At 39.4% G+C, this 124,675-nt stretch overlaps 2 protein-coding genes and 1 long non-coding RNA gene across 11 annotated transcripts; 2 read left to right on the top strand and 1 right to left on the bottom strand.

Moving 5' to 3' along the window:
* The first annotated feature begins 16,730 nt into the window (after window positions 1–16,730).
* Window positions 16,731–65,056, top strand: Hltf (helicase like transcription factor). 6 transcript variants are annotated; one of them, XM_040269933.2, is made up of 26 exons: window positions 16,731–16,940; window positions 18,053–18,260; window positions 25,085–25,251; window positions 26,328–26,461; window positions 27,225–27,322; window positions 28,815–28,889; window positions 29,006–29,197; window positions 31,643–31,738; window positions 35,806–35,890; window positions 37,168–37,261; window positions 38,700–38,779; window positions 38,870–38,914; window positions 39,947–40,036; window positions 41,229–41,326; window positions 45,367–45,510; window positions 46,588–46,726; window positions 49,548–49,683; window positions 51,154–51,333; window positions 53,434–53,558; window positions 54,042–54,232; window positions 55,629–55,754; window positions 56,168–56,280; window positions 56,713–56,893; window positions 60,318–60,398; window positions 62,903–63,074; window positions 63,908–65,056. In XM_040269933.2, exons 1-25 carry the CDS (start codon window positions 16,921–16,923, stop codon window positions 63,053–63,055), a joined length of 3,051 nt encoding a protein of 1,016 aa, XP_040125867.1. In that variant the 5' UTR covers window positions 16,731–16,920; the 3' UTR covers window positions 63,056–63,074; window positions 63,908–65,056. The 6 variants fall into 6 exon arrangements, with proteins under 6 accessions (XP_040125867.1, XP_013214264.1, XP_077899608.1 ...); XM_013358810.4 differs by having other exon boundaries at window positions 63,905–65,056; XM_078043482.1 differs by having other exon boundaries at window positions 39,950–40,036; window positions 54,054–54,232; window positions 62,903–65,056.
* Window positions 29,204–31,255, top strand: LOC144376280 (uncharacterized). Its single transcript, XR_013436566.1, has 2 exons — window positions 29,204–29,467; window positions 29,681–31,255. It is a non-coding gene; the product is annotated as an uncharacterized LOC144376280 (long non-coding RNA).
* Window positions 65,057–67,670: 2,614 nt separating the features above from the next.
* On the bottom strand, window positions 67,671–101,999 carry Gyg1 (glycogenin 1). Of its 4 annotated transcripts, none has more exons than XM_078043484.1 (8): window positions 101,758–101,919; window positions 98,868–99,003; window positions 96,867–97,041; window positions 96,460–96,622; window positions 83,962–84,088; window positions 71,088–71,307; window positions 68,779–68,829; window positions 67,671–68,523 (listed from the first exon to the last, which is right to left on the bottom strand). In XM_078043484.1, exons 1-8 carry the CDS (start codon window positions 101,762–101,764, stop codon window positions 68,350–68,352), a joined length of 1,053 nt encoding a protein of 350 aa, XP_077899610.1. In that variant the 5' UTR covers window positions 101,765–101,919; the 3' UTR covers window positions 67,671–68,349. The 4 variants fall into 4 exon arrangements, with proteins under 4 accessions (XP_077899610.1, XP_077899613.1, XP_077899611.1 ...); XM_078043487.1 differs by having other exon boundaries at window positions 98,868–98,998; window positions 101,758–101,897; XM_078043485.1 differs by lacking the exon at window positions 68,779–68,829 and having other exon boundaries at window positions 101,758–101,916.
* Between the last annotated feature and the right edge of the window lie 22,676 nt (window positions 102,000–124,675).

Raw genomic sequence — 124,675 nt, 5'->3', positions numbered from 1 at the left:
TAAGGGCTCCAGGCAATCCTGTATGTGCCCTGATATGTACTATAAAGAATGGATCTTTTCTGTCCCAGATTAGACTTTGTATAGTGGAAAGCAAAGAGAAAACAGTAGAGGAAGGGGAAATCCTACCAGCATCTTCAAGGAATACTATAGCATTAACTATATACTGACTATCAGAAAATAAATTAAATACAGAATTTTTAAACATCACAAAAGCTTGTAATACTGCATTAAGCTCTACCTTTTGAGCTGATTGTTTGGGTACTAAAAAATGTAAAAGTTTGATCAGGTGTAACTATTGCTGCTGTACCATTATTTGACCCATCAGTGAATATATTTGGAGCATTCATGATAGGTGTTTTTCTTGTCATTTTTGGAAAAATTACAGGATGCGATGACCAAAAAGATAATAAAGGATTAGATGGTAAGTGGTTATCAAATGAAACATTAGATTTGCACATGATTATTGCCCAAGTATTTTACTCATTAGCTAACTCATCAATTTGATTCATAATATATGGAGTAATAATTTTATTGGGAGAAATTCCAAACACTCCCTTTGCTGCTTTTATTCCTTTGAGTATTAATTGTCCTACAGCCTCAGGATACCTAGTAAGAATAGTGTTAGGAGAATAAGATAAATATATCCATAATAATGAACCTTCTTGCCAAAATACTCCTGTAGGAATATTTTTTGTTGGTAGTACAATAAATAATAAAGGCAAACTTATATCAATTCTATCCAAATGCATATTTTCCACATATGTTTCAATAATTTTTAATGCCTTTCTTGCTTCAGGCGTTAACATTTGGGGTGAATTTGGATCTGATGGACCTTTTAGGATATCAAATAAAGGTCCCAACTCTCCTGTTGGTATACCTAGATAAGGCCTTGTCCAATTTATATCTCCTAATAACTTTTGAAAGTCATTAATTAATTTGAGTTGATCTACTTGTATTTGAATTTTTGGTGGACGGACCATGGTTGAGGATAATAGAACTCCTAAATAATTAATTGGAAAATTTAATTGTACTTTATCTATTGCTATCTCTAGATTATAATTTTTTAATAAGTTTGTAAGTGTGGCATAACATTCTAGCAATGTGTTTTTATCTTTGTGTGCTAATAATACATCATCCATATAGTGAAATATTTGTAGTTCAGGATTTTGATTTCTAAGAGGCTGGATTACTTTGTTAACATAAATTTGACACATAGTTGGGCTGTTAGCCATCCCTTGAGGGAGTACTTTCCATTCACATCTCTGATCAGGACCTTCATGATTCAGTGCAGGGATAGTAAATGCAAAACGTGGACTATCCTCAGGATGAATTGGAATTGAAAAAAAACAATCTTTAATATCTATAACTAAAACATACCAGGTTTTTGGCAAAGCAGACAATTGAGGAGTCCCCGATTGAGCAGATCCCATTATAACCATCTCATTATTAATGGCTCTTAAATCTTGCAATAATCTCCATTTACCTGATTTCTTTTTGATGACAAAAAATGGGAGTATTGTGGGGAGATACAGAAGGTTGTATATGTCCTTCTGCTAATTGTTGTTTGACCAAGTCATGGGCTGCTTGTATCTTTTCTTTAGTCAGGGGCCACTGAGGAACCCATACTGGTCTTTCTGATTTCCAAGTAATTTTTATTGTCTCAGTGGTCCTTTCTGAAAATCCAACCCATGTCTGTCCGTTCCTTGATCTATTTGTATTGGTGCTGCTATACCTTGTTCTTGTTTTTCTAATCTTTTTCCTTTCCTAAAACCTTGTCTAGTCATAATAGTGGGTGAATTTTGGTTGATGTTATTTGTTAATGTCAAACCTAATTGATCTAGGACATCTCATCCCCATAAATTTACGGGAAGATGATCCAATACATATGGCTGTATAGTTCCTTAACATCCTTCAGGATCCTTCCAATCTAATACCATTGCACTTCTATGGGGATTAGTCTCCACTCCTAGGCCTCAAAGCATTTGAGTGGCTTGTTGTAATGGCCAATGTTTTGGCCATTCTTGATGAGAGATGATGCTAAGGTCTGCACCTGTATCCAGTAGCCCATTAAATTCATGTCCTTGAATATTTAGTTTTAGCATGGGGCGAGAATCTAAATTTAAAGAAAGCATAGCCCAATCTACACCTGTGGAGCCTAATCCCTTGGAACTTCTTTCTACAGTATGACTGGAAAATTTATCATGTAGGCTGGGTATTATTTGTAACTGTGCTATTCTATCTCCTGGTGAAATTACTGATATACCCTTTGGAGAACTGGCTATAATTTTTATTTCACCTTCATAATCGGGATCAATTACCCCAGGACTTATCATAAGTTCTTTTAGAGTAGAAGAGCTTCGTCCCAATAATAAGCCTACTATTTCTTTGGGAAGAGGTCCTTTCACCCCTGTGGGAATGATTTGAACTCCCATCTCTGGAGTTAGTACTGATCTGGCGGAGGCGCAGATGTCCAACCTTGTGCTCCCTCTGGTTTGTCTGATGAGGAATCTAATGAACAATGTGTCCTGGGCACTACCCTGATGGGGTTGCTGGGTTCCTCCAGTGCTCTGTATATTTGTGGTTTTGGGCCCTGGAGCATTGGGCCCCCCTGTCCATTTTTTGGCAATGGAGTCCGATGCCTTTCTCCACAATATCATGGATAAATACCTGGTCCTTGTTCATTTTTTGATAATGGAGTACCCTCTATAGTGGTTTGAGAATGGCATTCATTAGCCCAATGTCTCCCTCTATGGCATCGTGGGCAAATACCCGGTATTCTACTCCTTTGATACCTAGTTTTGTTAAACCCTCCTCCTATGGGGCAATTCCTTTTAAAATGTCCTGTTTGTTCACAACTGTAGCATGTTCTTGGCCTGGCATCTAAAGCCTGTTTTACTGCAGTTGCCACGATTTGCCCTTGTTCATTAATGTCTCTGGCATCTAAAGCCTGTTTTACTGCAGCTGCCATGACTTGCCCTTGTTCATTAATGTCTCTACATAATTTAATATGTGTTTAAATCTTCATGTTTCCATGGTCTAATGACTTCTCTGCACCAACGATTCACTTGCTCATAAGCCAGTTGTTTTATTAATGGCATTGCTTGTTCTGTATTCCCAAAAACTCTGGTAGCTGTTTGAATAAGCCTATCTACAAATTCAGCATAAGATTCATTAGCTCCTTGTATTACCTTAGATAATTGACCTTGTAAACCTCCATGCCCTTGTAAAGTCTTCCATACCCTAACTGCATCTGCAGCAATTTGTGCGTATACACCAGGATCATATGCAATTTGATAAATATTTACTGGGACTTAATAAAAGAAATGGAAATGCTCTCAGGGAAATCAGAGCAAAGAGTTTGATATCCCAGCTGAGCAAATAACCTCACAAGCCTGTTTCTTGCTAGTGTGAGACTGACAGGAGGTAACACAGTTTTTAAAGAAGAACCAGCCGGTGCAGAACCTCAATGTTCTTTGGTCCCTGTATCTCCCCAGAGCGCACAGTGCTACATGGTGCTAGGATCCTTAGTAATCTAAGAATGAACAATGGCTAGAAATATAGGCTTCATAGATGAGAGTGGAGAGTTCAACCATAGGGAAGATGACTGTCATTACTAATGGAGAGAATGTAGGGAGGAACAGGAAAACTTCATTGCTCATAGATTAGGAAGTAGAATAGCAAAGCAATTAAGAATTTGGGCTCTTGGATCTGAACCCTGGCTCTGCAAGTTGCCAACTATGTTGTGGGATCGTGGCCAGATTATCAACAACTCTGTGCCTCAGTTTTCTTATGTGTAACATAAGGATGACTGTACCTAATCTGTCAATTTGGAGATTAGATGCACTAAATCCTGAAAGGTGAAGAAAAGTCTGGAGCATTGTAAGAGCCCCCTAAGTAGAAGCTATGCCATCATTGTCTCCCCACCGAGACCCCTAGTCACTCCATTAAGGCTCCTGCTCCTAGAAAGACTGAGGTCACAGAAGAAGAAGTATTGTCTGCTCTCATTCAAGCTGCATCCAAACATATTCCTCTCCAAGGCCCTACCAGGTAAGGTTCACAGTCCTTTCTTAGAGGAGGGCTCAAAACTTGAGGTTCTCAAGTTTTGCTTCACATTAGAATCACTGTGGAACTTTTAAGAATACTGATGCCCACATTGCTTATCCATATTAATATTCCTCATCCACAAAATCAAAATGCCTGGAGATGGAAGTCAGGTCTCAATATTCATAAAAAAGATTCCAAAATGCAACAAGGTTTGGGAACCGCTGGCTTAAAAGACTCCCTTTCCTTCTGTGTTTAAGATGCTGAATAAATCAAAGCCCTTGCTCTGAGATTCTGTTCCATTTTTCTAAGTAATGTGTAAAATTATGGAAATCCTTAAATTCTGAAATTGCTCTTCAAACAAAAACTGATGGTCAATAGCGACCTCTGGTGGTTTAAAGAGAACTTAAACTAGCAATCTAATTTTCTGTTTCAGGAACACTTCCCACACAGGAAAAAGGTATCAATGACCACCCACCCACATACAGTTTCCCCAACATGCACATATTATCTAGAAGAAAAGTTGATACCTAGAAAGTAGGCTGAACGAGGTCAAACAAGAACCAATGACAGCCAAGGGACCTAACTGATACATCAATTTCTCCTTCCTTCAAGGGCATCCTTCCCCAGAGTGGCCTCTTCTTACACCTTCCCAGTAGGAGCAACACCAGTGTTTGCCAACAGCTTCCAGTTTCTTTTCCTTGCTCCCAAGCATGACTTTGATTTCTGCAACTTCCAAACATAGCCTCATAACTTAGCTGAGCCAGAAGTCTCTGGAGAGCACCAGTAATCCCTCTGCATGGAGCATGATCCAATGCAGAGGGATCACTGGGGTTTTGATTGCCCCTTTGGTTTAGAAGGCAAAGTTGCACTTTTTGGTAAGCCAGTCTGATGGATAACATCAAGAGGTATGAGTTCATTCCCCTGGTTAAGAACTGTCCCCATTTTACAGACCAGGGGGATGAGCCCAATGAAGGTAATTGCTTAGACTTAAGGTAGGAAAAGAATGGCATTGGTTGGGTGCAAGATGGTTGATTACTTTGGGCTGCCTTGGGGTGTCCTGGTGCCATTAATTGGATAGGGAAATTTCACAAGTCTGTACCTACAATATGCTTTTATATGCTTTCTATTCAAAATATTCAGCCATTTTCATAATATGTGCATGTGGGCACATGTAATGTGTAACACACTGATAAAACAATCCTTGCACAAGCTGGGCTAGACCTAAAAGAGCACAGGAAAAAGGTATCAATGACCACCCACCCCCACACAGCTCCCCCTACATGCTTCACCATATTTATTATTCCTCATCCACAAAATCAAAATGCCTGGAGATGGAAGTCAGGTCTCAATATTCTTAAAAAAGATTCCAAAATGCAAGAAGGTTTGGGAACCACTGGCTTAAAGGACTCCCTTTCCTTCTGTGTTTAAGATACTGAATAAATCAAAGCCCTTGCTCTGAGATTGTGTTCCATTTTTCTAAGTAGTATGTAAAATTATGGAAATCCTTAAATTCTGAATTTAAGGATGGGTCTCTGCTCCTCGCCTGCCCCTTACACATCCAGAGTCTGTACCTCTACACTGTGCTCTTAAGCAAGTCACTTAACCTTTTTTTGCCTTAGTTTCCAAAAGGAACTGATCAGGGAGGGACCAGTCAATTGTTAATGAGGAAGTGACATTTTGAGCTTGACTCTAACTGAAAACTCATCCTCAACTCCAATCCAATAATGAAGACAAGGAAAAAAGGAAAAAGAAGCCTCATTGCTTTGCTCACAAAGGAGAAACACAGGGAACTCCTGTCCCAAAAGCTGTGATTCTGCCTATCCACAGAAACGGGGCTTTTATAGAAGTGATTCACAAAAAAAAAAAAAATGAGTTTAGGGAGGAGAGATCAGAAAGGAGAAGATGAGAGAAAAGAAGACTAGGGAGGAGAAGTTTAGGGAATAGAAGATTGGGAAAAAGAAAAAACCATGAAAGTTTCAAAGCCACAAGGGATATAGTCAAAGCATCAAGTGGACCCTTGTTACAACTCCTACTAAGAGATTTCTAATGTGTTGGTCCAAGGACGAAATGCTCACTTAGAACAGATGAACCCCATGTGACACTACAAAATGAAGTGGAGAGAAGGGTTGACATAAACACATCTTCTAGACTTGAGAAATGCAAACATGGAAGTTGGGGGATTGGGGTTCTTCAGTGTTGGTTTAACCACATGGAGCTTTTGGTAGAGAGAGAAAACAAGCACTCACAGTCTCCTTCTGACCACAGAACTGTCAGCATACATTGTGATGTTGGGGAGCATTCTGGGAAGTGGCAGGGAAACTAAAAAGGCATTTGCTTTGGGGGTTCTTCTAAACCGGGGATGGGATTACAAACCAATGCCAGGCTGAGCCAGGCATTGGCACATTCTTGTTGATTAGGCTGAAGGAGGGTTCACAGTGTTTTCAGCATGTGTCCTTGGCAAGGGGAGCAGAGGAGGAATCCAGATTTGCCCCCAGGGAAAGGAAAGTGAAAACCAAGCTATCTCCTCTTCACTTGATGAGGAAGTATCTCCAGGAAGGAACAATGATTCATACAACCGTGGTCATGATTTGACTCCAATTGAAAGTAGAGAAGAAAACATATGAGACCCCAAGCTGAACAGGGAAGAGGGAACCTCCAGTGCAGAAGAAACCCCAAGTCTCCAGTGATACAACTCCATCTGGGCCAGGTTCCAGGTGCAGGGTAACTGTGGGCAGGAGAAACCTCAGCCTCTTGCCCTGGAGCAGAGGATACTGAGGGTAATGGTATGAGCTCTTAAGTCATCAACGAATTTCCATACCTGGAGGAAAGATTCCTAATAGAGAAGGCCTTTGTCACAGGGCAACTTCCCAGACATCCTGGCAGAGCCCAAGCAACTTCCTTAAAAGTATAAAGAGTGTGTGTGGGTGGGGGGAGGCAGATGAAGGCTACTTTGGGCAGTGGAAAAAGGGGGCTATCACTCAGTAGAACTCCCCTGTTCATCTCATGCTTGAGAAGCCCTTGAAGTTCTAAAACATTTATTCTTCTAAAGTGTTCTCCTTCCCAGCAACTTTATAAAATAATCTAATCATTTTCCTGTGACCAACAGAGAGAATCTGAATCTGTCCCTCTTATAGATTGTCAGTCCTGTGACCTCTGTAGCTACATTGTCACCTCTGTATTTCCAGTGTCTGGTAGAAGACTCTGTCACACAGGAGCTGACAGTGACCAATAAATATTTTTTAAATAATAAAATGAAAAATTAAATATAAAACATTGAGGGCTACCTTAGCTATGCAATAAAATAATGAATCTTGGAGGAAAAAGTGAAGTACGATTTTGCCCAGAACATAAAGTTCTCTCCAATATTGATAAATCACAGACAGTCACCTTTTAAACATTTATTATGCTTTTGCTGAAAGCTTGGACCTTGTCCGGATGCCCATACAACAACAAGGAAACGCTTTTGAGAAAAAAGGAAAAAGAAGATTTATTGCTTTGCTAGCAAAGGACAAACTGTGTGATGTAAGACAAGATGCATAACTTTTGAAATGCTTTCTTAACCTGGAAAATAGAGATAATATATCTTATCTCATTGAGTATTCTTGATGGGATTGAATGCAACATTTTAAAAGTTGTAAAAATAAAAAAATATGTAAAGCTTACTGTCAAGTATCTGTCATATGTTAAGAGCTCAGTGGCTGTTATTGTTGAGCTTTAAAATCTTCTTTTTATAAAGGAATTATCTTTTGAAAACTTTATTCTACCAATCAGCAGGAACAGGGGGCTTTTAAAGAGGTGACTCAAAGGCTACATTCCAGATGTTCTCTGTTGGAGTTGTAATCCACTGGTTAATTTGGGAGATAGTAATTTCTGATACCTTCTGGTGCCATCCCCCAAAGTCTGCATTACTTTATTCCTATGGTGGGTGTGTACTCAGGGACAGATGACTCTGCCTAGGATGGGGAAGAAAAGTAACCCTGTTTCCCCTGAGATTAGGGAGGAGGTAGGTTAGGGAGGAGCAGGGAGAGAGGAAGAGAAAGAAACATGTCCATTTTAAAAATAAGTTTCAGTGGCAGAGCACCAAGGGCTATATTCAAAGCATAAAATTAACACTGTTACAATGCCTCTGGCTTAATCTTTTTTTTTTTTTTTTTTTGATAGATGAATTATAGACCTCACTTCTTATCAGTTTTTCCTTTGGTCCACATTCTTAGGTTTTCCTGTTCAGATCATGAAAGTTCAGACTCATCTAATGCTTATTTTCAAGTGGTATTTCAGGCAAATAGAAATAATTTTAGATATAAAGTTGATTATAGTTGGTTTATGGAAGAAAGGTAAAAATTCTAAGTGGAAAGTCTAAGGAATGGCAGGAAGAAGAAATGGAGAGAGGGGACGTGAACTGGGAGGCTAATTGTTTGTGGGAGGAGAAGGGGTGAGATCTATCTGAACGTTTTCTGGTGAAGGAGATCTCCTCTCCTCCCCTATCCTCTCCTCTAGGCTTAGGATTTCTCTCAGGGTTGCTGGACTTATCTTGTCACTGCCCTGAACAGTGACAAGTTCCCAGCAGGGACTACAAGTCTGGTTCTCCTGTTCATCATGCTCCACAAATATTCAGAAGTCAGATTGGCAGGAGCACAGGATCTTATCCCAAGTCAGCTTTGAAGAAAGATAAAGGAAACTTTTCTTGTTTCAAATTACCATCTTCAGAAAACTCAAAAGCACAGGAAAGCTTTTCTATAAGAGAAGATATGGACAAGTCCAGCAGAAGACAGGAAACATGCACATGGAGCTAGACAGTATTAGCCACAGAATGGGCTTCTGGATTCACCATATGATGGTGTTGTGGGCATAATCATTTTGTCCATCTAAAGGAAACTATTATGAGCATTTGGTAATATTTCTTGTTTTTGTTATATATACTACAATCTATAAATTTTAAAACTATATATATATATATATATATATATATATATACACATATATCATAGTTGAGATAATCCTGACTCTAATTTTGAATCTTTTCTGCACCTTTATTGCAATATATAATATTGAATCTTTATTGCAATATTAATGCAATAATATCAGCACTTTTCTAGTGATTGAATAGCATTTCATCTTGTATGCTTGTCATTCCTCTTATTACTGAACATTAAGGTTTATAGCAGGTCACTAGTTAAACTTTAGAATCTGTTCTCTTTCTTCCATGGTAATATGGAATGTTGGCTGGGCACATCACTACCCTGCTAGTCACTACATTTTCCGGGCTCTCTTGCTGTAGGAATGACCTGATTGACCAAAAAACAGTCAATGGAATATGAATCAAAACTGACATGCACATCTTCCATGTCATTAGTTTAGGATGATGTCACTTGTGCTACACTGATTTCCTCCCTTGCAGGGAGTTAGTACACAGAGGTCATAGAGGCTCAAGGTGGGCCATGCAGATGAAAATGATGCTCTAGAGAAGGTAGAGCAAGGTCGAAAGGCATCTGGGTCCCTGAAAAGAGAGAAATAAAACCTTTCTCTTATTGAAGTTGTTCGTTACAGCAGCTTGTATGCTAACATAGTTTAGACTTTTCTACCACTATGAATCATACCCAAGTGAATATGCATAAAGTTTTTTATTTTAAAGTGTTTTATTGGAAGAGACTCCACAAATTAGATTTACTAAGGGGATAAAAAGTATAGAAATGTTAACATTTTATACATTTAATAGTCAAACAGTTTTCAAAAACATATAGTAACATCTTCTGGGCCACCTCTGGAGCCCCATTACATCCACTGGGAGTCCTTGACAAGTTATCACTTCTCTGAGCTATATGAGGTGTATTGAGGACCTCCAACAGCATCTAGGTGGGAAATTGACATCAGCTTTCTCTGTCTGCTTTGCTTCTCTAGTTAGTCAGGATTGTCAAGGAAGGAATTCAAACTAGTGTTGTTCAGTGTGTCCAGAAATTCCTGAATATTAAAGGACAGAGGACATGTTTCTTTATCCTACAAAAATTATGATTATCTATCAGGATAGCAGGGCAAAGTTATCTAAGAGTATGTCTTTGCAACTAAGGAATGAATTACAATAGAAAGAGGCTCTTGTCAAGAAACAAAGGCAACAGCCCAGCATGGTGGCACAAGCCTGTAATTCCAATGCTCAGGGGAGGATGAAGCAGGAGGTTCATAAGTTCAAAGTCAGCCTCAGCAATTTAGCAAGGTCCTAAGCAACTGAGTGAGACCCTGTCTCAAAATAAAATGTAAAAAAAAGGGCTGGGAATGTGACTTAGTGGTTAAATGCTCTGGGGTTCAATCCCTGGTACCAAATATAAATAAATAAATAAGAAATTTACAAAAAAGAAAAAGAAAGAAACAATGGCAAGGACAGTAGGTGTTGGATGACATCATCTGACAGAAGTTCCAGAGCCTTGGTGTACCCAGAACATGCTTCTCCTAAAGTCCCTGCACCTATGAGTCAAGCATGAAGAAAAGTGCAAAGTCAATCTGCTTGAACATTAAGCCCATATGTAATTCAGACTAAGAACAGTTTCAGAAGAGGTGCTATCCTGCAGACACAACCTTTACAAGGTTTTATCAAAGAGAGATGAATTTTTAGTTTTCTATTCCCAATCTAAAATTTTTACCCTGTTTTTATAAATTTTTAATTTCTCACATATGTCCTAAGATACCTATAGCTTTCATAGGGGAAAAAGTAACTGTTTTTGGTCTTTAGTCTGTTAGCATGGTACCACTTGATTTTTTAAAAATTTATCTATTTCATTTATTTATTTATTTATTGAGGTTCTGATACTAGGACTCAATCCCAGGGCTTCACATGTGCTAAAGAATAGACCTACTACTGAGCTATATCCCAGCCATTTTTTCTGTTGAAATAGGGTCTTGCTAAATCACCCAGGGTAGGCTTGTATTTGTGATCCCTCTCCCTTGGCTTCCAAAGTAGCTGGGATTACAGGCGTGTGCCACCTGCTCAGCTTTGGTTTTGTTTGCTGCTGTTGTTTTTTTTTAACTATTGATTTTTGTGTAAAAGCTTTTAATTTGTTTTCACTTTCAGTTGTTAGATTAAAGTGCGTGACCTGAGAATGTTATATCAATCTGGGAATCAGGAGATTAGGATTTGGATTTTAGGCCTTTTGGGATAATTACTCTTCAGGGGTGGTATTGAAAAACATGTAATTTTGTTGCATTTGTTTTAGAACTTGGAACTAACTCAAGGCCAGAAGCATAAAGCAGCAACATGTGTAATGATTCTGTAATTCTCTGAATGGGGGTGTTTTGTGAATTAGTAGGAGGATAACAACATCCTAGTTGTGCAGTAATTTTACAGTAGTATCCTACCAGAATTTTTCTTAGAATCCTACATGAATTTCTCTTTGAAAGCCATGTTACCTGTTTGTCATTCTTTTGAAAAACAACTATATTAATTATATGGATAAAAATATATCATCCTTCTTTTGATTATTTTTGTTTTCTGCAAATTTCTGTTTATCCAACTATTGATATTTCCTGATAAGCTGAATTTTCTGAAAACTGACAACCACCTGAGCTGACTTGGAATATGTTAACCAATATTATCAATTTTTAAATGTTTATCTTGAGAGCATACCACCTTATTTCTTTTTTTAAGGTCAACACTTTACTAACAATGTTTGAGAAATAGAGATTTTATTTGTAAATGTTACAAAGTTATCATTTGGATTAATCAAAATATATGTATTTGTTAATTTAATATAAATTAATAAACAATAGCAACAGAATATTAATATGTAATAACTCTAAAACTTCATGTTCATGAACTTGATTCTCTTTGAATTTCTAATTCTGTTAGATCAGGAGATTAAGTTCCTCTAAAAATCTGATGAAATGTTTTATATTCTCTTTAAGATGAGAGATGTGTTTGATATTTTGCATTAAAAAATAAAACCTTTCTAAAAGACTCATTGAAATGGAAAGTTAAACTTTCATTCTCACATTTGTATAGTTAGTTGTAGAATGCAAAAGTTTGGTAAATGTTGATGATCACTAAAAAACAGTAGTTTTTCACATTTAAAAAAAGTCTTTTTAAAATCATATTGAAGGTGCATGTAGAGTTTAAAGTTTTAGTCTTTTAATTTTTCAACTATAAAAAGGCAGAAAAAAATTTTCACCAATCTTTATAGTATTCATTAAAATAAAAAGATAACTTTAGCCATGGATATGACAGAACCCCTAAATAATTCTGCTTAGATTTAAATAAAAAGTGAGACTTAGAGCCCTACTTTTTTAAAACTAGGAGAACTTCCTGGGCAGGAGACAAAGGGGCCACAAGTCCCAGGCAGGTCTGATGCTTCAGCAACTCTGGGCTTGGACAACGGAAGAGCATTTAGAGTCCAAAGGAGGAGGGAAGAATTATCTCCTGGGAAAAACCGGTGCAATCTGGAGCACCACATACTTCTCTGGGTGGGAGTCCAGCTTGAACAGTCTCCTGGTCTTGGATTAGAAACAATTCAGTTTCAAGGACATGCATCTGGGAAAATGACTAGCTTCAGCTAACTCTTTTTCTGTTGTTTAGGGACAACCCTGCTGATGGAGTGCCAATCAGGAAATAGTTCTCAATCAATCATATTCCTTGTTAAGCACTAAAAGACTCATTAGGCAATAATTCCATTACAACAATAATGGTAATGATAATAAGACTATTTATTGAGCTCTTGCTTTAGGGCAGGCGCTTGATATTCATTGTATTATTTAATTAGGAATTTAACAGGGCATTATTTTTACATCACTTCCTTTGCCCTGACAACTTTGGTTTACCCAGGATTCTGCCCTAGAGTCTGCAGGGGCCTGATTAAATGTAAGAAGATTTAGCTGCAAATAATTAAGTCACAAATTATTTTCTCTTATTTCCTCTACATTGTCTTCTTTGGTAATTTTTTAAAAAGGCTCAGAAATGGTATTGTACTCATGTTCATTTCCTGGTTTTGATCATTGTACTATATTTCTGTATGGAGTTGAAATAAGCAGAGAAAGGGAGACAAGAGAAGAACTTGTACTAATTTTAAAGGTATTTTTTTAAGTATAAAATTAGTCAAAAGTAGTTGAAAAATAGTTCATTACTGTAATTTCTTCTAGAGTTTATTGTTTGACAGAAAAGCAATATATATCAACATGAGAACATTTTGCATACGTATAAACAGCAAAAAATAGAAAATAGCTCAGGTATAGTAGTATATGCTTGTAATGCCACCTACTTGGGAGGCTCAGGCAGGCCAAATCCAAGGCCAGCCTGGGCAACTTAGGGAGACTCTGTTGCAAAATAAAAGATAAAAGGGCTGTGGATATAGCTCAATGAAGAAATATTTACCCAACATGCAAAGGTCCTGAGTTCAATCCTTGTACTATGAAGAAAAAAAAAAAAGAAAGAAAGAAAGAAAGAACGAAAGAAAGAAAACTCCTTAGTTTGACCAGCTAGAGGTATCTGCTATATAATCTGGTGTCAATTCATTTAGATGTGGGTGGACATGATGTATGAATTACAATCACTGATGCCATATGCAAAGGTAAACTTTTTTTTTTAATTGAATTTATATTAGACCTTCAGTCTACCCAATGCAAGATAATTTAGTCATTTTAAGATTTAATGTAAATTAAATTCAGTTTTCTATTACTCCCTCTTATTCTCCAAGGGAGTAATGTTTGAACTCTTTTCATCTGCAGACACCCCTGCCAATGCAACTCCTCCCAACTCATTGTTGGGGACCAGCCTCCTGCTTTTGCTTGCTGGAGCCAAGATCTGACTAAGCCCCAGCTTCCCTGCTTCACAGGGTTGCAGACTACTTGCAGGACTCTCCTGGGATTCTACAAGGCTACTCTTGGGGCCCTTAGCAGAGCCTCCTCACTCCTATACTGCCCTGCCACATTTCTGGTCTCTCAGACTTTCTCTAAGATCAGCAGGATCCTGAGATTAGGCTCTGTGGAATAAGGCACAGCTCCCTTTTCTTATGGGGCTCTCTGGATACTTTGCTAGGCTTTGACACCCCTCCCTTTGTGGACCTTGATCCAGTGTGATGGCATTCCAGGCCCCTTTCCTTAAGAGCCACTTAGGAAATTTACTCTGCAAAAACCCTCCCATCTGTCATTCCTGAAAATTCTCCTTCATGGAACTTTCTTTTCTTTGGGGTGAAAGAAAACAAGCAAAATTTTATTCAATGTAACATAAACTTGGAAGGTCTTGTATTGAAGGCACATATCTGAGTGTTCATCTTCTTAAAGTTTTTTTAATTAATTGTGAAAATCTGATTATGAATTAGTTACTAGGAGATGCTGAGGATTGATTAATTAATTTTACTAGGTATGATATTGGTCTTTTTGTTATACATGGAAATATTCATAGTTTTCAGAGAAATTACTAAGGACATTATGGGGGGGGCATTGGGAAGTGAAGGGAGTTAAAGCTGGAGTGGGAGGGAGGGGACAAATCATAAAGAGCCACACATGCCATGCTTGGAGTTCATGCTCACAGGGATACACAGGAGAGTGACAAGATTAATTTGCATAAAGGGTGGGAGGTCGAAGAGAAAGTGCCCTTAGGAAGTGGATGGCTGGAGTAATTTTGGATTCCTTCCCCTTCCTCATCACCCATATGCAAACTTTTCAGTTAGCTTTGCTTGTTCTCTTAGCTTTATCTATTTCCCCATTCCAGGCCACCAAGTCTCTTACCTGAGCACAATATTTTCCTAATTATCAATGGCTTCTATTTTTGTCCCCTAATAATCCATTCTCCACACAGCAGCTAGAGTGAAGTTTTTAAGAGCCTACATCATCATTTACCTGCTTAAAGCACTCATAGGCTATTCATCAGTTAAAGCAGAAACTTTACTGTAGATGGATCATAAATTCCTATGTCATCTGGCCTTGACTTTCTTCTCCTTCCTCTTTTTGTGCCATCTCTCCTCCTTACTCATTCAACACATAAGCCACCCTACTGTTCTTCCAGTTACAAATGTTTATTTTTCAGAAAACATTATCTAGTGTGATAAGTTGTAGCATTTTAATCAAAACAGTACAAATTGTGCTTGCTTTTGGAAAATAAAAAGTAAAGAATGATTAAGTCAAAGAATACTCAAGTTCATTTTTTGATTCTGGGATGTAAAAATGCTGACAATGTGGAAAAAAGTTTTGATTTTTAAGGAGCAAATATTACTTTATATGCCACATTCGTTAACCATGGGACAGTTGTTATTCACGGATTTTAAGTCTTGAAAGAGCCATGTTCCTACATTTGGGATTTTATCTTTCTGTCTAATGAATATGGCTTCATTAACTATACACACAAAATATTATCAGTCTGGGCATTTTCCGGCATATTTTCCAAAAATCTATTGAGTCTGGCACAATAAAGTTGAAGTGCATTGCCATTTGCCTCCTAAAACTTTCAATAAAGTGGAATAACTTGAAAATGCTATTATCGTTACATTCCTCATTAACTTCTGTTTGGTTAAATTAAGTAATAAATTTGCTTCGAAATATGTCATTGGTGGTAGGGATTTAGCATAGTGGTAGAGTGCAGGCTTAGCATACCTGAGGCCCTGGATTCCATCCCCAGCAAAACACACACACACACACACACACACACACACACACACACACACACACACACACACACTTTTTCATTCCATTGCTGGCTTAGATTCCCCCCCTTAAGGTAACGAATAAACGCCTCTTGAAAAACTTTCATTGACCACCTTTCATACTCTGCAAATGGGAGCATAAAATGGACCATTTGATGGAGAGCAAGTGTTAATACTTACCACATGTATAAACATATTTCCTCTCTGATGCAGCAATTCTGACAGTCACACTGCGCCCCACAAGCAGCTCAGTGCCACCACCAACTTCCTACCCTGATGAGGGTGCAGCTGCTTTTACCGGCAGCACCATCTTCTCAGCCCCTCAAGGCCAAGGACCAGCACCTCCAGCTCTAGGCTGCAGCAGGCCCAGGCACGAATTTTGCTTCCGCGGCAGCCATATGCATCCTGGGGGCTGATCACGGCCATTTCCAGCTATGGTCAACCACCTTAGTTGTGCTATCATCCTATTGTATATCTTGTACCAAAAACATGAAAAATTTCCTTTAGAACAACAAAAAATGGAAAAGCCAATCTATACATTCCTTTTAACATTTTCTGAACTCGCTGTGTCTCACATACACCAACCAGGCTTTAAAATAACAAAGGTCAGCGCTAAGTCCCAGCATTGGCGGCAGAAAATGAAGGTAAGCAGTTTGTCACTGATTGCCTCTGGTCTCCTAAAATGAGAAACCCGTTGCGTTAAGACCATATTGTACATCAGATATGAGAAGCAATGAGAGCTAATGTGAGGTCAGACCTGCAGAATGCGGCTAGACTTCGGGCTACGGGGGCAACATTGTTAGGGAGAGTTGTCTCCCCCCGGTGGGGACAGGGAACGCAGCTCACGCCACGAGCACCGCAGGCACCACGCTCGCACTCGAGGCCGCGTGGCTTTCCCGCGCGCCCTCCCTGGGGGCGGGGAAGAACCCGGATGGAACCGCCCCTGCAGCCGGGACCCCCCGCCGTCTTTGAATCGCAGGGCGGGGCGAAGTTGCCCTCCCTTCCGTATCCCGATTGGGTCGTCTCCGCAGGCTCCTCCTCCGGATTGGACGTTCGCAGTGCCAGTCACCGAGCGTCGCGGGTCTCAGATTGTTGCTAGCCGGAGACGACGACTACGTCCGCCTAGACGCGCAGCGCTCCTGGTTCAGCGCTCGGAGCCTGCTCCTGTCTTCTGGGCTGCGAGGCCTGGAAGGAACTGACCGAGTCGGCTCAAGAGCCTTCGCGGGCGCGCAGCGTCCCTGGGGTCACCCCACGCAGCACCATGTCCTGGATGTTCAAGAGGTGAAGGGGGCGGAGGGGGTGGGGCGCTGGGCTAACGGCCTGGCGGCGTCCCCAAGTGAACCTGACCTTCTGTGCGTTGCCGCCGCGCTCGCTGTGCACTGTGCAGCTCGGTTTCCCGTCTGCCGCCCTCTCCTGCGGCCACGGGAGGAATCGACGCATTGTCTCTGCTGCGAGGAGCGGCTCCTCTGGCGAGTCTCGTGCCAGGGCCTTGGGAAAGCTCTGTCACGGACTGCGGGGGTCGCGCTCAGCCGCCCGGCGGGTGCTTTATTCCACACGACATCCATTAGACACCCACTGTGCGCTAGGCCTTGCAATCCAGCGGAGGCCGAGAACGGCAGCGCTGTCCCCAAATAGTCACCATGCCTGTGCACGCACAGATGTGCGAATATGTGTTTGCAGAAGAGCTGAAAGGAGGAATGCACGACGCGCCAGGAAAACGCAGAGCAAATAGCGACTGTCGCTTCCAGTGGAAACTTCTGGAGGCCCCGCACAGACATCTCATTTTTCGTCGTCCATAATGGTTTTTATGCCTATTCCTGAAATAATTATCCATAAAAATTTTCTTTAACCAATGAGTGGAGGAGCTTGGTTAAGGGGGCGCTTGAGGTCTGCTTCCCATGATGGCATAGTGTGGAGATCTTAATAAAATGCGTGCTCTTCGGAGGGAATTAAAGTAATGAATGTTGGATGCATTATCTGAAAAGATAGGAATAGCTTCATGTCTAATAGTTCTGTTTTTGCGAATCTCTTCTAGATCAGTCGCCATTGGAATTTTGGCATATAATCATAAGTCCAGACATTTCAATTTCAATAGATGACTTTCACTAGAAAAGAGTTTTGTCAACCCTTACTGGGTTTTTCATGTTGAATTGGGGCAGAGGTGTGGTAAAAGAGCTGGTGTTGAACAGGTAGAGTTCCTGGACTCCTTCAATTCCAGCTTTAACCAGAATAGCTATTCATCTATTCACAGGGATTCCCACATAAGATTATTTATTTGCTAAAATAAAGTGAGGAAACCATTGATCTATAAATGCTATTGGTCTGTGGTTTTTAAGAAATTATTGGTTAAATACTGTAGATTTTCTGTGCCTTTTTTTTTTTGTCTTTATTAGGGATCCTGTTTGGAAGTATTTGCAGACTGTTCAGTATGGAGTCCATGGAAATTTTCCACGCCTCTCATATCCAACTTTCTTTCCACGTTTTGAATTCCAAGATATTATCCCTCCAGATGACTTCCTAACTAGTGATGAGGAGCTGGATTCAGTGTTATTTGGAACTTTGAGAGGTCATGTAGTTGGACTACGCTATTACACAGGAGTAGTGAGTATAAAAGTAGATATTAAATTAAATTGTGGTGTATTTGTGGTATTAACCTAGAAAACAAGAGTGTTAGAAGGTGATATATGAAATATATGTAAGCAAGAGATGAAAAATAATTTGTTTTCCTTACTTTACTACTGTTCTTCTGCATTTATAACTTGCTTTCAATATTCAGAGCGCTTTGCCCCATCATTTGATTCTTACAGTAACTAAGAGAGGTATCGTCTTTGAAGTTAAAAGATTTGCCCAAAATACAGAGATACTATAAAGTATCTTCTGCCTTTTCTTTCTCTATTATTCTGTATCTGTTGTGAATTATGTGTGTATGAGAGAAAGGGAAGAGGGCAGAGAATATAACTTTTTCTGGTTGGAGTTGTATTTATTTGTTATGGTTATTGAGGATGCCTCTTGTGTCATTTGGATACTATATCTCTTATTTTATGAGTTTACTAAGAAGAATTTTAAACATGCATGAAAATAAAAGAATATGATAAACTTACATTATATCTATGATCCAGATTCTCCAGCAAAGTTTTTTCCCACATTTTGTTTTCTTTGTCCATTTTGTATTGTAAAAAAGCAAATTCCGAATGTATCATTTTATGTTACTATAATTCACTATGTATTTCTCAAAATTTTTACACGTCTTACATTTTTATATCCTATCTAATAAGTAACCCATAAATAGATTCTCTTGATTTTTTAAAAAATGTCTTTGATTGATTTTTTTTGTTTTGTTTTGAGTCAGTGTCAAGACAAGGCACATATGTTATTTTTGGTTATAATGGGTCATCAGACCCCTTCCTTCTTGTTTCATGCTATAGTTTTATGGCAAAATCCAGATCTTTTGTAAAAATTTGTGGATTTGGTAGTTTTTATAATTCCCCCATATTTTTCCTATGTTGAAGCTTGTCAAACCATCTTTTTAATTGTCTGAAATATGTTCTGTAGGAGATTTCTTGTGTAAAAGTTCCGTATTCCAGTATTGTCTAGTCTTTTATTGTCTCATATTTTGTTTACATTGGAGCTTCTCAAATTGTTTGGTGATCATATGAACTGTATTGTGTAGGAGATGACTTAGGAAAGAACAATTTTTCCTGAGTTTTTATATGTTCATAATTTTGATGTTTTGTATCTTAAAGAAAATTTGGCTGAATATAAAATTCTAGACCCAAATTACTCTCCATATCCTAATGTTGCATCAAATGTTCATAGGAATTCTGATGCCAATATGATTTTCTGTCCACTTAAGTGAGTTGGAATTTTTCTTTTTTTTCAGGATGACTAAAAGATATGTCTATTTTTTACCCTGAAATTCTAATAGTGTTTTTAGGGTATGTCTTAATTTTGTGAATTTGTTTTCTTCTGTTTTAGAAAATTTTCTCTAAATTGTTTTGAGTGTTTGCTTTGTTCCAAAGCTCATTTTCTTTTTCAGCGACTTCATATTCTGTCTCCCCATTCTGCATCCCTGTAGACTGCTGTGTACCTATATCTTTGTTATTCCTCATATTTTTTCACTTTTTAATTTTCCACCACTTACCATGTCTGTTCACTCTTTGTTCTTTTAATTTAGTCTTAAAATGGCTTTTCTTTTTCTAGTTCTTTTTAGAATTGTATCAGTTGGGTTTTTTTTGGACGCTGGGGATTGAACCCAGGGATATTCAACCACTGAGCCACATTCCCAGCCTTCTTTTGTATTTCATTTAGAGACAGGATCTCACTGAGTTTCTTAGCCACTGGCTTTTGCTGAAGTTGATCTTCCTGCTGCAGCCTCCAGAGCCACGGGGATTATAAGCATGTGCCACTGCACCTGGCCCCAGTCCTATTTTGTATTTTATTTAGAGACAGGGTCTCACTGTGTTGCTGAGCTTCTTACTATTATTGAGACTGGCTTTGAATTTGCAATTCTCCTACCTTAGCCTCCCAAATCCCTGGGATTATGGGTGTAAGCCACTGTGCCCAGCTAGAATTGTATCAGTTCTTATTTGATAAACTATCTGTCCTGTAGCTTTCATGCTCAAGTCTGTCTTTCTTTGGTACTGGGGATTGAACCCAGAAGTACTTAACCACCAAACCACATCCCCAACCCCATTTATTTATTTATTTATTTATTTATTTATTTAGAGACAGAGCCTTGCTAAGTTAATGAGGCTGTCTTTGAACTCGTGATCCTCCTGCCTCAGCCTCTTGAGCCACTGGGAATACAGCCATGCTTTTTGTGTTTTTATATCCTTTTGTGTCTTAATTCTTTGTACCATGCAAAATGTCTTGAATCAGTAGACAGATGCTGGGAGAGGTTCAAAGCAGTTTTCCTGTATCTTCAGGAAATTAAAAAATTAGGATAGTCCACATACTATCAAATTTATTATTTTTTAGCTGGGCCTGGCAGTGTGTGCTTATACTCCCAGCAGCTGCTTAGGAGGTAGAGGCTGGAGGATTACAAGTTCAAGACCAGCCTTGGCCACTTAGCAAAACAAAAAATAGGACAGCCTGGGGTTGTAGCTTAATGCTAGAACACCTTTCACTTCGATCCCAGTACCACAAAAATTTTTTTTTTTTTGCTATTTTTCTTTTCTGCAGTGCTGGTGATTAAACCTAGGGCCTCTCACATGATAAGCAAGCACTCTATCACTGAGCAGTGCCCCCAGCCCCGAACGAACATTCCGTGTGCATGTGTACACACACATACACACATACACACACACATTTATTTTATAAAGCAATAACAGAATACACATGGGTAGGGGTTGTAATTGAGGACCTCATGCTTGCATTTGTTGTACTACTGAGCTATATTACATCCCTAGTCCTGTTTTTTTAGTACTGGAGTTGGAATTCCAGGGCCTTTCAAGCCAGGTGTGCACTCTACCTCTAAGCTGTACCCTCAGCTGTTTTCTTTTGCTTAAGTTACCGTTAGGAAGTCCAGTTGAAGTCCAGATCCTTGGTGCCTGATGTCCCAAACAAAGAATTGAGCAAGACACACAGAAGTAACAGGCAAAATACAGACTTATTGAAGGTGAAGGTAGCACTCTGTGGTAGAATGGAATGGACTGAGAGAGAGAGAGAGAGAGAGAGAGAGAGAGAGAGAGAGAGAGAGAGAGAGGTGCTTAAAGCCCCAATGCTTGGAAATTAGAGTCTTACATGCTGAGCTGTGGGATGTTCTTTTCCCTATACAGGCCTGATTGACTACCTTACCCCATTTGCTACTATTGGTTACCTTATGGTACCTAAACAATCTATTTTCCAATTTTCTTCCCATTGGTTACTTTAGAAAACCTAATTAGAATATCGCCCACTTTACCCCAATTGGTCATTTTAAAATATCAAATCTTTGGTGAGAGTTGTCATGGTGATAAGTCCTCAGTGGCAGGAATGGTCATGGTAGTGGGACTTACTATAAAGAAGACTGACTCCTTGTCTTGTCCTCTAATGCTTTCTTTTACCCTGTCTCCACCATCGTGGTGTCCCTGAACTTCTGCCTAATTTGTAAATTTGCCTGCTCCAGATATTTTATATAAATGGAATTAGGCAGTATGTGGCCTTTGGGTCTGGCCTCCAGTGCTGCCTTCTTGTGTATTAAACTGGTATTTTCTAGTGTACCATAAAACTTTATTTATTTTAAAACATATTTTGAGTTATTAGTGATTATCATAAGGATTACAGTTAACATCTGAATTTATTGTAAGTCCCTAGTTTGATTTGGGCCACCTTAATTTCAGTAAATGCTTTGCTCCTAGATATCTCCATCCTACCCCTTTTTTGTGTGTGTGCTCTTATTACACAAATTATGTCTTTATGTTGAGTACCCATCAGTGCAGATTTATAGTAATTGTCTTATGCAACTTTAAATCAGTTGAGAGAGGCTAGGGACATAGCTCACTTTCCTAGCATGTGCAAGGCCCTGAGTTCAATCCCTAGCACCACACACACACACAAAAAAAATCGGTGAAGAGAAAAAAAACTACAAACAAAAATCCATTTATACTGTCTTTTTTCTTTTTAGTGTAAACAATTACCTTTACCTGCTCTTAATTTCTTCATGTGGATTCAAGTTAGTGTTTAGTATTTTTGGATTTCTGCTTGTCTCTAGTATTTCTTCTTGGTGATGGATTCTCTTGGTTTTTGTTTCTCTAGGAATGTCTTAATTTATCCTTCCTTTGTGTGTGTGTGTTGGGGGGGGGGCACGTACTGGGACTGGAACCCAAGGGTGCTTTACCACTAAGCTGCACCCCAGCTCTTTTTATTTTTTGCTTTGAGACAGGGTATTGCTAAGTTGCTAAGGCCAGCTTCGAATTTGGGATCCTCCTGCCTCAGCCTCCCGGGTAACTGAGATTGCAGTGCATGTGCCATTTATGCTCTACTCCTTCATTTTAGAAGTGTAGTTTTGCCAGCTATAAAATTCTTGATTGAATTTTTTTCTTTCTGCACTTTGAGAAGTTTTTCCATTCTCTTGTGGCCTCCCTCATTTCTGATGAGAAATCAAGTCTTTGTATGTGAGGAGGTGCTTTTCTCTTGCTGCTTGCTTTCAAGATTCTTTGACAGTTTGATGATGCTGTGTCCAGATGTGTGTCTCTTGAATTGATTTTACTTGGCGATTGTTGAGATTCTAAATGTGTAGATTAATGTTTTCCATCAAATTCAGGACATTGTCAGCCATTATTTCTTGTGATGTTTTTTCTGCTCCTTTCTCCTCTCCTCTGGCACTCATTATGTATGCGATTGTATACTTGATGTTGACACATAGATCTCTGAGGTTCTGTTTGTTTATGTTTTTACATTCTTTCTTTGTTCTGTTGTTTAAATCCCAGTTGACCTATCTTAAATTACACTGATTATTTCTTCTGTCTATTCAAGTCACCTATTAAGCCTCTCTACTGAATTTTTTATTTCAGTAATTTTTCTGAGTCCAGAGTTTCTTTGAGATCAAGTCCTCATGTTTGAAGAAATGATTTGCTGTCTTTCAGCATATTTAAAGTAGTTGACTTGGGCTGGGGATATGGCTCAAGCGGTAGCACGCTTGCCTGGCATGCATGTGGCCCGGGTTCGATCCTCAGCACCACATACAAACAAAGATGTTGTGTCCGCTGAAAACTAAAAAAAAAAAAAATATTAAAAAAATATTAAAGTAGTTGACTTAAAGTCTGTTTCTAGTGTGTTGAACATCTGTGCTTCCTTAGGGTATAGTTCATATTGATTGCTGTTTTTTCTATGTATAGACCATGCTTTGCCCTTTCTTTGCATGACTTGTGCTTTTCTTGTGTAAAATGGGCATTGAAAGTAATGTTCAACTCCGGAAATTATATTCTCTCTTTCTAGGGTTGTTTGTTATTGCCAGCTTTGGTAATTGGTATTTGCTAGTGACTTTTCTGAATTAATTCTATAAAGTCTATTCATTGTGTGTAGTCACTGAAGCATGTACTTGGCTTAGTGGTCAGTTAATGGTTGTACTAGAACCAATCGATTTCCCAGCCTTTGCCTAGAGTGCCTGTGTATGTTGGGGGCATTCCTTCAAACCTCCAGGGCTGGGCACAGTTCTGCCTTAGCCTTTATTTCTTGCTTCTTAAATGCCTCGAGTTCAGCCAGAGACAAGCGCATAGGGCCTTCTCAGGTCTTTGCTGAGAATGTGCACATTCATGGTCAAATGGGTAGTCCTGTGTTTTCATGTGGCCTTTTAGAATGCCAGGGATATATTGGAGCTTTTCAAAGCACCTATTGACATCTCATTCCCCAGCTTCTCCGTTTAGATTTTTTGTTTTTCTATTCTGTTTTTTTTATTATTATTATTCTAATTATTATCCATTCCTCAAGCAGCAATAGCGTTAAGATACTTGCCTGTGAAGTTGTGTCTGATGAACACTTGGTCAAGGAAGCTTTCTCACCTGCCTCTGAGGTGGGCTAAGAGTTCAAATACAGCCAGAGAGCAGAGTGTTGTAGGGAACCATGGCATGGGCCAGGCAATGGTGGCTTTTTGGGTCTTTGAAAAACCTGCAGCTCCACCCTGCCCACCCTGTTGAATGCCAGGCTGCTGTAAGAATCTCAGTGGGTTGATGTTTTTAAAGGCTGCTCTGTAGCTGGGGAGTTGGGAAGGAGATTGAAGCATTTATATTCAGCTGTTTTTCTTGATAAGCACTCCTTAAACTTCTGCCAGCCTTGGATTAGTTCACAGAGTCCTGGAAAAGTTGATTCTATCAGTTTGGGCAGTTTTTCTGCTGCTTTTATGGAGGAGAGAACTTTGGAAGTTCTTATGTTATTTTCGTTGCCATCTTCACAGTTTTTAATCAAGTTGAATCAGAAAATAGCATGGGTTGGAGGCTGGATATATTTTCCTTATGCTAGTTCCATTCTGAGTTACAAATGCCTTTTTCCTCTCTAAATTCTAAAGTAGCCTGCCTGGGGTCCAGTTCTAGCATTGATACTTAATTAACTTTGTGGTCTCAAGCAAAAGACTTCTGTGCTTTAGTTTCTTCATATGTAAAATGAGAATAATTATATGCCTACGAATTATGAGGCTTTAAAAGGTCACTATGTAGTGTACGTCAAACAATGTTTGGCATATAGTAAGCTCTCAGGAAAGGTAAGCTATTTTTCAGAAGTTATCACTGGTTTATTAACTTCACAGTGAATATAAATTAGAAAAGTAGTACAAAAGAATCATTGTAAAATATTTTCCTTAATATTTCTGGTTTGATTCCAGATGAATAAACTGTGTAGAAGTAGCATTAAAAAATGAATAGAAATTTCAGGTAAAATATAATGAAGTCAAGCTATTCTTGTTTGTTCATAATTCTAATATAATGTTCTTATCTGCTCATTTTTCTTGTTAGGTTAATAATAATGAAATGGTTGCATTACAACGAGAGCCTAATAACCCCTATGATAAGAATGCCATTAAAGTAAACAATGTGAATGGAAATCAGGTTGGACATTTAAAGAAAGATCTGGCAGCTGCTTTGGCTTATATCATGGACAACAAATTGGCACAAGTGGAAGGGTAACGTACTTTTAGAGTTTGGTTTTCGTATTGTGAGTCAAAGCTATCTTAGAACTTATTAGGGCCTCTTAAGGCCTATAAAAGTATTGTGGTGCCTTTTGATACTGTCCCTTTAGTTAACCTATCCAGTTCTCTTACTGCGTAGCCATCCAATAGCTGTCCTCTTGCTTTCCTGTTAAGTTGTACCATGGAGAAAAAGACCATGGTTCACCTGTTGGGAGGTGTACTCCATCTCTCCAACCTTATCACATGTAGATTTGGGAATTCAGAAATGTGTATAAATCAAAGGTTGTAAACTGGTAGCCTATGATCAGATATAGGTGAGTTTCATTTTGCCTGCTATTTTGGAATTATTTTTATTTATTTCTATTATCCAAATCTGGATATCTACATTTTCTACTTCCTCGTTCTTTTTCCTAAATGGAAAACTTCAGATTTTTCTCTTTATAAATGGGAGACTGGTTAATGCCGGACCCTCATCTCCACATGCCATCAGTTGACTGGAACTCATAGTAGCTCTTCTTTCAGCTAAGGCACTTGCTCTCTCACTTCTTCCATCCCTTTGTTTTTATTTTGTTAAGCTCTGATATACTCCTCTTGGCTACCTTTTCTCTTTAGGAGTTTATATTTGTTATCTCAACTTAAGTATTTGGAATATTCATACCTCAATTCTAATGCTTAGGATATTTATGTACTGAGAACGAATTTGAGTAATCCTGGATTAGAACTAGTTCCTGCAGGTCATTTCCCATCTTCCCCCAGCATCCACCTTTGGTGATTCTTTTAGCCAAGGCTTCACTGTCAAAAGGATTTACAGAATGTTTTATCTTGCAGTTTTGTGTAGAAACAGTTGTGTTTTGCACTGTTTTATCCCTTGGTGTGTTTCTTTGGACATTCTGTTCCTTGCTGACTTACTATCCTGTCCTTTTTCTCTCTCAAGTCTTTCCAAGTGGTCAGTGTCTTCCTACTTTATTTCCATTCAAAATTTGAAGGTGCAGTGGGATATTTAACAGATTCTTAATTAGGATAACAAATTCTTCAAATTTCCCCTTCTCTTTCTCTCCTAAATATAATAGGGTAGTTCCTTTTGGTGCAAACAATGCTTTCACCATGCCTTTGCAAATGACTTTTTGGGGAAAAGAAGAAAATAGAAAAGCTGTTTTAGATCAATTGAAGAAACATGGATTTAAATTGGGTCCTGCACCAAAAAGTAAGTTTAAAATTTAACTTAATATTATTTAATATTGTAAATGCAGGAATTGTAGACTGTTTATTGTCTTTTGATTTTGTTCGCCAGACTAATTTGTGTTGAAAGCCCTGGTGTCTTTTTGAGGAAATCTCAGATTTTTTCCTTTTTTCTCTTGAAATGTAGTAATACATCACTTAATGGGAATGGATTCTTAGAAATGCATCATTAGGAGACTTTGTTGTTGTGCAGACATCACAGAGTGTGCTTATGCAGGCTAAGATTGCAATATTGCTAGGCCATATAATCTTATGGTACCAGCCTCTTATCTGGTCTGACATTGATCAAAATGTCTATACATGGTGCATGGTTGTAACTGTGGATTCACAAACATATATTCAAAGAGCTTCTATAGACTCCCTCTTAAATCCCCCCAAAGCTAATGATTCTTTTTGATACATTTTAGACAAAACAAATCTAGAGATTGAGGGTGGAAAAGAATTGTTGGTTAGGCAAGAGCTCATTCATATACTGTGGAATTATTTTAATAATGTATTTTTTAATTATAAATATTTATCTAGAGCTTGAGATGTAGCTCAGTGGTAGAGCACTTACCTAAATTAGTTTTTATTATTTATTGTTTTGTGGTGCTTGGGACTGGAACCAGGGCCTTGACCCACTAGGCAAATGCTCCACCACTGAGCTATGTCCTCAGTTACTTGGAAATTTTTAATGCGGTTTATTGTACGAGTTTTAAAACTCTTTTATTTTTATTTGTGAATTATAGCTGTGGGATTCAATTTGGAAAGTAGTTGGAGCTCTGGAAGAGCTGGACCGAGCTACAGTATGCCAGTTCATGCTGCAGTACAGATGACAGCGGAACAGGTGTGCTTCTCTTTCATTTTGTGCTGAAATCTAAAAGTAAATTTTAAATGTAGAAGGTTGGTATGTCAAAGAATAGAATGATATGTATGTGCTGGCATTAATGATCTTTATATTTTTAAAATGATAAACCTGTTATATAATGTGTGTGTGTGTGTGTGTGTGTGTGTGTGTGTGTGTGTGTATGTATACACATAGTTATACTTGTTTGTAAATGTTATCTAAAAAGCTGTGATAAGGAATGTTGTCATCCCTTGACATCCACAGATAGTTTCCAGGATCCCTAATTCCCTTATATATCCACATACATCCTCTCATATACTTTAAATTGTTATTGGATTACTTATGTTACCTAATGTAATGTAAATGTGTAAATGCTATATGAATAGTTGTTGTACTATATTGATTAAGGAATGACAGGAGAAAAGATATTTACATATTCAGTACAGGTATAACCATTATAGGCCTAACTACATTTTTGATCCATGGCTGGTTGGACCTATTCTACCAAAACATTCACATGTGTGGATCTGCATGAGATATTTTTGTATTTGAGATTTTCAAAATGTCCAAGTGGTAATTTAAAACATCGAAATTTGAAACTTACTACTCCTTTCAGTAAGGTTGCAAATGCAATGGTAAAAATTAACTCCAAGTGTTGGCATTGCTCTAGCCCTTACTTTGTCTAATTCATAATCTAGGATTGTATTATCTGGGTTAATTTGAAATGGTGTATAAAATAAATAAATACAGATCAATTTAAAAATAACATCAAAATATTTTAATATCTCCATCTGCTAGTGTTAGTCTTATTGTCTTCTAATTGTGGTTACCATGTTTTCCCTATATATCTTTTTTTTTGTTACCAGGGATTGAACTCAGGGCTCTTGACCACTAAACTACCAGCCCTATTTTGTATTTTATTTAGATACAAGGTCTCTGTTTTATAGTTTTCTAACTACAGTGCAGTTACTTTTTTAAAAAATTATTTTTTGTAAGTATAGATGACAATAGGCCTTTTATTTTATTTGTTTTGTTTTGTTTTGTTTTTTGTGCAGTGCTAAATAAAGATCAAGCCCAGTGCCTCACTTGTGCTAGGCAGGCACTGTGCAACTGAGCTACAACTCCAGCCCCTGCAGTTTTTTTCATAACAACAACAATAAAGAACAAAAGCTGTTCATTCTACCTTCAGTGAGCCATGTAGTATCCCAGAGGGTTAAATGTTTGACTCTTCTGGTTAATTAAACAATGAATTCATGTAATCCTAGCCACTTGGGAGGCTGAGGCAGGAAGATCACAAGTTGGAGGTCAGCCTGGACAATTCAGCAAGACCCTGTCTCAAAAAATTAAAAGGGTGGGGATATAACACTGGTAAAATGCTACTGCAGTCAGTCCCTAGTATCAGGGGAAAAAAGAAAAAGACATGAAATCTCTGAATTAGGTATAGTTATCACTTGACTTGCTTAATGGTGTTTCTTGTTGCTGTTTACTACAGCTTAAAACAGAATTTGACAAATTATTTGAAGATTTAAAAGAAGATGATAAAACTCATGAAATGGAACCAGCTGAGGTATTGGGCATTTTTAAATATCCTCTTTATTTCTTTGCACAAGATAAACTCTTTTAGGTACTGCATGTAGAGAAAGGAAAGACCTAACTATAGTTCTGTGACACTCTTGTTTCTAGGCTGTTGAAACACCATTGCTTCCTCATCAGAAACAAGCTCTGTCTTGGATGATCTCTCGGGAGAACAGTCAGGAACTCCCTCCATTCTGGGAGCAGCGGAATGACTTATACTACAACACAATAACAAATTTTTCTGAGAAAGACCGACCAGAAAATGTCCATGGAGGAATTTTAGCTGATGATATGGGTTTGGTAATTATTTTTTTCTTAAGTTAATACAATCTTATTTTGTGATTATGATTTTATAAAAAGTAATTTTGAAGTTGAAGCATATGTTTCAGTGTAGAACACAGGCTTTGTGTGTTGGGGTTGACTTAAAATCATACTCAGTTTTTTTGTTTGGTTAAAGAACATTAAAATAATTGGGTAGCAGTAATTGCATAAACATGTAGTTTTCAATTTCTTTGTGTTTTGAAATTTGGGCTAATTTGTCTTACATAGATTTTCTTTAAAAAAGTGAAGGCAGGGGGGCTTGGGGATGTGGCTCAGGCGGTAGCGCGCTCGCCTAGCATGCGTGTGGCCCGGGTTCGATCCTCAGCAGCACCACATACCAACAAAGATGTTGTGTCCACCAAGAACTAAGGAAAAATAAATAAATGTTAAAATTCTCTCTCTCTCTCTCTGTCCCCCTCTCTCTCTCACTCTCTCTTTAAAAAAAAAAAAAAAAAAGTGAAGGCAGGGCTGGGGTGTAGCTCAGTGGTAGAGTGCTTACCAAGCATGCACGAGGCCTGGATTTCAGTCCCCGGCGTGGCAAAAAATGGTTAAAGACAACGTTAAGTTAAATGGTATTCTCTCACAAGAATTGTAATATGCAGAGTTTTCAGTAGATATTTATGAATATTCTGAATAGATATTTATGAGTTACACTAGCAGTTTTTATACTTTTGGGTCTTAGTAACTTGTTTTTACTCTTAAAAATTATTAAAGATGGATAAAGGACTTTTACAGCATTAGACATTAAAAATATTTTTTAAATATTAAAAAGAACAGTTGACAAAAGTACTTGTTAATAGCATATTTTTAAATGAAAAGTATTCCAAAGCAGTTGTAATTTTGGTGAGAAAACTGGCATTGTTTACATTTTTTTCAAACCTTTTTTGATGTTTTGGATGAATAGATGGCACCCGAATTCTCATGTCTGTTTCTTATTTCAGTCAGTTGTGAATGTGGTGTTTTGGTTGAAGTGTATGAAGAAACTTTGTACTCATATGGATATAGTCATGAAGGAAAGAGTATTTTGATAGTTTTTTTAGATAATTATAGATTTGGTTCTATGCTGAAATCCAACAAGTATTGGTTTATTACAGGTTAATAGTTATAATATAGAATTTGAAATCATACCAGTGAACTTTTAATAGCAGCATTAAAATTTATTAGTATATTTTCCACATTGCATAGATGTTTTACCTACGCGTGATTTTATAACCAGGCTCACTCATTTGGAAAATATCGATTCACTGTATTATGCTGATCTGCCAAATGTTGGTGCATTTCAATATACAATCTTAAGATTTTATATTCTTTAATATTACCACTGATCTTACTAGAAAAGCACTTACATTTTTGGAAACTACTGTCTTTATAGTGTCCCAAGTTTTATATTGATTTTCACTTGAAAGTTCAGACTTTTTTTTTGTACCTGGCATTGAACTTAGGGGCTCACAAATATCTACTGAATACTATGCATATTACAATTCTTGTGAGAGAATACCATTTAACCATTGAGCTACATCCCCGTCCCTTTTTTATGTTTTATTTAGAGAAAGGCTCTTGCTGAGTTGCTTAGTGCCTCACTAAGTTGTTGAGGCTGGCTTTGAACACGTGATACTCCTGCCTCAGCCTCCCAAGCTGCTGGGATTATAGGCGTGTGCCACTGAACCAGGCAAAAGTTCAGATTTTATCCTTGAACAAAAGATACTCAGTTATTTTTCTCTTTTTAAAGATGATAACCCCACTTTGTTAAATAAGGTCGTATTTAACAGTATTATGAAAACAGTTTTGACCTCCCATTTTCCTGAAACTGTCCTGGGGCCCACACATTGAAAATTCCTGTTTAACCCTGCTTTAACATTGCCAGATGTTTGCTTCTGTGTTGTTAACTATGAATTACACTGCAGAGAAAACTGAAAAGTAAACATGTTTTTGTTTAAGAAAAATACACAGGAAGTATCATGCCCCTTATGCTTTGATGAGTTGTGGCTTTTAAGTTTTGTTAAATCAGATTTAATAAAGTGATTATCTTCATAAGCATACTGGAGTTAGGACTCATTTTAAATTAGCTCTGAACTTCGTTTGCAAACTAATTGTTAACAGTTTTATGATAAAATTAATAGTTCTGAGTTAAATGTGGAATCTTAGAACAGTATTCAATAAATGACATTCATCTGAGTTGCTTGCAGTATTTTATAATATAAATCTTCTAATAATTTTCTAATAAGGCGAGGGAGGAAAAGCATTTCTTAACTGAAAGATTCTCATTTTTCATTAGCATGCATATCATTTTATATAAGGATCCTACACTTCTGTGGCCTTGAATGATAGTCAGTATTTGATTATTTTAAAATTGGTTTTGGAATGTTTTCTGATCAACTGGATTTCAGAATCTGACCATTTTTTTTTTCTTTAAACATTTGAAAGGGTAAAACTCTTACAGCCATTGCAGTAATTCTTACCAACTTCCACGATGGTAAACCTCTTCCTGTAGAGAGAATTAAAAAGAATCAACTGAAGAAGGTAAAGTATTAGTGAGTGTTTTTCTGTGAAGTCTTTAGTTGACTGTGAAACTTATAAATTTCATTAAAAAGTAATTGCCTGGGCTGGAGATGTGGCTCAAGCAGTAGTGCGCTCGCCTGGCATGTGCGGGGTGCTGGGTTCGATCCTTGGCACCACATAAAAATAAAATAAAGATGTTGTGTCCACTGAAAACTAAAAAAAAAAAATAATAATTATGGAGCTGGGATGGTGACTCAGTGGTAGAGTGCTCGCCTAGCATGCATGAGGCACTGGGTTCAATCCTCGGCACCACTTAAAAACAAACTAATGTATCTACCTAAAACTAAAGATACATAAATAAATAAATATTAAAAAAAAAAGTAATTTCCAAGAGCTGGAGTTGTAGCTCAGTGGTAGAGCACTTGCTTAGCACATGTGAGGCACTGGGTTCAACCCTCAGCACCACATAAAAATAAATAAAACAAAGGTATCGTGTCTATCTACAAATAAAAAAATATTTTTTAAAAATTGTGAAGATTGATGATGCCTTTGGTAGTATGATTAAGGGTGTCTTGTGGTATAAGTGAAAGGGTTATATTCTTGTGGGCAGTTGGACTAAGTCTTCATAATCTTAGACCTCATCAGTAATTTTTAATAATCTACTTAAGGAAGTTCTCAACAACCCATTTTTTTTCCAAAGATAGTAGTACAAATTATTTCTTCAATGTTATTTTAAAAATAGACAATTTGAGGGGGCTGGAGTTATGGCTCAATGGTGGAGCACTTGCCTAGCATGTGTGAGGCACTGGGTTCAGTTCTCAGCCCTGCATATAAATAAATGAATAAAATGAAATAAAGGTCCATCAACATCTTAAAAAATATTTTTTTAAGTAGACAATTTGAACGTCTCTTCATTGGTAACCGTTAAATTATGATATAGCGATAAAACTTAATGCTATGCAGCTGTATTCCAAGTTGTGAATACTTACTTTCATGTTTGTTTGCTCTTATTGTTTTGCTAAGTGGGGGATTAAACTCAGGATCTGTAAATGCTAACGCCAGGTACAGATCTGTGTGTAGAGGTCAATTCTCCTCTTCCTAATACTTAAATATGTCATAAAAGTTCTTACGTACACTGGGGGTACCAAAATGTTGATGATAATAATTTGTCCTATGGGTGGTTTTTCTTCATACTTATTGTCTGTGCGTTATGTTTATAAAATATATACACAAATATATTTATGTTCATAAAAATTATTGGAAAAATAAATGTGATTACAAAGAGTTAAAAATTAGTTAAAAGAGAAAAATAAGTGTTACAAGGAAGGAAAAACCATTATTCTTTGTTTATACCTGAAAGTAGGCTAGGGCAAAAGATGTGTGCAAAGAAGCTGTCTCTGAATCCAGCTGTTCCTTTCCTCATGTTTTAATTTTCAGAGGCTGCTACTCAGTCTCCTGTGGCTTGCTCACAGCTGTGTGCTGCCAGTTCCCGCCTAGTCACATTGCCTTCCTTTTTGCTTTTATTGAGAGGTAAACCTGCTAGGAGTTAAGGTTCAGTGCCCTACTGTGGATAGTCCAATGATTTATGTCACTAAAGTGAAAGTTCTAGGGTTACAAAATTGGTAGAAGCATATATGACTAGTTATAGCTTCATTCTGCATTATAAATTGAGAAATTATCAGTTATCACCAAAGACTTCCCTTATTTTTCCTGAAGATTAGCAGTGCATTTAAGTTGTTGTACTATGGTTGAAGGATCTTCATTTTAAAAATACTTATTTGAAATAGAAACTGAAAATGTGATTTTTAACCCACTGAACTTCTGTTCTCGTACCACCTTGTTCAGGGTTAGCATCTATATAGAGAGAATATTCAGCCTCTTATTTTTTGGGACTGGCTTATTTCACTTAGCATGATAGTCTGAGTAATAGTCCATTGTGTATATACACCATGTTTTATTTATCCATTCATCTGTCGAAGGGCATTTAGGTTGGTTCCATAGCTTAGCTATTGTAAATTGTGCTACTATAAACATTGATGTGGCTACGAGTCACTATAGCATGCTGATTTGAACTCCTTTGGTTATATACCAAGGAGTGGGATAACTGGGTCAAATGATAGTTCCAATCCTAGTTTTTTTCGGAGAGGAAAGATGTTATATTATTAGAAATTACTAATGAGATCAAAGATTATTTACACTTAGGCTCTTGGTATATGTTACCAGTTGCCCTTAAGAATACAACAGTGAATTTTGAGGAACCTCCATATTGCTTTCCAGAGTGGTTGTACTAATTTACAATCCCACCAACAATGTATGAGTATACCCTTTCCCCACATCCTTGCCAACATCTATTATTTGTATTCTTGATAATTGCCATTCTGATTGGAATGAGGTGAAATTTCAGTGTAGACTTTGCATTTCTCTGATAGAGATGTTGAAAATTTTTTCATATATTTGTTGACCATTCATATATCTTTGAACTCTGAAGATTGTGCTTGTTGTGCAGAATCACTTAATATAATGAATAATGTAAATGACAACCTTTATGTGTATATAAATTTGGGGGTAGTAATTTTGTATACTTTTTTTTTTTAAAGAGAGAGAGAGAATTTTTAATATTTATTTTTCAGTTTTCGGTGGACACAAACAACTTTATTTTATTTTCTGTGGTGCTGAGGATTGAACCCAGTGCCCCACGCATGCCAGGCGAGCGTGTTACTGCTTGAGCCACATCCCCAGCTCCAATTTTGTATACTTTTAATTCAATGGTTGCACTAGTCTAGTGATTGAAGACCTGATGGAAAAATTGACAAAAAGCATTTTGACATTTTCTTGGAGCTAATGAATTAAAAATAACCATCGAAACCGGGCATAGTGGCATATACCTATAATCCCAGCCACTTCAGAGGCTGAGGCAGGAAGATCACACATTTAAGGCCAGCTTGGGCAATTTAGTGAGACCCTGTCAAAATAAAATGGAAAGAGCTGGGGTTTTGGCTCAGTGGTAGAGTGCTTTCCTGCTCGCGTAGCATGTGCAAGGAAGGCCTGGGGTTTAATCCCTAGTACTATAAAAAATAAATTGAATGAGGGAGGGTTGGAGGAAGGGAGAGTAAAAGAAAAGTTAACTATTAACTCTTACAGTTACTGTAGCTCTAAAAATGGTTTAGATTGGTACTATTAGAAGGGGATGGTTCTTCTCAACCAACCTCCCACCCCCACCCCCACCCCAATGTTTTAAACCCAGGGTCTCATGTCCTAGCAAGTGCTCTGCTAAGCTATTCCCCAGCTCCAACCACATTTTTTTTTTTTTTTTTTGGTACTGAGGATTGAACTCTGGGGGCAGTTGACCACTGAGCCACATCCCCATTCCTCTTCTGTGTTTAATTATTTAGAGACAGGTTCTCACTGAGTTGCTTAGAGTCTCCCTTTTGCTGAGGCTTGTGAACCTTAGTTCAAACCCTTCTGAAGGGTTTGAACTTGTGATCCTCCTGCCTTAGCCTCCTTGGCCACTGGGATTGCAGGCATGTACCACCGTGCCTCGTTCCAACCACATTTTTAGTAAAATTTAATGATTTTATGAAGTGCTCAAAATTCTACTTTTATAGGATTATTTTAAATTCATGTATACATTGATGCATCTTGAAACAAGAGAGGATACACCTGAAGAGAAAATGAGAGAATCATGGATGGCTGGAAATTTCTGATAGAGTAAAGTGGAGGGCTCTCTGGGACCTGCACTGCTGCATCTGTCTGCTCCAGATTTCAAGAGAAAAAGTAATGAAAGGACAGTTTAAGAAAGTAAAGCAGTACAAGACAGGATCTTTAAATTTGTTTAAAACTGATAATAGACCTAGTGCAGTGACACACTCCTGTAACCCCAGTGGCTCAGAGGCTAAGGCAGGAGGATTGAGACCAGCCTCAGAAACTTAGCAAAGTCCTAAGCAACTTAGCAAGACCCTGTCTCAAAATTAAAAAAATAAATAAATAAAATAACAAGGGCTAGGGATGTGGCTCAGTGGGTTCAGTCCTGTGTACCCAAAATAAACAAAACTGTTAGTACCATTAAAGAAATATGCCTTTTCACCCAGGAATGTAAGGAATGTAATGTTAAAGATGAGTCTGAGAAACTTGGAGGAAACAGTTCCACTGAAAAGGCAGATGGGCAAGGCAAAGGTAAGCGTTAATTTCAGCTATGACCTGATAATTTGATTTACATTTTTCCAGCTAATAAATTGCAATTTCTTCTTTAATATACAAAAATTTAGGATCTCTTTCTGAAAGACCTCACAGGAATTGGCTGTCAGGAAAAGTTTTATTACAGAAGTGATTTGGTGATTATACAATAGGCAAAAAGCTAGGAAGAACATTTTTGGATGAAGAAAAATAATTTCATGAAAGGACAGTTTAAGAAAAAAATAAAGAATATGTTTTGTTTTGGGACCTCAGTGTTTTCATGTTATTTATAATGCATTGTGCAAGAATAACAGCAGATTAAGCTAGAAAGATAGGTTAGAGCCACATTCTGAAGTCCAAGGAGAAAAGAAAAGAGATATATGGATTTAGTAGTGATATGACTTCACAAAGTCAATTTCTGAAGGTTGGTTAAAGCAGAGTAAGACGGAACGTATTTTAGGTAAGAATCATAAGAGGATTATTTGGAAGTAACTGTGCTATTGGGGATAGGAAAATTAAATAGGAAAATCTTTTTTAGAGTGAACAAAGCTGCAGGTAGGGTTTTGTTTTGTGGTGGTAGGAAAGAAATCTGTAGGCTGGAAGATTTTTGGATATAACTAAGAAAAAGCTTAGTAGGCTTGAGGAAGGAGATGGGCATGAGAGAACAGTTGGATGAGCTGACATTAGAAATAAAGTAGTCAGGTGGGAATAAGTAGAAGAGGAAGGCCATTAAAAAAAGGCAGGAGAATTGGGACTTAGGCGATGGCATCTGCTTTTCCTTGTAAAGGGAACGAGGTGGTCTAGGTATACAAGGAGATAAATCTAGGAGGATGTGGTATAGTGTGGTCATTGTGGAGAATGGCTGTGGGAAGTGGAGGAAGGAGTTGATAAGTAACAAAGTGACAGCCAGGATCTGGAAAGTTGATTAGTGATTGACAGCAGCTGTGTGTGATTCTGTTCTGTTTTGTGAACCCCTCCCCTACCACAGCTTTTGGTGGCCTGGGCCTCCATGGTACAGAGGAATTCATCCAGTGTGGGAACTGGCTGTGTGACTCCTGGGAAAGAATTGCATCCCAAGAAATTGAAGGTTCTAGGTTGGGAAAATGTAGAATAACTACAACTGACTGTTTCATGGAAAAAACAGGGCATTTGAAAGAAGTGAAGATGTTGAGAAAACAGAAAATCAGTAATTGTAAAACCAAGATTTTAAGAGGTGGTACTGCTGGTTTAAGACAATTGGATAATTATCTGTATATTTGACTTTTTCTTTGAAATAGAAAGATCTAGATGTAGTGAAGAACCCAGTATTTCACATATCAAGGAGAAGAAAAAGTGTTCCATGTCAGAATTGTCTAGCTCTCGCCCCAAAAGGTAAATTTTTTTGTGGTTTGATTAAATGAGCTGTTTTAATTTAAACTCTTTTTCTTATATATACGAAAGGAAGATGACCGTTTTATCTCAGTTACATAGTTATTTCAGATACTTTCTTATTGCCAGAATCACTGACTTGGTTAGTCTGTTCTCATTTTTACAATTGAAGAAAAGTAATATTGATCTATAGAAGAAGTGAGTTAATAATCACTCATCTTTCTGCCACTTATTATTTCTTTCACTTAGTAATGAAGATCAAGCTCCTGAGTTTTTTGTTTTTGTTTAGATTTATAGTTTGTTTTTTTTTAAATGTATTTAGGGAATGAACATTAAAGAATTATGTATTGAATGACTTGACAGAACCATTCTTTTGCTCATTTCAAATTTTTTTTTTAAGTTCACTATAATGGAAATAAGACATTTAGGTAGTTATACTGACTTAGGCTACAATATGGGAAGAATTTTAGTAAAATACATCATACCCCTCTGATCTACCTTGAATTTTAACAACTTCATTTATACTCTCTGAAGGCTGTGCACATACTGGGCTTTTGTGGCACAATTTTCTGTGGTGTCTGTAGGTGTGATGCTGTGCCTGAGTCCTGCCAACAGCAGTCCCTTAACCATCATGGGTGATGATTCTATCAGTGGTACCCATCAGAACTGAACCCAGAACCGGCACTTGTCAGTTTTCCTCTTATCTGAATCTCAGGTCCGTGGATCTGAGCTGTGAACCTAGCTAACGTGGTACTGGTAGTGACTGTACCGGGTAAAAGGCAGTAGAGTTCAGTACTGAGTTTAGCAGCATGTGGTGCACTCCCTGTGGCTGGTGTGGGGTGTGCCTCCTGTGCAGCAGGCACCTCTGATCCTACCAGGAGGATCACATTACCCCCACTCGCTAAGTGAGAAAACTGTGACGTAGGAACATATAAGGTGGCTTGCTTAAAGTCTCAGCAAACTATTGGCAGAATGAGGATTTGAGTCTGGCTGGTCTCACTGCAGGATCCGTTGTTCCTAGCCACTTAACCAATTATATGTTTCTATATGAAATTTAGGAAATTTTCCATTATGATGAATCATTTTGCCTTTGGTTGCTTATTTCTTTATATTGAAGTAGTTGCTTTGATAAGGACCTTTTCTTTTTTAGTTTTACATAAAGGTGTTATTTGAACTATAAAATATTGAATTCATTATTAGAATGATTATTTTTTTGACTTAGTTTTTTAAATTTAATATTAATGATATGTATTTTATAAATAAGTACATCTGGTTATGAAAACAGATGCTTTTGACAGATTTGACTTTTATAAGTCAAATAAAATCTTTCTCTTGAAAATATTTAAAAAATAAACAGATGAAAAAGCATTTGAATTCCATTTACTAAAAGAGTGTCATATCCCATTTTGGATTGATTTTCTTTGTGTATACTAAATTTTAGAAGAAAAATTACTGTCCAGTACGTTGAAAGCAGTGATTCAGAGGAAATTGAAGCAAGTGAATTGCCTCAGAAAACCAAAGGTAATTAATGTGCAGGGGATTGGGTTGGGTAATGTGTCTGTATTTTAGCCTTGCATGCCCGTTTTAATGTTTATTTTGGTTTTGTTTTAGGCAAACTGAAAAATATACAGTCAGAGACTAAAAGCCGGGCAAAAGGTATGTGTGTCCTGTACCTTCTTAGTACTAATAGTCCACACTTAATGATTATTAAAGTAAAACCCTACTGGTTTGTGTTTCCCAAGATTGGGAATTTTGAGTAATATATCTTCAACTTTGCTTCTATTTACATTTGAACTCTTCACAGAACTTCATATGTGTTAAATGAATTAAATAAGGAAAATTCAATAAGTAGTTTCAAATTAAAATCTAAGGGGTCATACTTAGATCAACTTAAAATAATTTTCTACTAAAAAAATAACTTCAATAAGATATTGTATTTTTATGTATAAATAGTAATTCACAAAGTTAAGTTGGGAGTACCTTTTTGTTAATATTCCCTTCTTTAAAGGATGTAAAAATAAATAGCTTTATTTCTTTCCTCTATCCTTAAAACATCCCAACCCTGTGTGTGCGCAACCCCAACGTGGGGGACAGTTTAACCCCAGAGTTGCCCTATCACTGAGCTACTTTTTCAGTCATTTTTATTTTTTATTTTGAGATAGGGTCTTGGTAAGTTCCTGAGACTGGTCTCCTCCAACTTTGGATCCTCTTGCCTCAGCCTCCTAAGATGCTCATATTGCATACGATGCCACTATGCCTGGCATCTCCAAAACATTGTTTACTTTATTCTTCTTTAATTCAGATCATATTGTTTTCCTACTGAATTAAGAAATTATATTGCATTTGGAAATAAACTGATCATCATTGAACTGATCTGGAAATTTGGTGGCCTTGTTATTAGGAGTCAAAAATCTGTTTCCTTGAAAAACTTTTTTTCACCCCAGAGTGTAGGCCTGTTCCTCCTCTCACTGTTCTTTGAAGCAGTAGTCTTACCATGAGTGGTTGCATCCCTTCTGTGAGCTAGAGAGACACAGTTATTGTCAGAGGTGACAATTTTTGTTACCAGATAGTTTTTTTATTCAATAATATATGCTCGTAACATGCTGTAAAAATGGGATCTCTTTCCTCTCATAAAGCCCAGGGAAGGTGTCACTGTAAAGTATCTGATTGGCTGTGGTTTTACATCAGCAGGATCTTCCAAGGTCAAAGAAGATGCAGCCTTTGCATGTGCACTGACTTCACCTAGCCCTGCAACAAAGAAGAAAACCTTGAAAAGGGGTCAGTGAATCTGCTAGTTTTCCAGTTTTTTCTGTTTTTCAAGGAAAAATTAAATGACAAAAGTTATTAAACCATATTAAAGAAGTTTAGAAAATAGAGCAAAGGGAAGAGCCATATCCTGATGTCATTTTCCTCAGTTTTTTTTCCTACTGTGCTTGTTTTACAAAGGCATAAATAAGCACAGGGAGTTCTCTAGTGAAGACACAAAAGAGTAATTTTATAATTGCTTTAAAGTGTGATTACTTAATTTGATTTCAATTGAATTATAATAAACATTTAGCTTTTGTTATGATTAAAATTTGCTTTTTATTGAAGAATATTAGTGATCTTTATTATAATTTTGTATTTTGTAGCTCATTTGAAAACATTGCTTAAGAATAAGTATTTGAGATGGAAAGAGATTGAGCTAAGGATACAGAGATCTGGGGCAGTGTGTGTCTCTGCCCCTTGGTCTCATCTGTTTGATACACTGGCATTTCAGCAAATGTGTCTTATTTCTGTGCTTTCATCAACTGCTATTAGGACTTTCGTGTCCAGCCCAGTGTCCCTGGATATGTGCTCAGCTTGCTGTCTTGCTTCACTTAGGTTTCTAAGAGATTGTCACCCAAAAAGCAACACCCTCTATAACCCTCCCTCTCAGACCTCCTCCAGCTCACAGTTTCTGTCCTCACATCACATTTAATTTTTTCTTCACATTGTCATTGCCTGATGTTACATACTTAGTCTGTGGCCCGCTTCCTTCACTGGAGTATAAGTCACCTGAGTCATTTTGACCATATCCTGTGGGTGACAGAGGGCTGCCCTTATGTAATGGGGGGAGGAATGCACAAGTTGTTGTAGCAAAGTAAAGATCACTTGGGGCCAGCTTGGTGTAGAACCATTGCAAATAGCAGTGTAGGCTGTGCACACCCGGCAGTGTCACAGACTGCTGCCTCTGTATCCTTCCAGGCACATCCAGCTGGCTCTTCTGATAAACATTCTCTGGGGTTTTAGGTTTTTAAAGTGACAAGGTAAAATTTAGTTTCTGTTTCTTCATGGCTACAGACACAAGTTCATCCACTTCATTTTAATTCTACTCAATTTCTCTTCTAATGAGGCAGATGATTGCCACCTCCTTATTGACATGTATGTCTCCCCCACCCCCAAAATAAAATAAAAGTAGTCAAAGGCTTTGTCAATGATTTGTCCTCAGGAGCATCTTCAGTGGAGGGTTCAAAGAAAACTGATGTTGAAGAGAGACCAAGAACAACACTGATTATCTGCCCACTTTCTGTGTTGAGCAACTGGATTGTAAGTCTTTGAAGTCTTCATTTAAAATGTGGTGTAATTTATATTTGTCTTATAAAATGTATTCTGTTAGAAATATGTTTTTTCATCATTTTGTGTTAGGTGAGTTGGGATTATGTTTGCTGATTTGAAGTAATTTTTCTTTGAAGATTTATGCTAAAGAACTTCAGTTGCTAAAGTGAGATTTGGTTATATTTTTGCCTTTGCCACTTTTGTTCCCTGAATAGAAAGGATACATAATTTAATATTTCACCATGTTTACCAACTGACTATCAAAACTTCTTTTTCTGATAATTGCATGCATAGTTACTTATTTTTATAACACAGGTGCTTTTTGCTTTGATTGTTCTTAAGCTCTTTTTATAGATTTTTCTATTTAATCCTCACAATTATTATTTTCACTTATCAGGTGATCAAACTGAAACATAGAGGTTAAGTACCTTGAGTAACATCACCCAGGAAACATGATGGAACTTGGGTACTGTGTCCAATACTAGGACTCCTGAGCCTGTGCTTTCAAGGTTACTCACCAGAGGAGTTTATCCCCCACCTGCCCACCTGACAGATTGCTTCTTTTCCAAAACATAACATGGGAAGTGCTGCTTGCTTCCTGTCCAATTTGCGCTTAAGACCTCACATTGTAATGAAATACTGAGTCTTTTGAAAGCACTGTGTGGCGTCCCCTGTATATGAACCTGCATTCTTGCTGCCTCTGAGGTTATCAGTTCTCTATCTTTGCTCCTTTTATCTGAGAGGAGGTCTTTCACCTCTTTTTAAGACCAGTACTTCAGTGTGTACATTGTTTTCCATCTTTTCTGCCTTTGCCTTTTCTCCTTTTCCCCCTCTGTTGATAATCTGCTCTCTTCCCACTGGTGTCCACGCAGCACACTAGGGCTGCTTCATCCTACTCCACTGTCCTCTCGTCAGACCTCACTTCTGCTGGTGCTCCTCTGCTCGCCTTCACTGCCATGCTGCAGGTTCGTCCTGCCAGGGGCTTTCACTTACTCTTCATTGTTGTTATCGGGCTTTTACCACCAGTGGTCGGAATTGCATTGGGAAAGATAGTGATCGTCTAGTGTCTGTTCTTGGCTTTTTCTTCTTGGCCTGGTGTTGACTGAAAGGATTTCTCCTTCACTTTATGGGCTTGCCTGCTGTGGCAGGGCTTTTCTGTTTAAGTTTTGGCTTATTTGTTTTTTTTTAAAAAAGGAAATACCCCTTATCTCAGTGCATCCATTTTTCCTCTTAGGACTAGATAGTTTTGACTGAATGGATTTCTCCTTCACTTTATGGGCTTGTTTGCTGTGGCAGGGCTTTTCTGTTTAAGTTTTTGGCTTATTTGTTTTTTAAAAAAGGAAATACTTCTTATCTCAGTGCATCCATTTTTCCTCTTAAGACTAGATAGTTTTAGTGATCTATTCCTCTTTTTTGCTCTAATAAAACTTTGTTTTGATGTGTGATTTCTCCTGGGAAGGGCAGTACACGCACATTTGAATGGCTGTTGTAGGGTGAGGCATAGCATTATTAATGGAAGCATAAACAATATAATTATGATTCTTTAAAGGCGTGTATATAGGGATGTATTTTAAAACTGGGTTATCAGTATTTCTTTTTATTTTTTTAATTATTTATTTTGGCAGGGGGCACTGGGGATTGAACTCAGGGGCACTCAACTGCGGAGCCACATCCCCAGCCCTATTTTGTATTTTATTTATAGACAGCGTCTCTTTGAGTTGCTTACTGCCTCTGTGTTTCTGAGGCTGGCCTTGAACTCGTGATCCCCCTGCCTCAGCCTCCTGAGCTGCTAGGATTGCAGGCGTGCACCACTCACAGCATCAGTATTTCTTTATAATTTTATATTTGGAAACCAAAGTTTGAGTAATATAAACATAGTAAATGAAACTTCCCAAGTCTTTCCTACTGAGATTATGTGAAATTTGAAAGGAATGAGGGATGATTGGGCATATAGGGGTTCAAGGTAAAGAGTTAGAATTTTTCAGTCTCTCAGCAAGCTGCTTGCTGTCTCCCAAGTGAGTGACATAATGTTCTAAAGAACATGAAAACTGATCTTCCTTTCCCCCCACTCCAAATAAGGAAAATAATCCACTTAAAGGATTAAGGCCTAGGGACAGTCCATCTTCTATCACATATTAATTCTGGATATTTAGACATGTTGTTTAATGTTTTAGTACCTTTTTCTTTTCTGTGACCACCTGACAAGAACAACTTAGATAAGGGAACGTTTATTTGGGGCTCGTGTTTTTAGAGATCTCAGTCTGTAGATGGCTGAGTCCATTGCTCTGGGCTTGATGTGAGACAGCACATCACTGGGAAGGTCCCAACAGAGGAAAGCTGTCAGCTCATGGTGGGCAGGAAGCAAAGGGATAGGGTGAAGGGACCATAGGGAAGGTGCACCCTTTCAGGGTACACCCCCTGTGTGACCAGCCCCCTCCAGCCACGCCCCACCTGCCTATGGTTACGACCCATCCATTTAAACTAAGACAGGCTGATTACCTCTGAGTATTCCTGCATTAGCAGGAGCTTTTGGGAGATACCTCATATCTAAACCATAACACCTGACATTTTCTGTATTCATATGGAACCCAGCAGAGTATCCAGAAACAGAGTAATGGTAGTTTTTTCTTCAGGAAAGTTGATTTTCTTCTATTCTCAATCTAATTCTTTCAGAAATACACTGTGCTATTTTATTGCCACCCTCTGACTCAGGTTGCTTATATAGGATTTTTTCTCAGTACTAGATTTCTATGCCACCAAATTTCTTGAAAATTCTCTATATTTTTACCTTTATCATTTCACATTTCCTGTTTACTGGGAAACAGGTTCTGTTTCATATTGCAGGCTCTCTTCAGCCCACAGTTGTCTGGGGTTTACTCTCACCTTTTCTGGAAAGTTTTGGGAGAGCTTCTTTGACCTCCTTGTGGAGACCACTGAGCTTGTTTTTGTTCTTCTGCCTTTCTTTGTGTGTCTTATTTTGTAACCCATTTCCAAACCTTTTTATAAATAGGATGAACATAATTTACAAATTAAAAGTCATCATTGAAGTTTGATATTCTTTTGCTCTCACAAATGTCTTACTACCTAACTTTCTAACCACTGTTTCTTTGCCCTTGTTCTGGGTCCTGTTAAGTTTGTCTTCTTTCGTTTAAAGCGTGGTATTTTTTAAAAAATTATGAGGCATTTTAATGAGATTTGCATTTACTCAGAAAGCTTTAATAATCGCCAAGAGTCTGACACATTCGCATTACTTTTTCTTTGCTGCAGTATGCCCTTCCTCCCAATAAAAGCGTGAGCGCACTCTGAATAGTGAGTGATAGGCGCTGTCCCTGACCATCTTCTATTTTTGTTGTACATCCTAATCCTAAATTTTTTTTTCCCTCAAAATCTTCCAGGTCAATTGTTTTCATGATTTATAAAAACAAAACAAAAAAACAAGACAGGGACAGTTTGTTATTTTTCCCCTTTTCTTTTTTTATTTATTTTTTATTTTTTTTTATTGGTTGTTCACAACATTACAAAGCTCTTGACATATCATATTTCATACATTAGATTTTTCCCCTTTTCAGCTGCACCATTGTTATGGTTAATATTTGGCAAATAGCAGGCCTAGTAAAGTGAAGGAAAGAACGGGTACTGTGCTTGAATCTTGCCCTACACCTTTGGAAATATTAGTTGCTGGTTTATTATGTTTAATCTTGATATTAAGAGTCTCCTAATTCATAGAAAAACATTTTTATTAAAACATTAAATTTTGAAAATGCTAATTTCTGTTTGAAAGAAGCTTGATAACTTTTTCTCTTTAAAATGGAATAGCTTTTTATTATATTGGTAGGTCCAGGATTACTGTATGTGTCAGTTTTTCTGACAATGTAATAATAATTAATAGTTATCATTATTATCCTGTTAGTTTAGATTACAAAAAAATTTATTTTATGCATTGTGGTAGCTTGATTTGTGACACTATTGCCAGGACTGTATTTCTTATGTACATAATACATTATTAAAAATATTTTCTAATTTTCTTCTAGGACCAATTTGGGCAACATATAAAATCAGAGGTGCACTTGAATTTTTATGTTTATTATGGTCCTGATCGTATTAGAGACCCAGCCTTGCTTTCAAAACAGGATATTGTTTTGACTACCTACAACATTTTAACTCATGACTATGGAGTAAGTGTGCTGATATTTAGAGATTTAAGGTTGAATTTAAGGACTGTTATCATTCTTCAGGTTTCTGAAGTAATCTAAAATTCAAACTGTATACTCTTTTATTCTAATACCTACTATGTAGAGAATAGTAGGATTTTTTAAAAACTTGGTTAAAAAAGGAAAGATTGTATTTTGTTTAGATAGTAATTTAGAAATGTTTTTCATTTAGAATGTTTTTAGTTAAAATTTAACTTTGGATTTGTAACAAGTATATATAGCAGTTTATAAATGAAAATTTTTTTATTCTGGAAAATTGTTTTCTGTTGTAATGATTTGATTAATATTTTGGTTTAAAAAATAGCTTTTCTGCAGCTGCAGATAATAAGTTTCCCAGTTCTTTTAGGAATCTAGTTTTTTTTTTAAACATATATAATTCAAATTGTTCAGTTAAAACATTTTTTAAAATACCTTTTAGTCACAATTTCCGTCTTCTCATGAAAATAGAAGAGAGACCAATAGAATAGAGGAAGGAGATGGGAAGAGGAGAGGAGAGGTACTGGGGAGTAAAATCGACCAAATTATATTATTAAATTGTGCACAAGTGCGAATATGTAATGATGAATTCCACTGTTATGTATAATTATTATGTACCAATAAGTAATACTAAAAAAAATGGAGGAAAATAATTTCAGACTTTGGGTAAGAATGTTACCTTTATATAAAAGAAATCAAGGTTGTTACATTGAAAGAATTCTTATAACTGGCAATTGTTTATCATCATTGTAAATCTGATGCAGAGTAGTTCAGGGTATCCTGCAGTTTGATTCTTTAGTGAGCTAGACTAGACTTGGGTTTGAAGGCAGGTTCTTCTGCTTCCTAATGGTGGTTCTTTGGACAGCAAACTTGGCACCTTGGGCTTCAGTGTTCTTACCTCTAATAATGCTCAGCTTGTGAGTGTTCAGTACTTTAACGGGCATAGTTCTTGAATTAAAAGCAGTGTTGATGTTAAAGAAAAAGAGCAAATATTATTAAGCAAATTATATGAAGTACTATGTCCTATTCCTGTGTTTTTCAACTGTCATGACACATTTCTTTCAGACTAAAGGGGACAGTCCATTACATAGCATAAGATGGCTAAGAGTGATCCTGGATGAAGGCCATGCCATTCGAAATCCAAATGCTCAGCAGACAAAAGCTGCACTCGATTTAGAAGCAGAAAGGAGATGGGTATTAACAGGTAATTATGACATCAGACTTATTTTTACCTTACACCGTTTTGATTTCTTTTTAAAATTGACCTATAAGTATTAAAATATTTATGGGGTATTATGTGGCTTTTCAAGATATGTACACGTTGTGTCATTATTCAGGGTAAGCCTAACTATCTCCTTAATTGTTTGTCTTTCTTTGGGTGAAAATAAAGTCCTTTCTTTTGGTTCTTTTGAAGTGTGTTGATATTGTCTGTAGCCACCTACTTCTTCTAGCTGTACCTTAGTACCCACTGAGGAAGCTTTTACTACTCCCTCCCTGCTCCTCTCCTCAGTCTCTGGTCACACTTCTGTGAGATGACTTTGTATTCCATGCTGCTTTCCATGTTCCATGATGACTGTATTAATTTGCATTCCCACTAACAGTGCACAAGGGCTCTCTTTTCCTCATGTCTTTGCCAAGAATTATCTTTTGTCTTTCGATAAGTCATTCTGAATGGAGTGAGGCAGTGTCTCATTGTGGATTTGACTTGCATTTCTTTTATGAGTAATGATGTTGAGCATCATTTTCATATACCTGTTGGCTATTTCTGAATCTTCTGTTGGGAAATGTCTACTTAGATGTATTGATCATTTAAAAACAATTTTTTCTTTTGCTATTAATTTCCAGAGTTCCTTATATATTCTGGACGGCAACCCCCGTCACATACCTAGTTGGCAGATAATTTTTCCATTCTATAGGTCACCTCTTCACTGACGATTGTTTCCTTTGTTGCGTGAAGCTTTTTACCTTCATGTAATTCTATTTGTCGATTTTTAATTGTTTCCTGCATTTTGGGGATCTTTTGGGATCTTATCAAAAAAAGAAAGAATATTTGCTCATTCCAGTGTTCTAAAACATTTTACCTGTTTTCTTCTAGTAGTTTTGGGTCTTGCCTGTAGTCTTTAATCCATTTCAAGTTGATTTTTGAAACTGATGGAATACAAGGATCTGGTCTAGTTTCATTCTTCTGCATAAAGATATCCAAATTTCTCTGCATTGTTTATTGAAAAGGTCCTTTTCTTGTACCTGGTCTTAGCACCTTTGTTGATAATTATGTGGATAGATTTGTAGGTTTACTTCCACGGTCTCTGTTCTGTTCCATTGGCCTGTGTATCTGTTTTTATGCCAGTGTGATGCTATTTTGATTCTCACAGACTTTCAGTTGATGGTTGAAGTCAGGTAATATAGTGCTTGCTCTATTCTTTTTACTCAAGATTGCTTTGGCTGTTCCAGAGTTTGAGATTCCTTGTGAATTTTTTTTTCTTTTTTGGAACTGAGGATTGAACTCAGGAGCAATCAACCACTGAGCCACATTCCCACCCCTATTTTTTGTTTTATTTAGAGACAGGGTCTCACTGAGTTGCTTAGTACTTCACCATTACTGAGGCTGGCTTTGAACTTGCGATCCTCCTGCCTGAGCGTCCTGAGCTGCTGGGATTACAGGCGTGTGCCACTGTGCCTGGCGGAGATTCCATGTGAATTTTACAATTTTTTTTCCTTTTCTAATTCTGAAGAATGTCTTTGATATTTTGATACAGATTGCACTGAATCTGTAAATCACTGTGGGTGCTACAGACATTTTGTCAGTATTGATTTTTCCAATCTGTGACGGGATGCTTTTCACTTTATTTTTGTGTTCTCTTCAATTTTATCACTGTTTCCTAGATCTCCTTGTAGACATCTTTTGCCTCTTTGGTTATATTTATTCCTAGGTCGCTTGGTTGGTTATAGCTATTGTAAATGGGGTTTCTTCATTTTTTTTCCATATAATTTGCTATTGCCATATTGAAATGCTACTACTGATTTTGTATCCTGCAACTTTGCCAAATTTGTTTTGTTTTTTGAGCCAGAGGAGTTTTTGTTTTTTGTTTTTAAACATAGAAAACCATATTCTCTGTTAACAGTGACACTTTTAACTCCTTTTCCAATTTGGATGCACTTGTTACTCCAGCTAGCACCTATGTGAAAGTGGTAAAAGTGGGAATCTTGTGTTAAATTAAAAAATAATAATAATTTTGGGGACTGTGATGTAAGTGGTAGAATGCTCATCTAAAATAGAAGGCCTTAGGTTTGATCCTCCATACTGCAAAAGAAAGAAAGAAAAAAAACTTTTTAACTATTAAGTTGGTGTTATAACTATTAAGTTATAACATTGTAATTGACTAAAAAGTCTATTCTAAAATTAATGATAGAAACAATTTAATCAAGTGTTTTGACTTGTTCTTCATAATTGCTCATTTTATAACACCCTTGGGGTCATAGTTTATTTATGGAACCTGCTTATTCTTGAACCTCAGGGAAGAATAGACACTCCAATCCTATAATCAGAATCTTGACTTTTCTATTGTCCATCTTAGAGCCTGTTTGCTATTCATGATACCTTTACTGGAAGATGAGAAAGGGAATATAAATTTATATTAGTTGCTTATTTTTCTTGCTGGTGCTACTTATTTTAAAACCAAATAAGCTAGGTATGCAATGAAGAAAAAGTGGAGTTTACTGGATTTTTCTGTTCCCCTTATGTTGACAAGTGACAGCTAAAAATTAGAGTAAAATCATATTTTGAGATGTGTACATGTGTAACAAAGGACTGCAGGCACAGCTGTTAGTGGTGTGCCTCATCCAGAGTGTCTGTTTTCACCTGTTTCATATGGTTGTACAGGACAGATGTTCTTAAGCATCAATAGGGACTGGGGTATGATCCAGGGGTAAGAGTGGTTGCCTGGCAATTGTGAAGTCCCAGGTTTGATTCTAGAACTATCAAAAAAGAAAAAAGAGGAGTTATAACAGTTTCTTTTTATTTTTAGGAACTCCTATCCAGAATTCTTTGAAGGACTTGTGGTCTCTTCTGTCCTTTTTAAAACTTAAACCATTTATTGATAGAGAATGGTGGCATAGAACAATACAGCGTCCCGTCACTATGGGAGATGAAGGAGGACTTAGGTAAGTCACTTCATAATAGCTGATGTGTGTGTTAGTGACAGACAGTGGAACCACTTTCATTATTCTTTTTATTTGATTCTTGACTTCCCTTTCTAAAAAGTGTATACATTGTGTCCCTTTGACTCTTAGAGCATAGTGACTTTTATTTGGGGAGACAAAAGATTTCTAATCACCAATAATTGCTTTTTTTCTATTTTAGCCAAACTGAATGGAAAGGCAGGGCTTTGTGCTATGGGTGTTGCTTTTAGCCACTGGAGCCCCCACTAACAGATTTAACAGTTATAGGAAAAATAGTATCCTTCAGGATCCTATAAGCATTAAATTGTCATAATTCATATAGTCTTATACATGATTGTTGATGATGTGATTCAGTGACCTCAACAAGTTTTTTTATGAGAGGACGTTTCCCATAGTTGTTTCTGGTGGACACAGATAAAAGTTGAACACATAAATGAAAACTCAATTTGGTGGCAGCCATTTGCCATTTGCTAGGATAATGTGCTTCAAGTTTTTTATCTTAGAGCAGTGATTTTTAAACTGAGGATTTGGGACCATTAGTGGGTTATGAAATTGTTATAAAGGTTGTAGTCAGCATTGAAAAGAAAATGAAACAGTAGAAGAGAAAATAAAAGTTCAAAGTGTATCATACATGGTAAATATTGTTTTGAGAAATATATTTGTTTGTGTATGTTTTCCAGGTGCAGTAAAATGTGTTTCTTACTATGAGTTAGAGTGAAAAAGATTCAGAAGCCATTAACTTAGTTGGCAGAACTGACCACTTGAACCAGCTATTTAAATTCGAGTTAAGGAATTGTTTTTGTATTTCACTGTTGGGGAAGTGTACATCAGTTCTTAAAGAGGTGGTGTGCCTCCTTTAATTCTGATGCTGAGAGAGAGCTGTAAAGATTGTGGAACTAAGAAGGTGTTTCTCCCCTGAATTTTCACATCATGTTTTTATTTTGGGGACTTGTTATTTATTAAAATCACTTTAGATTTTCATATAACACTGTTGATTTTCATATTATAGAAAATAGGATTTTTTTAACTTATTAAGTAAAAATGTTTATTTTGGCTCACAGAAGGTTGGCTCTTACCCATATTTGTATTCTTGCAACATTAAATGAAGCACCTTGTGATTATAGCATAAGAATCTGAGTCTTGACTGTTGATGATGTAGTTGACGAGACAATTGAGAATTAATGACTGGAACAAAAATGGAGAGAAGAGCTTAAGAAAAGACAGGATTTAAGAAGATTAAACTGATTAGTATTTAGTTGAGAAAATTTCAGTGCATTTGTTGTAATAATTTTCTGCTTGTAGAATAGTTTTGTAATTATCAGATTGGATAAGACCTCAAATAAGGATTAAAAAAAATTTTACTAAGGTTATAAAATAATAATAAGTTAAATTTTTTCTTGCTATGTAGAAATAAAAATGGTTTTTTTAATTATTTTTTTTTATTTTGACTAGACGTTTACAGTCCCTAATTAAAAATATCACACTTAGAAGAACAAAGACAAGCAAAATTAAAGGAAAGCCTGTTTTGGAGTTACCAGAACGTAAAGTATTTATTCAGCACATTACACTTTCAGATGAAGAGAGAAAGATTTATCAATCTGTGAAAAATGAAGGCAAAGCTACTATTGGAAGGTATGGAGAAAGAGCTGTGTTCAAACTTTTCTTTCTTTGTTTCTCACTAACTGAATCACGTTTCGTCTTTTTGTTGTTGTTGTTGTTATTTTAATATATGTTAGCAGTAAAGTTGCAAATTTATTGAAAGATAATTTTCTTCTGTGGTCTATAGGATTTTTTTTGTTTAAAAATTATAGTTGAAGTGAATGACATAATAGTGTATTTTACCAGGTAAGTAATTCCTTTAGGCTGGAAAAAAATTTCGTCTACATAAAATCATAAGTTTTGAATTGCTTGTCAGAAGACCTAGCTTCTATTTTTGACTGTGTCATGGTAGTACATAAAAACCATTTGGAAGAGGATGGATTCATGGCTAGAGAGAGAGATAGTTAAACTCATTAAGGACCAAAACTATAAGGAGGATGTGCACGTTTAAATGAATTAAGATTTTTAAAAATTACTGTAGGTTCGTTAAAGATAAAAGTATGAAGAAAGAAAAGAAAGTTATAGTACAAGAAAGAGGGAGTGATCTGTGGTGTCACATGGTGTAGAGAACTCAGAAAGGGCCATTAATCTTGTGATCAGGAGTTACCAGGGTAAACTTTCAGATGAGGAAGTAGATTACAAAGAAATGGAGACTGCAGAGATGAACTGGATTCCACTAAGGTTATCTTTAAAAGGAAGAAAAAAATGAGACTGGTATGTAGGGTTGATACTTGATTGTTAGTTCAGCTTTTAATGGGTTTGGGTAACTGCTTTTTTTAGCGAGGAGGGTGGTACTGGGGATTGAACTCAGTGCCACTGGCTACTGAGCCACATCCCCAACCCTGTTTTGTATTTTATTGAGAGACAGGGTCTCACTGAGTTGCTTAGCACCTTGCTTTTTGCTTTGAACTTGTGATCTTCCTGCCTCTACCTCCTGAACTGCTTCTAAGGGGAAGAGAATGTATGTGTACTACAGAGGAGAATTCTCCAGAGTACAATACAGCAGGTGTGTAGAAGAAGTGAAGCCTAGTGGGAGCAAATAGCATCCAGAGTCAGGCAGTGGCCTGTGAGGCTGGCCATCTCCAGAGGAAGGTGGGATCGGGGCTGAGGAAGGTCTGCTGACTTTGCAGCTATCTTTAAAAGGTACAGTGTTGGGAGTGACAGGGTGATGTCTGTAGGGTGGATAGAGAAATTGGTCAACAGGACTTGCCAACAAAAGGAACAAAATGTGGTAATCTGAGAGTGGGAACTGACGAGACTGACTGCAGCAGATGAGGAACTGGTTGGAATGGAGTCTGGTCCAGCAGAAGCATGTGTGATGTGTGTGCTGCTAGGGCCTAGAGTGAGCAGGACTGCACAAGTGGGGCATCCTCCCAGCACGAGAGCTGCAGGAAGGTCAGGCCCATCACGGCTTTGGTAGAAACCAGGTCTTCTTTTCAGAGCACTTTGTCGTTGCCTTAGGATTCTTTTTTAAGGAAGAAGAGTTTTATTGAGTGACATGAAGTCATGGCGGTATCCTTGGTCATAATTTCTGTTTGTTCTATGGCAGTGTTTCTCTGGTGACTTTTCTTTTGCTGCCTTCCATGCTCTGTGCTAATTATCACTTAGCATTCAAGTATCTTGAATTCTTACTGAACTAGTATTTGCTAGTCCAGGTCCATGTGAGGTTCATACCCATGTCCAGAACAGCAGGAAATATCTCAGTTTACTTTTGGGATATACATCTGTTCTAGGTTCTTTGTTGGTGCTCACATAACAGATTCAAGGACCTGGAGCTGTGAGGTGTGGAGGACTGGGCCCGTGCGTGTCGAGTGCGTTCCTGCACTTCCTCGTGCAGCTTGCCTTCCTTCTTTGGTATAAACGTATGCAGAGAAGCTCAGGGCACCAGGTGTGCACCCTGAGTCTGTGCCATCTCTTTTAAAGGATTGTGGTTTGGTGGGTCATATCCCTCAACATCTTGTCCAGTTTTTCCTACAGCTGTCAGCCATTGCTCATCTGTAGTGCTCTGTGGTTAAAAAATCTCTTTTGGTATCATTAAATTAAAGTATGCTTTTCTGGCTTTTGTTCTTGTTTTGAAGTGATTTCCAGAGAAGTCGTTTAGAGGATCTCTCTCGTAACACGTTTCTGTTTTAGGTACTTTAATGAAGGAACTGTCCTTGCACACTACGCAGATGTCCTGGGTCTTCTGCTTAGACTGCGGCAGATTTGTTGTCATACTCACCTTCTTACAAATGCAGTGTCTTCCAGTGGCTCCTCAGGTAAGAAGTATGTTGGAGGTGTGCCATTGTATTTGTTAGAAGTAATTTAAATCGGAATGAGAAGTTTTTTATGTGGCTTAAATTTGGTTTATTTTTTCATTTTGCCCTGTGGACATTGTTTATTAAAGGGCTTAGTGTACTCAGGGAATGTACTCAGGAACTTTTTACCAGAGAAAGGGAATTATAAGGTTCTTGCAGGATTTCTAGTGGTAGACACCCTTAGATGAAAGGTTCAAGTTGGATCTTTTAGTCTGTTAGTGTAAACAAATCAAGCTGTAATGATGCTTCTATAGGAGGTTTGGTAGGAATCATTTATTATTTTGTCTTCTGATTTTTTCTTAAAATTTCAAATTTAAACCAGCTTTTTGCCATGTCAAGAACAGATGAAAAGACTACATGTTTGCAAACAGAACTTTGCCTTATGTAAGGTAGATTAACTCATCTAGCCATGTTATAAATCTTGCTCTGAAATTAATTTTTCAGCCTTTTCTCTAGGAAATGATACACCTGAAGAATTGAGAAAGAAGTTAATAAGGAAGATGAAGCTAATTCTGAGCTCAGGTTCAGATGAAGAATGTGCAATTTGCTTGGATTCTTTAACAGTTCCTGTGATAACACATTGTGCACATGTGTTTTGTAAACCTTGTATTTGTCAGGTCATTCAGAATGAGCAGGTAAGTATTTTGTTCAGTATAGGATCACTGTTGTATGGAGTGGTGCCTACTCTTTCTTTAGTGTAATGGAAACCCAGTTCCAAGGAAATAGAAGTTTCGACTTATATTTAATAATGACCTTTTCGATGATTAATTATTTCAGTATCTTCATAGATGATTTATTTCTCATTGTTATTCCCTTTTAACTATTTTTTATATATATATATATATATATATAAACTATATATTTTTTTTGGGAGGCACTTTTTTACAGACAGTAATCCTAGTTCTGTGTACTGTTTAGATCATTGCTAATAAATATACTGATGAGGAAAGGCTGAAAGATAATTTCCATTTTATAGCAGCCATATTTTTTGTGAAAAAAACATGAAATTTATTTTAATACACTTTAATCCAGTATATCTAAAATAAAAATGTGATATATTACATTATTTTTAACTAGATGTTCAAATTCTGGTGGTATTGTATACACCTATCACCTCAATTTGGCTCATTTAAAAAGCTTAATTGACACATATGGTTATTTGCCATCATATTGGGTAATGTAGATCTAAATACTTCTGTGTGGTAAATTTTTTTGAGGTAGAATAATCTTTTTAAGCAGTCCTGCAGCTAGTGCAAATTTTCTTAAACATTTTGATTTGACATATAGAATACATTTAGAAAAAAAGTGGATAAATTACAGTTGTACAGTTAGAAAATTATAATTATCATAAGGTAAACACATCCATGTATCTCCTCCCAATCCTTTGCCATCTTCCTTCTCCCAAGAGGTAACTCTAGCATACTGATTTCTAAGAGTTTCAGTTTCAGAAACTTTTCTTATTGCAGTAGTATTTGTATCTAGGTATTTAAGATATAATCTAATTTTACTAGCAGATCTTAGTATAACAGACAACAGATGTTGCTTTGAACAAACCTGATACTGGTTGGCAGATCTGGACAGCTGTATAAGGTGTCATAAGAATTGCCTGCAAATGATGTGATATTTAGCATTTCAAGCTCTTGCTGCCAGTCAAGACCACATACTTTTTTTTATATATTTATTTTTTAGTTGTAGATGGACAAATACTTTACTTTGTTGATTTATTGCTTTGTAGTGCTGAGGATTGAGCCCAGGGCCTCATACATGCGAAGCGAGTGCTCTGCCGCTGAGCCCCAGCCCAGCCCTAGGCCACACACTCGCTGTCCTCTTTCTTCATCCCATGCCATGAGCCCTTCCATCTGTACGTGCTGGCTGGAGCTCAGCATGTACAGATCTACCTTAGGTGACTGAATCTGGCTCAATAAAGTGCTGGCCACAAGAGATACAGAGTCTGTCATCTATTAAAATGTTTAGGCAAATTTATATTTCTTTTCCTCTAACCAGTGTGGCCCTTATTTTGTTCTTAAACAGCCACATGCTAAATGCCCTTTATGCAGAAATGATATACATGGAGACAATTTATTAGAATGTCCTCCAGAAGAATTGGCATGTGACAGTGAGAAAAAGTCCAATATGGAATGGACATCCAGTTCAAAGGTAAAGTACACGTGTACAGATATTTGAGTATTTTTTATATAAGAGATTACACATCATGTAACAAACAGTCATTCTACTTTTAATCATGTCTTTTGAATTTCCTTTTTCTGGCTACTGATTTTTCGCTTACTTTATGTGGTGAATTTCAGAGGAGAGAGAGAGGGTTTCAATTTATTGTAGTATTCTTTTAGTTTTTTTAAAAATTTAGTCTCATTTTGCCTTTTAATTAAGTAACATGGCAGGACCTTTTTTGGACAACATTTTGGAATTTGGTCAGTGTATATTATATGTATGTACAGAAATAAACTGAATCCTATTAATATGTACAATAACAGGATAAAAATTTTAAGCATGTGGGGTTAATTTTGCCATTTAAAAGTGGAATCTAATGGGTATCTTAATTTTTTTTTCAGATTAATGCTCTAATGCATGCTTTGATTGACTTAAGAAAGAAGAATCCAAACATAAAAAGTTTAGTTGTTTCTCAGTTTACAACGTTCCTGTCTCTAATAGAAACACCACTTAAGTGAGTTCAGTGTTTTTCACTTTGACTCAGAGGATTTAATATACTTTTATTGATTTGAATCAAAGAAAAATATCTAATGTTTTGCCAGTTTTAGTCATTTTATCTGTCAGAAGTGATGTTCAGAGTCACAAAAAAGACTGTTTTGTGGCAGCATAGGATTCAAAAGATCAGATCCCTAATTTATTAGAAAACACAGTGGCTGGCATATTAGTAGGTCCTCTGTAGTGTTTGTTAAGGTAAGTTAGGGTTGGAGATGTAGCTCAGTGGGAGGGCACTTGCCTAGCATGTGCAAGGCCTTGGGTTGGATCCCCAGTACTGCAAGAATAAGTAGACACATATATACATTAGTGAAAGAATTGATTGAACTACTATTTAACTTTTTTTTTTTTTTTTAAATAAAGTAAGAGTTACTTCTCTCCTTGTCCCTATTAGAGCCTCTGGATTTGTGTTCACTCGTCTGGATGGTTCCATGGCCCAGAAGAAAAGAGCTGAGTCTATTCAGTGTTTCCAGAACACTGAAGCAGGCTCTCCAACTATCATGCTGCTGTCCTTAAAAGCAGGGGGAGTTGGTTTGAATCTTTGTGCAGCTTCTCGGGTATTTTTAATGGATCCAGTGAGTAGTTTTATAGGCTTTTCAAAAGACAAACTCTTTTGCAGATACTTCATATTTATTATTATGAAGATTCTGAGGCAGACTTTAGAAATAGATAATAGCTTAGTAAATGTGTATGTTGGGGGCTTTCTCTTAAGGGATTTACATTTAACTAAAATCCCCACGATATTCTTTTGAGGGAAATAACATCCTTATTTTATAGATGAGGGAACTGAAGGAGAGAAGTAAACTGCCCAGCTTCACACAGCTAACAGTAGGGAACACCAGAGTCACAGTGTGTGTTCTTAAGTACTGTTATGTGGTACTATTCTGCTTCTCTTCTGTGTGCAGAATAAAAATACCTACTAACTGAACACGTAAGTGGTCCATTCGGCCTGTGAGAGATGAGCCCCTGCTTAGTGTCAAGGTGTGGTACAGGCAATGGGAGTCTGACACCTGTTATGTGATAGTGATCTTAAAGCTTTAGTATGGCTAAGAATTAGTCCAACTGCAGTTTAAGACTTCTGTCCTCAGATTGAAGAGGTCTTGGGTAAGACTCAGGAATCTGCATTCTTAACATTGATCACAGGTAACTCTGGTGGTCGGGATCACAATTGGAGAAATAACTAATGGAGTGTTTGTAGAAAGTTGCCTAATGTTGTGCAGTCACTTGTGGATGTACATTTCAGACCTAGAGGTGGAAGGAAGCTAAAGTCTGAGTGCCGGGCTGGGGTGGTGTCCACACAGTAGCACATTCTGAACACACATGGGGCTGAACTGATGTGATCCTGGTTTGTGCCGGGTGTTATGTGGGCTGCAGATGGCCCTGTGTTGTGAGATGCAGCGTGTGGTCTCACCTGGTGTCTGAACTGCAGGCTCACTGCGTGTACGAACCTTACACATCTTTTTTTCTGGTGAGGTTTTAGTTGATTCATGCATCTGTGTACCAAAGCTTTTTTCCTCTTTTCCCTCAACTGAGGGTGACCTTCACAGTAAGATTCCAGCCAGTCATATGTAGGCTTTCATAGGCACATATTGTGGCTGGCAGAGGTTTGTATTTGCCTTAGTGCTTTAGAGTGAAGTTTTAAATCTTAAAGGAGTTTTATGGTTATTATTTAAGATCTCTTCAATCTGAGGACAGAGGTTTTAAATTGCATTTGGACTAATTCTTAGCTTCGACGGGCAGTGGCACATGCCTGTAATTCCAGCAGCTTGGGAGGTTGAGGCAGGAGAATTATGAATTCAAAGCCAGCCTCAGCTACTTTGTGAGACCCTGTCACAAAGTAAAATATAAAAAAGGATGGGATGTAGCTCAGTGGTTAAGTGCCCCTGGGTTCAACCCCTGGGTATCAAAAAAGTCACCATAACTATAGATTGTTCGATATTAATGCAGTGCTTATGCAAAAATCTTAATTTTCTAGAACAAATTACCAAATTATTTTGTCTTATTTATATAATCTTAGTACTAGATAAGGAAGAGGTTATTAATAGAGTACTTATTATTATAAAGGTTTTTTTGATACCAGTGATTGAACCAAGGAATGCTTAACTACTGAACCACATCCCTGCCCATTTTTATATTTTATTTTGAGACAGGGTCTCACTAAGTTGCTTAGGGGCTGATAACTTGCTGAGGCTAGTTTTGAACTTGTGTGATCCTCCTACCTCAGCCTCCTGAGCTGCTGTGATTATAGGTGTGCACCACCGCACTCTATTACCAGTTATACTTTTAAAAAACACTCTCTGGCCTATGTGCAGCACATATCTGTAATCTCAGCAACTTGGGAGGCTGCAGCAGGAGAATTGCAAGTTTGAGGGCAGCCTGGACAACTTGGTGAGACCCTATCTCAGAATAAAAAATAAATAGGGTTGGAGGTAGAGCTCAGTGGTAAAATGCCCTTGAGTTCAGCTCCCAGTTCAGCAAAAACAAAACAACCAAAGGACAGACAAATGTTTCTAACTTTAAAACAAAAATCAAATCCCAGGAAGACAAAATTCAATTAAAATATTTGTGAAAATCTTTTACCTTTTCATGCAAACATTGTGTAAGAGGGGTGGTATATAGTGTCCATTATGAGCTTCTGGTGAGACTATTTATTTACGTAATCTATAGACTACATGTGGGAATGGGAGCTATCAGTTTGGATTTCTGATAGTCACATTAGATGTATGTTGCCAGCTTGTCTTTAGGTTGCTAGATAAAATAGGTGCAATAGCAAGACATTTGACTTGGTGTCTTTGTGGTAACAATTTTAAAATGTGTCTGTGAAATACAAAATATTCAGATAATATCATACCTATCAGTTCTAGAAAATCATAAGCTAAGTGTGTCCTTAAATTTAACTTCCACACTGAAAAAGAATCCCAAATTCAAATTACAACTCAAGAGCAAAACCATCCTTTTCCTCAGATCCCTAGGGAACTTAAAAAAGAAAGGAACAGTTAGCCTAAGTATAAATCATATTGTAAAACTGTCATCTATATATGCATCTGATATTGTTTTTGTTTTCGGCTGATAATTTGCTGTATAATGTACCTTTCCCCAAAAATACCCTGTTTTCAATTTCTGCAGTCATCCTGGTGATCCTTATCTTGATAATTCGTGATTCTATTTAAAAACCAGTTGACTACTCTCTTTCTAGATTACAGACCTCCATCTTTTTGGATATTTCCTGCATTTCATTACATCATCATTTTCTTTTTCAGCTTAAGCAGTGTTTTTATTACGTTGGTGTTAACCAGAAGTCTATAGAAAACCTTGTCAAAAATCTTAAGCAGTTTTTAGGGATTTTTTTTTTTTTTTGTATTTTTGTTTCCTGAATAGAGCAAAGTAAAAGAACCAAAGACTAGCAGAGGGTGAGAAAACATTTTCATAAATGGACCCAAGAATTGCATCTATTATAAATTGTCATCTAAGAGAATGTATAAACTTTTATACTCTGACCCACTTTAAAGTGAAAAAATCAGAAATTACTTGATTAATTGGGTGCTGACATCCATGCTAAGCCATGTATTTACGGTGCAGGTTGAGTACCCTTAATCTGAAAAATCTGAAGTGCTCTGAAGTTGGACTCTTTTTGAGGACAACACTCAAAAAAGTTTTGGATTTGAGCATTTTGGATCTCAGAATTTTGGTTCAGGGATGCTCAACCATTAAAGCCTTTGCAAATATTCCCAGATCTGAAATACTAAAATCTGAAACACTTATGGTCCCAGGCATTTCAGCGAAGAGATACTCAGCCAGTATTAGAAGTGGAGTGAGGTGACACAGGAGAATGCCTGCCTCTCAGCAGAGTGACTGGGGAAGTGGATTTTTTTCCTTCAGTACATATGCAGTGTCAGCATTATGAATTCAGTCAGAAAAAGATGGTGCATGTTGTTGAAATGAAAGGGCTAAGCATAACTCACCCGGCAGCCCAATACTAAAGCCAATCCTGTTCTGTAGGCCTGGAATCCTGCTGCTGAGGACCAGTGCTTTGACAGGTGCCACAGACTTGGCCAGAAGCAAGAAGTTATCATCACTAAAGTGAGTTTCTGAATCACCTGTTCTTTAAGATGAGGCGAATGTGTTTTTTTTAATTATGCAAGTAATAACATGAATACATTATTGTGATAGAAGTCAAATTATGGAGAGCAAAACTCAGTCTCTTCTCCTCCATGAATTTTTAGAATATGCTGTTCCCTGTACTTCATGCATTTTTTATTTAGTATCTATCTCAACTTTTAAAAAATTTACTTCAAAGATAAACAGGATCATACTTTATTATTCTGCAACATATTCTTTTTTCTTAAACACTATACTGTGTAAGTCCATTTGGTTCAACACATTTTAGTGTAGTGAAGTACAGCACATTCTGACACTTCAGCCATGACTGTACCTGTGCCATTAAGTTGCAGTAAGCACATGCACACCAGGTGGTCATGCAGCCGTCCCCAAAATGCTGCAGTCATCTCAAAACTGAAAACCTGCTCCCTTCAAGCCACAGCTCCCCATTTCTCCCTCCTGCCCTACTGGCAACCAGCATTTTACTTTGTCTCTGTGAATTTGATTGCTTTTTAAAACCTGAATATTAAATATTTTTTTAATATTTATTTTTTAGTTATAGGTGGACACAATATTTTATTTGTATATGTTGCTGGGGAGCTAACCCAGTGCCCCACACATGGTAGGCGAGCACTCTACCTCTGAGCAAACCTAAAACCCCAACCTAAAACCTGAATATTAAATATTTAGTCCACTTTTTTATGATAAAAATAATGCTGTGATGAGCACTGTTGTGCATACATTTTTGTGCATATATATGAGTACTTCTTCAGTATAGGTTAAGAAAACTAGAATTCTGGATTTGGAATTTTTATTTGACAGCTGTCAAGTTGTTGTCGAAAGAGACTTTATAATGTATGAGACTGGTAGAAATTTTTGCTCATGTTATGGTCAAAAAAGTGCCCTTCTGATTTGCATTTACCTAAGACCTTGAACATATTCACATTTCTATTCATTAATAGTTTTTCTGTGGATTGCTTATTTATATATTTGCTAGTTTTCAGTTACAGCATGAATGCAGTCTTACAATATGAAGGACACCTTTGTACATTCTAAGTTATTGGTGATCTATGTTAGAAATGGCTTATCCCAGGCTCTTTCTTGCCTGCTCTAAACCTTATGATCCTTTTGTCATGAAAAAGCTTTAAAATTTTTATGAGTTAAAACCTGTCAGCCTTTTTTATAGTTTCTAGGTTTTAGGGTCTTTTTGGAAAAGAAGGTTTTATCTTTAGATTTTAAAAACTATTCTCTACTTATTTCAGATTTTTTGGGAAGATTTGTATTGGGTGACATTGGGTCTAATTTTTTTCTTTTTTTAAGTCTTTTTTTCCTAATAATATGAAATGTATATGTAGGTCTGTATCTAAACCATTCTGTTCCATTGATCTTTTCCTGTTCTCAAGACAATATTAGTTTTATAACATTGTTGGTTTTTTCCAAGTATGTTTTGGTTCCTGAAAGGGTAGAGTATTCTCATTACCCTTCATTTGAAAAGTCACATTGTTTGTTCCTTTTACTACTCTTACACTTAGGGTCAGGAACTATTGGTAATAATTTATTTAATTTCTTCATTAGCAGTAATGAGTACTTCCCTATAGGAACATAGTTTCTTTATTTATTTAGCTCTTACATATTCCAGTAAAGTTTTATAATACAGCTTCTTTCATTATTGTAGTAACTGGGACTTCTGCACTTGACTTGCTCCTGTTTTTGTTGGAAACACTTTGTTTTATATTAAATGTTTTTGTTAGTAAATTTTTAATTGTTTCCTTAATAAGGTTGAGTATGTCTCTTATTCCTAGACTAAGTCAGTTTTTTTTTAATCAGAAATAAATGTTGAATTTTATCAGATGCTTCTTAAGAGCATCTGTTGAGAAGGTACATGTTTTTCCCTTCCCTGTTTGCTTAATGTTATGAATTAATACTGGATAAGGACTCATTCTTAGCTTTCTAGAAATTTCTCTCACAACTTTTTTAGGATAAGGTTAAATTCATTTTGCTTTTATTCTAGTTGAGACAGATTTGCTTATATAGTTGTAGGCTGTTTTTTTCCTTCTTTCTCATCTGTTGATAGGGTTGTCAGATGTAAACTGTGTCCCGAGGGCTATAGTCCTCATATGAGACAACCATGCCCGGTGGTACAGGAGAGCAGAGCATAGCTCTAGTGCTCCTGCGTCACGTTCTAAGTGTTCTTGTGGCGTATTGAGAAAGAATAAGGAGCTGAACAGTTTTCTAGAAATCACTGCACATTTTCTGAAAGCTTCATAATAAGATTACAAATCCTTTTGTAGTATACCACCATTCTCATCATATCTGGGAATTTGTTTTTTGTTTTTAGTGGGCAGTCTTGTTATCATATTTATCCTTCATGATGAGTCTTGACAGTAGTTCATTTGATGTTTCTAATAGGGGTTATTATTAAAGATTTTAAATATTACTTTAAAAGTACTTAACCAATTTCTTTCTTTTTTTTTTTTTTTTGGAAGTTCATTGTGAAGGATTCTGTTGAAGAAAATATGCTGAAAATACAAAACACAAAAAGAGAACTTGCAGCTGGAGCTTTTGGAACAAAAAAATCGAATGCTAATGAAATGAAACAAGCTAAAATTAATGAAATCCGAACTCTAATTGATTTATAATTTTGGGGATTTTAGTAAGGTCAGTTTGATCAGATACTAAGTTTTGAAAATGAGAAACATTACAGAGATTTAGGAATGAGCTCTAGAGTATGTCTTCTAAAAGGGGCCTATTTTATATTAGTAAAGAGGTGTTACTGACACATAATCTCTTATATGAACCTATTTTTAATGATACTTCAAATAGCAATAAGTTCCGTTACATACTGTGGCCTAAAATAATTTTTTGGAAAAAAAGTTACTTTGTTATTCAACTTTTCCTAGTATCTATGCTGAGTATTTTCATATATCTTCCAAGTACTCAGCTTTTTCATATTTCCAATAAGGTCAAACCTTTTATACTTTTGATCAGTAAAGACTTATTTTCTATGTTGGACACATTTGGTTATTCACCAGAGCCTCTTGATTGGTGGATCCCCAGTCCTTGTAAATGATTAATATATACATATATACAGACTGTAAGAGATTGATTTTGACTTTGAAAAACCACAATTTGCATTCCAAAACCAAATCTTAATGAGAGACCAAAGTCCAAGTTGCTTGCATTTTTTTTTTTTTACAGCTTCATTGAGACATAATTCACATGTGACTTGCAATTTTATGTTCATGAAAAAATTAGGGACTATGTTACAATACTTATTTTCTCCATTTTTGTCAATTAGTACTACTTCATTGTTTAAATGTAATTTGATACACAGGGTGTAAATACAGTCGGGGGCTGAGAGGGAAGCAGTTTTACCCAATTTGATTGAATATTTAAATTATGAAATATAAATAGATATTTCTATAAATAGTACTTTTTATTTATCTAGCCTTTTTTTTTGGAAATAACTATAAATTTTTATAATTCAGAAGACTACTATATGTGAGAGGCGTGATGTCTGGATGGAAGTTGGGCTGGATGACCTCCAAACTCGTCTCAACTCTTAAAGACATCTTAATCCTGAATGTAAAATTTCTTTGTTATGTGTGTTTAAAATCAGAATTTGATTTTGGAACTTCAGTAATTCATCCTTACATTTTTCTTACTTTTTTACATTAATAAGCAAACTCACAGTAGTTGCCACAGAATTCTAGGTGACTCAAGTCATTTAAAATAAATAAACTAGAGGTTGCGCAGTCAGGTTTACGTATTCAGTGGTTTTATTTCCTTAAGGGTTTTTTTTTTTTTCAATCCAAAGAAGAAATTACCATAGTTAAGAGATGCATCATGTTTGATATAGACTTAAGAACACCTACTCTTACTAACAGTGTTAGAGGTGATTTGATTGACAGATGAGAGCAATATGGGGTCACAGGGGACACACCTGAGGTGTGCACCAATACCTGCTGGCTAAGCCCTCCCCTCCCTGTGTCTAGAGTAGCAACGGATCAGCCAGCAAGAATCCCCCCAGTCCCTTTTCTCTAGGTGAGGCAGAGGACTGACTTCATCAAGACTGAGAGGTTCTGCTGAGACAATAGTGGAGTAATGACTTGGGTTGGTCTGCTAGGAGTCCAGGGAAGTTCCTTACCTGCTAGCTCTAGCATTACACAAAATCAGATGGATCAGACTCTGATTAAATGTGGCAGGTGGGTTGTGTGTGCCAGTACCCCAGTAGAATCAAGTATAAATAATTCTTAGTGGGGGGAATCCCCCAGACTGCTCCTCTTGATGGTGAAGGCAGAGACAGTGCGGCTTCGTCTGCACAGTGAGGAACTATTTTTTTTTTAAACACATTCATAAATGATGTTTGGCAAGTCATTTAAAAATGTTTTTTTGTTTTGTTTTTGTATAGTTCAATTAAGTGGTGTTAAATTTTAAAAAAAGAATTTAATTCATCCTAAGAAAATATATAAACCACTGGAATGAAAACTTCACATTATGCTATGCTGTTAATTGTTTTATTATTACATAGAATAATAGCTTTAGAAATATATTGTAAACATTGTATTTCCAATCGTGGTTCCAACTGGATTTTGTTTTACATTTAAAATTAATAAAAATATCAAAAATTGATTAGCTTACTTGGTGTCATAGTTTTGATGACTATTTTCTCATTGAATAAAATGTCATTAAATCTCATTTATGTGAAGTGTTTATATTATATAATTTTTATTGATAGTGCGTAGGAAGTACTGTGAGAGTAATTTATTCCTGTTTCCGCCTTTTTAAATTCTGCTCAGTTGAACTGGTTACAATTTTTGTTCAGGCCATGCAAGGGCTAGGGATGTGGTTCAGTGATTAAGTGCCCCTAGGTTCAATCCCTGGTAACCCCACCCCACCCCCAAATATTCTTGTTCCAAAATTAGACTGTATATCGAATTTAAAATGCCTGATGTAAAACACTGGTCCCGATTAATTACCTCATCTGAAGAAAAAAAGGAGTTGTGACAATACCTATATATACACATAGTACTGTAAATTATTGAAGATATTTTGCCCTCAAAACTGCAACTCTAGGCTGGAAATAGTTAAATCAAGAATGCCATGAATACCTATGAGATTATCCTTAGACTGTGAAAGTTTTTATGCTGGGGAATGTTGAAGACGTGTGGTTTTTTCCCTACTTGATTTGCTTGCCAGAGTTCTTTTCACTAGCATTTAGATGAGAGTCATAAACATCATGAGGGCAGATTTGATGTTTGACTCATGATAACTCACTTTAATGTCAAGTTTTGAACACTTTAAGACTTTCCAGGGTATAACAAATGCAGGCAAAAGATAATTAAATAGACGTTCACTTTATTGCTGAACAGACCTTGGTCAGGCACAGGATGGATCTGACCTGTGCCCCACTGTGTACAATTAGTAAAATTGCACATCTGTGATTTGAATGTGGCCTTTCTATACATTTTCCTAAGCAACCCTTGGTGTTTGGGGGGTCCTTGAAGTGTGAACTGTGCAGCTTTGTGTAGAAGTCAGTTCATACTAATTAAAGACCTGTTCTTGAAAGAGCAGGAAAGGAAAAGAAATCCGTCACCTAGTTCAGTGATTTCCCAGCTACAACCTGTCGCACTTTTATGCATATTATATGCTGTCTTCTATGTCAATGTGTCAGTATTTCTGATTATGAAAGTTAATTACCTTCACTAATTAAAAATTTTAAGTAAGGCCTTTCACTTTAGAGCTTTATTTCTTACACTATGTGTAAAAAACTAAGGAACAAAAGATAGTAAATACACTCGAGTCATAATGTGTGATCCCTGCCTCCACATCGACTGCCAAAATCATTTGGTGCTTTTACATCTTTTCTCAGTTAAAAAAACTTTTAATTTTCTCTATTATTTTTTTAAATATTTATTTATTTAGTTTTAGGTGGACACAATATCTTTATGTGGTGCTGAGGATTGAACCCAGTGCTTCACCCGTGCTAGGCGAGTGCGCTACCACTTGAGCCACAACCCCAGCCCCAAATTTTATCTCTTCTAATACTCTTTATTTGGAGTGCTCATTGCATGGCCACAAAAACAAGGTGGTATTTATCTGAAGACTTAGGTTTCTGTTCATCTCAACCAGGGACCTAGAAGCCCCAAAGGCAGAAGTTGCTTATGCCTCAGCGCCATCCCAGAGAGGTCTGTGTACCCATACCACCTGCCACATGGAGACACTTCAATTTTTGGTAAATGTTTCACATACTTGGAAGTGGTAGCAACTCACTCTCCACCAGTCCAAATAACTGTTGACTCTTCAGAAGTCACTTGTCATTCAGTATTGTAAAGTTTAGATAAATTCTCATGTTCTGAAGCTTTTCAGGTAGCCAGCCTCCATGGTGGCCCATAGTCTCCAGGTATCTAAACCTGGTTGTTCACTCATCCACGCTGAGTAGGAATGATCTCAGTAGCCAGAATAAACAAAGAAGGGTGACTGAAGATTAGGTCACAGAAGTCACTGCAGCTGAGGCACAGTGTTGCACACCTGTAATCCCAGCAATTTGGGAGGCTTAGGGAGGAGGATCACAAGTTGGAGGCTAGCCTGGGCAATTTATTGAGACTCAACAACTTAGTGAAAACCTGTCTGAAAATAAAAAGGGCTGGGGATGTGGCTCAGTGGTAAAGCACCCCTGGGTTCAATCCTCAGTAACAACAACAAAAAAGGCACTGCAACTTGTGGTTCATTAAACCTCAAATTTCTTCCTGTCATATTTTTTCCTGAATTATGCTGCTTACTCATTTTATGTTTAAAGGCTATTTTGGATCCTCTCCATTGAGTATGTCCTCTGTATCCCAGAAACATCTGTAAACTTAATAACTGATTTAACACTTCTATTCTGAGTTTAAAAAAAAAAAACAACTGGAAGGTACTGGTCCAGCACAGATTCTGACAGCCTGAGCCATTACTGAGTGTGTTTGGAACAGATTTTAAGGTTACAGTATTCTCCCTGGACACCCCCTGGGGATGCACAGTGGATGACAAACGAGATAAATTTGATCTCACCTTCCTCCATCTGTCAGACCCATCACCACCACTGGAGAACATTAGCTTTAAATATCTTCAATAATACTTTTAAATGCATTTACCCATGTCAAGCTTTACACTATTTTTTGAGACTGGCAAATTCTATAAATTATAAAATTCTCAAATTGATTTTTTTTTTATGAGAGTGAGGTAGGGGCAATACTTAATTAAACAACCAAGATATGGCAGTAAGTCTTTATTTTCATACAGGATGCTACTGCAGGTTACCATCAGAACACACTGCGATTTTCAGATATACAGAACTGAACAAAAGCTTCAGCATGCTGCCTTCACAGTGCATGGAAAACTGTGAACTATTCAGACATTAGGACTAGGAGATGAGGCGGGCTGATGCCACCTGTCGATGTGTTCATGAGTCACAGGGCAGTATTATTAAAGGCTGCCTTTACCTGAAAGCACAAGTATCACTCTGGCAGCCTCTGGACAGTTGTAAAATGCACATCTAGTGAAGGGTGTGACAAGCAAGCAAGGGGCAGATGCCACATCCCATTCTGGAGGGAGAGGGGTGTGGAGCCTGGTTCTGCACACTTGAGATGAACAGCCATCTCAATGTCAATAGCGGGTCTCCCCTACCACGTATGTTGGCAGTTGCCATATTGCGAATTTCTGAAATGTTAGCTAAGTAAATCTAGGGTTACAAAGCAGAACACTGTCCATAACAGAATGACAACTTCACAATTTTTGCCTAGTTCTCACCTGTCGTCCTGCAAGAAGCCCTTGTCTGATGAGTTTTAGTGAAAGCCTTAACAACTGTAACAGACTTCTCAGCCCACTCTAGATGCTAAGTGTCAGAAACAGGTGGCTGTGAAGCGGCTGTGTCCACAGGAGGATGGCCACGCTGCTACTGGAGGTAAGTGTCCAGCTTCCTCTTGATGTTGTCAAAGGAATCTGCTCCTAGGTAATCAGCCTGGCCCTGTTCCCACCGCTCCTTCCGCTCCTCTGAGGATACAAAGGGCTGAGGTGTAGCTGGGCTCTCTCCGAGGGACATATGTGATACGGCTCCTGAGACATGTTCCTAAAAGAGAGAGCACAGAGAGTCCTTGAGAGCCGAAGTCAGATGATTTTCAAGAATGCAATAAAGTGAAGTAGGTGAGAAAAGCCAGGATGAATTATCATGCATTATTATAAAAACTGAAAAGCATTACGTGAAACAAACAAAAAAGACACAAAGATACAAGGGTCGTATGGTTGTTTTTCCTAACGAAATGAAAACTTCTTGACTCAGTGAAAACATTGGGAGAACAAAGGAATTAGTTTAAGTTCTGCATACCTTTCTACAGAAGCCACAAGAGAAGGCCAGTGTATAGACCAAGTCTGAGAGCTGCAAACAGTTCATTAGAAAGCGTAAGAGGGGTGGACAAAGGAACACGTCTCATGATCAGTCCTCAATCTGTGGGCTCGGAAAGGTTGAGAACTTAAACAAAATGATACCTAGTGCTATGTTTCAGAGGAACCTGCCCAGAGAGCCAAATCAGGTACACAAGTTGTCACTTGTAAGCACAGCTGAATGGCTTGGGACTATGTACCACATTTTTCTGCCTGCTCAAGCTTTCATCTGGATTACCAAGTAACATCTATTCCTGTAGTTTCTGTTAGTTTGTCTGGTTTTGAACAACTCTTTCAATTCCTGTCTTCACCTTCCCTTGGTTCATAATTCTCAGTCCTTGGGTTGCAGAAAGAACAGTGTCGAGGCAGCACACGGGGCCAGTCTACTCTATGTGAGGCTTGGCTGATTCACGTTCCATATGGGAGACAACGTCTTCAGGTGTGCCCTACAAGATTGCCAATGCCATCCTGCAAAGAGCACTCGAGTGGGGAGGCACTGGGAATCTCAGCAGAGAGAAAAAGAAGGTGAATGAATAAGAATAGTCATAGCTATTAACAAAGAAAATGGTGGAACAAATTTTGAACACCTGTTTTGTTGCTCTCTACATATGGAAGCATAAGGGTCGGTGTATGTATTTAAGTACACTAGAGCTTCAAAGGGTTTGGGAATACACACTTCGGGTAGCTGGGCCAACACAGGGATCACACTTGATCCTGCCTTTGCCTCACCTGGAACAGCAGTGACAAAGAGAGGCTGTTCCGGAGTACTCTGCCCAATTCCAAGGACCTTCCCCAGGAAAAAGGCCCTTGAGGTCTAGTCAAGTGTACTGGATCGAATTTACAGTGCCTGACCACTTAAATTATGCTTTCCCATCCTCTTCCCTAACAATGCTGCACTTCATTCTGGGCAATAGAGGTACACCTTAAGAAGGTCCATCTCAAATTTCTGTGAGGATAACTGTCTTTCAGATCTGGATTTGAGTTCCAGTCCTGCTACTGTAGTCTGTTAATTAAGACAAGTTAGGTAACTACCTACTTTAAGCCTTAAGTTACTTTAAGAAGGAGATCTTAGCAATAATAGTACTTACTGACAGACTAGTTCTAAGGGTTAAAGAAATACAGCTAACTTTACTAAGCACTTACTATGAACCAGGCACTGTTCCAACTACAGTACAAGTGTTATTCTATGATCCATATAGAATACTCAGAGAAAGTGTTAGTTATTTCTCCCTTTCTCATTTCTACATTTCGGTACAAATCATAGCAACATGAGTAAAACCTAAGCTACTATAGAAAAGAATCTCTCACAATATTATAATCCCTTTAGTCAGGTAATTAACAGATTACCTGATTGTAATTTACCCCTTTGGTTCTAATTTTTATAACTTTATATGTAACATCTTAATTTTCCATCTTTTTTTGGGGGGGAGGTAAAGGGTAACAAGGATTGAACTCAGGAGCACTCAACCACTGAACCACATCCCCGGCCCTATTTTGTATTTTATTTAGAGACAGGGTCTCACTCAGTTGCTTAGTGCCTTGCCATTGCTGAAGCTGGCTTTGAACTCTTGATTCCCCTGTATCAGCCTCCTAAGCTGCTGGGATTATAGGCGTGCACCACCGCACCCGGCCCCTAATTTCTCATCTTACTTCAATTCGTCCAAAGGACAAACCTCAGAGGAGGACCTTTAAAGTCAGAAAACATGCCAAATAAGGCTGGTATTGTAGAGGAGAACATGTTCTCTCCTTCTTAAAAAGGAATTCTTTTTCCAGGGGTTTAATACTAGGAGTGCAAACAGGAAATCAAAATAGTCTGAGAAAAGTATTTATTGTATGTTCATACTATTGTGATTTTTCAATGAAATCTGAGCAAATGGCAAATATAAAATATAATTAAATATCTAAAGTTTTTAAACCACTAGATGAGGCATTCTCTTCTTTCACAGTTCTGGGGATCAAATTGGGGCCCCTCACATGCCAGGCATTTTTTATGAATAATGGGTTAATAATTTTATAATTATAACATATGCATGTATGTTTATTTAAAAAAAAAAGAAAACTAAAAACCTTTCTAATGAAATTTTCCATGATCTACCATCATTATGTTGCATGATGATGGTCTTTGCTTTCTTTCCAAAAAAAATCTTATCTCTGTATTTAAAATGCAACTAAATATTCCCAAACTCTACTGTTAGGCCTCATTTTTATGAGTGCAGCACTAAAGTACATGAAGGGAAAAAAAAGAGAACCTACCACATGTAGGTATGAGCAGGTGTCTTTGACAAGGCCATATTGCTGAAGCAGAGGTAAGACGTTGGTGGTGAAGATGTCCCACCAAAGGTGGAGAAACTCTGGATGAGTCATGGTGGGATCGTGGGACTCACTTTTGACACTTTTTGTTTGGGCGTCGTAAGTGTAATTCCACGGCTTGACTCGTCCCAGGAAATGCACCACCTTGGCATTTGCACCAAACCTGCCAGTAAAACACAATGGTCAGTGGATTCTGAGTACTGACAAGAAGACAATCGGCTGTGACAGGGCCCCTTCCATCCTATAGGAGTGGCTGGAAAAGAACTGACCTCGCTGCAAAATTTCAAGGCAGATACTGTTAAGAGCATTCAATTGTGTTTTAAAGATAGCAGGCAAAAATGCCAGAGCAGCAGAGGGTCAGGCCACAATGGAAGCACAGGTTCATGGCGCACAGAGAAGGCACAGTGATGCAGAACAGGTTTGGTATCACCCAGTAAAGCTGGGAATGCCCCACTACCAGGAGCCAATCTTCAAGGTGTACACCCTTCAGCTGCCAGTACGAGTGCAACAGGAGACACAATCAGGTGGGCCACAGCCACAGCAGCGACACCATTTGAAACAGTCAAACCAGAAAAGGCTTTGTCCATGGGTCAGATTAGGCTGTTGCTCAACCAACCAACCTCTTCCCAGCCTACACGGCTAGGGCCACCTGACTCTGAATGGACATGGTCCTCTGGCATGACCCAGCCAGCGGAACGTGAGCAGAAGGCAGCATGGCCTAGGGGAGCTTGGCTGGGGTCTGCGCCCCTTTTCTGGGAAATGACAGCTTCTCCCTGTGGAATGCTCCGTGCAGCCTGAAGCAAACAGGCTGGTTTTAAGAACGTGTTGAAAAAAATCAAGTCAAACAATTAAATACATTTGCTTCCAGTTATTGCTTCTAGTTACATAAATATGGCAAAATAAAAAATGTACTGTTTAAAGATTAGAAAACATTAATCTATATATCTATATATATTGTATGTGTGAATTTTTTTTATTAACTACACATGACATTACAATGATCTTGGCAATTCATACATTTGAATCAATTGGGGCATAATTTCTCATCTTTCTGATTGTACAGATTGCAGAATCACACTGGTCATAGAGTCATCTATTAATCCATATATATTTGATGACATTGGTTACCTGTGGAGGGGAGGGGAAGCTATAATTGGGAAGGACTGAAAAGGGATTTGCAAGGTCTTGGTTGTATTGTTTCTTTTTTCTTTTTCTTTCTTTCTTTTTTTTTTTTTAGAGAGAGAGAGAGAGAATTTTTTAATATTTATTTTTTAGTTTTCGGTGGACACAACATCTTTATTTTATTTTTATGTGGTGCTGGGGATCGAACCCAGTGCCCTTCGCATGCCAGGTGAGCGTGCTACCATTTGAGTCACATCTCCAGCCCTCTGTATCTTTTTTTAAATTAAAAATTATTTTAACTGATACATAAAACATTAAAAATATACATATTAATGAGGTAATTGATTTTCTGATACATTTATACACCATGTAATAGTTATATCAAGTTGTATATCTCCCCAAACATTTATCAGTTCTTTATGGTACAAAATTTGAAACTCCTTCCAGCTTTCTGAAATACATACTATATTATTGTTACCTATGATCACCTTATTGTGTTATTCCATTTCTTAACTTGGGTGGTGGGTATTTTAAAACACTGCACCTTTTTTTTTTGATGTATATTCTTTTGTATACATACCATATTTTCACAATAAATTATATCCTGAAAAGAGTAGCAATTAAGAGCTGTCTGGTATTAACTAGGAGGAAATCGATGCATATAAAAACAAAACAACAATAAGAACTAAAGTCAGTATACTACAGTGATACATGTATACTCATGTTTATAGCAGCACAATTCACAGAAGCCAAGTTACGGCCCCAGCCTGGGGGCCCATCAAAAGATGTGTGGGTAAGTAAAATGTGGTATATATACACACAGTGGAATTTTATTCATCCATAAAGAATGAAATTATGTCATTTGCAGAAAAATGGATGAAACTAGAGATCATCAGGTTAAGCAAAATAGGCCAGACTCAGAAGTCAAGGGCCACACAAGGAAGCTATAGAGAAGAAAGGGATCTCAGAGAAATAGAAAGAACAGGAGAGGAGGGAGGTCAGGTGTGGGGAGGAGGGAAGAGGAAGTAAAGGGGAAGCACTGGGGGAAGAAACTGGCCAAGCTCTGTTATGTCATATATGAAAGTCACGGTGAATCCCACTACCATGCACAGTGGTTATGCAATAATGACTTCTAAAAATTAGAAAAAAAGAAAAAACTGATTAAAATTTTTAAAAAGATGACTATGTGCCAAAGGGGAAGCAGGAGCAGCGAGTGCTGAGAACTCAGAGGTGAGAGGGCACCCAGCCAGGCTGCAGGGGTGCTGACAGCAGGGGTGACTCAGTTCCAAGGCCGGGGACGGCTGATGACAGTAAGGGAATTCAAGGCACGAAGGTGGCCAGTATCAGGTACAACACTGCTGTAAGCATGATCACAGACCCTCCAATCAGAGGTCAAGAGAAAGCTCCAGGTAGGAAAGAAAGGCAATGCAGGGCAGATGCCCGGGCAGTGGGCATCCAAGTTAAGAGTCCAGGCAGATCCACCCAGAGGGGGCCAATGGGTGTGACCATGAGATCAAGCCAGAGCAGACTCTGCTCAGGGGATGGTCCTCACTCTTAAAGCTTTTTTTTCCCCCCTCAAATATTGGGGACCTGCTAAATGGCTACCATCAAAGAGTTTACTATGTTTGGGCCCCAACTTCTTTAATGACACCATTAGGAATGATAATATCCCTACAAGGTAGACCTTATTAACGTGGTAATTGAGGCTTAGAGAGACTAAGTCCATCTGGGCCATTCAGCTATTAAGTGACAGAGGTGGAATCTAGTGATTTTGCTTCTAAGGTCTGAGCGCTACCATGCAGCCACTCCAGAGATCCGTGAGAAAAAGAAAGTCTACTTGTAAAGATCTTGTAAAAAGATCCTCCTTCTTTAAGGTGATCATTTTATGTTGTTTCTTCTGAAAGTGAAAGGAACACTTGATAGAGACCCCTAACCTCCTACATGCTGAGTTGTATCCTTAAAGGGACAGGAAATCATCACACCCACTTTTGAGCACAGAAGAACTGTCAGCTAAACAGGTTACTGTCACACTAAGTCGCTATGCTCCACATGTGTCCAGGAAGCTTTTGTCCACACAGGGAAAAATAAGTAACAGCAGCACAAGTGAGGAAGCTGGCCAGGACTCCCAGGGCCCTGTTGACACCTGGGAGTGGGAATTCCCAGGCAAGGACTGCAGGTGGGATTTTCAGAGGACTCTTTATGCAGGAAGAAGGGACCAGACGATGCCAGGGAAAGATGGGCAGGATTCAGATAACCCCTTCAACGCATGTTCAGTGAAGGGAGGGAACCCACCCAGAGGTCTGTACCTTGTGTGCTGGAGGTTGGGAGTGGACAGGCACTGCCCCATCTTAGCAGCACAAACCCTTCCACTTGAACAGTGCACAGGGACAGACAGGTCTCTGGCCCTTCCTTTGCTCTCCTCTCCTGACTCAATTTCCCTGCCCAGGACCATGTACTTACTTGCTCCTTCTGTTAAGCAAACTCTCAGCCTCAACCTGTCCTGATGTTGACACTCACATTAGCCTGTACCTAACATAAATGTCATGCATTTTGTACCATGGGAGCAGTGCTAGCTAAAATAAAGGAAAACTTGAACATCACGTGGACTCTTCCTCTCTAAGGGCTCTTCCAACAGTTCACGAATGTCCAGCAGTAGTGAGAGCAACAGCTCACATATGTGAACACTCACAAGTGGCAGGCCCTGGTTAGCAAGTGCATGGGTTACCTCATTTAATGCCCAAAACAACTATGTGAGGAAACCAAGGCACGAGGTTGAATAACGGTCTAGGAGCTCATGGCTGGTGAGTGATAGGGCTTGGATTCCACCGAGGCTCTGGGCTGCTGTGAGACCCTCCCAGGATTGTAAGGGTACTGTCTGACAGTGACGTCTGTTAGTCTATTGTAGTCACTCCCCACTCACAGTCGGTGAGTTTTAAGGTGGAAAAGGGAGGCTACAAGCACAGGTGAGGGCCCAGCAACAAAAGTCACCAACAAGAAAGAGTTTCAAAGAACACAATTGACCACCGACAGTCTGGAGAAGGCCTGTTCTTGGGACTCGATCTGCACAGTCTAGGGGGAAAAGGGAGGACGACTCCTAAGGGGCCTCTGCTGGGCAGTGTCTGTGTCCTCCTGAGCTGCTCTCCAGCACTGCAGTCCATAAAGTGGTGGTTCAGAGCTCACACAGAAAATGGGTGTGAAGGTCCACCGCACCTGCCCACTGAGAAGGCCAGGTCCTCTGCGGTGGGGAGGAGCCCACCCTCAGCCTCTGCTCTGTCTGTGCCTCACTCCATCCTGTGGCTCAGCACCTCCAGGTGACTGGCTTAGGAGCCTCTGCAACCTCCCTGGATTCAAGCTGGTTAGGTACCTCCCCGTGTGGCCCAAGGCCTTCCTCTTGAATGCCAACAGGAATGCCTTTTGGGGACAGACCACATCCTACATCTCTCTGTGGCTTGGAACTTGGGCTCCACCTTCATGAATCCAGGCTTTCCAGGGTCTCTTTAATGCTAAGTCCCTGTTTCCTTCTATGGCCAGGAGAAGGACCCTTGTTCCTCAAGATGTATTCTTTACCTCTTCTACCCTAACAAGAATAACTGCATCTGCTGGAAGACCTGTCACCGACAGAGCAGCCTTCATGTTAAGGAATTCCTTGATGAGCCTGTTGGAGGTAGAAACAGATCTTGGGGGTTCCAAGTGTGGATGAACTGCCCATTCTGCCCTAAGGCAAGACATTCCTTGGGTGCAATAAAGGTGGAGTCAAGAATAAAGGGACAGAGAGGGGAGTAGGAGTGTGAAGATGCCCCCAGCAGTGACCCTGTTCTGCAACAAATCAAAACAAATATCAACTGGAGGATTCGAGTAGCATACAAGAGAAGCAGCTCACAGGGATGCAGGGGTGGGAGGCACAGAGAGCAGGAGCGGGAGGATGCAGAGGGAAAGAGAAATCATGCAGAGGTTTCGGATGACACAGGACAAGCTGTGGTCAGCCCTATTTCTGTCCAGGAAGGAACGGGAATGGTTTTGGATGCTTTAGGTATTTAGATCACTGCAGCTGCCACTCACCTAACATCTGTGGGAAGGGACAGCAGCAGGAGCCCTAGGAGGAGGCGAGGGCTCTGGGAGAAGCACTGGTCTTGGGGAGCCATGGTGCTCGTGTGTGATCTGGGCCAGCCAGGGGCCCTTGAGGTGGCAGGAAGGCCAAGGGAGAGTGGACTCAGGTGGCTGCTCAGTAGGGAACAGTTTGAGGCTCACACAGGATGATGGGGGGAGGCCAAGGCAGGTTGGGCATTTTGAAGCAAGGAGGTCCTCCAGCGCATCCATGGAAACCAACAGGGTGTCCTGGGCTTGGGCTGGGAAATGTCTGGGCCCACTCCCGCCCCCTTGCATGAGGGTTTTGGAGGGACGGCTGCAACCAGGCTGTAACCCAAGGCAACGCAGCATCAATCACACAGCAGAGGAGCCCCGAGGGCTTGTGCGATAGGCTCTCAGGACCACACACCATACACAAAACAAACGAATCAAAGTCTCAAATGCTGGGCTTTATTTTTTTTTTTTTAAATCTAGAGTTTCAATTAATCTAGATGTGAGTTTCGAGCCACTCTTTTTCAGTCTGAATTATGTTCCCTGAGGAATGTTTTCATCATTTTCTGTCACCTCCATCAGTTCACCCCTGGGTCACTGATGAAAATCTGAAATAATCAAACCAAAATGATATCTGTGGGAGCAAGGTCATAGGGTAAAGGGGAAATTATTTCTTGTTTAAAATAATAAAAAAAATATATAGAGGGCTGGGGATGTGGCTCAAGCGGTAGCGTGCTCGCCTGGCAAGCGTGCGGCCCAGGTTCGATCCCCAGCACCACATACAAAGATGTTGTGTCCACCGAAAACTAAAATAAATAAATAAATAAATAAATATTTAAAAATCCCCTCTCTCTCTAAAAAAAAAGAAAAAAAAATTATAGGGACTAGGGATGTGCAGCTCCTTGGAAGAGCAACTGCCCAGCACTACTAATACTCATATTTGAACCAGCTCCATAAAAATATATATCTATATATTTATAATTAATATATATTAATTAGCATAGATGCAAATTTTGGGGTACATCTCACAAAAGAGTAACCTGAGATGTTTTTCTAGAGTTGCATCTTCCCCATCAAAGGCAACATAGTCAGGTTATCAGAATTTAAAGGGCTCAGCTAAAAGCACAACAGCAGATGAGTAGGAAAGGGAAATGTTGATGTCAGAAGACGGAGCTTAACTGACCTCCACCCGGAACAAGGGTAACCAGAAGACTCACTGACTCACTCCCTGATTTATCCACTACATTATCAGCCAGCCAAATGAAAAAAAAAAAAAAAAAAGTTGGGTACACATCACAATGGTCTCTAAGCTACTGAGGGCCATTCATTCTGACCCAGCGAGGGGGATTCGTCTCAGCTTGTGTCCATCTCTTAAAATAAGCATTCTAATTTTAACTTGATAGAATCTCTCCAGAGTCATCCAGATCACAAGACCGAGTTTGAACCCAAGCCAGCAATAATACTGCTTATGTTAGCCGTTAAAGTAATCCCCGTGACCTGGTGTTACCAAAAGACAAGATAGAATTTTCATGACTACTTTAGTCATGGAGAAATGGAGCTGGTGACATGTGGCAGAGGCTACAGCACCGTTGAGAAGGAAACAGGAACCAATCCACAAGAGACCCCACGCAGCAGCAACTCCAGTTTTCCCTAAGCCTTTTTGTATGCAATGATGAATTAGAGACAAGACAGGGAAGGAGCATGGTCTGTGCAACATGCCTCTGGAAAACGTGGTGACCCTGCCAAGTATCCTCTCACCCACGGTGATGACTCATGTGCTCTTTCTTGTGCACCTTCTCAGACTCACCCACACACTGGGGGACAGCCATACACAAGCCCTTCCCCCCCCAACCCACTAGCTACCTCTGCCCTTTCACCAAAGCATTCCTTCTTACCTCAAGGTTACACCAGGAGCCACAAACTCACATGTGTAAGGGTGGATCATGCTGGGGAGGGTGGTGGGCGAGGTGGGGCTGCAGAGAGCCCAGGGGCCACCCCAGAATACAGCTGCCTCCCAGCTGTAAACAACAGTGGCCATCAGGGACACGTCCAACCTGTCCTTGCCCTGCAAGCCAATCCTCTATATGGGGCCCCCAAAATCAGAACAATGTCAGCACTCAAACTTGGACTTCAATAACCTTAGACCAGGATCTGGTCCACGACACTGACTACCAGGTTGGGCTCCCTTTACCAACTAGGCGAGGGAAAGATGCACACAGCCAGGGCCTGGGGGACTCCTAGATGGGCATGTCCTTCCACTGCTGGCTGACTGCTCTTTCATTCACTCAACCAAAACTTGCACCACCTAGCAGCATCTGCACACACCACACTCTGCTTTCCTTCCTTCCTGTTTCCAAGGTCAAACGTCCTGGCTCCTGACCTCCCCTTACCTACTCAAGAACATCACTCTAGTGTCCCCCGCTGCATGCACGATCCCAACCACATAAAAACAGACAGCAATGCTGCTGTCTGCAAAATGACCACTACCACCCTCTGGACCCCGTGTTCCCACCCAGTGGCTGGCCATCCCCTTCTCCTGATCCCCACTCATGCAGGTGCCTCAGAAGAGCTGTTGGCATTCACTGTCTCCATCCCCTTGGGTGGGCTGAATCAGGCTTCCTCCTCTGCCACTGCACCAGAAGTACCGCCAGAGTCACCAGTGATCTCCACATTCCATGTCCAGTGCCATTTCTCTATTGTCCCCTTATCTGAGAAGGGGTGCCTTCTCTTTGAAACATTTTCTTTGTGTGGCTTCTGTGCCCCCACACTTCCCAGGGTCTCCCTTCACCTTGTCCCTTCTCCCCCTACTGTCCTGCCTTGGGGCTCCATCTTAGGACTCTTTTCCATGGGTGATTATTGCCTTGGTTGCACTATCATCTCTCCACTTCCTCTCTCCCAGCTGGCTTTTATCTACTCACCTGTTCCATCCTCCACAGCACCCAGCTTCCTGCATCCAAAGCCCCTACACTCTGCATCTCTCCTTAATCCCTGCCCCCCTGCCTCCCTCACCTCCTTCCCATTTCAGGAGATGAAACTCCTTTCCATTGTTTGGACACAGACCCCTCCCACCCCAACAGCCACATGTGACACAGCCTACCGCATGCTTGATTTTTTTCAAAAGAAGTTAGAAACCTGGGTTTCGAGAAATTTTAAGCATTGATAATTGAATTAAAAATAAAAAAGAAAGAAAATTCTGCATAGCAGAAACATGTCTGTGGCACAAATACAGCATGTAGCCCACAGGTCTGTGGCCTCTGAGGACGGCCTGCCTCCTGCTCCCCCCTGCCAGTCACTGAAGTGGTACTGCTAGGTAACTGCACTGCTTCTGCCCAGGAGCTCGGGCTCCTGGAGCTCTTTTTTACCTGATGTCAGAGCAGACTCTAAAGGCTGGGGTGGGGCTTGGGGTATACTTGGGGATTGAGTGAAGCTGGCCTAGAAGGCTCAAGGCCCTGGGATTCAATCCACAGGACAGATAAAAAGGAGAAAAAAAAAAAAAAAGTAATGGCTGTTGATAAAATTTAGGACAGCAGAACAGGTAGCAGAGGACAGATCTTCTGAAAAACGAAACATTTGGAGATGAAGTTAGCAGCGACCAGAGGGCCCATTCGGAAGTGGGCACACAGGCACCTCTAACACCCAGACAAGAGGAACGGGCGTGCACACAGCGGCTGGCCCCCTCCTCCAGAATCAACCCGAGGCGGGCCGAGCCCTGTGGGGCAGAGAACGCTGCTCACCTGAGCAGGTGCGTCTTGTTCATCTTGGGGCCTTCGGTGAGCCAAGCTCCAGGTCTGCCCAATGGACAAATGGCCAGCAGGTCAACAAAGGGCTGGAAAAGAAGAGTGGCCCACACTATAGGAGCCTCAGGCCTGGGAGCCAGGAGGTAGGATTATAAAAAGAAATGAACGCACAAAGGTTATAGGTTCACAGAAAATGGTCCTGGGGAGAGAGCAGGAGTCCAGGGCCAGGGGACAGGAGGAACCATCGCCTGGTGCGGGGGGCGGCTCCCAGGAGCGGTAAAACCTAAGGACTCTCGAGGTTTGATTTCTGTCAGGGAAGTACTGATTTAAAATGAGTGTGATGAGGTCTTTGCTAATAAGACTCATTCTTGAAAAAGAAATGTATGTGAATAGCTTCAAAAAAGTTAAAAAAAAATAACTGTAAGAATTTAAAGATTTTTCAGTAGACCAGGTTTTGGGTCATATTTAAACTCAAGCCATATGGTAAAGTGTCCACATGAAATGAATTTTGTAAATCTGGCTGTTAGTCAATCCATTTGACCATTTGTTTCTGTACTGGTTTGAAGCAACACCAAAAAATTCTGCATTTTTGCTTGAGGCATATTTTATGGAGCATGACATAACCTAAAAATCTGTCAGAGGATATAACAGAAAGCTAAACAGCACCAAATAACTGATTTTAAAAAGACAAATGAGATTTTTTTTTAAGCACTATTCAACAACTAAATTCTATGGTACGTCAATAAAGCAGACCCTTCAGTTGGAGAAATGTAACAAAACAAAACAACACTAATATTCATTAAAAGTCAACTATATCCCAAATACCATCCATGGCACTTTTAATAATAGTATTTCATTAAGAAACATATATATATATAACTTGTTTTCCAATGCATACACTACAAATTAACTTAATAATGACTAAATCAAACATTTTAGCTCTCAAATTAGTCTGTTAAAGAGGATCTTCTATTTCACAGAAAAGTTACTTGCTAAATTTGGTTTTTTCAGAAGCTATATTCAAAGTGTAAAACTATCAAGTCTGTTTCCTTTGTGCTTTCTTCTGTGCATATGATATGTAGAGAGAGACATTAGATATGAACCACTTCAAGGCTCAAATTCATGTCCCAGTTTGATTCAAACAGGCTGTTCTTTAGCTGAAACTTCACATAATAGCACACTGTTCAAGGGCTGCACTGTTCTAAGATAGCTAAGACCCGACATTCTGGGATGTCTAGATATGCCTTGGTGACCTAATGGTGCATAGGCCATTTGGAGACCTGAGACAGATTCTCCAGCTCTTCTGAAACCAAGCCCAAGTTACTCCAAACCACTCCCTGGTCTCCATTCCACCTGCACCACCGTGGCAACCGAGGGAAGTCCGCTTATGACAGAGTGACCTCGCCCTGGAGTCTGCTGTGGCGGTCATTCTGGACCCAGTAGTGGGGCCTTGCAGCCACAGGTTCTTTGAGGACCAGCTACAGAAGCTGCCACTCAGCATGGGCAACTTCAGCAAAAGGACTTAGATGACCAAACCTAAAACATAAAAGCGACTTCCTACATCTCTTCATTCCTTTCCCAAGGGTAAGGAAATACAAGGAAAAAAGCGCCTGAAGATAGTTCTCTTCAAGAAAAGCGAAAATGTGTTGTGGCAGAGAGAAGAAGGGAAAAGGAGTTCTCTGGTCTGCATTCAATACTCCTTAACAGGCGGCAGTGGGCCAGGGGAGGCATCACTTGGAGCAGTCTTGTCACAGGTGTGTAGAGTGAATGTCCCCAGGGCCCTGCGCAGAAAGCCGCACTGCTCCTGTCCGCCAGCTGACGTCTGGCCAACGCACAGTGACGCTCCCCATTTCCACAGCGTCACACTCCGTGCTAATGGCAATAAACCAAGATTTCCAAAATTAGCGCTCATTCATTGAGCCAGAAACAAGAAACCATCCAGCCATTTTGGTAATTTAGACCTGAAACTTTTCCTGGAAAATTAATTTACAGGATATAAAACAACTGGGTTCCGAAGAGAAGGGAGTCAACATCACAGCAGACGTCAATCTCCCTGCCCCGAAGTAAACTCCTTTCCACCTGCTCTGATTCTCCCATGTTAATGGTTTAGTCAAACTAAACCACAGGGAAACAGTTACCCATTAAACACTCGGCTCTCTCTGACTGGGAACTCAGGCCAACTGGGAGATGTCAGACTTGCCTCCCCAATGTCTCATCCCAAGACACCTGCTCACCGGGCAATGGTCCCACTATCAAACACTCTCCTTCACACTCTCACCTCTTTGTTTGCTAAGCTAAATTTAGTCAATTAAGCTATAAGCAACTGCCCTGCTATTGACAAATTCGACTCTGGAGGGCTAAGCCGACATGGTTTGTATAGAAACCTTATTCAAAATGGAAGCGTTAGGTATGAGGCAATAAGGATTAAAATAATTCAGGTCCACCATCCCAGGCAAGGCAGATTTGTTTTTTTCCGAGACCAAGGACTCAGAAGTGGAAACATCAGGGAGCCCTGTTCGGTCTGCTGTACTCGGGTGCAGATGGTAGGTTCTGGAGCTTGCCTGCATCCCTGCAGATGGGAGGGGGACTGGGAGGCTATAACAAGTCAGAAGCAGATGCCAAGGAGCAGGGAGGACAGAACACAAGGTGGTATGATCCTTGTCACCCTTATCTGGGGGACGCTGACAGAGTGTGCCCTGAAAAAGAACAGAAAAGGAAACACTCCTCCCACAAATAGCCAGACTCTCTCCTGACTGTAGCACAGGGAGGACGGAAGGCTCTGGGTCTGCAACCTGGAGAGTGAAAGGCCCTTTGTTTTCCGGCTCACTAAAGGAATGTCCCTGCCCAACAGGGATGGCAGAGACCAGCCCAACTGCAACTGAGGGCTTCAGTGCTCAGGATCAGCCTGACAGCTAGGCCCCTGTTCAAGAAATCTGAATCTTCAAGTTCTACACCAATGAGTCAGAGGCTAGAGGGCAGGGAGTGAGAGAGTGAGGTGGTATCAGGACTGCACCAGGGACCGTGCCACACGAGGACGTTACCAAAACAGCAGATGTCCAGTGAGCACCCCTTTTTTTTAATATTTATTTTTTTGTAGTTGTACACAATAATTTTATTTATTTTTAGGTGGTGCTGAGGATGGAACCAAGGGCCTGGCATGTGCGAGGCAAATGCTCTACAGCTAAGCCATAACCCCAGCCCCACACACTGTTCCTTTTGACAGCCAATGAGGCAGACACCATTTTTCTCCCAATTTAGCATGTGGGGGACTGAGACGTGGCAGGTAAGTCACATGGCCGGTAAATGGCAGAGCAGGACACAGCCCCGGCCCTGGCTCTCAACCAACATGACAAGAAGCTCCCACTTCCTGAGCTCCAGGGGCAGGCCAGGTGCTCCCCTGGCTGAGTGGCATGCTTACCTCTCAGGAAGACCCTGAGGCAGAGGCTGCTGCCCATCCAGCCCTGGTCACCATCTACCAAGTGGCTGAACCAGGCTCCAAACCCTCACTCCAAAGTACGGCCCATGGAGCTCCTGTTTCCAGGCTCCCCACACCCATCTGGAGGCACAATTCACAATCTCAGGGAGAAGGAGACCCACGCTTGGCAGTGCCTGCAGGCAGGAGGCTTGTGCCTGGGCTGTGGACCTCACATTCTGCATTCTAGACCAGCACGAGGAGTCACCTGAGGTTGGGCACCCAGTGTCCATAGGAACCCTGTCCCCCAGGCAGCTCAGGAACCCCAGTTTACTCCAATCACAAGAGAAAAATTTCCCCCAGGTCCCCAACAGGGATTTCCCTCAAAAAGATAATGAAGCGCCCAAAGAACATTCACCCCAGTCCCCCACCCTCCCTGTCCCACAGCAGCGAAGCAACCCACACTTACGCTTTAAATGCTGGGAGGTAGGAGTATATAGAAGTGCTACTTAGGTTATAAATAAATGGCAGATGTTTTCTGATATCTGTTGTTGCCCAGCTGCTAAAAAATGTGTTCAGTAAGCCCTGGTCCCCGCCTGAAAGAAAACAAAAAGGAAAGAATTATGGTTCTCAGGCTTCTAAGACACTTCAATAATTTTATAGCCATATATAACTGGCCCTTAAAAACATGCACTAAGTCCATTTTACAATAATAAACTCCATGTCACAATATTTTCTTGATTTGATTCTTTAATTCGGGAAATACTTAATGAGTAGCAGCTACTGCGTGCCAAGTGCTGCACCAGGCACTACAGAGTCAACAATGAACAGAAACAGGGTCATCGTCCTCAGGACAGTCTGGGGGGGGGGGGGGTGGATGCTGATGGCAGCTAGTTGAGAGTCAGGGCCACCATCACAGGTGAGGACGGCATGAAGGAATGCATGTATGCCACAGCACCAGGTGGTGGGGTGGGGTGGGAGTGGAAGCTCGGGAAGGCTTCCAAGAGCAAGCTGGGTCTCACTGAGGGCTGCAGTCCACGTAACTGCTGCAGGTGTTGGTGTTACAGGCACGGATAATCAGTGCACGCCACTGACCTGGGGGTGCTGTGGGAAGTGGAGGAAGGTGGCCCGAGTGTGGACCACAGCGTGAGGAATGTGTTCACAGCATGGAGGAATCTGAGACAAGCACATCAGAGTTGGACTTTAGACCTTACTATTCCCAGGTGAAGATTTTAGACTTTCTCAAGAGCAGTGGGACAGAAAAAGAAGTAAAAAGCAAACGAGAGCCACCTAGGGTACTGCCATCATCTTCGAGGGACGCCCCCCCCCCCTTCCCCGCCAGCTCACTGACAAGGCACCAAGGTCACATCATCCCTGCACCGACCAAGTCTCTGGGCACATGTTGGCCAGTCGTCATGTGGCCAAGGCCAGTTTCACTTGTGCAGCAGAGCGACTCCCCAGCCTCTGGGACTCCTGGACTTTCCACCTTCTCGGAAAGCGAGGACCGCACCCAACCACTCAAAAGGAAAACAATAAAAATCTCAGCAGCTGGGCATCTGACCTACGTCATAAACACTTAGTAACCAAACAGGTCACCAAACCACCTTTTGGCACCCCTCCCCCCCATGTGGCCCACGCGCTTTCTACTCTATAGACTCATGAGATTCCAGAAGACACACTGGAACCAGAGTCTCCCTGCCGCAGAACAGTGGTGCCTGTGCTCCCTCCCTCCGGCTCTGCTGTGCACCCAGCTCCAGGGCTCCATCGACATACAGCAAGCCCAACACGCTGCAATACTGTTCCACTGCTACTGGTTTTGAAGGAGGCTTCAAAACTCTGGAGGTTTATTTTTCAGAGGTCAGAAGTAAGATCAGAGCTTTAGGCTTAAAATCCAGATGTGCCTTATCCACCCTCTGAGTCTCCCAACCCTCCAAGGATCACTGCGCTCACTGAGCAAGTGTCTATGGAGAAACTTCTCTGTCTAGAGGTCCCCATTCCTCAGGGACAAGCAATCCAAGAGAAAACCAGGGTTCACCCTCATAAGTTCTAAATAACAATGAAGATGGGAAGAGGATACGCTTCACTGCTACGAAGATGCACTCATGTCCCCTGAAGTGAGTCTGTTGAGATAATATCCCCAAAGTGAATGACATGGGATTCTTAAAGGAGTGGTCCCTCACCCCTTCTGCCACGTCAGGTTATAGCCAAAAGACAGCTATCTATGGACCAGGAAGTGAGCCGTTTCCAGACACCAAATCTTCAGATACCTCAACCTTGGACTTCCAGCCTCCACAGCTGCAGAGATGATTTCTTATTGTTTACAAGTTCCCCTTCCCCATGTCAACAGTATTTTCTTATAGCAGTCTGAACAGACTAAGACAATAACTAAATAAATATAAGAACAAAAGATGAGTTTAGCCACACAGACTGATATATTTTGTTGGGGGCAGTTACTGGGGATTGAACTCAGGGGCACTTGATTACTCAGCCCTATTTTGTATTTTTTTTTTTTTTAATTTAGAGACAGGGTATCACCAAATTGCATAGTGCCTTGCTGTTGCTGAGGCTGCCTTTGAACATGAGATCCTCCATTCTCAGCCTCCTGAGCCGCTGGGATTACAGGCGTGTACCACTGCATCTGACAAAATTAATGTATTTTAAGGTACAAAATTTTAAAGTCAAAACACTACGCTCTTCACCAGAGGCTGATTTTGGGTTCAATAAAGATCCTCCGAATATGGGAATAGACACTAGTGGCTGGGGTACAAAGGCCAAAAGTCTTACTAATATCCTCTTCCACATAATCATCATAATAAAGACTAAGGAGGTGTCTACAACAGCTTTATTCATGGCAGAACAAAACTGGAAACAGCCCAAATGTCTTTCAACAGGCATATGAAAACATGCATACAGTGAAATACTATTCAGTCATGAAAGGAGCAAGCTACTGATGCACAGAGCCGGGACGGATCTCAAGGGAATTGCACTTAGTGAAAAACTCCAGTACTACAAGGTTGTACAGTGTGTGATTCACAGATACAGACAACAGAGTCATGATTGCCAGGGAGAAGAGTAGAAATAGCTACGGCTGTAAATGGGTATTATGCAGTATCCTGGCAATAGAACTGTTCTGAGTCTTGATGATAGTGGTGGCTGCAGCAGCCTACCATGTAATAAAATGGCACAGAAGACTCGTACAGACGTACAAACATACAAATGAACAAATGTAAAACTGGTGCCATCAGACTGGTGGACTGTTTCAATGTCCATGTCCTATTTGTGGTATTATATCATAGTTTTGCAAAATATTGACACTGGGGGAAACTGAGTGGAGAGCATAATGGAATGTCTCTGTTTCATTTCTCACAATAACATGTGAATCCAAAATTCACTAAAATAAAAAGTTAAAGTCTAAGGACAGATGTAGTCAAAATGAAAAAAAAATATCAGGAACTGTTCTTCATTAGATTCTAAATTCCACAAGCATATGGAGATTAAAGCTCTTTGGGCTTATCATTATAATTCTAATATGTAGCAGAATGTCTTCAGTGTAGGGAATTAGTTGTGGAATAAATGTAAGAACCCTGACGATACTCTGGAACAGTGGAGAAGTTGAAACAGTTTATTCACCAAGGGAATTCTACTCATGGGAATATCACTAAGCCATGAAAACCACCCTATAGAAAGACCATCAGTCCACTGTGTAAGATGAACAGCTACGTGTACTGCGATTATAACTAAGAACATAAACAGCCATAGCTATTTGTACAGGGAGCATAAAATGAAACAGTAGCTGTGTCATGGGTGCGGGGTTGTAGAAGTTCCCTCCCTCTGCAGTTCCTTTTATTATTTTTGTAATTTTAAAATATTAATACAAAGGGGCCCAAAATGAGAACTATGCTAAGACATTGCTTTCTAAGCATTCTTATTATATTTATGACAAAGGATGATACTATTAGAAGAGAAATACACGTGTAGGTTATAAAGCAGATGAATACTAAAATTCTATATATGCACCAACTTAAGAAGTTGAGCACCACCAAATCTGTTCCCTGTGAGCAATCCCTGTTCCATCTCACGGCCCCTCCTCCCTAGAGATGACAGTTAGACACGACTTCTGTAATTGCTTTGCTTTCCTTTATTTTACTACATATGGTGTATATCTCCAGACAACACATGCGGTTTCTCTTGAACTCTGTAAAATTGCACATCATACTGTACATTTTTCTATAGCTTGCTCTTTTTAAATAGCACATTATAAAGCCTTTTTAAATGAAACAATTCCACTTAAAAGGACTATGGGCTTCCTGTAATGCAGAGAAGAAATCTAATTGTGGTATTAAATCATAGTTTTGCAAGATATTGACACTGGGGGAAACTGGGTAGAGGGTAACAGTTTAACTTTGAGATCCAAAGTGCTGATCCCTCATGGCCCCTGAACACAAAGGCCTTTTCCCCGTACCCTCAGGTACCCTGGAAGCATCACTAGCCCACAGACTGTGCCACAGGAAGGCTGAGCTGAACTGTGGAACCAGAAACAAGCAAGAAGAGAAAGGCAGCAAAGCAGACAGGGAAACCAGTGGTGCCTGTGTAGCTGGCGAATCTGAAACACGGAGAAGCTCACCTCCCAGGAAACAACCGTGGCCACTCATCATGTGACTACAAGGGGTCACCTCTTAATCAACAGTTCCCAAACTGTTGATTAAAAGTAGAATTAGATGCCACCTAGCAGTTTGTGATTGCTTGCATTTTATATATATATGTATATATATATATATATATGTGTGTGTGTGTGTGTGTGTGTGTGTGTGTGTGTGTGTATATATACATATACAAATATACATATATATTATATATATATATATATATTTTTTTTTTTTTTAATTCAGCAGTCTACATAGCCTAGCCATCTTCTTCCAAATGCACAAGTCCTATGTTTCAAGGTCACACAAATATTTCAACTTCCCCAGGAAGATCTATGTGGTGTTAGCAATGTCTTTTCTCTTTTTAGAAGTCTCTAGACTTCAAAGCAGAATGCAAATCTAAGCACATCCATGTTGCAAAGCACACAAGGATTCCACGAAGATGACTGAATTCCCACTACAAAAAAATCCAAGGACTCTGCCCAGCACATTCAGTTCAGGCTTCCAGAGGCAGGCGTATTTAATCTGACAAGTTAAGACACTTTTAATCTCAATCATCTGAGGACCAACAAACATGACCAACAGCCCTCACCAGCAGCTGGGACAGGCAGGTGGGGGCCTTGCAACTCAGGAGAGGGGAAGAAAGGAAATGGAACAAAGGGCACATGCCACCTGTTCTGCAAACAAAAGCAGATGTCTGATGCTGTGTCACGGTTCCACCAGGCTACCCAAATGCTGGTAGTTACCTTCCAACTACTTGGGTGTTTTTTCCTGTCTTTTGGGCAGGGAAATGAACCTGGTAACCATGGATACACCAGGGTCAGAAACTGGTTCTATCAGTTTTATAAGACAAATGGAGTTGAGTGTTGTCTTTTAAAATTGGACCTCTGTTCAATGCTGTATGTTTCCCGGGCTCTCCTAGTCTACTAGCAGGGGGCTCGGTGAGGGGGAGGTCAATTCTTATTTAAACACGAACCCTGCTATCTGCCCCAGGAATGCTCTCCCCCCAACAGTGCTACTCAAAGTGTGGCCCAGGCTCCAGCAGCATAGGTGTCAGCTGGGAGCTGGGCAGAAATGCAGAATGCTCAGCCCCACCCCAGACCTGCAGAATCAGAATCCATTTTCATTCCCTGGTGATTTGTTTGTATATGAAAATTTGAGAAGCACTGGTTGAGAGAGTTTTGGACAATGACCCCCTTTTTTAAAGGTTATGATATCAGAGGATGTGTGTCTTTAAAATGTCTTTTTGGTGGGCTGGGGCTGGGGCTCAGTGGTGCAGTGTTTGCCTAGCACGTGTGAGGGACTGGGTTTGATCCTCAGCACCACATAAAAATAAACAAAATAAAGGTATAAAAAATGTTTTTTTGATAGAAAATGTCAAAAATTTTTACAAGTTTGGTACAGGCATAATACACCTGAAGATGAATAAAATAGGTGTCAGCTCTCAAATCATTCTCTATCCAGTGAGAGGTTGAAGGGAAAGATGCCAAGAAAGTAAAGTCAAATACTCTTTATGCTATAATCAAGGGATAGGAGCTGAAATGTAATTGATCAAGGAGAGATTTGATCTTTAAAACTGACTTCCTAGCACACCCCTAGCAGACAACATTGCTCCTATAGGGAGTGTGTGGAGGATTACCAAATCAACATGAATGGCTGGCCAGCTCTGGGGATTCTCCTAGGAGGTTTACCAAGGATCAGCGGATCAGTCCCAGGTTAATCCAGGCACTTGGCCCCCAGCACTGCATCTCCCTGGCCTCCATGTTTAAACCAGGAACAATTGATTTAGCCTATCACTTCATGTTGTAGCTTTTTTTTAATATAGTTTTTTTAAAAGAGATTTTTAATAACAAGTTTATGAAGTTATTATCCAAATGCAAAGAACCATTAATTCTTGGCTTGAATTTCATTTTCTCAGAGGCATGTCAAATTCTCCTGGCACTCTGAACATATCAGAATCATGTTACGTAACTGTATAATTACTTATTAAATATCTGCAAGCTTTCAAAGAACATAAGCTTTAGAGAAGCATGGATTAAAAAAATCTTATTATCTACACCTATCTCTGGCTCTTAATTTAGCGTCTTGCCCAGATTAAAAGCTAAGAAGATTATAAAAAGAAAAAACACTGAGTGATATAATCCCAGTGACTCAACAGGCTGAGACAGGAAGATGAGAAGTTCAAGGCCAGCCTGGGTAATTTAGTGAGGTCCCAAGCAGCTAAGACAGACCTTGTCTCAAAATAAAAAATAAAGAGGGCTGAGGGTGTTGCTCAATGGTAAAGCACCTCTGGGTTCAATCTGTAGTAGAAAAAAAAAAAAAATTCTGAGTGAATGGGCTTACTATAGAAATAAAGATGAGAGTGAAACTTCTGAGAATACTCCCAGAGTCCATATGCTGAAAGACTATACCACTGCTGATTTAAAAGGACGAAGTACTCGTAGGTATGTAGATCAGAGGAGGGAAAACAGCTGCAGATGCAAGATTTGAGGCTATTTTCTCTACCTCTGAAATGAGGACTGTATCAGCTGCTCTGCCAACTCAGAGAAGGGAATTTTAAGTAGTTAGCCCAGGGATCTTCCTCCATTCTACTCCATCCCTGGGATATAATATAAAGATGCTGCAGTGTGGGATAGACAGACACACACACACACACACACACACACACACACACACACACACACACCCATAACAGAGCCCAGAGCTGAGAAAGGGCTGGCTGTGCACAGCCCAGGGAACCTACTGACCTAAACTTCAATGATGGTGGGTCCCCAGCGCTGGCTAGAAGGCAGGTCCTTAATGGATATTTGTTAGATGAATGAATGCATGAATGTGGACCTCCCAGGTCTGTCAAGAAATAAATGAAAACGGAAACTGACTAGCCTCAAGATCCTGCCCACACGTGGCCCACAGTCCCTTCCTTCCTCTCTTTCTCACAGGGTTCATGATCTCTGCTGGTTACAAAACTGGAGATGAAAAAAAAAAAAAAAAACCAAACCACATGGGCACAATGAGATTAAAAATAGCTCTCATGAAAAAACTTACTGTGTGCTCATTTATTTTGCCATTATACATTATGACTTTTGTTTTTCATCTTTACTTAAGATACTTACTATTTAAACTATTGATTAAATGATACAAAAGCAGAAGCCCAGTTGTTTTCAAAGCAACTGATAAAATACTCCAAGGGCAAGAGGCAGGCGAACACTTGGACAGCAGGACAGACCCACCATGGAAAGAGAACTTGAGACAGAGCCTGTTGTGTCAGGAAACTGAGGGAAGCCAGCCTGAGCCTCTGAGCTCTGTGGTTTGGACAGACAAGCGCTATCTTGAAAGACCTCAGTCCTTCATTCCTTTTTTGGGCAGGTCCCACATGTAACTTAATTAACTACAAAGATTAGATAAGGTGGCTCTGGGGTCAAATTTAATCTTTAATAGAATTTAGGACCAAATCCTTTCTGTTAAAACATCATGTCAAAACATTTTTTTTTTTTACTCTATTTAAGGGTATCAATGACCACTTAGAATATGGAACATGCAGATCACAGATCTTAGATTTTACTGAAAGTAAAACCAAACTTAATATTTGCCACCAATTGATTTACTATTTTTTTTTCTTCTTTCTGAAAATTCAACTACAGAACAAAATTCCAACACACGATTAAAAAGTTGAGGGTATTTAGGTTATGGTAATTAAAGCAAGTGCCAAGATTTTTTTTTTTTTTAAAGGCCCTCCAAATTGGAAAATATGCATTCCTCTCACTTAGGTTTCTGGAAAGTAACACTACAGATGCAATTTAATAGATGGCAAATTTCAAGCACTAAACTCTTGTCTTCAACTGCACAAGTACCCTTAATTTAGGATACTTTAGAGTCATAGGGAGAAAGAAAATAAACCTCAATGCACATTCAGATTGATTTCTTCAAATTAAGAGTCAAGTGCTTCGGCTTCTCACAGGAGGATGTGGAAGAAACAAAATTGCTGATTAGTACCTACCAGATCACGACCTCTTCTTCCTCTCACTGATAACAAGCCCGAACCTTATCTTGTCACACACTATCAAATGCTAGCATGTCTTATTTCACAACAGCTATTGTTCAACACTTCAGGAAATTAACTTCAGTGATGAAGAAAGTGCCCAGAAAATTTGAAAACACAAAGCAAAACGTACAGGAACTTGGACTCTGCCCCATGGAGAGTCAGATACCAGCCATGAATTACGTATGTGGTTACTAGCTCTGAACTCTAATGCTTGAGATGTCAGGTACCACGCATGCTTTGCCATATTAGGGTTATTCTTCTGGCCAGAGGCATGGGTAGGGGATGTAGTCAGAGGGCTGGTGATTAGAAGAGAGACAGCCACATTCCTTCCCATTAGAAGGACCCTGAAAGCAGCTGCAAAAAAAAAAAAAGCTCAGTCATCAGCGGCCTGTGTGGCTTGTCAGTGGGCACCAAGCCCCATCAGGTTTTCTGAACATGGGGAAAGAGATTAAGGACTTTCAAGATATCCAGATGGGGGTGGGGGTGGGGGTGGGGGCTGGGGTTGTGGCTCAGTGGTGGAGCACTTGCCTAGCACGTGTGAGGCCTTGACTTTGAGTCTCAGAACCGCCTATGAATAAACAAAATAAAGGCCCCTCAACAACAACAAAAAGATATTCAGATTCAGTTCTGAAAAACTGGTCTTCTGCAATACTAATCTAAATAGGCTGGGACTTAAGGCCCTGGTGAGCGGCTGGGGAAAAACTGATGAACTTTAGAAAATATAACAATGATAAAAGAAATTCTGGAACTGTTTGTCTTGGTATCTAAGGGGTGACACCTAAGCAAAATTATTTCTATATAATTCTTAAATAATTTTAAAATAAAAATATTTTTATATTTATGATTTTTTTTACAAAATACAATGTATTGAAAACTTGAGGAAGAACATGGTTCTCTCATTAGACAAGGACCTTGTTCATAAATACATGTTCACTGCTATCAAGCATTAGCCCCACAGGTCTTCATGTCATGCAGGTACTAATCTGGTGATGGTAAACCCCCTCGGCCCAGGGCAGGCTTCTGCAGCCTGGAGGGAGCTTGTTTGCTAAGGAAAATCCCCAACACACACACACTTCAAGTGTAAACAAGCTTTTATTTAAGAGCTACTAGTTTATTCTTCTGTTGAATTTAAACACCCTGAGAACTAACTGTAGATTCTCATCTGCATAGTTGACTGTTTAATTCTTTTAATTAAAGCATTGCTATGAACAGAGAAAATTCAGCCCTTTGCCACAACCAGGCAGTAAATACAGTGCCTCAGAGGAAGGCCAGTGGCTGGAAACCCTGCTGAATAATGAAATGGGCAGGGAGGTGCAGGGAGCTCACAGAGGTTTCAGGTTCTGGAGAAAAAGCGGGAAGTACTTTCAGAGTTGAGCACTCTGCACGCTGGGCCTGCCCCATGCTGGGCCTGCTCCATGCCTGCCCGCTGGCCCTCCAGGGCCTCCTACCTCCAGAACACAGTCCATGATCCAGTGGGCACCAAGCCCCATGAGGTTTTCTGAGCATGGGGATTGTCCCTACCAGATAATCAGCCTCATGTTCTCAAAGTGCACCCTGGAGAATTCACTGAGGCACACAACAGCTGGGTCTCTGAACTCTTATCTCCCAATAGCACGTAACACTCTTCTAGAGAAGAAGCTGATTCTCTGTACACGGTTAAAATCATGTGGATTTCAGGCAGTTGGCCGGCCACAGATCTATTTTAGAATGTGACTGACTTTCTGGATATCTGGCAGGATTCCACTTCCTTCCTTCAATTAGAGCACAGGAGGTGAGGAAAGCCACACTCTGAAGAGAAGGCTAAGCCCAATAGTGGACTTCTGCTAAAAGGCTCTGCTCTTCCTCTTATGCAAAAGTAACTCTTTGAGTATCACCAGTAGAAATAAGGAATACATGTTCTATACCTCAAAACAAATACAGTTTTCACCCCTTATAGGAAAGGTCAAGAGTAGGATCTAATAGTATGTCTATGTAGTTCAAGGCAGTTTCATTCACTGGCCACGATGAACATTTGACACATTATCTTCTTAAGGTTGCTTGGAAGAAAACTGCACATCTTGTTAGGTGCTGTCAATCATTATGGTCTGTGTGTGCCTGTTCTACGTGTGTTCCATGTCTTAGCACATACCAGTTTCTTTTTGGTAGGTTGTATGGATTGATCCATAGGGGAGTTTTACCACTAAGCTACACTACCGCCTTTTTAATTTGTTGTTGTTGTTGTTGTTGGAGAGAGGCTGAGGCTGGCCTCAAACTTGCAATCCTCCTGCTTTAGCCTCCTGAGTAACTGCTATTACAGGTGTGTGCCATAGAGCAGTTTTCTTAACCTCAGCATTACTGATGTGTGGGCTGAATGTTTCTTTGTGTGGAAGGCTGTCCCTGATAGGGTAGGATGTTTAGCAGCATCTGTAGCTCCTACTTACCAGATGCCAGAAGCACCCCAACCCTTTCCTCCAACTGAGACAATCAAAAAATGTCTCCAGACACTGCAAAATGTCCCTCAAGGGGTACAATTGCCCCTCGCTGGAGACAGCTGGCTTAGGATGTAAACTAGCTAAACAGTAAAACAAGATTGAAACTTAAACTTCTTTCTTCTTCTCAATGAGATTAAAAATAACAGCAAATCCCAAATCCTCAGTGAAATGACTAAACAGAATTCAATTTCTATGAATGGCAAGGGCAAAGACCCAGTCTCAGTTTTATGTATAACTTGAAATGTTTTTAAGTTTCAAAACCTTCATTTCAGCAATCTAACAAACCATTAGATTTAATCTTCTAAATTAAAAAAAAATTAAGATTGATTTTTAATTTTATTAATTAGTTAATTGAAGTGAATCTGACATCCTAAGAAAGGCTGCTTCTGCCTGTTCCAAAAGGTCTACTCAGGGCAAGCCTTAGACCTGCTTTGAAGGGGAAGGGCTGCAGGGATCTCTGCAGTGCTCAGGCCTTCCCTGCTTTCCTCCCCTGTGGTCTGCCACAGTGTCATGTATCAGTGAACCCCTGCTGGGAGGGCTTCTTGGAACATGTCCTTCCTTCTGTCTATACAGGGCATTTTCTTTTTTCAAAAGAATCACCAGGAATAATTTTTTAAAGAACTGCCTTTGCATGTTAACTACTGGCTTTGTCTTTCTTGTTCTTGTCTTTAAAAACTGGCTTATTATTTTAGAGATGGACCCGAAGCATGCCTACTAATTCATTTGATTCAGATTCTTCAGTAAGAGAGCACTTGCCTAGAATGTTCAAGGCCTTGAGTTCAGTCCCCAGAACCACAAAAGAAAAAGTAAGTTCTTTTTTTTTTTTTTTTTTTTTTAAAGAGAGAGTGAGAGAGGGGGACAGAGAGAGAGAGAGAGAGAGAGAGAGAGAGAGAGAGAGAGAGAGAGAGAGAATTTTAACATTTATTTATTTTTTCTTAGTTCTTGGGGGACACAACATCTTTGTTGGTATGTGGTGCTGCTGAGGATCGAACCCGGGCCGCACGCATGCTAGGCGAGCGCGCTACCGCTTGAGCCACATCCCCAGCCCCGAAAAAGTAAGTTCTTCAAAGAAGGTGTAGCCCCGTATCACAAAGAGTCAGCCCTTTGCTTACATGCAGGTTACCCATACAAGAAAGTGCAAGCCAACTTTGCCAATGCCATACCCTTCTGCCTTGCAGGTACCACTTGATCCGAAATGCAGCCTGAGAGAAAATGACAGTGTAGAAACAGACTGTTCCCATGAACTTTCTGTCTTGGTTTTTAATGCCTCCCAAGAGAATGACAGCCAAATTATCAGGTTTATTCCTCAAGTTTCCATGGAAACATTACTTGGTTCTCATGTTAGCAATAGCTGTCAAACCCTCTTGAACTAAAAGTTCACTCAGGTTTAAAGACAGTAGTTATTTTTTTGTTTTTGTTTCTGCAGTGCTGGGGATCAAACCCAGGGCCCTAAGCATGCTAGGCAAGTACTCTATCTTTGAGGTACATCTCCAGCCCTAAAGGCAGAAGTTTTTATTCATAAGTCTTGTCTTATTTTTGAATTATCATTGTACATTCATCATAGGCTCACTTAAAGCCAGGAAAGTCATTTAAAGGTAAGCCTGTAAAACTGTCTTAATTTTGGTTAATCTTGTGCATCTATAGAATAATAAAAAAAGAAAATGTACACAGACACATGACAGTGAAATAAAAAAAAAAAATAAGACAACTTTAAATGCTTGCCACATCTCCTTCTCAGTGGCTATTATACCTCTGAGAAGAACAGCCCCAAGAAGACACTACTACGTATCAGACAAGACACAGATACATACCATCAAAACTACCTTGCTCAGAAGCAAGGCGCAACAGTTGATTATACGTTTCAACTGAGGGCTGGTAGACAAAGACTCCGGAGTTGAAGCAGTCAGGCCACCCGGGGTCTGGGGCTGCAGATAATTCTTCTCTCTCGAAAAGGTCATCGATATTTGTTAGGACCTGATTCAAGGGGAGAAAGGCATTACAGAAATGTTTCCCCACAGCGTGCCCTTCTGAAGCTCTCCCCATGTTATCCAAGACAAAAGATGACGACAGCTGTCGGGCAGCTGGGACCACTCGCCCTCCTCCTCCTGCAACACTTTCCATGATAGTGGTTTTATCTGAACTTGACTGTCAAGTCCTCACAGCATTCCTCAAATGCCTAACAGGTCTCCATCTTTTCAGCTTCCAAAGCCACACTCACCAGAGTATCTGCATCCATAAACACGCATTTTGAGTACTGTGTGAGAGACCAGCAGTGAAGTTTCGTCAGTGTGACCCCCAACTCAGGCCTCTTCATTAAGGTCAGATGAGCAGAGTCGCCGCTGTCCAAGACATCCACCATGATGACTTCATCAAAGATTGTCTCTAAAGCTCTTCTGTCAAAACAAATTCCGGAAAACAGCACTTGGAGTCTTTTCACAACAAGTGACCATTCTAATATAAGACGGTTGCCTCACTGCCCTGTCCATCACCAGAACAATCTGTTGCTCTGCTGAGTACACCCCCTTACAGCTGTCCTGATGTTACTTCAGAACAAACTGTGTTCAGTTGCACGAGAACTTAACTTTATACAGTCATAAGAACTCTTTGTGGGGTGGATGAAGTACTTGTCTTAAGACATTATTATTATACATTCAATTTTTTATTATTCATTATAGTATTCGCAGCAGGTTGGAGAAATAGTTTCTAAAAACGTGACTGACATTTGGAAAGATGGTATATCTTTGTAAGAGCCTGTGTTTGACAATATCTTATTAGAATTGATTCTTTCCGACTATTGCATATCTTTACAAATGATGCTGAGTAATGTATAATGATGCTGTAAGTAGTTGGTTTTGCTAAAGCAATTGACTCAGAATTGTCTGAAGTCCTGTGTTTGGAAAAGAAGTTACAGAGCTTAGCTATTAGGTTGCCATCTTTGAGAATACAATATAACCTACATGTATCATGTGCTTAGCACTCTATTTAGCCATAGTGAGACACTTACTTTGGTTTGTGAGGTACAAAACTTCCCCACAGCCAGAATTAACTCAGTCTTTATTTTAGAAAGCTCCTGAGGTAGGTTAGTGCAGGGAACTTAGATAAGACACTAAACTCAGCACTAGAGAAAAAAGACATAACACAAACACACCACTGCTGAAAGTTTTTAACAAAGTGAGATATAAAGAAAAGAACTGGCAGTGTATTCTGTCTCCATTGCTGTACAAAAATATGTTCTAGTTTATGCAATAAACTTGATATTTTAATAAGAAATGCTCAGGGCACCACTGAGCCATTGTGGATCAGAGGTGGTGGGGATACGAGATCTGGCTTCATGAACACACCTCATGAATGGACTGCACTTTGGGAAGCAGCCCTTTGGTCTATTTCTAAATAACCCTTCAGGTGCAAGGCCATTCATGGGGAAGATAAATATGTGTACACACAATGCCTACTTCTCAGAGGCCCTTGGCCTATGCTCACATTAAAGGAAAGTGGGGGATTCCATTTCTAGGAGGTCCGGAAGACTGCAAAAATGAGCACCTCATGAAGTTGTTACTGTGCCCAGATATTTTTAAAGTTTGTATCAAGAACCAGGTAATTCATTCAGATGCTCTCAAATTCAATTCCAACAAATCAAAGTGAACTAACTCATCAATGAGCAGCCTGTACCCCTCAGGGTGCTGTCCCCAGCAAAATCTTTAGTTCAGACAGCTCTCTGACAAAGATGCCTGATGTATTATATTACAAACAAACATCTTTGGGTTATAAATGTCAACTAGCAATGAGAAAATTGCTACTTTTTGTTTAAAGTCGCCTGAGGGTTGCCTGGTTTGAAGCAGGACACAATGTAACTCCTGCTGTTCTATGGGACAGGAATACAGATGAACTGTGACCTCCTGAGGGTGTGTTTAAGCAGAGAACAACTGGATGGAGGCACTCAGATCACTTGGTGCAGGGAGTCCTCTCCCAACACCTATTTGGAATCAGGAAGAAGGAGGTCAGAATACCACTTCCCAGAAGGGAGCCTGTTGAAATATCTCCCCAAAGCTAGCAAGAGGTTCTGGACCCAGGTGTCCTTCACTCAAGAACTCTTTCCTTTCTCCTCCTAGTACTCCACCTTGAAAAGGGTGTGGTCTCAATGTCCACTGATGCCAGAAATAGCAGAGAAAGACTTCAGTGCCCCAAGGATGGACAAGAGGGCCAGGCAGTGAGTCCTTACCTCATGGAGTCTGAGACTTGTGGAGTGGCAAGCACGACCAGCCTCCTGGTGGTCCTGTGCTGTTTCAGAGATGAGCCCAGGACCAGGGCGCCTTTGGCATAGGCATCGTTTGTGGTCAGTGTCACAAAGGCCTGATCTTAATACAAAGAAAAGAAGACACACTGGTTAGAATATCTTACCTGCAAAAGGTCTTGCCCCAGCAATAATTCAGCAAAATCAGCTCCTTATAGGTCAGCTTGCTCTATCAGTAAAGGAGTAGGATTTCTGAGGGGGAAACCCAGGTAGTCACTTCAAGAAATTGTTCAAGCAGGGCATGGTGGTGCTCACATGTAAGCCCAGCTACTCAGGAAGCTGAGGCAGGAGAATTGCAAGTTCGAGGCCAGCCTGGGCAATTTAGCAATACCCTGTCTCAAAATAAAAGGTGCAGGAGATATGGCTCAGTGGTAGAGCATCCTGGGTTCAATCCCCAGCATTGCAGAAAGAGAAAAGGGAATGGTTCAAGACTACAATTCAACAGGAATGTCTGACAACCTTCATGAGGATGACCGAGCTGTACAAATTAAATCCAGACATACTAAACTCTCAGACTAGACAATAGAAAAATAGCTTAATACCAGGGAATGCATTTGAGGCAAGTGGTAATGAGGAGACTGGCAAGAGCATTTCCCTTTTCTCTTCCAAGGTGAGGTGCACAGTATTTTCAATAAACACCAATGAAACCGTCAACCTCAACTGAGACAGTCTGAAAACAGTGGTCACATTCTTTTTTTTTTTTTTTTTTTTTTAGTTTTCGGTGGACACAACATCTTTTATTTTATTTTTATGTGGTGCTGAGGATCGAATCCAGCGCCCCGCGCATGCCAGGCGAGCGTGCTACTGCTTGAGCCACATCCCCAGCCCCACATTCTTGATTCTGGTGTGTGTTAAAGCCATTTCTCAGGCTTTTTATACTTACTCCTTCCTCTACCTGAAACAATAGCTCCCCTGTCCTACCACCCCTGTAGGGTCACTTTGAGTCTCTGCTCAAATAGCACCTTCCTTTTTTTTTTTTTTTTTTTTTTTAAAGAGAGAGTGATAGAGAGAGAGAGAATTTTTTTTTAATATTTATTTTTTAGTTATCGGCGGACACAACATCGTTGTTTGTATGTGGTGCTGAGGATCGAACCCGGGCTGCACGCATGCCAGACGAGCTTGCTACCGCTTGAGCCACATCCCGAGCCCAGCACCTTCCTTCTTGATGCTGCTACCTAGTCACCAATCACTGTTAAATGATTTAGAGACCACCTCACAAGCTCTAGGAAACCTGCCTCCTCTTCTGTGGAGAAGCAACGGTACCCCCCTACCATGTCTCCTACATCCATCCCCCCAACAAACAGACAGACAGACTCATCTCCAATAATCACTTGTGAGAACAGAAGGCAAACACATGGGTTATTTTTCCTCACTCTCCAGCCTTCAAGATCACTCCAGGCTTTCCCTGGGACAATTCTGGATGTCATCACCAATGGGATCTGAACACCAGCAGGTTGGTGGGCATCCAAATGCATAGGGCACTTAGGATCAAACTCTGGCTGGGGTCACTTGGGGGCACTGTTGCCCAACCAGGGAGATGGGACATTTTGTCATGAAGTCACTCTCTGTCTTGGGTTTCCTCATTGTCCCTTGCCCATTTTCCAATGTGGAGGCTGGAAGTAGTGGAAATTCCATTGAGAAGAGAGAAGAAGCTGTGGGTTGTACAGTGGGCCAGCGCATCTCCCAGGTATGGACCTGACTGCCACTTCACACATACACCGTTGGCCCTCTTGCAGGGCAGGCCACTTCTAAATTGTGAAATGACTAACTGCTGTTCCCCAACCCCAGGCAGTCATATTCTAAGAAAGCTCAAAACAGTGACACCTGTCACTTGACATGCTGGATCAACCTCTGCCTGGACCTGCTTCTATTATCGTCAATCCATCAGGAGACTAACTTTTCCAAGTTACTCTGCACCAAAGAGTATACTAGATTATGTTTTAGTGGAAATTCCAGGAGATCCTGGAAAAAAAAATTACTCTGAGTAGGACTTAAGGATTTCAGGAAGCAAGGACATGGATGATGTCCAAGATTAATAAGGGAGAGGCCAAATCCTTAGGAATACAGGCTAATCGACAGACCTAGCAAACAGTGTAAATGAACAGGAAAGAGCAGGGACATCTGGGTAGGTGTTTAACCTTCCTAAAGACAGCTAACTCTGTGTGACACCTGCAATCTTTCCGCAATCCAATTGCTGCAATAACCCCAGCTACTGGCCTCAACGACACGGAAGGACCAGCCAGCCGGGAGCTTCCCGATTCTGGGGGGCATATTCTTCCAGACACCAAGCGCCTCGCAACAAGTGGGGCCGAGGCCCGCCCCCGGAGACGCTAGCCGGGCTCCCAGCTCCCTGCAACCCGGCCCCAAAGGCCTAAAAATAGGCTCAGAGTGGCGGCCAGGGCCTCGCTGGGCGGCCCAAGAGCCGACCGAGGCCGCGGGTGTCCCCGCCGCGCCGCCGCCCCTGCCTGGGGTTCCTGACGGCGCGAGGCCGGGGCGGCACCCCGCGATCCCGCAGGGCGCCCCTGGGGGAGCCCGGCTCCCCCCGCCCCCGCGCTCGGCCCCGCCGCCCGGCACTGCGGGAGCAGGCGCAGGAGCCGGAGCAGGGCGAGCACACGGAAGCGGGCGGGGGCTCCGCTGAGGCCCTCTCTGCCCGCCGCCCCCCACTCCGCGCCCCGGGGCGGCGGGCAGCCGTGACGCAGGCAGCACACGCTCCGCGCGGCCAGCAGCAACTTTGCAGCGGTCCGGGTCCCGCGGGGAACTCCCCGGGCCGGGGGCGGGAGCTCGGGGTCCGCGCCCGCATCCGCAGGGCGGCGCGTACCTGTCATGGTGCAGTCCGGGGCTGCGGCAGCTGCAGCCGCAGGGTTGGGGGTCGGAGCTGCGGGCGCCGCGAGAGGAGCGCGGCCAGCGAGGAGGCGCGGCGGGAGCCGAGCGTCCGCCCCGAGCGCTCTTATATCGGCCGTCACGTGGCCGCGCACGCTCTCGGCTGCCGGCCGCATCCTCCAGCTGCGCGGCCTCGGGGGGCAGCGGCTTGCGGGCTGCGGGACCCGAGTCCCTCTGGCCCCTCTCCTCCGGGCTGGACTTCCGACCCAGATCCCTGGCGCCCCTGGCCCTTCTCCCGCGGGGCACCCGCCTAGGAGTGACGGCCTTCTTGTCCTCCCCAAGCTGGGAGTTGAAACGGGACAGCGTGGAGCAGAGGGTGGCGTTGACTCCCAAAGAAGCTAAATGTTGGGAAAATCTTCAAAAACTAGCAAGCCTCAGATCACTCTAATTATAACCATTCGTTCGAACTGCTTAAATTAAACATAAAGTTGAATTCCAGGTGTTTTTTTTTTTTTTTAAGGATTCCAAATAAACCTCTGGAATCACTTTTTAGTGTACTCAATTATTTTGTGGGCTTCACCTAACAATTTATAATGGATATGTGAAAATTAGATTTTGTTTTAGAGCGGTCTGCATTCATTAGGTATTTAAGAGCTCAATGGGATAGGTGTTATATGTTCATTTTACAGATGAAAGGAACGCAGGGGAAAGCCCAATTAGTTTTCCACGGTCTTAGACTGTAGTGGAGAAAGGATTTGAACCTGGTGGTTCGCAGACTCAAACCTTCTCACTCTCAACGCCTCGGTGCCTCTGGTAGTCTGGTGCTTCCTGGCAGTAAATGATGGTGACTCTGGTTAGGTAATACAGCTATTTTGGTTAATCGGTTTCACAAATCTTGAAATGATGGTCATTTGTCGCTTTTTCTAGGAAGTTAAGAAATAGCTTTCTAAAATGGTCACGCCCTTCCTAGGTTCCTATCCAGTTCCCCCAGCACAGCACAGCACAATAGGAAAGCCTCAGATGCGATGGGTGGTCACACCCAGCAGGTTCTCAGAAATGCAGAGTGAATAGACAAAAGTTGACAGCATCATTCAGAAAATGACAGGATGCGTAAAGAAGAAGTGATTTATTTACAAAGGCAGTACTGCTGTCCTCAGACCAATCACAGTGTGCTCTCAACTTTCAATGCTTATTGAATTTAAGATTTTTCAACTTTGGAGCAGAAGTGATATGCATCCATTAGAAACTGTACTTCGATTTTTGACTTTGGGTCAGTTGCTGGGCTAGCCATATGTGGTACTCTTTCCTGATGCCAATCAGCAGCAGTGAGTCCTAGCTCCCAATCAGCCACAGATCATGAAGGTAAACAACTAAATTTTACTGTGTTGCTAAGCTATGGTGCTATAGTGTTCGGCAGTTTAGGTGTATTAAGTACATTGATGTTTGGTAGGTTAGGTGTAGTAAAAGCATCTCCAACTTACAGTGTTTTCAGCTAATGCAATGGGTTTATGGGGATATAACCCCATACCTGTAGTAATCCCAGAAGCATCTGTATCTCATATGTAGGCCTGGATCTTTTATATCAGAATCTTTGGGAATACTTGTTAAAAGGCAAACTTCTGGGCCTATATTCAGACCCTGAACCAGAATCTTTTTAAAAATATATATTTCAATTGACTTATAGTAATTATGCATACTTATGGGGTACAATGTAACATTTCAATGCATATAGATAACATGTAATGATCAGATCTGGGTAATAGACTATCTACTGAATCAGAAATGTAAGGATAGAGCCTGAGAATCAGCATTTAAAACACCACCCTCCAGGAGCCTTTCTGGACCCCTTCCCAGTTCCTCCACCCCCACTATGGCTTGGAGAGCACTGATCTCTGTGGGAGGACCTCCCAGTTACTTGGCTTTGTGCACTTCCTTTGCAGGAAAACGGAAACGTGGGGGTGAATGGGGCAATGGATGAGTTTCCACGTATCCAAATCCCGCAGGCTTAGAAGAGCTGGAGCTCTTTAAGGAACATAAAGGCTAAAGGTGAATTGTACTTAAGTGGAGAGACAGAAAGAGGTACTTCCGAGTCTGATTGTTCTTTTCCAGATGGATAGGTCTTTCACCCTGGAATCCTCCTGTCACCAGTGATATTTCACCACCTGTTTCTCTCAGCCTAAGTGTCTCAGGCTGGACCTCCCCAGGGATGTGGTGCCAGGACTAAAAGGACAAAGCCAGGAGGAAAAACTAGGGGCAAATAGAAAAATGGGAAAGCTTCCCAGAGTTAACTAAAAGGGATCACTGCAACTTTCTTTCCTGGGTTTAATGTATACTTACTTGAATTTGTAGACTTCACTTTTTTCAATCAAACAGAGATGTTTTGAGGTTGCTAAAATCTGATCCTAAACAAGATTATATAGGTAATGAACCACTGCCTAATTTTCCTAACCCTAACTATCCACTGAACTTCACTTGAATAGAAGAGCAAGGCTTCTTAACTTTCATGTGCACACATATTGCCTGGGGATCTTATTAATATGCAGATGCAGGCTCTGTGGTAAGAAGTGGATCACTCAAGTGATCCCCAGGCTGTGGACCAATTTTGAATTGTGAAGCATTTACACCTTTTGGATTGTGAGGCATTGGAGGGAGTGAATGGACATGTTATTGTGAGGCAAGTGTTTGAGACTTGTCAACTTTTTCTTGTGAAACCTGAATTAGCAGAATTACTGAATCCTAAAAGAAAGATTGAAGTTAAAAAAAAAAAGAAAGAAAAAAGTAGTACTCTATATGAGTATGCACGACTATTAGCTATTCAGATGCTAGCAGGATTGGCCCAAAATTAATTTTTAATTGGCTTTGGAATGCATTATGTAATTTTTTGGCAAGAACACATACCTTCCTAATTATGTTTTGTTTAAGATAATGTTGAAATCAGCTTGCACCCCCTTGAGCGCACACACTAATTGACAGTAGGGCAACTGACCTGGAAATGTATTCCAGAGCCGAGGGCAACCTACTGGCCTGAGATTCTAACCGTTCCCACGGACGGGCCATGAAATAAATACTCCACATCTGGTCAGATGTAGGAGTTAATTAGTTAATTATTTAAAATTTCACCCTTCGTCCATATTATAAACTCTCTGTACCCAGAGTTGTTGAGAGTGTTCATAATGCTCATTTCAATCAAAAGTTTAATTTCAAGCAATAACATTCTTGTAGGCGCAAAGCAGCCCTTCTTCACTCAATAGATAAAACCCCAAATTCTACAAAGTACAGGGACCTGGTGACTAGTTACATTTAAAAAAAAATCCTGATTGAGATATAGTTCATATTCCATAAAAATCAACCACTTATATGGAATTCAAGTTGAAGTGTACAACTAAATGATTTTTAGATATTCAGAGTTATATAATTATTACTACAATCGAAGCTTAGAACATTTTCATTACCCCATAAAGAAACCTGTACCCAGTAGCAGTTACTCTTCACTCTTTGCTCCCTCTGAGTCCTAAGGCAATTCTATTCTACATTCTCTTTCTCCACACTGTCTATTGAGATTTACCAATATGTGGTATTTTGTGACTCGTTTCTTTCATTTTGCATAATGTTTTCAAAGCTCTTCCATGCTGGGCACATATCAGTGTTTTATTCCTTTTAAATTGTCAATAATATTTCATGATGGATGTTCCATGCTTTAGGAATAATGCTGCTATAAATGTTTGTACATAATATTTATGTGGACAGGATATTTTTTTTTTCCTCCTGGGTAAGTGCTAATTGTAGAGTTGCTAGGTCAGATGATAACTTTCACATTCCAGGAACTGCCAGGCTGAAATGTCTGCATCATTTTTCATTCTGACCTGCGATATTTGAAGATTCTAATTCTTTTTTAAAAACATTTGTTCTTTTAGTATTACGTGACAGTAGAATGAATGCATTTTGACATATTATACATACATGGAGTCTAACTTCCCATTCTCGTGCTTGTACATGATGTGGAGTTACACTGGTCGTGTGTTCATATGCAAACATAGAAAAGTTATGCCTGATTCATTTTGCTGTCTTTTGTTTTCCATCCTCCTTCCCTTCCCATCATCCCCCTTGTCTAATCCAATTCGATTTTTTTAACTAACATTTGCTATTGTTTGAGTACAACAATCCTAATGGGCTTAAAGTGATAAGGAATTGTGATTTCCATTGGCATTTCTCCAGTGACTTCTGATATGGGGTATCTTTCTACCTGCTTATCCACTGGTGTCTCTTTTATGGACAAATGCCTATTCAAGCCCTGATTTTTTTAAATTTATTAATGCTGGGGTTTGAACCCAGGGCCTTGTGCATGTGAGACAAGCACTCTACCAACTGAGCTATATCCTAGCCCCCCTGCATTCATTTTTAAATTGGGTTGTCTTTTTATTACTGAGTCAAAATAATACTTTGTATATCCTAAATATTGATTCTTCATTAGATACATGAGTTGCAAATATATGTTCCCATTCTGTGGGTTAACTTTTCACTTTCTTGATACTGAATCCAACACAAAGTTTCAAATTTTGATAGAGTTCAGTTTATTTTTCTTTGGTTGCTTTAGATTTTGGTGTCCTACCTAGGGAACCATTGCCTAACTGAAGTTATGAGTATTTACCCCAGTGTTTTCTTGTAAAAATATTATAGTTTTAGCTTTTCAGTTTAGGTCTATAGTCTTAGATAATTTTTGGTAAGTTTTGTATGGTAAGAAGTAGGGGTCTACCTAAAGCTCAGGAAATAATGTCAAGAGTTACTAAATTGAATGGTCAAATTAAAAAGCTCTGCAAAGCAAAGGAAACAAGAATGTGAAAACAGAACCTACAAAATAGGAGAAAAATCTTTGCTAGATACTTTTCTAATAGAGGATTAATATCTAGAATATATAAAGAACTCAAAAAAATTTAACACCATAAATACAAATGACCCAATTCATAAATGGACAAATGAATTAAACAAACACTTCTCAAAAGAAGAAATACAAATGACTAAAATACATGAAAAAATGTTCAACATCATTAGCAACTAAGGAAATTCAAATCAAAACAACACTGGGATTTCATCTCACATCTGTCAGAATGGCAGCCATCAAGAATACAAACATAATAAATACTGGAGAGGATGTGGAGAAAAAGGAACAATTTTACACTATTGGTGGTGTTTTAAACTAGTACAGCCACTATGGAAATAAGTGTGGAGTTTCTTCAAAAGTCTGACCCAGCTATACCCCTCCTTGGTATTTATGCTAAGGAATTAAAGTCATCATACTATAGAAAATCATCAAATTATATCTATGTTTATAGAAGCACAATTCATAATAGCTGAACTATGGAACCAGCCTAAGTGTCTGTCAATGAATGAATAATAAAGAAAATATATTCTGTATACACAATGGAGTTTTTCCAGCTATAAAGAAAAATAAAATTATGTCATTTGCAGGAAAATGGATGGAACTAGAGGCCATTGTGTTAAGTAAAATAAGTCAAACTCAGAAGATAAAGGTCATATGTTTTTTCTTATATGCAGAAGCTAGAGAGGAAAAATAAAAAGAAAGGTGGGGGGAAATCTCATAAAAATCAAAAGAAGATTTGTAGGATAAAGGAAAGGAGATGGGGAGGGTGGGGGGAAGGAAAAGGGAAAGTACTGAGAGTGATATTGACCAAATTATATTTCTATATTGTGTACATATAATGCCAAATCCCACTCTTATGTACAACTATAATGCACCAATAAAATGTGGAAAAAAGAAGTAGGGGTCTAGCTTTTACTTTTTTGCATTTGCATATTGACTTGTCCTAACATCATTTGTTGAAGGCTATTCTGTACCCACTGAGTGGTCTATGTACCATTATTGAAAATCAGTTGATAAATGTCAATGAATTTTATTTCCTGAAATTCTATTCCATTGTAGATGTGGGTATCCTCATAATAATTACACAATGTCTCACTTTCTGTAGCTTTGTGCAGGTTGAATGTTCCTTATCAGAGATGCTTTGGATCAGAGTGTTTTGAATTTGGGATTTTTAAAAAATTATGAAATATTTGCATAAACAGACTGAAATATCTTGGGGATAGGACCCAAGTTTAAATGTAAAATGCATGTTTCATATATACTTTAGATGCAAAGCTTGAAGTTAGTTTTAGATAATCTCTTTTATAATTTTGTTCATGAAACAAAATCTCTATACACTGAGCCATTAGAAAGTTAAGCTGTCACTGTGTCGGCCGTTCATGCAGACAGACTGTGGTCATCTGGTCTCACCCTCATTCCTGACTCTGGATTCACATGTTGCTAGTAAACAATCATTTTAACACTAATTCACACATAAGTGCTTAATAGTAAAAATACAACACGCCCTTAACCGTGTTCAGCATGAGTAGCACATAGCATCCCTGGAATACCTGAACCTACCACAACAGCAACAAGCAGCAGGGTTCAGTCTCCACCTGCAATGCTGTGTTCTGACCAAAAGGTTGCTCTACACTGTATTTTATTTTTTATGTTAGTAACAGAAACAGGGGAGGTAGCAGGAAGTGAGTCCTCTAGAGAAGAGAAGGAATTCTGCTAGATGGCAATTTGAAATGTGTTTTCCAGAATCATCTGCTTTTAACAATGGTATTTGTTTTAGAAGTCATATATATGTATGTATGTATATATATATATATATATATATATATATATATATATATATATGTGTGTGTGTGTGTGTGTGTGTGTGTGTGTGTGTTATTGTTTTAAACAGGGTCTCTCTGTGGTGCTTAGGCTAGTCTCCAATTAATGGGCTCCAGTGATCCTCCCATCTCAGCCTCCTGAGTAGCTGGGGCTTCTAGGCACATACCACCATGCTCTAGTTCCCTTGATTTTATAAACTGAAAAAATGTCCTGTTTGTTTATGAATGCATGTTGCTGTAGTCCTTCAATATGTCCATCACACACTTTCACCACGTTGAGTATAGGTACTTTTTCTGTTGTGTTAACAATGTCACCTTCATTATCACTAGCATCATGATTGGCTCAATTCAGAACCAATAAATTAAAATATATATATATTAAAAAAGGATTGTGGATGTGGCTCAGTGGTTAAGTGCCCCTGGGTTCAATCCTAGTACAAAGAAAAGAAAACCTTTCACACCCACATCTCTGTTCATTGTTGCTAGTATGCCATTCAAGAAAGCATTCTCTTTGTTGAGGGGATACCCTGGTCACACTGCTAAATTAATAAAGTCACATTGGTGGGGAGGTATATGGCCTCAACATTATTTCTGATAAGGGTTTCTGCTGGAGGATGAGCAGAATGGTCACCAGGGGATAACACAATGTCATATTCATTATCCATATGCTGCAGTAAGAACTGATCAACTGGTACACAATGTGAAACCAGTTGGAAAAGATGTCCCTGGTGATCTGTATCTCTGTTAGAGAAATATCAGGCTGATTAGATATTCTTTTAAGATAGGGGGAAGACAAGATTTTATCTGTCACAGCAAGTTTATCTTTATACACCTGCCACATTAGCATATCTCAGAAGAGGTATTCTGTCTTGGACACCCTTTATTCTTATAGGGACTGTCCTATCTTTCTGTATCTTTCTGGGGCAATAATGCCAAAATAGTGATGTTTCTTCAGAATTATGGACTTGTTTTGGCATTAGGTTCTTCCCAGCAATGGCCTTGGCCAATTCATCAAAGAATTTCTCTGCTGGTTCATGACCAGTAGATGCTTTGTCATTACAAATATTTAAAAATGCAATGCTGCATCTTTTCTGCAAGAAGCCTGTTGAATATTCACAGTTCCCTTCAACTTACAGTTCATTGTGGTAGATTGTTGCTTGCTTCTTTAGCAGCATACCCTTAAGTAGCATGTTTTACTTTGATGCGGGCAGAATTTCCCTTTCACTACAAGTCTGACATCTTTGTTTTTAGATTTATGCAAAGTGTTTCTATTTTTTATTAACTTCTGTGGACAGCATGGGGTTTTGACTGTGTTTCTCCAGGTAACACATGATGGCCATTCCAACAGTATCCTCTTCTGTAAGGTATTTCACACACCACTGTCTAGTGTCATTGGTACATCCATGCTGCACACTTGCCATTTGATAATATTTTGTGAGTGGGCTTGCATGGAATCTGGGTTTGCACAGAAAATATCTATGGCAATTGTGCAAGGTCTAGGAGGGTCTTTTTCCCCCCAGGAATGCTGAATAAAGTATATGTTGGGAAATGCATTTTGAATGCAGTTTTTTCACATGGGGCCAGGTATGAAGTTTTCCACTTGTGGTTCATGGTGGAAAGTTTCAAAATTTGGACATTTCAGATTTTAAAGTTAGATATGATCAACCTATAGTGATTTGAAATTGTGAAATGTGAGCCCTCCCATATACTTCTTCAAGATTGTTTTGGCTATTCTGGGTCTCTCATTTTCATATCAATTTTAGGATCAGTTCATTCATTTCTGCAACAAAAACAAGTTGGGCTTTTGATAGAGTTGGGGTTCAACTTGAATATCAGTTTGGGTAGTCTTGTCAGTTGAAGAACTTAAGCCTTCTGATCCATGAACATGGGATATCTTTTTCACTTACTGAGATATTTCTGAATATCTTTCAACAATATGTTGTAGTACATTGCCTTTTAAAACACACCATAAGACTCAAGTTAATTGGGTCTGTTAGGTGCAAAGACTCCACAGGCATGGCAGCTAATTTTCACATCTAAATTATATTCTTGACTAAAATCTGATTACCATTGAGCTTTTTACATGAAGCAACACTATTTTGGCCTTTCACAAGACAACCTCTACAAAATTACTTTTTGACATTTTCATTTGTAACAGTTAACACTTAGCTGATGTCAAGCATTGTATACATATGAACTCATTTAACCTTCCCAGAAACCTAATGTGGAAGATATTCTCTGATCCCTACTGTAGAGGTGAGACACAGAGCTTGCCCAACATTCTATAACTAGTTATTTGTACCCTGGGACCTGAGCCAGGCAGCCTCCCTCTCCAGTATGTATACTGAACCACTGTTTACCAGCGTGTGTAAGTTGTGCACTTATCAAAAGCTAAAAAGGTTATACATGAAAAGTAACAGTTACAGTAACAAATAATTCTCCCTTTGTCCCTTAGCCACCATGTTGGCCTCCTTGGTGTGTTTTTTTTTTTCTTATTTTTTTCTGTGGCTTTAAGGATGCCACAAAGAACTTGGTGTGTGGCTTTCCCAGTATGATATTAAAGCCTTTTACTATTCCATACAAGTGTCTTTTTTGGAGGATCTATGGAAATTTTTCACACTAATTTTTGGTACCAGAAAGAATGTTGTATTTCTTTAACATTTCATTTTTTTTCTTTACTTTATAGACATCTTGGATCTTGTATCAATACGTGTTTCCCCCTTTTGTGGGCCACTTAAAATCTTAGAGCAAATTTTGCAACCACTTCCCATAGTTATTTAGCCTTTAACCCTGTGTTTATCAGTGTTTTACCTTTGCCCCCATTTTTACCCTTGCCTGACTTATTTATGAAATTGCTTGAGATGCTTTGGAAGTGGGAGAGGAACAGGGAATTAATTACTAAATAATTAAATGGTAAGAGAGTTTCAAGTGGGAGTAGAACAAGGAAGATGAAATTTCAGCTCAATTTGGGTGACTCTGGAGGCTTTCATAGTGATTTGTCAGTAAAAGGAAGAGTTCATAAATTAGAGCAGTGTGATATCAATCCAGTCATGGGAATAGCCTTCTGTAATTAGTTAAAACTCTTCAAAAGACAAAATGATTATTTGATCTTTCAATTTTACTTCATGATGTATTCTACCAGTAACATAACAACTTGAGAGTGTGTGGGGTCTCTATCTCTAAACACTTCATATAATTTCACCTTATAGACTTCAGTTACCATCTTTGTGATTTTTAGTTGGTGGGTTAGCTCATTTAAGTACGCTAAAATTAAAAGAATATCTTTGGCTATTACCTTCTGTTTAAAATAAGTTTCATGAAGTAAAATTTTAATGCAATAAAATTCAATTTTTAGAAATATAAATGTCAGTGAGCTTTGATAGGGATTTATACAATCATAAAACTATCTCTGAAATCATCCCTCCAAAATTTCTCTCTTGTGCCTTTATGGTCAGTCCCATCCCCTTACCTTGACCCTGGCAAGCAGAGCTATGATTTATGTCCTACAGATTGGCCTTTTCTGGAACTTCATACAAATGCAATCATAGAGCACACAGTCTTTTGTGTCTAACTTCTTTAACTTAGCATAATACTTTTGAGATTTATTCATATTGCTGATTATATCAGCGGTTCACTCTTTTTTATTGCTGAGTAGAATTATTCTGCATGCATATGTCACAGTGTATTTATCCATTCACCAGCAGATGGACATTTGAGTTGCTTCTACTTTGAGGTTTTGTGAACAAGGTTACCACAAATATTCAAGTAGAGGAATGAGATCATTGGGTTAAAAAGACTCTACATTAAACTCCACAGGAATAGCAGGTAATGTTCAAAGTTCACTGCCAAATTTGGATTGGATCATTAAGAATAGAAGCTATTATTTTTATACACAATTGATTATAGCCTAAGATGATCTGATATCCATTCACACTAAACTGAGGAAGAAGGGACGCACTGCCCCGAGTGTGTTTTCTTTCCTTTAATGCCATCTATTTCTGTTTGCATCCAGTATATGGACTCCCAGGGACTCATTTGAGAAGGATTAGAAGAGATGACCCCAAGGTCCATTGTAATCCAGTCTTAGCCATTCTGTCAACTACTGGAGTTTAGCCTGAAGAGCAGAAATCATGGAGGGAGGGAACATCAGTGTCACTTCTAGGTTACATTGTATAATATGGAAGTTCTCTCCTGAGGATTGTCCCATTTGATCCTCAAAGCAATTTATCAAGTGATCTGGCAGGACGCATGGCATGTTCACACAGCCATTGGGCCACCAGCAACGACTTTATTTGAGGCAAATCATTCAGCTCTGAGTTTAAACATGTAGCCATCTGGAGCCTGTGTTGTGGCAGTCCTCACCCCAGCCAAGCCCTCTTGGCATCACAAAGCTGAGCGTCACCCTCAGGCTCAATGCATCTCCATGTCAATCTCAGACCTGAACCTCCAAAGTGAGGGTGAGGTTGAGAGGTGTCTGTGGTACACAATGTTTGGAAACAAAAGATGGGTTTTGTTTTTCTTTTCCTCTGGATGAAAACGACTCTCTTCAGTGCTTGTAGAATTATTGACCCTGTATTACAGATGATGTAACCAATACTCAAAGCAGTTAGAAAGTGGCTCAAGGTCATTTTATAAGAAAATGGAATGTCTTGCGTTACTTAAACTCTTCTGCTTTATGAAATTTGAGTGTAATGCAAAAATAAAAAATAAAAAAACCCACAAAATTTAGGACCTGTGTGACCTCTCCTTTTGATACAAAGGAAATGGGGGAATGTGTGGGGTATTCATATTTGAAGAAGGGTCCTTAAGTAGAGGAAAAAGGGTCAGAAAGTAGACGCATGAATGAGAGAAGGAGCTTGAGAAGGCTCCAGGCCAGGGACAGGCAGAGAAGTGAGATTGAGAGGGCTAACAGCAAGGGGTCCAAGGTCCTGGAAAAGCTGGTCTCCAAGGAAATGTGTGGCTTCATCCTCACAGCGCCCACACAGCTCCTGGACTAGACCCAACCATTCCTCCAGGCACCAGAGATGGGTCATCTATCTCCGCAAAGCTAAGTGATCTATCAGAAGGTGCCAAACCCCTGCAATTTCTTTTACAGAGGGCCAAAACATTTCACCTACAATTAGAAATATAAATCCTGATTGAAGGAGAAGAGACACTTACTCTGATAGCTAATTAGAACCAGGCCCAGCAAGGTAGGTACTACATTTATGCTCTCTATCGTTCCACAGTTCTGTGCAGGAGATTTACTTAGCTCTATTTTGTACATGAAAAAAAAATGATGAAACTGAGACATTAAGAAATCATGTACCTTCAATGTGAATATGCCTTTTATGGACTGTAAATAAACTCTGTATCCAGAGGTATTTTTGTCATACATAATTATATATACTTTTTCTTGAAATGATTAATAAAGAATTTTATAAACAGGCTTCTTAATAAAGCAACATGTTTTCAGAAGATCCATTGATTGAAGCTTCACTAGTTTATACCTAAGTCAATTATAGTAACATAATTCTTGGAATCATGAATACCTAACATTGCTGCGGACATTCTTAAATTGAAGAGGTATTTATGTAGAAGTAGAAATTTACTCAGTGCTGGAACTCAAACTTTTAAAGGAGTATTTACATGTTTCTCTTTCATATATGTGTCCTGAGCATTTTTTTTTTTTTTAAAGAAAGGTGAAGACAAGTGTCTCTTTGTTATCCTACACAGGTCCATGCGGTTCTTGAGCTATCAAATGCTGCCTCACTTCTTTTTTGAACTACAAGGTTCATAAATATATGCTTCTGGTTGTTTTTAATTCTATCTTCTGATGGACTTTCATGTTTTTTTTTTTCAGAGTTTCTTGTGATAAGATAAATATTCAGTTCTCCAAATATTTCAGGTTTTGTTCTGAGGAACGATTGAGAATTTGTGTTTTAGATTTAAGCAGCTTAAATGTGCTGAAGTTTTCACCACATTCACCTCCACTGGCAATTATTTAGGAACCACAGTCTGCTAAAGTCCATATTCTGGAAACAGACTTGCAATCAATAATTTAAGGTCTCACGGGTAGACTGACTCCATAGAGCACAGATTGACCTTGAGATAAAGATTTTTCTTTGCCAGTTTGCATCAGGAAAGCCCCTCCTACAGCCCGGGATCTTCCTTGAATACTACAGAGCTGAAATCTGTCACCAGAATTGGAAACCTCACCATCCTATTGCCAAACTGGGTGCCTCTGCCAGAAGGTTTGGCCACAGTTCATCGTGAGCAGGCACCTAGCTTCTGGTGTAGCCAAAAGCTTAGGAGGAGTGATAAGTATCTAACTTTGTTGGGCCTATCCAAAAAGCAGCATGTGAACTTTTTGGCGAGTTCTGTTGGTGTCAGCTGAGGGCAGACCTTCTGGGAAGAAAGTGAGTTCTACCCACAGTCTGTGAGGCAGAGCTGCCCAGCTGCCCTGAGTGGTGCTCACTTAAAATTCTGGTGTTTTATTAGGTTAGAATCAGATTCTCCAGCAAAGGGTGAGACTGCAAGACGTGGAAACCACAAAGGGATATCTGAGAGAAAGGTAGGAAACATCCCAGGGACACGGGGAAGCTGGGATTTTATCAAAGATATCAATTTTGGTGATTTGTCCAACAGACTCCCAAGACAGATTGGTTTTGAAAGCAATAGCATTTGTATAGAAAAGGGTTCAGTGGCTTTTTGAGGTCAAGAGACAAATGCTTCAAAGGGCAGCAGTTCCCAAGGACCATGCTCAGCTGGTAGGGATAGCTGGTAGGGATAGCTGGGTCTGGTTTCTGGCTACCTCTATTGCACCAGGACCCAGGCTGCATGGTGCATTCTCTGCCTGCAGAGTCCTCCAGATCAGAGATTTTGAATAAGGCCGTAAAGAGTGGATAGATAACCAACACTGATGACTGGTGTTTAAAGATGAAGTTTTAGATAAAGAAAAAATATGGAAGGCAGAGGTTAAAATGGGAATCCATATTCTGTACGTCACCCTATATGTATTAGAATTTTATTTTTCCTCTTTGGAGATTTTACAATGCTGAAAATATTTTTAATGGTTAGACTCAATAAATGATTAAGTAATTGTCTTAGCTTAAAAAAAGGCTTATGAAGAGAGGTAATTATTTGGGGCTTTATTTCAATTTAGAAATAGGCATTTTAATTTATTTATTTATTTATTTATTTATTGATTGGTTGCTCAAAACATTACAATGATCTTGACATATCATATTTCATACATTTGGTTCAAGTGGGTTATGAATTCTTATTTTTACCACGTGTACGGATTGCAGGATCACAATGGTTATACATCCATGTTTATACATACTTCCATACTAGTGTCTATTGTATTCTGCTGCTTTTCCTATCCTCTTCCTATCCCCCCTCCCCTCCCCTCCCCTCCCATCTTCTCTCTCTACCCCATCTACTGTAATTCAAGAAATAGGCATTTTAATTGACACTAAGATCGCTGTTTTGTGTTGCTATAACAAAATGCCTGGGTAAAGAAGTTTTCTTGGCTCGTGAAGCTGGTGGCTTAAAAGGTCCAAACAGCATGGCTCTGGCCTCCTGATGAGGCCAGAAAGAGAATTGGCTGTGTGCACAGGGACCAAACCTTGGGTGGCCTTGCTGTATACTGATTGGCTTTCAGTTGAACTCTTCTAGTTACCAAGACCTGACCCACTCCTGGGGACAGATTGATCAACTCACGAGGGTGGCGCCCTGATGACCTAATTAGTTCCCACTAGGACCTTCCTCTTTACCACCTCAATGCTAACCCTCTGGGGAGCAAGCTTCCAGAACGTGAACTTTTTTAGTCATTGCTGTTTTGCTTTTATTTTTTAAATTAGGGATTTGTAGTTATACATTGTAGTTGGGGGCATCCCAACAAAATCATATGGTCATGGACTTTGATTTCAGTTCACCATCTTGACTTTCCCTCCTGTCCTCCCTCTCCTGCTCATCGATTCATTTATTTCAGAGGCTCTTTTTACATATACATAAAGGTGAACTTCCCTATAGTATATTAATATTTGCACATGAACATGATTTTTTAGGAATTTTCACGTTGCTTCCCCTTTCCCACCCCTCCACTCTGCCTCTCGATCCCCTTCTTTTACTCTCCCTAGATCTTTGTGATCTCCTATCCATCCCCCCTCCTTTCCTTTATTTTGCTCTGGCTTCCACATGTGAGAGAAATCATTCAGCCTTTTAAATGTCTGAGTCTGGCTTGTTTCACTTAGCACGATGTTCTCCAGTTCATTTACCAACAAATGCCATTATTGCATTCATCTTTACAGCACAAGAACTTTTGAAGGACAAACTGTATCCAAACCACAGCATACAGGAAAAACAAGTCCCTTTTCACATGCTTTTTATTCCTTAATTTTTTTAGGAGGTAGTATTTTATAAACACTTCATTAGATGCGTCTTTCATAAATATTTTATTGTCTGTGGTTTGTCTTTTCTTTCTCTTTGACAATGACTTTTGCAGAGCAGAAATTTTAAATTTTAAAGAGATGATCAATTCTTTCTTTCATGGGTTGTGTCTTTTGTCATCTCTTTAAAGTTGTCACCAAACTTGACATCATCTAGATTTTCTTGAAGTTTTATAGTTTTGCACTTTGTGTGTATTTACTTAATCCATCCTGAGTTAATTTTTGTGATTGGCACAGTTTCATTGTGTGTGTGTGTGTGTGTGTGTGTGTGTGTCCAGTTGTTCTAGCACCATTTGTTGAAAAGACTATTTTCTCTACTGTATTGCTTTCCCCTGTCAATGAGCAGTTGACTGTATTTTTGTGTGTGTACTTCTGCACTATCCTCTGTAGCACTGTGTATTTGTTGTTTTTTTTTTCCTTCTTTTTTTTTTCACCAATATCTCACTGACATGATTATAAGAGCTTTATAATAAGTCTTGAAGTAGCTAGCATCAGTCCTCCAAGTTTGCTCTCCTTTAACATTGAGTTGGCTATTCTGGGCCCTTTTGTCCCCCCCGCCCCCAAATCTTAAGTAGAGTTTTTACTCACAAAGTAACAATGAAATTTGATTTGGATCTCCTTGAACTTATAGATCAGCTATGTTTGCATATTTAACCTCCAGAACTCCAGTGCTGAAGTATTAACCCCCAAAGTGACAGTATTAGGAGGTGAGGCTTTGGGGAAGTGATTAGGTCCTGAGGGTGGAGTCCTTGTGAATGGGATTGGTGTCCTTGTAAAGCAGGATCCAGGAACTCATTCATTCATTCTACCATGTGAGGACTTAGCAAGAAGCACCATCTGCAGACCAGGAAATGAGCTCTCATCAAGCACTGTGTGATGCCCTAACCTTGGACTTCCCAGTCTCCAGAACTGTGTGAAATAAATTTCTGTTGTTTATACGCCACCCAGTTCATGGCATTGTGTTATAGAAATCTAAAGAGACTGAGACCTCTCCATGAACATGGAATATGTCTCCGTAGATTTAATTATTTTTGATATACTCCTTCAGAGTTTTGTAGTTTTCTTATTTATATCTATTTTAATTTAATTTTGTGGGATTTTAATGTAAATGATCTTGTGTTTTGAATTTCAATTCCATTTGTTCATTGCTGATATGTAGCAACATGATTAACTTTTATACATTAGCCTTGAATCATGCAACCTTGCTATAATTGCTTATTAGTTCCAGGATTTTCTTTTCAGTTCTTTTCAATTTTCTATATAGATAATCATGTCATCTTCATGCAAAGACAGTTTCATTTCTTCCTTCCCAATCTGTATACCTTTTTCCTTATCTTATTGCTCTAGCTAGGAATTCCAGTGCAATGTTGGAAAATAGTGGGGAGAAGGGACATCCTGACTGATCACACAATTCAGTAGAGTTCACTTCTAGTTCATTTGCTGGGCATGCCTCTTGCCCCCTGAACAATATCATTTGGAGAACTGTCTATCATGAACATTAAGAATAACTTTATTATTGTTGTTGTTGCTGCTATTGTTCTTCTTTATCGATACAAAGCATTCTACTGCATGGATAAACTATTGTTTATTTAACTGGATCCATATTTAGGTTATTTCCACATATTTTGTTAGCACAAACATTGTTACAGTAAACGATAGTATATATAGGGCATTTTGCATATGTGCAAATTCCTAAAAGTTGAAATGGCAAACAAAAGCATATACACACATACCCACGCGCGCACACACACACATGCATTTGTTACTTTATTAATTTACCTCCCATGGAGGTTATATCAATTTATACTCATTTCAGTGAAACATATTTTAAAAGTGATATATCAGAGTAATTTTTATTTTGCATTTCTCTTACTATGAGTGAGGTTGAGCCATATCTTCTTTTTTTTTTAATATTTGAGTTATTTTGCTTTCTTTATCTCTCCATATCCTTTGCTGATTTTTCTGTGGGACTTTACAGTGAGGTTGAGTAGCTGTTTACATATTTGGGAGGCTATCCTTTTGTTTGATATGAATCACAGTAGTCTAATTGTACATAAGGAGACTCTTTCTACAATTGTATGTATGTAGACTCTTCTGACACAGAGTACATTCTTTGTCCCAGAGGTGTTCAAAACATATGATTGCTTGGTAGGGACATTATCAGGGAATTTATGTATCAGATCTCTGGACCATATGATTTTTAAAGTAACTTTTCATATTCAATTTTATAATTTGTCAATGGAATATTGCTTTATTTAGACCACAAAACCAATGCCTGCCGTATAGTGCAGACTGCTCTGACCATCTACCCAGCATCTCCTTGGGAGGCAGAGCCTGAAAACTTGGCCATCACATGTGTGCTGAGTATCCAGTGACCTGCATCTTTTCTCCCAGAAAGAAGGAAGCAGCTGTACTCTATCACTTTTGAGTACTTTGGCCAACAGCCTGGCATCTTGGGAATTTACCCAGCATACTCTTTAGAAGTATTCAGAGCCTTCTAGAAGGTGGCAAGCATGAAAGGGAACCAAGACTATTAAAGATTTATGCCTCTTGTGTAATTTGCCTATAAGAAACCAAGTCAGCTTCTGCTCAGCACTTAATGTAAGATAAACGGAAAACTGCAAAGAAACACATTAAAAGATAATTAATAAGTATGTGCAATAGTTCAGTCAAATTGCTCACATCCTACTTTTTACAGGCAGCTGGGAAACATTTTGCACACTAGAAAGATGAAAGTATTTGCTATCTGTTTCCTGGAGATGGGAGGACAAGGAGAGCCCTGCTTCTTTAAGTCCCCAGAAGATGGTCCTGCATATATTGCACACAGTTATCAGCTGCTTGAAATCAGCAAGGCCTCATTTGGGACTCTGGACATGTCAAGAAACAGTATGTGGTTGATTGAAGCGAATGGCTTAGAAACACTGGGCAAAAAGACATTGGCAATTGATGGGGACTTTTGTTCAGTCTTTTTTTTTTTTTTTTTAAACATTTCAATTCTAAGAACAAGACTCACTAACTCTGAGTACTCAAAGGCAGACATTTTCTAAAAGGGAAGAAGCTGGTCTAGGTCATGTCAAATAATTTGTGTTAATTTTCCTTTTTAAAAAATTTTCCTTCTCTTAATGCTTCCTGACTAGCTTTCTGAGACCTCTTACCCTGTCCTCCACCACCTCCTCCTTCTTTTTAATATTTTTTCCTTTAAATTCTGTTATTTCCTATCTTCAACAGGTCCAATATAGGCACTTATTATTCTTCATTTTTTCTTCTTTCTTTGAGGGTGCACACCTTATGCTTATGGCTCATCAGATGCAGTCCAAGGAAGATGAGTTCTGGACCTAAAAAGGGTGCCAGATACAGCAGACTGCACAGTTTTGACCATGACCTCTGATTTGAAAGTGGGGTCCTGAAGCTAGGAAGGAGCTCCCTCATGCTGGGGGTTTTCACGTGATTGGCCTGGAGCCTGACAAGGTTTATAGAGGGAAGCTGATGTGTGGGATGCTGTGAACACGCCTGGTCTTGGCCAGATTCATGCAAGTCAAATAATCGTTGGGCCCACTATATTTGGTCAGCCATGGAGAACATCCTCAGACCTGTTAAGCATGAGGCAGAAACAGTCAATTTTCTCTGTCAGTTAAAAAAAAAATGAGGGAATGGGGGTGGGAAGAGGGAGAGAGAGAGATGGATTTAAAATAGTCCTTAAAAAGAAACGTTCGTTTCTCCCCAAAGTTACAAGACCTCCAGGTTGAATTCCACCATGATGGGGAGAGAAAGTGCAAATGGTTCTGTCTCATGCACGGCATTAAGAATGAACTTGGGCATATGCAGACCTGTGGGCTGCAGCTCCGAGGGGGCGAGCTCCCGCTCTGGGGGTGGGAGATGAGCATGTGCAGAGAAGCCATCTGGGAAAACTCTTCCAGTAATTTGAACTGAACCAAGCTGAGACCCTCAGCATTTCTTTCCATTGAGATCCAAGCTGAACAATGACACAATCTGAAGGCTGATGTTCAGTTGTGAGATACCCATGTGTCCTCGCCTAACAGCTGTCACGGTGAGTCCATGCTGCTCCTGAAAGCTAGATAATTAACTGCCGTGTGCTTTGAAGTCCAGGGAAAGCTGCTTCCAACTGTGGTACATTTACAACTCCTACAACTGCCACGTCAAATGTTCAGGGCCTCAACCACGTCGGTCCCACGAACGCCTTTAGATGTTCAGGTTTCTCAAAGGTATTCAATTCCCTGATGCTGCCATTTGAGGTCTTTCAAGACAGGTGTTTCAAAAAAAGACTTCTTTTTAATCATTAGATTATTCAATAAGCTTGCAAAAAAACCCAAACATGGCTATAAGTAATAGAGTATGGCTTTTTTTTTTTAATTGAGGCTGTTTTTGAAGTGATCAAATTTGGGAGAAGTGGGTATAGAACTATTAAAACTATAGAAATGTCCAGATAGTGGTATCATACTAACAAAATAGATAAAAAATTCTAGTTTATTAAAAAAAAAAAAAGCTTAGCAAAGGGGCCAATTGAGCTCTCTCTGCTTTAGGAGTTTCAAAATAGGCCTTGGGAAAAAATATATTTCTAAAAAGGTTCAGACTTATAGTTCAGGCAAATATGAACAAGTAAGTGTTCATGTGTGTTGAAGAGAGCATTGAACAGCTGAATAAATGCACCAATTATAATTTTGATTTTTTGTGTGTGTGTTCCATACATTTCTCTCTGTGGAGATGGACAGTTGGATCTCTATAAAGCACACAAGTTTCTACATCTTAATTATTCACGAAAAAGTGAGTATAATTTCCCTTTGAGACTGCTGTAAAGGAAAAGAATTAAGATGATATTTTTAAAGATAATGTTTCGTAGCATAATTTTGAAATGGATTACTACGACTTTGTGAAATTATGTTGGTTAATTCTATCTACATTACCCTGCACTAAGAAGAATGCTGGTGTTTTCATGCTGAGATGATTTGGTAGGGTTAGTAAAGGGTAATTGCCAGTTTGGGTTTATCTTTGTAGTAAAAATCAAATGTGGACTTTGTTGAGACAGAAATTCAGGACTTAACCTGTGCTATGGAAATTGTTTGCACTTAGCAAGTCTTCATAGTTATTTTTCTTTTAAATTTATGTTGTTTTGCCTTTAGGGAGTTGATGGGAAGGAATTGTGAGTGTTTTGTGGATAAAGTTAAAATTGTTTCATTAAGTGTTAATGGACTTAATAGTCCAGTTAAAAAGAGCCACTGTATTAGCCTGTATTAGGCACTTGGTGCTGACATGGCATATGTTTAGGAATTGCATTTGGCCCATAGAGCTGAACATCATATGTGAGCATAGGTTAGGAATGTGTTTTGTTCTTTTGCTATAAGGAAATAACCATTCGGTTTATATATTACTCCAATTTTTAACAAAGCGGCCATTTCAGATGCAACCAATTGGTTTATTTTGGCCCAAAGAAAGATTCGGACATCTATTAGAACATTAAGAGCACAGCATGGCTCACTGAACTCAACAACGGAATAGAAGTTGAGTTATATAAAATTCCAAAATATGCCTCTTTCTCTAGTACCTTTGCTATAAAATGGGTTAACAATGCGATTGGGAAGAATTGGTGAGATTACAGTATTTTCTAAATGTGCCCAGGATTTTTGCTGATTGGAGTTTTTGGAAAGGGAACCGTTATGCTATAGTAAATATGTGACTTGAAAAATGCATTTGTTCTTGGATGATGGAAGAGATTTAAAGTTATGCCATTTCCTCCTGATGAGATGAGAATCAGTATTTCTTGCAGTTGTGGGAAGCCTTAGCTTAGCCAGCAATTCCACAGGGCGTTGCTTATTCTTCACGAAGCACCAAATCAAATCATGTGGGTTTGGATACATCTTCATCAGGTCTTTTGAAATCAAACAGCACTCATTTTAATATAATCTTTTGAACATTTGGAAATGAGAATGCTTCCTGCCTTTATAACACACAAACCATATGTAGTTATGAACCATATGGACTCTACGTAGGTAGCCCAAAATCCTAAAAGACGAGGCACCCATTTCCGGCTGCCACTTTATGAACTGATGAGAAAATCAGTGACTTGCAATACAATATGACATGAAAGCTTCAAGAACTTTCATTCATTCAACAAGTATTTTTGAGTACCAACATTTTCCTTTTTCCACCATTTTCTTTTTTGGTCAAAAGAAATGTAAAATCAGTACATCTTTAGCTCCAACAATTCTAGCATTAGAGATGTGCATTGGATCCGACAATTGATATAAATTGTGGCTGGAACAGACATAGAGGAAAACAGATTCCTGTGACCTTGTGGAGACCCTGAATTCTCCTTCCCTTAGTCTCCCTAGTAAGTGAGAGGGTCCCCAGAAAGCTCCTTCTTACCCTACTATTCTGTGGATCACAATAGAGGTCACAGTTGATAATTACTTCAGTACAACAAGAAAGACTGGCACTTGGGGCCCTCCCCTGGGCACAGAATTTCTAAAATTCTTGTGTGCAGCTGCTTTGAGTGGGTTGCCTCCCTGTATCATATTTTGAGTGTGTGAAAGCTGCCCAGGACTTTGTGGAATAGATGCGGGGCCTGCTGAAAGACCACATTTCTTTAGAATCTGTGGGTAAATTCTAAGCTCAATTGTTCATTTTGTATTTCTTTTAGACAAATGAGGGCAAATCAGGAAGCTGACTAATGGAACATGGTATAAGAACTAGCCTAGGCAAGGCTGCATAGATAGTTATCCGTCTTTTAGATCTTGCACAGTTAAGTCACCTTTAGAAAATCATGATACATTTATTACCTTCATGAACTTAGAGTGTTTTTTTTTTTGTTTTTTTTTTTTTTTTTTTTTTTTTTAGTGCTGAGGATTCCTAGGGCTTTGTGCATGTGAGGCAAACACTCTACCAAATGAGCTACCTCCCTCAAGTGTTTGGTTCTTTAAGAGTACTGACATGCAAACCTAACAATTTTATTAATGCCAAGATCCATAGTCAGTTAGGGGAGGACTAACATTTATTTCTTGCTCTTGCAGGTACTGTGCTCCTTTTTACATGTATTAACTCATTTAATCCTCAGGACACTTCTCCTTGGTGTCTCCCTGAGTCCTACCCCTACCTTCCTATTCTTTTCTCTTCTTCTTCTTCTTCTTTTTTTTTTTTTTTTTTTGGTACAAGGGATTGAACTCAGGGACACTTAACCACTGAGTCATATCCTTAATCTTTTTAAATTAAAAAAAAATTTGGGCTGGGGATGTGGCTCAAGCGGTAGCGCACTTGCCTGGCATGCGTGCGGCCTGGGTTCGATCCTCAGCACCACATACCAACAAAGATGTTGTGTCCGCCGAAAAATAAAAAAAAAATATTAAAAAAAATTCTCTCTCTCTCTCTCTCTCTTTAATTTTTTTTTTTTTTTTTTTTTGAGACAGGATCTTGATAAGTTGCTTACGGTCCTCTTAGTTGCTGAGGCTGGCTTTGAATTCGTCATCCTCCTGCCTCAGCCTCCTGAGCGGTTGGGATTATAGGTGTTTTCACTGTGCCCAGCTGTCTTCCTGCCTTTGCCATCAGGCAGAGGCGGGCTTTCTCATCTCTTGTAGGCACCGTCCTAAGAAAGGTTGCAAATATGTTTTACTGAGGGTCTGAAGGTGAGTTTGGCTTCTTCTGCAGAGTTTCAACAAATCAGAGTTAATTGTCATTATTTTTAAAAATTGAGACGTTTCACATAAAAATCTGGTTTTCTGGATTTTTATAATGAGAGGACTTGGCACCATCGGGCCCTCATTTTAGGACTCTGAC

Source organism: Ictidomys tridecemlineatus, chromosome 3, assembly GCF_052094955.1.
Source record: "Ictidomys tridecemlineatus isolate mIctTri1 chromosome 3, mIctTri1.hap1, whole genome shotgun sequence".
NCBI classification, from domain to species: Eukaryota; Metazoa; Chordata; class Mammalia; order Rodentia; family Sciuridae; genus Ictidomys; species Ictidomys tridecemlineatus.
This window is presented reverse-complemented; position numbering and strand designations above follow the sequence as displayed.

What these genes read in the sequence shown, in the direction of transcription:
- Hltf (XM_040269933.2), top strand. Translation starts at nt 16,921, where the DNA reads ATGTCCTGGATGTTCAAGAG. An exon ending in ATTGCCTCAGAAAACCAAAG is followed by an intron (nt 38,780 to 38,869) that starts GTAATTAATGTG and finishes GTTTTGTTTTAG; the next exon opens with GCAAACTGAAAAATATACAG. An exon ending in CTAATAGAAACACCACTTAA is followed by an intron (nt 56,281 to 56,712) that starts GTGAGTTCAGTG and finishes TGTCCCTATTAG; the next exon opens with AGCCTCTGGATTTGTGTTCA.
- Gyg1 (XM_078043484.1), bottom strand. An exon ending in TACCTCCCAGCATTTAAAGC is followed by an intron (nt 71,308 to 83,961) that starts GTAAGTGTGGGT and finishes TTTTACTGGCAG; the next exon opens with GTTTGGTGCAAATGCCAAGG. An exon ending in CTTGTGGCTTCTGTAGAAAG is followed by an intron (nt 68,524 to 68,778) that starts GTATGCAGAACT and finishes TCTCTCTTTTAG; the next exon opens with GAACATGTCTCAGGAGCCGT.